This window comes from Notolabrus celidotus, chromosome 16, assembly GCF_009762535.1.
Source record: "Notolabrus celidotus isolate fNotCel1 chromosome 16, fNotCel1.pri, whole genome shotgun sequence".
In the NCBI taxonomy this organism is placed as follows: domain Eukaryota; kingdom Metazoa; phylum Chordata; class Actinopteri; order Labriformes; family Labridae; genus Notolabrus; species Notolabrus celidotus.
In genome coordinates, this window is record NC_048287.1 from 8,746,015 (window position 1) to 8,890,193 (window position 144,179).

The window sequence follows — 144,179 nt, forward strand, 5'->3', positions numbered from 1 at the left end:
GGGTCGGTGTTAGGGCTAACCCTGAATTAATAATCAACATACCCACCATGCTGTCGCTGTGTGGAGGGTCATCTGCTAATGTGAAGCCTTGAGGTGTCTTTTGAGATGAGAGGGTGAAGCAGAAACAAATGCTTTGTTACAGTGTTGTGCCAGTTCACTCAAAAAATGAACTTGTTCAAAGTTCAGTTCATACAGTCTAAAATGAACTATTTCACGTTAATTTTTTTGCTGCATCTATAATCTTTTTCAGTAGAGCCTCCTATACTTAAGTCTCCAGCCCTCAATCACCAGATTTACTAAACTACGTGAATTACTGTATTCTTCTACAGAATTAACAGCCAAGAACATCTGCAGCTATCAAAACTTAGAAACACACATCTGACTCTACAACCTGTCAGCTGAATATTTGGCTAAAGGATCCGACTTTAACGCATCAACATACAGGGAACATCCCCTGAAATAGAAGAGCTAAGGGAAAAGAAACACTGAACAAACACTAAAGTGAACTATTCCTCATTCTAAAAAAGCTACACCTCTCTAAAACCAGACCAGCCTGTTGGGGTCTGTCCTGATTCATTCATGAAACTCCTTTAAATGTTCAAACAGCTGCTTCACAGGTACTGCTCATTACATCTGGATTAATAGACACATAAACCATGCTGAATGCCTTTCGAGTGCCATAAACCTGACTTTGTCTACAGTAAACACAGCACTCGGTAACTGTCGGTGAGTCTTAATATTTCTCGGATGCTGCCCGAGTGTGAGCGGTCGTTCTCTGCCTCCTGAGTGAAAAAACATCCACGTTCACATTCACGTTCATGTTCCGAGCTGTAAACTGAGCGGTTCAGCTCACCATTCACCAATATTTGAGTTTACATCTGTTGTATCCGGACAACCCTCTGTTTTACAATCACACTGTCCAAATGAAGTTAGCTGTACAATAACTGTGTTACGCAAACACATAAAAAAGCTGATATTTATAATGAGGAATCATTTCTGTGTAAATGTAAGAAAATGTGTCACACTGAAATCGAACTCCAGATAGAGTCTGTCAGTGTTGTGAAGTGCTGCTAATTCTAAATATGAACGATGCCAGAGTGGTCTTGGCACTATTAAACATTAACTCAAATATTTAAACACATTCCTCTTCAAACTTTCAAAGTAAAAACAGGATGTTTTGTAAGACATGAGCTGGATTTTCTTGCTTAGCTTCATTTGCAGCTGTTAAAATTGATTGTTAGAGACACAGTTGCAGACGCTGTGATATAATTTCTCATAGATGTTTCATTCAAATAATATTTGGTAATTAAAAGAGCCTTTTTAATAGCCCACAACATCATGGAAAATTCCTGATCAAATTGGTCTCTGCTGGAGTCGTCATACCAGCAGTGATTAGGACATGAATTTGTCTAATCCTCTGAAGGATTGTGTAATGCTAGAAAGCCTCTGGAGCAGAGCAGGACCACAGGAATCCTACTTAGCTGGATGTGAGCTCTCTCAGCCCTAATCTCAGCCCTACACTGCATCTCTAGAACTGTCGTCCTGGCATGGCGGCTCTATGGCCAAGAAATCCAGTCTGAGCTCAGTGAGCAAGTAGAGAGCGAGCAGAGAGCGAGCGCAGAGACGGCACGAGAAAATTGGGAGTGCAAACAGCCCGAAGGCAAGACAACATACCAATCTATGTGTCAGCAATGCACGAATAATCTAAGACACACTCCCCTCGAACATCACACACACACACACCCTCATACCAACACATAACCATCACTTCAACACAGAGGCACGTTGTTGCTGGGAGAGAAAGGTTTAATAGCTAAATGCCTTACTTTGTGTATGACTGAAATATCATTTGTCAGATATCAGATATTAGAACATGAATAAACAGCTTTATTTACACATTCAACATTTTTCAATATCAGCTGTAAATTCTCAGGAAGACTGCAAACTTTTTTTTTTAAAGCAGAGGTTATCTACACAGAGGAAGTATAAGATAAGATATACTGTATATATGAAACCATAGAAACGTGTTCATGCATGCAGACATGCAGACATGGAGACTCAATGGAAACATAATTCACAACACAACAAATATTAGCAGTGTTTCCCATCAGTGTTAATTTTAGAGGCTGTTTTAGGCCTTGTTTAAAGGAGAACGACCCAATTAGAGACAGAAAAGTCTTTGTAGTGAAAACATTTAAATAAGATAATATAATCCTTAAGTTGTCCCACGGCAGGGAAATTAAAGATTATTAGTAATTAAAAAAGTACATAAGTGTATCTTAAGAAAAATATGTGCAGCACTAAGAGGAACATTTACAGTATATTTACAAAACCAAAGATACAAGTAAGAAATGCACAGATTAGTAATGTAGGTCAAAACAACGTGAAGAACTAATAAGTCTAGAGCTTGTTCTATATTAAAGTGATACTTCAGTTTTTTTTTAAGTGGGGTCGTATGAGTTACAGTACATTAGTGCTCCTGTTAGCCACAATGCGTGCCGGTGAGCCCCTTTAATGAGAAAATTCCAGGCGGACCGGCAGGTAAGCTAGGCAATTTTCTCTGCGGACGGGGCCTCCTATTTTGCATAATTTTGCCAAAGTTAAGAAAATATATCCCAGCTCTGGCAGTCACATGCCGAAGAGTCCTTGAGCAAGAAGGACACTGAACCCCTGAATTGCTCCCGCTCAGGAATGTGTATGAATGAGATTAGCTAATACGGATGGTCCCTACTATACACTGCGTGCACAATTATTAGGCGTGAGTATTTTTGTGAATATGTCAAAAACTATGTTAACAGTCGTTTTCAAATTTGTCAAGAAGTCAGATAGTGAAAATATTTCTTCAACTGTGTGGTTAAAATGATGCTTTTCAAAGTACGTTGGCTGTATTTTTAAATAAATGCAGAATCTACAGAAATGAGCGTGCCAAACTATTATGCAAGTTGGTGATAAGAGCATATAACTTGTAAAAATTTAAATCTAGGCACCATTTTAAATGTTCTATTGATTGAAAATAATAATATTTACTACAACTGTATTCAAACTTTAACAACAACAGTTTTCTTTACATTTGTATACAAAATAAAACTGTTAATGTCTTTGAAACATTTCAAATCTAAAGTGTTTCTCAAATGTCCAATATAACCTCCTTTTCTTTCAGTGAGGGTCAGAGGTCACTGGTAAACAGATTAAGTGAGGTTTCTGATGTCTTCTCTGCTGACTCTGAGCATTACCTTGTATGGCTTTCCAAAGAGGCTCGTTTGAGCTGTATTTCTTGCCATTACAGTAAATTATCTCCTTTATTATTGACCACTAGTTCTCAGTCGGGTTGAGATCAGGTAAGCAGGCAGGCCAGTTCATTAGGCGATCCTCTTTTGTATTTTCCTGCATGGAGGAAAAGACATTCAGCTAAAGTAAAAAAGATGCTAGTGTTCACGCATGAGCACAATGCACATGCATCACGTTGTTCCCAGGACAGGATGGCATCTCAGGGCTTTGAACTGGCCTTCCTGCTCACCTGATGTATAGTGTATAGCAGCCTCTACAATCAGTGAGTGAATGGGTGAATGTGACGAGTAGTGTGTAAAAAGCACTTTGAGTGGTCAGGCAGACCAAAAAGGCGTTATGTAAGTACAAGTCCATTCACCATTTACCATTTACTCACTGAGGCCACAGCTGGGATTTGAACCAGGGTAAAGTGCTCCCTGCTGCACCACCATGCAGCCCCCAGGTAACCGGATTTCTGTCTACATATTAACGTCAAAGACAAATGTCTCTGCTAAATTGTAGGCATCTCTGTTGGGTTCAACCGCAGTAACTGAAGCAGAAATTTGTCTCCAGTTTTCCTCTGCTGGAGGAGTGACTGGGTCAGACTGTGGGGTGTGTCCTGGTGGAAAAGCAATGGCAGTGTATAGCCTGAACAATCACATTCACAGTCCTTCACTTTTAAACACCTTTCTATAAAGTTTCCAGGTGACTACAAGGTCACTTCTTCCCCTCCTTTCACCATAATTATTATTGTCATCCTTCAGAAGACCACTAGGAGTCATTGTTAGCAGACACATGAGGGTTTTTTGTTTATGGCGGTGGAAATTAAGTCTTCTTCCTCGATAGAATAGCTTGACTCTGAGCACAGCTTGTCTCTTCATGCTCCGACAGTCAGATACATGCCATCGGACATTTTGGGTGTGAGAGAGACGGATCATCAGTCAGTCTACGTAGTGAGCTGGGACCGTTGAAACCCTGATCTCTCTCCAGAGCTGCACTCTCATCATCAGGGGAAACACACTCACTAAGCTCCTTGCAAAACAGCTCGATAATTCCACCCAGAAAGTTGGAGGCATTCTGTATCCTCAGCCCTCCACCTTTCTGACAGAAAGAATAAAAGAGGAGAGCAATAACAGAGGAGAGTAGGATTAAGCTCACCCTGTGGTGACTCAAACATCCCCTCTGAGATGTACTCCATTTAAGTTATTCCTCTGTGCTGCTGTTTCCTGACAATAATACGATTATTCTTACATAAGTAATGCAGCAGATTGCAAAACTTATTTAATCTCATCGGCCAAAGAGGATATTAATGCCGGGCTGTAAAAACAAGTCTCAAACTTTGTTGTGCCTGAAGTTATTGAGCTTTTCTCCGTCTGAACAGGTGTATTGTAACCTAACACACTGCTTTAACAACACATTTTGTCTGTGACATGATTTATCCTGACACTGACTGAGCTCAGGGACTATTACTCAGTCAGTGCCAGAGGAAACAGAGATGAGTAACATACCGCTCCACATTAAATAAGTCCACAGTCTAACTATTTCTGAAAATGATTACACCTCAGACCATTTTCCAAACTCTGGCTGGACAAACAAAGACCAACCACTGTCGGTCTGATCAGGGACCGATGTTTCTGAGCCACTGTTAGATTTTACAAAGTGTCAGAATAAACTCTTCCTCCAACACGGATGAACTCTGATGGAAAGTTCAGCAACAAATGTCTGTTTCACTTCCACTCTTTTGAGCGGCGGAGTTCTTCAAATGGTTTTTCAGTCTGGCTATGTGAATCTGATCGTCTGGGATGTAGTTCTCAGATCCAAGAGTAGTTGGGTAACAATATAAAAATAAAACAAGATGTTATTCCATCACTTTCTTTCTTCGAGGTTCAAGGTTCACTTTATGTCATTCAATCATGTTAAAAACAGGAAGAGACGATAAAAGTTACTCAAGTCCAGCAGCTATAGATAGATAAGATATATAACAACCAAATAAATATACCCAATAAATAAAAATAAATACAAAAATAAAAATACAAAAATAAATATGTAACTTAAGAGCCTACATTTAACCTTACAACCTTAGGACACACGGACTATTATTTCTATCTTTTCCAGATAACTATTTCCCACTTGTTGAACTTTGGGTGCTCCCGATTGGGCATTGCCGTAGCGTGTATTGACAGAAAGTCATCGTCACTTCTTTTGTGGGTCAAGATGGCAACATTAATATATTTTTTATCACGAAACTGTAAAAAAACAAATCATATACTCATTTATACAATCTGTGATAAACTCTGCACTTAATGTCTGGATTAAAATCCTTCTGGAAGGCTATAACTGCCAAGACTCATTCACAGACCGGCCACAGGGTTGACTTTCCACTACATCCCTCTTTTCAACCCTAACTCGGTCGAGGCAGATGCATGAGTCTGGTCCTGTTGGAGGTTTCTCCCTGTTAAAGGAAGTTTGTCCTTGCCACTGTAACTTGCTAAATGCTGCAAAGGTCTCTGCTCATGGGGGATTAAGATGAGATCAGACTGAGTCCTGTCTGTGAGATGGGACTGGATCTGATCCTGTCTTCATGTTGGGTCTTTGTTAATAATAGAACATAGATAAACCTACTCTGTTAAGAGTCTTGAGATTACGTTTGTTGTGATTCAGCGTTATAGAAATAAAGATTGATTGATTGATAGATTGATTGACAATTGTCCTCGTAAAGATCCATCGTATGGTTCCAGACTGGTTAACTGTGCAGTTGTTTACACACATGCACCTGATTGTCATGGACATATTAGTCACATTCTTATCTTTGCATTATATGCATTACTGGAGGATACCACTAGAGGGCACACTAAAGAGCTCAGGTCGTATGCAGATACCTGATGGGAACAGGATAGTGTGGGATGGAAACAACAGACATGGTGACAGTTCAGGAGGTTTCTGCTAATTCAGTATGACAGAAACGCAGACCCTGAAACATCCTGTGTTTTCCCATTTAGTTTTGCAGGTTTTCACATTCATTTCTAACAAAATAATGTATCTGCTACCAGGTATTCTGACAACATTGGGACACCACACAGATGTGGATAGTTGCAGACTTGGTTCATCAGTTTGTCTTAAAAACTGTTCCACCATTGTTGTCTCATAGGAATGTAACTGTAGTGTCAATTTCATGATAAAGCGAGAACTCAAGTGTCTCAATACCACGATGGACCAAAGATGATATGAAACAATAAGTCCTCCTGTCAAAAAGTGCAGTTTTGTTTCGGTGCAGCAGAGCAGAGGGAAGGGGAGACTACAGAGACCAACATCCTTTGCTCTCTGCTCGCTGCATACAGTGAAAATAGAAGACACCGGTGTTAGTGGCATGGGAGAAGAGAGAGAGACAGTTTTGAAAGTGTGGACGCTCCAGCGGCTTTTAAATCTGATGTGTGTAAGCATTTCGGTTTCCCTGTGTCAAGAAATGAGAAAGGAGAAAAGGTGAAAATAAAAAACAATATGCAGACACTGTCGGACTGCAGTGTCCTATGAGTCAGGGAATATGAGTAATATGAGAAGCCACTTGGCATATCGTCACCTCAAAAAGATTCAAGAGGATGTATGTAAAAGACCCAGCCAGGACAAAAGACTCTACAGGAAGTGTTTACAGCCTCACTTCACCATAACGGAGCGAGAGCTCAGAGATCACAAGATGTATCTCTAATATATAACCAAAGACCTACGCACATTTGCTGAGGTCCAACACGAAGGATTCAGAAGGTTAGTGAACACGCTGAAGCTAAAGTTTTAATGCTCATCAGGTCCATACTTCAGTCAAACACAATTAGACGCTCTGCCACAAAGAGACAAAGGCTGAAATAACTGCACGTTGAAATGACCACAAGCCATGTGATTGGTCCGCTGGGCAGAATTGCATTTCCTGAATCGCTATACTTCCCATCTCCGATGTCTCCTCTTTTTTCTTCTTTGCAAACATTGCAGTATGATCTGCTGCACAACATTTATCAGCTCCAACTCCAACATGGTATGCTTACATTATACGCTCAAAGTTGACGTAGTTTCCTGTGCACAAACAACTGTGAGCCAGGAAACAGACGGTATAACTGGCATAGAAAGTGCACAGCAAACAAGTGACACAAACACTCCAACGCAGAGGTATGTAGTGCTCAGGATGGCGACAGTCACTACAGCATAGTGTCATCGCAGTATAAACCAGGCTTCAGAAATAATCAAAACCTCTGCATGTAGTAAAGGTGGAGTAAAGAGAACTAATGTTTTTTTCATTTTCCTTGTTTGTTCCCCAGCTATACAAAATGAAATTCACCTGATTGTAAAATGTAACAGAAGTCTTAAATATCATCCACATCATCCACATTTTCACCACAGCTCATACGAAAGCAGGACCACAGTCAGCTGACTGCTCCGATCATCACATCATGAACTGTTTGCGCGCTTCAGGCTTGTTCTCTTGAACTCTCTGACGTAGATCTGCCCGCTCATGACATGAGATTTATTTCTTTATTTCTCTCTACCATGACTCATCTCTTGCACTGGACAGGAGTCAGTGAGCAGGACTCCGGCACACAACTATGAGGTACAACAAAGTATGTGATGTAGTATCAGAAGTTAATGCTGTTAATCCATGCTGTTTTACTGCACTAAATCAAGGCCACTGCACATTGACACTAATGCAAAACCATTATGCAGTGCTTAGCTGCAACTACTGTGTAATATTATGAAATAGTCAAAGAAGAGATCAAGGGTTGAGTTAATTCATCAGGTAAACATTGAATTCTGGTCTCACAGAAGACACAATCATCTCCTAGGTGAAAGATGAACTGTTTTTGTGCAGTAGAGCCAGTAGAGTGTATTTAATGCTTATAAAGAGTTAGGATGATTGCTGAAACAGTATTTAGAGGAGTAACCAGAGAGCCTCTGGAAGGAGCTGATCAGGAGCCCACACAGAAAGTCTCTCTGAGGGTTGTAAATGTGATTGTAATGAATGTCAAAGAGACACCAGACTCCTCGTCTCTGTAGACAAACTGGGATTACAGCTCTGTGTCTCTGCGTCTCTGTCACTGAGTGGTGATAACTCAGTGTCCCTTGTTCCCCCTCACTGCCCACACCACACTCTTAAGATCCCTCCTCTGCTGAGTTTTTAAAACATGCAAGGAGGGAGAGCTTAAGCAGAATTTAAGGAGAAGCAATGACAGAAACATTATTCATGTGGAGACCAAAAAACCCTGACCGTGTCAAATTCAAGGCAATCTTAACAATGAGGCAATCAATAGCTTAACTAAAAGGTGTATCCTCTGTGTTATCTCAAGCATCTCTGAACAGAGAAAGTCAGGCTGAAGAATTTGAGGTAACATTCAGCTTTTTTCAACTGAGGCTGCAAGGGAGTTGAGGGTCTTAAGAGAACTTCAATCCATATAATTATAGAGCATATACTCATAATATCACTGTAGGCAAGAGTCATCACAGTTAGCCAGGTCAGGAGCAGCTGAAGTTCAGAGTTTCAGCTTTAAAGAGGCTGGAAAACACTGTCCTTTCAGTTATGATGTGATGATGTCATTCCTCCTGCTTTTGCGCTACAGACTGTTTTCCTTGCAGACACTAAAGCCTGCTGATACCTGATTGGTCGATACTACTCAGACAAAGAGGAACCAGAACACTTCTCACACTAAAATTCAGAGTACTGCCAACATTTTTATGAAGAATCTGTAAACAGAGAATCATTTAAACCCTAACAATAATAATAATAATAATAATAATAATAATAATAATAATAATAATAATACATTTTATGATTATGACCTTTCTCTTAACCTTTGTACTAACCAGTCACACCACACAACAGATTAATTTAGCTCAGCAAAAAGGCAATAAAGGACATTATGTCATATTGCTGAAAGACCATGAAACCCTCCCTCCCGTGTCGCTCCAGAAAGCATGAACAATGTGTTCAGACGTTTTGTTTGGAGCATTTGTTGAGTCATGCTCAGTGTTTCTCCGTGTGTTCGGTCAGCAGCCGGTACACCTACCTCCTGTCATGATATCTGATAATAATTACACAGAGTAACGTGGGAGAGATGTGCTGCTCTGAGGTGATAATAACCCTGTTTTAACCTGATCTGCTGGCTGTTTGTCACGGCTGTCACTGTAGTTACACATCAGCGTGCAGTATGACTCATCAGTCTGACAGCAAACTGAGGCTGAACTGCAGAGTTAACATGCACACAGCTCTTATTGCAGCACAATCACATTAACACAGGAGGGAACTCTGTTAAAGAACTTCAGAGAAAACTCTGCAGTAAACTCCAGACTCAACTGCTTTTATTCTTCGCTGCTAACACAATGTCTGTCTGTTAGGGGCTTCTCTCCTTTACAACATGATCCTACCCAAATCTCAATACACAGGCTACAGTCTGATCCGGAGACCAACATTATATGCCAGTACAATATGATTAGATTGTTTCACTATAGGTACACTATAGTGAAAAAGGGCTTGAAAACAGAATTATTTAAATAAACATGTCCTTGAGTTTCTTCATTGTCCATGATACTAATGACTTTGATGTGAATAAACTGCAGTCTTTATCACACACATCTATGGTCACTTTTCCAGGCGGGCTTGTTAATCTATTACCAAAGATGTTAACTTCCGTAGTGTCCGTTACATTTAAAACCTGATGAAATTCAGAGTTTTGGACTACAACATGTATCTGCAATAAGTATCAGGCTGAACTAAAGACCTTGAGCCCCTTGATGCTCTCTTTGGAATCTCCCCTATGCACACAGTGCCTAAATCCTCGAATTCTCTACCTCGCTTATCCTCCTTAAATGGACCCACTCCTCAGCTCCTGCTCAAAATGGATGGATTCAACAGATATTGCGTTGCATCACATTAGTAAAGATGAGGTTCTCCTTGAAAAGGTTCTGGTAGTCCTTAGTACATATTGACTCACTGACTATTGATGGATGAAACTTGCAACTAGTCCAGCACCACCTCCTTTTTTTGTCTGCACTTATATGCCTTTGTCTTTAAGATCTAGAGGGACATACTCATTGTAGTACTTTATGAACCTGTCAAGTTATTTTTGTATGACTTTGTTTTATGTACAGTATGTGCTTGTGAAAAATAAAGACATTTTGGATTGTGACTGACGGTCTGCTCACCCTCCTGCTGCAGCAGAAAGGGTCTCTCAAGATTGAAGTCCAGTAAAAGATTTAACCCAAACACATTATTTCCATACAGATCCACGTAATACTTAAAATCTACAAAGGCCATATACTCTGCTGAAGCTCTACTGTGATCCATCTGGCCATGTGAGAGCAGGCTTGATCCCTCTTTTTTCTCAGGTTATCAATCTGACTGTGGGTAAACATGGCACACCTTCTTTGTTGGGCAATGTAAGTCAGACATAAGGCAAAAATGATAATGCTCAAGAAAGTTAAAGGTTTAGATAATAATTTTTCAACCACCTTAAAAGTTAATAAAAAAAAATATTTCTGGTTATTAACAATAAGTAGATTGATGTCCAGCTGTGAGTGATATATTAATACCTTACTCTGTCTTCTTATCATCCCACTGTCGGCTTGTTCTTTGGTCGATTAAATGCTGTTCATGTTCCTCTCTTTCATTTTCATTAGCACTGCCATGTGGAGTCATGAAGTAACATGGTGAGCAGAGCACCACACTTTTTCAATTCAAGTACCACAATTTATCGCTGTGTATCAATACGTGCATCACAGAGGTCAGGACAACAATATATTGCCATATCCATGCTTTGTACTGACCCTGCTTTAAATTATGACCAATGACCTGTTTGCATTTTACTGATCCGGGCTCCGCCAACCGTACCCTAATAATAATTTGACACAAGTATATATTTATATATTATCATAAGTCTGGCTTCATTAGACATACTGTACACCAGGGAGCTTTGTTAATAAAATCTAAAAGCTTTAATGTCAAAAGATCAGATATACAGTATGTCAACACTCAGCACTCTCCTTTGCACACTTTAAAGTATCTGACCTTTGAGTCTACATAACCAGCACGTAGTTTATGAACCAATATCACAATATGTGATATGATTTTTGTTTAAAGAGGCATTAAGGAGAATATCATGTGAGGGGGAAACTTATTAGCTCAATATATGTGATGCAAATTGGCAGATTAGTGCCTGACATGATTCCCCCATATCTTTTGAGAGTTTGATAAATTTAATTTCCCCCAAAAAGCTTTCCCAAAGGGGAATTATTTGAACTATGTATTCAATTTTGAATTCATTAAATTTAAAATTATATTAAGGGTACTTTGCATACAAATAAGAGAAATTAAGGTCTGAAATTACAATGATCAGAGCATGAGAAGCTCACACTAAACTAAGTTTGATATTGAAATGTGTGCCTGTGTTTTGTAATAAAGTCCCTGTAGCTGTTTCTTGATGGAGCAGTGACTCATTTTCATTAGCAAAGACATTAGAGACACCCGGAGGGACTTATTAGGCATTCAGAAGTACTAGGGACTCATCAGGGTGAAGATCAAAAATAGAAGAGCTGAAGGGGACTACTTTTTTTCTTGGACTGATGAGGAGTGACTAGTTTACACACACACACACACACACACTCTAGTTGAAACACACACATTGATGGGACACTTCCTGACGGGGATATTTAAACAGATGTTATGAAATTCCCTCCAGGTGTTGCTGAGATATCACGTATTCTGGGGCAGGACACACAGACACCGGGGCTGTCTGCCTGAAATGGTTTTTTTTATGGTGTGGAAAATACAGCAGAGGTAATGGCTCTTGATACTTTGCAGCATATGTGGACTCACATAAAAGGTGCGATTTGATGTTAAAGCGTCTCAATCAGAGACCTCATGTACCTGACAATATGACCATTTGGGACAGCCGCGAGCAATTGCACCCTCAGCTGGAACAGGCCCAAAGTTGAGTTTGTGAGAGTGAATACTGCGACTGTATAACTGAAAAGCCGCACACAGGCAGAGCCCTACTTTCTGTTCCTCTGCAGATTTCACAGGGTGCTGAAAAGTGACATTGTAGCCTAAGCATGACCGTGCTTTTATACAGTCTCAGAGCAGAGTATGGATGTGATGCTAAAATCAGCTCACGATATAAAACAATTCACAATGCTAAATTGATGACGCATTTTTTTTCACATTTGTTCAAGGGCAGAGGTAAACAAGTTTTATGTTCAGGCGTTAGAAAATAATTTTCCAGCTAAATCTGTTATTTGTGATGCTTTTATTTTCAATTTTTAATGCCTTACGCCTAGGTGACTTTATTTCCTGTTTTGATAACAAAAACGGTTTTGGTGTCAGTTGTTTTCCCCCCAACACATTTTTATGCTCAGCATCCACATTGCGTAATAAGAAAACTAACTTGTTTCTACATTAGGGTCCATGAGTGTGTTGGTCTTCAAATGAGGTGTTATTAGAAGATCACTATCACACAACTAAGAATTGTCAGAGCCGCCAACCATGGTGCTCCTAGATATGAATAAAAACTGAGCAGTACCCATTATGCACGCAGATTACAGTTATATTATCCATCAGCAAACATAAGACGATAAAGATTAGCTTATTGCCTAGCTTTGATGTAAAGCACACAGGATGTTAATCAACGTTTGATTCTGTCTGATAGCGTATACGTTTTAAACATATGATTAAATTGTGCTGCTGTGCCTGGTGTGTAAATGAATGTCTGTTGATTTGGAAAGTCCCAGATCGTTGTCAATGTTCAGAAGGATTCTTACAGTGGATGTAACGTCAATTCATACACAGACATAACTCATACGCTGACCTGTGTGGGGTCTTTTTTGTTTAGGGGCACAATAGATGGAGAGAAATGAAATGTGCTGGCTTGAGCCTGGTCTCTTTGGAAAGAAAGGCTGAAATCCACTGAGGACATAGTAACACACCTTCCTGCTGGCACAGCTGGCTGGCTCTTTAGGGAATGAGAACAGACACACTGATTGGTTTAAGTCATGTTATGCCCAAAACATACCTTTGAATAATCAAGGGACTGAATCCAACCCTGTGCCTCGCATAGCGGCCAGATTTTGTGCTTCTTATCGAACAAAATGTTGTTGGAAACATCACAATGCACTTTGTACGACAAGCTGTGTCTGTTTACGAGTACCAGAAGACGGGAGGCCAGTTATGCTATTTGGGCCAGTGCTAACTTCCTAGTAGAACCGATAGCTTGAATCAAGTGACAGACAAAGGTTTTCACTATTAACCAATTATCTGACCTCTTCCCAATCTGTCCTTCAAGTGAGCTCCTTTTATTCCTGTTTCAAAAACAACAACCCCCCCCCATAAAAAACCAACAGGTGGTGTCCTACAGGTTGGGATAGCCACACACAGACTCTTTCAATTTTAAATTCATTTCCAGAGAAATGTACCTCTACTGGTCTGTTCTTGACGTCATAAGTCTGATTTTTCAGCTTTCACAAATGAAGTGCGTTGAGGCTTGAACGCATGGTGATTTCATTTCACCATTACCATGTATAACTCATGTTATAAAAAAAACTCACCATTTGCTCAGTTCATGCCGCCCAATTTGCATCATTGGTGTTGCCCTACAATAACTTGCATCTATTCATATCTTTACATTGACTCTAAATTAAATTCCTTTGTGCTTATTGTGAACACAACAATGGACCATGTGTTCAAGATGGTAAAAATGGAGCAAATAAGCTCTTATGTTTTCATATGTTGATGACTCTCTCTCTCTCTGGGCAATCAGAGCAGGTGTGGAGACCATAGACTGTCTAAAACATGTACGTAGTCTCTGTCATGTTACCCACTTGTGTCTGAAAAGGTGTTATGAAGCCCAAAGATGGTGCTCTCTGTATTTGAAATCTGACTCCAACTAACTTTGGATCGATCTATAAAACAGGTAAAGAGGTGAAGCTTGAGCTTTAAGGCTGATTTATACTTCTGCATTGAATCGACGACGTAGCCTACGCCGGGGGTCAGCGTAGCTTTCGTACTTACGCAGAGGCGTACACACATAGCTGATGTGCACCTCCTCCAAAATGTAACTACGCGTAGAATCGATGCAGACCACAAGCCCTGTGATTGGTCCACTCTGCGGCATTGTGTTTCCCTGCATTTACAGCACTTCCGGGATCCCAGACATCGGTCGCAAATCGGCCATGTATTTCATCTCCTCCTCTCTATTGTTCCATGTAATCGTGTCTGTATGATAAACAGTAACATGTATCAGCTGTAGATTAACATAACACACTCTGAATCACTGGGGAAAAGTAAACAGAGATTTTAGTGGGGCCGGAAGCAGGCGACTGGCTATCAGAGAGACCGCACTGCAGGAGACAGCCTCTAGAGGACATTAGAGGAACTGCAGCTTTTAGCACCACTGTGAGCTTCATCCGTCAGCCCTGCAGGTTGCTGCTTGGTCTAAACTGAACCAAAGGGAATTCTCCTGCCTGCAAAGTGACTGCATAACGTGTGTGTGTTCTGAATGAATCAATTTGAGCTGAAGAATAGGAGTTCACACTGTACTCATCCATAACTCTCTGACAGCTTGATTCTTTCATGTGTCAACACTCTGGAGAATAAATCAGCAAGCGACTCGGTGAGAGCCAGAACTCTGAGTCATTTAAGCTTCAAACTTCAAAGTGTGAGCGGAGCCGTCTCAGTGTTTAGGTTTTAAACGGAGCTCAGAAGAACAGATGGAGGACAGCAGAGACCTGACACTGTGTGATGAAATAAGACAGGCAGGTGATCCGTCTTCATACACACTGAACTCCATCTGAATTAAAATGAGAAACAAACCTGAGGGGACCACACAGATGTTTCACTCATCACCACACAGAGGAACCCTCCAGGCCTGCTGCAGGAAACATCTGTCCCAGAATGCACCTGTGAGCCCGAGCCAATCACAGGGCTCAGAAAACAGGACGTCATGATTGTGATTCAGCAGAAAGGCAGAGGAGGTTGATTTAGGGCCAAGCAGAGCCAATTAGGTGCAAACAGGGAGAGCAGGAGACGTTTGAATCAGCAGATTGCAGCTTATATAAGTCAGTTGACTGAGAGGAGGATGCAAACTGCAGAAAGAAGAAAACTCACCCCGAGCCAGCAGCCTGAGAGCACAGTACACAATCACAGATATGAATTGTGTCTTTGATATACTGCAGCATGTGAATGGCTTTGAGTTTTGCTGACTTCAATGGGGCCTGATATACTGTCAGTGTTGCCCTCTGCCGAAAAGGAGAGTGATATGGAGCTCATGGTACATTAGAAGTCTTTTTCATCAGTAATATCAGTTCACACAGTATGATGAAATGAAAAGAAAGAACATATGGCTGCCAGTAGAGCCGTTATTGTTGAATTAGAACACAAATGTGTTTGCGCGGCACATAATTGTAATGCTGAGCACAGGACAGAGTAAATAAAAGAGCAGACTGCAGGATTTCAGACAGATTGGGACTCTCTGCAGTGAGTCAGTAAAATAAAATACAGAGGAGGTGCAGAAAGATGCCCACAACTCAGATCTTCAATTCAGAGCAATGAAAGATTTAGAGCTCTTTTTCGATCTGCACAACAGTCATACAGTACCTTCATTTGTAGACGCTGTGCTGCTTCATATGTTCTTTAAAAAGGTAAAACCTTAATTTACATTCACAAAGAGATTCCTCTCAGTGGTAAGCGTTTGGCTTTTAGAAGATGAGCTGTTTATAACATCATTAAGGTGAGATCCATTTCATTTGCATCCATTAAAAACAGATCGTTACCTGTTTTCTTTTTCATTTGACTTAAGTCATGAACATCTTCATTCTGCTTTGATCAACGAGGTATTACCTGGCTGTGTAAAATACTCGATGCTGACAGGAAAGGAGTCACAAAACATTTGTTTCTGTTAGCATGCTAAATTAGTAGGCTTAACAACATGGAGGAGATTTTGATGTTCAATCCTGTCCTTCAATCCAGGTAATGACAGTCACTTAAACAATAAGAGATAGTGACAACAACAACAATGTTCAAAGCTGAGACATTTGCCTCATTTATGTTTAAAGGTGTAACAATATCAAAGCTTTGAAAATAAATAATTTTATATGTATAAAATGGTCTTTTAATCAATATTTTGTGTCCACAGCCAACACACTAAACAAACACTGGGGATGCTGGCAGCTAGCATGCATTCACATACATTTTGTTAGTTTTCACAACCACCTGCTCACGATACATTTCCCCTTACATAGTGTTTTTTTAAGTTATATTTTTGGGGGCTTTTTTACCTTTATTGTGGATAGAGTAGGAGAGTGGGGGAATGACACGCAGGAGGGGGGCCACAGGCTGGAATCGAACCGGAGCTGCCCGCTATATGGCGTGCAACTTAACCATTAGGCTAAGTCAGCGCCCCCTTACATAGTGTTTTTTGTGCTCATGGTCAAATGTCATGCCAGCTGTTAATATAATACACAGTGATAAGATTTATTAGCAAATTATCAACTGAAAATTATTAATCAGGAACACAAACTGTGCACCCAATGTGCGCATGTGCAGTTATAAAGTTCATTCTCAAGAAACTCAGAGGCTGGGTGCATTAAAGAACAGATGGTTTGGGAAAAGAGAACATTAACTGACATTGTCTACACAAAGAGCTGTGGCGTTCCTTCAGCAGCATGTTGCAAGCTCTGGACTGATATAAACTGCTGATGGCATCATCATCAGGTGTGCTCTCAGCAGGAGTCTATACCACCTGATGGCGCACAGGTGTACTGCTCCTGAATGAAAGGCAGACTACAAGAAAGCAAAAAACACACCAACATTCATTCATAATGAAGACTTATGAATGAAAGAGCAAACAGTCGCTGAGATCGCTACAAATACAAACGTTTCTGACAAAGCATGTCCACTAAAAGTTCTTGTTTTTCTCAGGTTGTTATTTTAAGTGTCTGACAACATTACAGAAAGGATCCCTACAGAGAGACAGAGCTTTTAGTTCAAGAGGAAGATGAGTGTTAACGGTTAACCACAAACAGCTGTTACATCACTCTCTACACACACACACACACACACACACACACACACACACCACGCTACACTGATGATAACAGGACTTCAAAGGAAACAGGAGATGTTGATCTAGTGTAGCCATAACAGGTCAGTACAAAAAGATGGATGACATGACAGTTCCCGAAAAACAAATCCAAAACACTTAAAGCCCCCTTGGTGGATTACTGCAATATATGTCAGAAAGCTCCACCTCCATGTTAACAGATGGGCCAAACTGTAAAATCTAAATACAGGTCAAATAAATGTTTGTCAAACATGGTTTCTGTCTTTATAGTTAGTTCCTGTCACAGTGTTCCTTTGTCTGACTAGTTTAGTTTGAATTAGTTATTTGATGCTGTAACATTTATGATTGACAGCTCTGCAGACCAATAAGGCTCCTGCAGCGCTGTATTCACCGGATTATCAGAGTAGAGGAGGAACGGAGAGGAAACGTAACAAACACTAACACAAGAGTCATTGAACTTTCAATAACTTTGAATGTCTGCTTCAAACCCACACGGGAATCTGTTTTGCTGTGGACCGGACCCATCTGAGGGAGTGCTGATGTTTTAGCAACAAAGTAAATGTGGGTTTGTTAGAGGATGGGGTGGGACATACTGAAGCTGTATCAGCCGACCGAATAAATATTGAGTAGAGAGGTTTTGAGTTCGAAAATGCTGCAGACACCTCCTCAAATCAGAACAACAACTTGGAAAACTTTTTCCATTTGGTGCCAGACTTGATACCTTGATGTCATTTTCATCATCAACATGGTGGCAAACTGATTTGTTCATAGAAACAAACTTTATTAATTCATGTGTGTCAATACTAATATTAATATTACAGTTTTTAACAGATAAACATAAATAGGATTAATCTAGTGCAGATATGAAACCAATAATATTTCACAGTTCACCAGATCCTTTCCTCTACTCCTTGTTGTCACAAAAACACACTGTTTAAACTCCCTCAAAGCCCTCCCTCAAACTTCCACATATGTTCTGCATGATGTTTGTTGTTACAACTTTCTGACTTCCTTCATTAAAAGCACGTGAACATTCCAAAGTCAGAAGATTGATTTCCTAACTCAGAAACTGTGACCATTCCAGAGGATATTATGGCTTCACTTTATTTACAAAGAAAGAAAGAAAGAAAGGAGGTGAAGGCATGCCATCCATCTTCTTTTACAGTCTGTGTTTAAAACCCAAACTCTAAAAGATAGAGCCCGTGCTGAGACACACCTGCACAGAATAAAACTGCTGTTTTCTTTCCTCTAAAATAAGAATGAAGAGTTTGAAATACTCGCTGTTTGAAATCATCCATCTTCTCTAACACGTATAGTTACCTGGTGCGGAGAGAAAAATCAGCCCATATGTCTTGTGAACATTTTGTTTTTGGACATTTATGGCCTTGTTCAGATTTAAAGACACCACCTGCTGCTATCTGAGCTCTAATATAAAAACATCTTTAAACCACACTGAAGAATTTAGAGGCTACAGACTTGATGCTGAGAAAAACAGATTAATCTGGAAAAACTCCATTAGAGTAAACAGGTCTAATAAATTTGAGTAAACCACTCTACACTCAGTGCTGATATTATAGAGTCATGTTGTTTCTCTGAGCAGCTTTTGTCTTGACAATTAACTAATAACCTCTCCAAACTATTGCATGGTGTAGCTGGGAGGTCATTAAACAGGAGGCAGATTTATTACATCTTTGACTGGTTCACTTAATTTCCCAGAGGGCTGTGAAAACGGATTGCTTTTCATTTATTCATGTCAGGAGGGAGCTCACAATAAGACTAAATACAACAGATCTTTTTGTCAGGTTCAGTATGCAATAAGAACACCAGGCCTGGGATCTGTACAGAACGTGTGCGAGCGCAGCTGCAGAAAATGAAACGTTTGAGATTTATCAAATACAACATAAGACATGTCAGACTGAAGTCCGGACTAAAAGCCTCTCTGGCAGCTCTGGAGGCTCTTTGAAGTTCACAGAATCTAAATGTTGGGCAGAAACCAATAACTCTCTGACAAGTCAGCTCTGCTTAAATCTTTACCAGTGAGGGCTGAAAATCCAGAAGACAGGCTCACATTAATTCAAATCTGACTTAAAACAAACATTCCCCAAACGGCCAACCCGTCTCTAAACCCCGGGCTGCAATAGAGCTTCTAAACAGCCCCAAGGACTTCACTTTCACTTTTTATCATTGTAGGAGTAAAAAATGTTTGATTTAATTTGAACTTTCTGAAAAAAGATGCTATGTGATGAGACTTCTTTTTAATTTATGTATCTGTTTATTCTGGCTCCACATCACACATTCACTGTGAGGGACAGGGGCACTGGAATTAATGTCAAAAAAGAGTCCCCACTAGAAGAGAGCAAGACTCCTATGCTTCACTTTAGGGTCTTGCTCAACATGAGAGTTTCTAATTTAGATAACCACCCACTCACTATACATTACCCCACTTATCAATCAATCAATCATTATTTGTAAAGCACCAAATCACAACAACTGTTATCGGTAACTCTTTCCAAACAGAACAGGTCTAGACCATACTCTGTGTTCTATTATTAACAAAGACCCAACATCAAGACAGGATAAGATCCAGTCCCATCTTACAGACAGGACTCAGTTTGATCTCATCTTAATCCACCATGAGCAGAGCACTTTGCGGCATTAAGCAAGTTACAGTGGCAAGGACAAACTTCATTTAACTGGCAGAAACCTCCAGCAGGACCAGACTCATGTTAGACAGCCATGAGAGACGGATAGTAGTAGTTGTAGCAGCTGGAGTCTGGCAGGTTCACAGCTGCAGGCTATCTACAGCAGCGACTACCTAGAATCCTACAAGACAAGGGAGCTCAGGGACTCCAGATAGGTCTATGGTTATTAACTTTAATGGGACAGGGAGAGCTTAAGTAAGTGATAGGCAGAGACAGGGGAAGACAGGATCCCAGTGTGTCAGGTTACCGGCGGTCTAAGCCTAGAGCAGTATAACTAAGCTGGTCCAAACTTGAGTCTGCCCTGACAATAATCTGTATCAAAAAGGAAAGTTTTAACTCTTAAAAGTTGAGAGGGTGTCTGCTTCCAGGACCCTGACTGGTGGATGATTCCAAAGGAGAGGCCTGATGTTGACATTTCTGTTCTTATTCAGCTCTCCTGCTTCTCAGAGCTTTGATGTTGACACAACTTTAAACATAAACCTCAACTTACACAACCACCTCTTCTGGTTTAAGTGACTTTGTAGAGATCAGCAGCTTAGAGATGCTCTCTGAGGATTGCAAGGACAGGATGTTGTACACTTTTTCGTAACATACCTGACTTCCACCAGATCAGTGTTCTGTCCGTCTCTGCTTTGCTGCACTTTGACTTTCATTCGTCCTGAAAATTAACCTGATGTTTTAATGTTGCCTTGGTGTCTGACCTCCTGTCTCTGTGCACAAAGAGGTATGGACAGAGAGATGGATGTGACCACTGCTGCTTTCATTCTGCTGCTTTTTATCCTTCATCCCGTCTTTCTCCTCCATCAGTCAGTTACCGACCCTGAGATAAGGGGAGATGAAGAGAGAGGGGATTCCTTAAGGAGCCACAGGTGTATAGATGTTCTTAACATATGGTAAATCCCCTTTGATCAGAATCTGCATATGATTGGTCAACTAGTTAGATGATTCAGTCTGTCCCCTTACATGATTTTGTGACTCTGCATAAATCCAAGTCCCATCAGCAGCCATGAGGCATGAGGTCCTTACCTTTTGCTTGTTAATGTCGGGCATTCACTGTGAGAATTATCCATCACACGTTGTGTGTTTTGCAGTGTACAGGGCTGCACCAGGGCTGATCACAGCCTGATCAGCTACTGACAGCTGGTCAGAAGAATTCCTGGCATGTTAGAAATGTTGGTACAACTTATTATTACTACAGCGTACTCTGCCATAATGAAAGCAGAGCCACAACTGGATTGTCCAACCCCAGGACTTATTTCCTGGTTGCACCAAACGCACAAAAGCATCTGTAATCACCTTGGCAGCACACTTTGTGATGTGGACAACTGAAATACAAACAGATACACCCCGATCAGCTAAAACTCTGACCACCTGTATAATATGATGCACTCGAACACAACACCTCTACTATAAATTAGACTTTACAAAGCGTCTACATCTCTATGATATACTGTAAATGTAAACACCGTCATCATAGTTTCTCTGCTGCTTCATCCTCTGTCATGGTGTAAATATCACACTGAGGCTCTCACAGCAGGGTTTGATGACATGTCCTGAGACTCCTCCCCACGCAAGCCGCCCACCATACTCAAAATCCGACAGGAGAGACTCCCCACTGTGAGGGACATGTGTGAACAGTCTGGTAATTTTCAGGTGTGCATTTGTTAAAGAGGCTTTCGTAACTTGTACTGTAGTGCAAAGACTAATTTGCATCATATTTAAGTAAAGGGATGAATACTTCTACCGCTGCACCTCCATGTAATTAAATTGAAATGATGATGCAGTTCTATGACAGGTTTTAAAGGACCCTTAGAAGGCTACATGGTCACACTAATAGAGAAAAAATATTGTTAAACAGCAGATTTTTAAGCTGTTTAGAGCACTGTGACCGTTCCTTCATCCTGGCCCATGTAGTGACTATTATACACCTCCACTTCACACCAGTTTGATCTATTATTCAGAGCATGTTTTTGTCCGAATCGAGCATTTTCTTCCACGGGTGTCGTGTCAGGCTCTGCTTACATCATGAGATCTGCAGAGCCACAGTCTGTTCTGCTGCTGATAAAAATACATACTGCAAGTGCTGCACTATCAGAGCAGGATGCAAACCTGACAATCTGTTCCACTGCTCTGCCAATGGGCACCACGGAGCTGAAACACCAGGCGGCATTCACACACACACACACACACACACACACACACACACACACACACACACACACACACACACACACTCACACACACACACACACACACACACACACACACACACACACACACACACACACACACACACACACACAGAGGCAGGGTAGTTTCTATACTGCATTTATCCTCTGTACATTCAGCGGAATGAGGAGCCGCTCTGCAGAAGGCCTGAGGAGTGTCACTGCTCTCTGTATCTGTGAGCTGCAGCTTTATGTTGCATTAAAGAGGCTAAGTGTGACTTCCCTATATCTGCTGTGGCTAAACGCTGCAGAGAGTGCAGGAATTTAACGCTGGGGGACATATGGAGAGAAAGAAATGACGTGCAGTACACTCTTTTTGCGGCACATAAACCTCTGTAAACATAATAGTCTCAGTTTTTTGGTAAAATGTGGCGTCACCCACTGAGCCGACAGGTGCCGAGAGTGACTGAGCTGCCAGGAATAGAAGGAGTGTGTGTTCGATGTGTTTTAAGGCTCACGGAGAGACAGAGGATGGAAGGATGGCAGGGAATCTGAGCTGCCAGCGTGTGTGCAGACATTTTAAGCAATGATAACCACATTAAGTTCAGTCAGCGACTCGGCTGGCAGCAGAGGAGCCTGGCTGCAGGCCAGCTGTGGGAGAGGGAACAGAGGTGATAATGTGATGATTCGAGTTTTAGTTCTGCAATTATCCCGGAGATTAAGACCCGCTCTGGATGCAGAATTAATCACGTTTGTTCTGCTGAGCCTCAGCGGACGAAAAGAGAAAAGTATGAAACTGTTTTCAGAGGAGAGAGAGATAATTGGTCGCCTTGGAATGGATGTTTCGAGAAAAAGTTGTTCTGCTAGTGTCTGATTTTTAACTCAGTTACGACGATGTTTGTCCAAGGAGTTGAGTTATACAAGCTGCCTTTTAAATAAAAGAATGATGGTCAGGGATATTGGTATTGGGTATGAGAAAGAGGGATGCAGTCAGAGTCTATGAATCAATAACTGGTGGAGAATTTAGATGAAATCTAGCTGTTATAAAACAATTAACTGTAGCACAGTTCTTTTTCCTACAGTGTTGGTCTCATTTTCATTCCTTCATGTCATTGTTACTGAAAGAATAAACTCTCATTACTCAGTGCTCATTTTAGAAACTGGGACAACAAATTTAGACGGAAAAAGAAAACCTGTTGTTGTAAAATCCTGATCTGATTCATTCGTCCATTTTTTTAAAGTCTGTAAAAGAAAGACAATTAACTTTTATGATTCAGGTGTTTTACAGAATGTGTCAGAATAAAGCAATGACGTTGTGGCTCAGTAGTAAATAAAACTGTTGTTTGAAGACAGTGAAGTATTAATGTATAAAGAACAGGTGGTTACACAGGTTAGAATTCAGAGTGGATGAGCAGAACCTGGACACGAAGCGGAGGCTTTTATTCTCATCCGCCTCCTTATGGGATGAATGAACATCAAAATGAACATTTTGACTCAGGGTCCAGTTCAAACCTCATCCTGCGTATTTGTTATAGTTCACATCAAAGTGAACATATCCATTGATGATAACGACAAGATGAACAGTACTTCTGCAGGAATATTCATGTTGACATTTCTGTCCGCATTCAGCTCTCTTACTTTTCAGAGCTTTGACGTTGACTCACATAAATTAAATATGTCAAAACTTACCTCAACTTACACAACTACCTCTTCTGGTTTAAGTGACTTTGTAGAGATCAGCGGCTTTGAGATGCTCTCACCAGCTCTGTTGCTGTTGCCTGGATTGCAGGACAGGATGTTGCTCCTCTTTTCCCACTCAGAGACGGTTGGGTCCAGTAGCTCCTCAGGCTGCTCTCACATCTGTGCTCACAACTGTCATTATTTCCTCACTCTCAAGACCAGCCTGAGCCCACACTGACGTTTTTACCAGTATCAACAGGCAGAAGGGAAATGAGCCAAACTACTTTCTGCAGATTTGCCATGATGTTTGATCAGGATCTCCTAGCTGTCACTTTTATCACTGCTATGAGTTTTGAAAAACTTGATCAAGTATCTAACAAAGTCTGGTAATAATTAGAAATAATCTGCCTTTTAGCCAACTGTCCGCTTTTCGTTTTTTGTAGCTCAAGGACATCAAACCCATGCAACATGTGGCATTAACAACAACAGGAGCACTTTGTGGAGAGGGCAGCTGACACTCTGTTTCTTTAGAGGAGGAGAGATCCACGGAGAGATAAGTGGAGCAGCTTTCCTGGCTTAGTTTCTAATTTGCCTAAACACCAGACCATCTGCAGGGGATCCAGAATACCACAGGTTTTTCTACACAACAGATTCAGTTATTTATTTATTTATTTATTAGGCTGGAGCAGCTCTGCAGGCTCACAGTCAGGGGACTGAGACATTTTTTATTGTATTTTTTCACAGAGGAATGATTGTAAAGAAAAATGGCCCTAAACAGGCCCCAGAACAAATACCATCCATCATTTACAGAGGGGATAAAACTCTGTCATACTGAAGGCTTCAGTGCTGAGGTTTAGGAGCAGGCTGCTAAAAAAGCAGCAAGTTCAAATATATATGATAAAAAGTTGTAAACTGGAAAACACATCAAAAGCTGAATCATAGTTGGGATGACAGACAAGATCAGTTTATGGGGCCTGATCAGTTTCTCAGGGACTGAGTTCACTGACAAATCAACTTTAGACTCTGATCTTAAAAGACATCAGAGTAGGTTAAGGTTAGCCTCATGTCCAGCCTGTTAATCAAAACGGTTTAAACTCTGTTTTCAGGCTGGACAGGAGAGATCAGTGACGTCAGCCCTGGTGCTGAGTGGTGTAAGTTGTCGGTTGAGGACAGTCGGGGTGACTGCAGGACGGAGCAGTCAGTCAGCGGGTCAATCACACGGACAAACAGCAACACTGCGAGGGAAACGTCATCCCTAATCACAGAACAAGACAGCAGCAGCCAACGGGGAGGACAGGCGCAGAGGGAGAGAGGAGGAGGAGGAGGAGTGAGGAAGATTAGGGGAGGACACAGAGCGATGAGAGAAAATGATGGAGGCTATGTCGGGAAAGCATCACAGCATAGAAATGTGACAGGAGGGGAAATAGGATTGAGAAAGAGAGGAGAAGTTCATAAAGTCAGGGTGAAATAGGCCGACAGAAAGCTATTAGAGAGGATAAACTGAGCGACTGGCTGGTTAAAGACGCAATAAAGTGTGACCACAAGTTCAATGCAGCATGCATGAGGCAGAATGATTAATGTGTAGGTCCACAACAGCATGCAGGAGCATCTGTACAAATCAGAAAACCCTCGAAAAGTCTTTATTTTTACTATTCAATTTAAAAATGAAGACATGTAAAGGGAAATATTTGGAACTGCTCTTTCTTAAAGTGTTGATGATTTTAACTCCTGAAAATCAGAAATCCAGTATCTCAGATAGTCAGAATATTTCCTAAGATCTATCTAAAAAGTGATTTAAAATACAGAGAGTCCAACTTCTGTAAAGTATGTTATAATAATAATAATAATAATAATAATAATAATAATAATAATAATAATAATAATAATAATAATAATAATAAGTACATAAATAAGTATCAAAATAAATACATCAAAGATAACTAAATAATATCCATGATAATAATAATAATAAATTATATAAAAAAGAAGAATGATAGCAACAGCAATATCAATGGAGTACTAATACTAATGGGGATATTAATAACTATGATAATGATAATAATAAATGTAATAATAACAAAAGTTCTAACCATAATTATTATTATCTATCACTACAACCATCATCATTACTGCTTCTTCCTTTCACCCCAAGACCCTACTGACCCCTTTAAGCTCAGTTGGATTCGTTCAGTTTCTGAAGTTCTTATTGTTATGATATAATGGTGTGGTGATAACCCACTATCAGTCACGGGTCAGGTATTTCTCTCGACAAATATCCCACAGAGTCGCTACGGGGTTCAGGTTAGGTGAGCTGGTCAATCAAGCTTAATAACATCATGGTCAGTAAACCCTTTTGTGGTATAGTTGCACATTTTGGCAGGTGTGAAGTCCTGCTGGAAAATGAAATCAGCCTCCCCATAAAGCTCAGCAGCAGATGTGAACAAACGCATCTCAGACCGTCTCTGTATGTGGACTGAGGCTGGCCACAAACTAGACTACTGTTAAATCTTAATTAAGTTCAAAACCATGGAAGCAAACACATATATAAGGACTGCTCAGAATTATTTTTAACATCATAATCCTCTGATACTCATCCTCAGTCCTCATAGTCACTAGACCACACATTTAACATTTGGTGATGTTAAATGATTTCACAGTGGTGATCCCACAGACACGAGATCTCAAAGTAACTCATGGGATCAACCATGACTTCAGGTCATGGTTGGACCAATGGTGTCCTGAGCTGCCATGTTTATGAGCTGTAATAGTATGGGACATCCGGTTGGAGCTGCTTCCCAGTCTGCTCCTCTCATTGCGTTGTTATTGCTATATACTATAATCTTTGAATCTTGTTGTAACCTGTGTCGACTTCACTCGTCGGCCTCACTCCATAAATACCTGACCTTTTGATTTTGAAGTGGACCCTTCATCCTTTGTTTTATACCTGGGTGCTGTCTTGGTTTGTGATGTAACTTGTACTTTTGTATCTCCCTGCCTACCTCACATGCTTGTGACTCACCTGGTTCACAACAAATTACAGCTCTCTGCACTTTGGTCAGTCACACTTTGACACAACCTGTAACACCTGTAACGATACATCAAGTTAGAAGAGATTTATGACATGTTTTCTTTGGTCATGCCAATCCTGTTGTTGGTTTTTAATAACACTGTAGTATTTGTGTATTCCTGTGATGTATCTTACCACACATTCTGAGAAATAGATTCTCCGTTCAGCAAGAGTTGATTCAGCCTCTCCACAGTTGTATGTATATGTTTTGTTTGCAGTGATTTTAAGCTGCTTCCTTGTTATAGTCAGACAGGACAGGTGTGCAGAGCTTCTGCTGTTTGATCCATTAAACCACTGTGACCACCTTGATTAGTCCATGTGGGACTTTATGCCTCAGGCTGAAGTGTCTCCAGACAGATTACAGGACCTGCTGCCCCGGGTCTTGCTGAAATAAACAGACAGAGGAGGGTTTGCGGAAAAAACCTGCACATAGCAACACAATCCTGCACTGGGTTTTATAAAGTAAAAAATGTGCTTTGTATGGGTTTATTTTCACAAATAACTCTCTTAATGTAAGCCACAGTTTGGGTTTTCGGGGAATTGTGCAGGTTTTTTTTTTTTGCTTTTGCAGACACGCTCCAAGCATGTAGCAGCCCCTGCTCCATACAGTTACCTGTTTCTGAACTGAAATAACAAACTACATTTTAGACTTGGACGTGTCTCGTTAAAAACCAGTCAGTTTCTCTATTCGCAGTCTTTATGCTGAACTCAGATAACCACATTCTAACTCTGCCCCTGTACACAGCATGACATTAAAATAAATTAACTCTTAAAAAAGAAACATATCAGAGTATCCCTGGAAATACTGAATCTTTTTTCATTTGTCTTATCCTGCAGTCCATTCTGTGGTACAAAACTCATTAACAGAGAAATAACCAGCAGGAATCACTTGTTTTGGTTTTTTTTTACACAGAAACATGATGGCTATGACAAACAATTGAAAGATACACAACATGAATATGTCAAATTTAGATTGAATCAGTCTGCGAACAAGCGGGGACCTGATAGTGAAGATAATATCATGTGTGTGAGTTTCCCTCGAGAATGTGCTTCAGGAGAACATTTATAAGTGATTACATATCAATAAACAGTTTGATCTGATATGTGATATTTTTTTTTAACATGCCGATTCATGCCAGACTTCATTGTTATATTTAAAAAAATGAGAACAGTATTTCTGATCGACTTCTGGCTTTGAATTCCTTTTCCTCAGAGAAGATTTCCCACAGCGACCAAACCAACATCCAAATTTAATTTGCACAATTAGGGCGGATCAAAAAGAGCCTCAGTTAGCAGAGACGGGACATGTTTCTGCTACAGCTCCACTTTGTACTCCAGGCTAATGAGAGGGTTTTTTTCCACGGTTAAATCTGCTCTGAGTTTAGCTTAAAACAATCAACAGTGGAATAAAGAGCGTGAAGAAAGTAATGCTGGGGGCTGGAAACATAATTTGACTCATAAGATGATCCCAAATGAGGAAATGAAACACAATCTAGACATGAAAGCGCTGTGGGGCAAACCAGTTCTTCAAATCAATATTTTATGATCAATTTCATCTGTCTCCACGCCTCTTTCTGCTTCCTTTTAGTGGCTGAAATCATAAGCAGAATGAGTCCAAGCAGCAGAATGAGAATGCTACAAGAGCATTTAAATACCATCCTTCTGTACTCACTGTTCTCTGTACCCTGCAGTCTCACTCAGCGTGTGTACAGGGAGTGTCCCCGGAGACGCTGCTTCTCCTCCTACAGAGCTTTTCCTTCCACCAGAAGAAAATACACAGGAAATTGTTTTTAAAAAACCACAGCTGTTTCCCTTAATGAGGCACTCTGAGCATGAAGGTTATAAGGCCACTTTACATTTTATGTGGTCTTGTTACAGGAACCAGGATGTCAGTATTTCCTGAAAGAAAGCATCAGCTGGTTAGGATGGAAGAAGCACCAAAACCTCAAGATACATCTATAAACAAGTGCACAACAGGAAGAGGTCGCAGTGAGAGAATACTTCAGGAGTTTATCAGGTAACGTTAAGTGTTAAAGTTTGTGGGGTCCTATCTAGCCATATGAAATGTACAATGGGTGTTCCCCAAGGTTCTATGTTGGGTCCCTTATAGGGATGTCCACAATTAATTGATTATCGATTAATTGATTGTTAAGAAATTACTCGAAACATGCATTTTTGTTATCAATTTTCCGTCACGTGGAACAAACATCATGTGATCTCATATTACATTAAGCTATCAGGGAGGTGTTTTAAGTTTAAAGCATGTTTCGATGTGAATCAGCTGTTAAAGGTGTTGCTCACAGCGGAGACTCTCAGCTGGTGGCTGCGGCTGCGCGTCAGGTCTCCACGTGCACTTTTTAAAGAGGATCAATACAAAATCCAATACAAATACAATACTGACACCTGACCAAATACACGTTTGTTTTTCTTAATAAGAACGAGTAGACAGAAAACTGGACACAAGTACTTTTCTGTTAGTAGTCTCAGCCTTCACTTTATAAGATTATGTCAGCATAGAATATTTTAGTGAGCCTGATCGTTGATATTCTGCGTGTCAAACATGTGCCCGTATTCAATCCCGTCAGTTATATGCATTTTGTTGCTGTAGAAAATATAATTTACATATTTGGCATTATTTTTGACGTAAGTGTGTTATTAATATTTTTTTTATCTATTAATCGTCAACATTTCCAAAAATCGATCACGGAAAATACTTAACATGTACATCCCTAGTCCCTTATTATTTAGTCTTTACATTAACCATCTCCCACAACATGGTCATGGGATTGAAATACAACTGTATGCCAATGACACTGTTTTATACACATGCAAAAACAGCAGAGTTAGCAGCAAAGAAGTGATCAATGGCCATGGAAAGGATCACAGCATGGCTTGACCAGTCATGCTTCAGCTTTAACAAAAGTAAAATAAAAGGCATGTTTTCTCTGAACAAATGTACATCCCACCGAAGCTAACATTTATATTAAGACTGAGTAGATTGAAATAGTGAGTAGGTTTTAATATCTTGGCAAAGTTTTAGATTCGAACTGCATCAGATTTTCAACTCGCTCAGTGGACTCCATTAAATCCATCTTCATTTAGAGATTGTTATGTACCCTTTCTCCATGCTGTCTTTGGCAATCAGCTTTCTCTGGGAAAGCCACAACTCAGTGGAACACCTTACCGGATGACATTAAGAACTGTGATTCTCTCAGCCGCTTCAAATTCAAACTGAAAAATCTGCTCAAGGACACCTAACACTGTAACCACTGATTTAATGTTACTGCTTTTAGCTTGAAAACCCGTATTGTTGTTGGTTCTGTGTGTGTGTGTGTGTGTGTGTGTGTGTGTGTGTGTGTGTGTGTGTGTGTGTGTGTGTGTGTGTGTGTGTTTGTTTTATAACAAGGTCACTATATAAATAAGTTGAAGAAAGAAAGAAAGATCAGCTGAAAGAAGAGACTGCTGCTGCACTCCAGGTTAATCCTGGTATGTATACACGTTAAAGGGTTTAAATGACTCAAATATATGACAGGTTTTTGGGAGACATAAGCTAAGTGTGAAGCGGCTGGGATGCGGGTCAGCAGCAGGTCATGGTTCTGTGTGTGTATAGCTCCTTCTAGGTGGAGTAAGAGTCTCTGCCCCAAGTGAAGGAGTTCAGGTTTCTCAGGGTTTTGTTCTCGGCAAGGGTATAATGGATCTTGAGATTAACTGGCGGGTTGGTGCTGAATCAGCAGTAATGCAGGTGCTGTAAATGTTCCTGTATTTTCAGGCTTGGTAGCATGCGTGAATTTTTCACCCTGACTCTGCGTGACGGAGGTGTTGATATAGAAATTGTGCGAGGTGTTGGTGTGGTGCTGTGTGGCATCTGTTCAAGGGGCCCAGAATTTCAAGCCGCACCCCTGGATGTAGTTAATGCAAACCACCCCCTCCACCTTCAAGCCCTCAATCTCCAAAGTCTAATGAGTTCATGCGAGAGTCAAGGTTGAAGTTTTAGGCCATATTTGAGGCACTTCCTCCGGGCCTTATAGGTCATTGTGTTCACAAGAATGATGAGGATTGACAGAATGATTCATCCACCCATTGATATCAGCGATGCAGAATAGAATCTTACAATAAAACTTGCAAATTAAAGAAGAAACATGAAACTCACTGTGTACTGAGTGGAATAAGAGGAACTGCACCTGTTGGTAGGAAGGAAGGCAGAGCTTTGAAAAGCAACAGGGTTGAGGATGCAGCCTGTGAAGACTAATGTTTAAATTATCATCTTGTGCCAATTACTTCATGGCTGGACAGACTCACATATGGAACACCAGCTGCTTTAATAAATAATAATATTTTTCTCCTCTGATTATGTATTTATAGCTGTGTGCAGACTGGGGAACAGAAGCTCTGCTCTGTGTGGAAACATGACTTACAGGACACGGTTCAACTGATCTGTAGGTTTGAGAGCACAGACTGGTTTGATCATCTAAAAACACACACAGGAATAAATAAAAGTAAGTAACCAAATTCCTCATTCCTCAGTGTCATGGTGGATTCTAATAAGAGAAGGGTTCATTTGCTGCTCAGCTGCAGAGAAATAACACACCGGGGTGAAATACAAAGCTCTATGACTCACTGTGTTCATGCTCATGAGCTCCATGAATTCATCTCTGTTCATAAAAGTGGTTGGCTGTCTCACAGAGCCAACAGCTCTGATTTATTAGGAGTGCTTTACTTTCAGAGGTGCTCCATAAATCCACTCTGCAGGGTGGAGTTTATCAAGGTGGCTTTATGATGGAGGTGATACATAAATCATAATCACCTGTTTTTATTCTTGAGCTAAAAAGAGGAGGATGAGTTAAATACCATGAATTGAATTCTTGTCTTTAGAAATATCATAGAATGAGTTTATCTTCATCTGTTAGACTCCCTACATATAAAGCAGGGAAGTGTCTGTGTGATGGTGTTAAACAGCACCAAAAGGATCTTTTCAATGAACACTGCAGTGATTAAAAATGTGTGTTCTGGGTGTTCATGTTTCAGTAAAGGCCATGAGCTGATTGAATATAGAAATGTGAGCTCTTTGGAGTGTGATCAGGTAAGGAAAAATGTGCAAGATTAATTATTATCTGAAACACTGTTTGGTTGATCTCTGTTAACAGACTTCCAGTCAGAGCAGTAGTTCAGTGGAGCTGCTTCGTTACGACTGAAATATGTCCTATGATCTGTAACAAAGGCGAAACTTTAGAGCATTTACTGCTCCTCTGCTACAGAACTAAAGAGGAAAAACAGAAAATAAAAAATGTAGAAAACATAAACCATGTAATGTTTGATCTTTGCTGAGTCATTCACAGATAATCACCTACGTCTCTTTTGGTTGATAATGTGTGTGATCAAAAACATCATATCATACCTCAGAAGGAGGAACACATGTGGACAAGAAAAATCAGAGTATGTTACTCTGAGACATTCCGAATATTTAATGTTTAACATTGTTGTTAAATGATAGGTTTGTATTGTGCACCTGTAATCTTGTTATTGTGTTATTGTATATTTTGTTATGACTTGGTGAGTAACTAATATAACTTTTAATGAACTTAAAGTTCTGTTTAAATAAAGAAATACAATTAAAAACAAAAGCTCACAAGTGTTCCAGTCCAGGCTCAAATAAAAGGTTTGACTGTGTTTCTCTGCTAGTGCACCTGAGTGAGGAACAGCCTGTAAAGGAAAGTCAGGCTGCCAAGAGTACTTAAATATTCCACTTAAGTAAAAGTAGTTTCTTTGATGACATTAGACTTGAGTAGAAGTGAAAACACTTCAAAAATAAGGAGTACATAAAAAACCTAATGTTGTCAAGTTCATGATGTTGCTACACCTAGCAGCAGCTCTTCTGCTGATGTTGAATTGTATTGTGACAGGGAGTAACATTAGCCTGTCTCTATTTTTAATGCTAGCTAGCAGCTCGCCCGTTTTGTTCGTGTCAGGCTTCAATTGCTGATTGTCGAGTTCACATATGTGCAATCGACCCAACCCAACGAGGGAAACGCTCCATGTTTCAGAACGTCTTCAGCTAATTCCTGTGTGAGAGCACTCTGCCATGCCTCCACCTACTTATCTGTACGTGTATGAGTTTGATATCATGTTTGCACCTCCAACCATCGACTACACATTACTGACTGTATTGATAAGTATGGCAAATAAATCCACTTGATAATGTCAAGAGTCTCTTTAGGTGTAGAGCTGTCTCAGACTAGCTTAGCATTAAGACTCAAAAGCATGGAAAAACAGCCACCTTCAGATCAACTGTTCCTTTGAACATAAATAAACCCTCTATTTATTCAGATATTTACATTTAGCATTACATGGTTTAATGTGTGTGCTAAATGACTGAAACACAACATTCACTTTGCATTATGCAAGGATTTAGTGTTCATGTGCAGAGATGATGAGCAAGGCTCAGTGCTGCTTGCTGCTCTTTGTCCTGATGAGCATGTAATGAGACTCTAATGAAAGATGAGGAGATGATCTCTGCTATCAGTCATGCATACTTAACTGTAGGACGTTCTCGTGCTTCCTCCATGCCTCCTGCAGTGAAATTTTATCATGTTTGTCACGTCCCAACGAGGTCGGGGACTGAGGGAAGAAACATGAGGTTGGTGTACTCGGGATGCTTAATGGTCTTTTAACCTGTCAAATAATTAGTGAATACAAATTTGAAAATGGGCACAAGAGGTTACAGGGATAGATGAGTAGGATGAAATAGATAACTGTGCAGCTTGCTGTTAACTTGAGGTGATTTAAGAAACATTATAACAGGCTGTTTCTCTCTATCAAACCAAACCGCTCACTGCACCTCAACCTGCATATTAAAAGGTAGTTTATGGACAAAACTTTGATTTGCCGGTTTAAACAATCAATCAATCTTTATTTGTATAGTGTAAAATCACAACAAAAATACTCTGAAGACACTTTACAAACAGAGCAGGTCAAGACGGTATTCTATGATGTATTATTAACAAATACCAAACATCAAGACAGGATAAGACCCAGTACCATCTTACAGGACTCTTCTGATCTCATCTTAATCCACCATGAGCAGAGCACTTTGCAGCATTTAGCAAGTTACAGCAGCAAGGACAGACTTCCTTTAACAGACAGAAACCTTCAGCAGGACCAGACTCATGTTAGACACACATCTGCTGAGACTGAGTTGGGGTTGAGAGAGAGAGAGACAGACAGAGATAATAGTGATGAGACAGATAGTAGTAGTAGTAGTAGCTGTTGCCGCTGGAGTCCAGCATGTCTGTAGCAGCAGGCCTTCTGACTCAGACAATCCTACGAGACAAGGGAGCTCAGGGACTCTAGAAAGTTCTATGGTTAGTAACTTTAATAGGACAGGGAGGGTTAAAGTAAAATACCCAACACTGGCATGTGAGACAAGTCAAACATGTCCACACAAAGGTAAGAGCCATGCACCATCTCAAACGCTGCCATGTTCAACACTGTTTTCCTTCTTGTGTCAACTTCAGACGTCTTCTTCATTTTGTTGATTTTTCCATCGTCCAGCCTTTATGTCTTTTAACCTCCAGTGTTCATTTTGACAAGAAATGTAATAATTTTCAGAAAACTGTGCCTGATTCGAGTCATATTTAAGTCTTTATGTCCTGTTTTAGTGAAGCTCAGTTTTCATTTGAACCTCATCTCAGTCTGATTATAGTGGATGTTTCACCAGTTGTTTCCGCAGACAGTTTTCTGATCGGTTTTCAAAGAAAGATATTTCTGCTGGCTGTACAATAAATCTGAGTGGGACGAAAGAATAACCTCCGTGTCTTCAATCATCTTGTCTGAAAATGTGTCCGTTCTGACTTAAACTTCGTGTAAAAAATGAACACCTAAATATTGTCATGGAAAGAGCAATCATCTCATTTCAGCAACACAAATCCTCTATTCAACACATGGAGCTAAGTGTAACTGAATCATGTTAATGCTTGCTGAATGACTCAGGGTCTGCATATGAAACCATGAATCATATTTTAAAAGGAGTAGGTAGATGTGTGTGAGGTACTCAGCTGCGTTAAATTATACGATTGGTAGATGGAGCATGGTGTGCTAATCGCTAACAGGTATTCTGTTGAGTTGTGCTGTCTCTTCAAAAAATGCCATCATAGATCGAATCCATGGCAGAGAATGATAACACAAATGCTGACTTCAAATGGAACTCGTAAAGCCGTGGCTTGGCGTCCAAGTGGTAACACTGTTACTAACGGCAACATGAAGGCCAAAAGTTGGATCGTTGTCCTCCTTGCTTTTAAGTGAAAATGGTAAAATCACATTTTTTATTTGTGCTGAAATGGAACAACGATCTCCTCTTGGTCCCTTATGTGGCTAACGTCAACAAATCAAGTGGTACAAGCTTTGCTCTCGCTAACGTTAGCTAATTTCCCTCCTCTAACTACAGACCCGATCAGTTCCATAATTAATAACTTCATGTATTTGCATGAACCTGGAGTCTATGGGCTCCACCATTTCTGTGGACATCATCAGACACATCACAACTTGTGAACTCGATGCTTTCAGAAAATGTTGACTTATGATGTTGTGAATACGATGAGAGGGGGGCGTTCATATGGTGATTTCTCGTGAACACGACCCCATTTGAAGGCACCAAAAGTGCTCTGAGTTTTGTCACCATAATATTTAGGCCCTTACATGCTGCCATTTCAGGAAGGGATATTTACGCCCTGTTACACCTTACCTGTAGTGTGTAACGCATAGAGGTGTAATGGTGGGGCATAGTAGTTCCACCTCTGATCCTCCCTCACAGGTAGCAACAGAGGCAGAATGAGGGGAAGAAGGTGGCGATGAGTAACCTCTGCACCAGCAGGGCTGAACAGCACTATGTGTGTGTGTGTGTGCATGTTTGAGTGTCTGCATGTGGTGTCCCCGCTACATTTTAACAAGCCGTGCTTCTTTGAGCCTGTAATGTGATGTGTAATCACTTACTGTGATACCAATATTACGCTGTTTCAGGTTCAGTGAGTAATCACAAAGGTGTAATGATGGTGGAATGCTGTTTCAGTGCTGTTGCTGAGTTGCAGTATCTAAGAGGCTTTAGAGAGTTAACATATATTCATGTCATCCAATCATCATACATCATTATTATTTACCTGGCCACACACTGCGGGTGCTTCGTGTCCGTTTCCACCTGTAGTGTTTTTTCCAAACATCTTGTTTCCACATGGCGCTCCGTCCTCATCAGGAGCGATTGCACTCTGTGTTTGGTGTTAATAAATAAAACATATCCGCATGTTGTCTCTGTTCCTCCCCCCCACCGTACAGGCTGCAGATTGTAATGAGATGCAAATTTTTCACGATGTCAACAGGAGCTTTGTCAGGCTTTTAAGCGAGCTAATGGCTAGCTAGCTTTGGCTTCTTACCACAGACTGTAAAACAGACTTCTTGCCGACATGCACAGTGCCAATCAAACAGACGTATGGAGAAGTTGTACCGCATCCTTTTTAACTAGTCATCTATCTACATGACTAATTAAAAAGTATGATGTTACCAGCTTGGACTTCCTCAACTAAACCCCCCTCCTCTTCCACCTTGTTGGAATATGGATGAATAAATTAATTTGGTCAGATTTAAAATCAGGAGGAAACTCAAGAACATCCTACAATCATATATGTGTGACCTGCTAGTCGTACCTGGAGTCTCTAAAAATAGCATGGGAGCTCGAGCCTTCAGTTATCAGGCCCCTCTCATTTGGAATCATCTACCAGTCAGGGTCCAGAAGGCAGACACTCTCCCTACTTTTAAGAGTAGGTTTCAAACTTTCCTTTTTGATAAAGCTGATTGTTATAGCTGGCTGAGGCTTGGACTAACGCTTAGTTTTGCTGCTATAGGCTTAGACTGCTGTGGAAACGTACACACTGGGATCCCCTCTGTCTGCCTATCACTTACTTTAACTCTTCCTGTCCCATTAAAGTTACTAACCATAGACCTTTCTGGAGTGCCTGAGCTCCCTTGTCTCGTAGGTTCCTCTGATCGCTGCTGTGGACTTGCCTGATTCCAGCTGCTACGGATGTGCCAGCTGCTTAAACTATTATTCATCTCATCACTATCATCTCTCTCTCCTTTCATCTCCTATATCCCTCTTTCCAACCCAAACACTAAGACCCTCCTTTACCAACTGCCAAACTCATAGGAACAGATTTACACAAACATTGGTTTGGGTGTCAAAACGTGTGAATAAATGGAAAAATAATGGTGGGTTAGAAGTTAGAAGCTAGCATCAAAATTGCTCACCTAGATGCAGAGACCTGTCTGAAGAAAAGTCCTTTGAAATTAGACTTATTTCTGTAACTATTGTAAGAAGACTTTCTCAATCATCTGCGTTGTAGTTGGTCATGGGACACGCAGAGAGATTGAAACCAATAAAAAGGAGAAGAGACACAAAGAGGTATAAATACAATGTCTACATTCGTGTTTTATTCTGTGTATGGTGTTCTTTATTACATGTCTTCCTGTGGTGGAAAATTGTGAGGGTTCACATGAAAGAAAAAAGTTTGCTTGATTCCAACGAGAAGAGGGACGACAGCACAGTGAAGAACTACGATGTGTTGGAAAGGACTGTACAGAATATATGTTCTAAAAAAGCATCATGTTCAAAAATAGACAAATATGAACTACATGAACTGTACTAAATAAGAGTCTTGAGATAATGGGCAGTGTGTAGAGCAGGAGGAAAACTTGGCCTCTGTGACGTTCGTATTTCCTGTCTTTAAACTAAGCAGGACAAGTTCATAGTTTGAAGATAATAAAGGTGTACATGTGTTGTAAACAATCTGTTAATGGCTTCCAGAATCACAAACATTGTGCTTCACTTTGTTTCGTTATTAATCAATTAAAATCGTACAACACTTTGGATTCATATGTTTATATTCAAGGTTATGTTTCGCCTTTGTTGATACGAAGACGATCTAGTGAACTTATATCAGACCACTTAACAAGAGACACAAAACATCATCAGCACCAGTCATCAGGGTACAAAAAACTTCCGACTTCAATTAAAAAAATTCTGATGTACAGATTGCTACACGAAATTAACTGTTTCTGGTGCAGCTTAAGTAGCTCCAACTCTATGTTAGCCGTGCAGCTAGGGCTACTATGGCAGACTGCTCAGCTGTCAGGCTCTGAATAAAGCATGTTCATTTAGCCGCAGCTACGTAATCTTATGTGACTCATGTTATACTATTCCACTTTCTTATCTGAATAATAAATCTTCAAGTTTAAGAAGAGTCTGGTTTGGGTGAAAACTTCATGTTCTTGAGAACCCGTTTCATTCAGTGCACCCCTCCAGACCTGGATTCTTATGTACTTGCAGCCACAAGCATGTGGGCAAGCGGGTGGCTGGTTTGACAGCTGCCACTTCCAGCTGCTGCTCTCTCTGCAGGGCGAACTGTTCAAACAACTTGACAATGATTCCTGAGATGGAGCAGTCACAGAGTTTGTTGTCTGAGCAGTATTTTTGGCTTTTTGCAGCACTTTTATCATTTGCGGGACATTTCCACTGTTGCATTTGTTTTTTACTTTAGCATGTGTTTATGAATGTGCATTGGTTTTAAGCATGAAGCATGTTTCTCCTAATGATGGTGGTTCAGACCGTGTCAGCCACCGTAATGTGAAGCTACAGTGTCCTGAACCACGATTTTAAGATTCATCTGGAAAAACTGTTGGATTCTTTACACGCTTGCTCACTACTCGTGAGTCAAGACTTCTTTAAAGCACATATACACATTGACTCTACTCACATGGACTCAGGACTGATTCAAATGGTGGACATAAAAAGCAAACATAACTGCCAAGTGATGCCATAATTAGCCTTCAAGCTTGCAGAAGCCTAAAGTTCACTCCCGCTCTGCGTGTTGATAACTGGTGTAATGAATGAGAGTAATTAACCACATTAACCAGATAACCTTCATGTGAAGTAATAATTGGAGTTTTTTCTTGTTAGATATAATCAAATCAGAGGCATGAATGTAAAGGCTCTAATGAGGCTTGTGCAGGTCAATGAGGTAAAGATCACCTCGCGCCCTCTCTCTGCACGGGTACACACTGCCCATTGTGCAGAAAAGTCAGAATGTGAAACATATGTAGAATACTGTAGACATCATGCTTAGTGCCCTCAGTACAAAATCCTGATGTTACAGAAAACTTTGCTGATCTAAAACACACAAAAAGAAGACGAACGAGGAATAATAAATAAAGCAAAGATGGTTTCAGTAAACTGTTGTCTCCCTGGTCCTCAGAAAACCCTGATCTAGTGGCACAAGCGCTACGACAACAACAAGCACAACTAAAACAACCAAAGATGGACAGATCGCACAACAGAAGTCAGAACTCTCAGGAAGGTGAAAGGTTTGATAAAATCAATCTTTTTTTATACATAAATTGAAAAAATATTTTTTCACATTGAGAGGGAAAATAAAAGATTTTACTGTACAAGAGATGACACCAAACTCACGCTAGAATTTGAGAGGGATCCTTGAGTCCTGATGCCACGAAAAATCACCCACAATCCCTTTGTCGATGCAGTTTGAAACACTCTGTTAAAAAGTTATCGATCACCAATTCTGATGGTAAGAAAAGCTGTAGAAAAATAAAGTACCAGGAATCTCATGATTAAAAGACCAAATGCCCTTGAAAATTTCTTTAAAATCTCCAGACAAATTGGAGAGGAATAAATCCACAAATGCTGTACTTTATTTTCTTTTTTCTCTTCTATAAAATTTTTTTTTCTTCTGTTTTCAGTCCAGCGGTTGATCTTTTGGCAGTAACTGGAACAAGAGGGGATTGTGGGGAATACTGGTAGGGTCCATCTCCTTCTCCTGAGGGTTAAAGGTCAGAGTTCAACGTTGAGCTGGTTCCCTCTGATGTGGTCTGGTGGGTTCAGGTAGAGTGCAGTCAGGTGTGATGGCTGGGGAGGGGGTGCTGCAGGAAATGGTGTGATAGAGATACAAGAAAGGAGGGAGAGGTGAAGCTGAGAGGTCTGAGGAGAGGTAGAGAGAGAAAAAGGGAAAATGGACCAAGGGAAAAAGAGAAAAAGTGAATGTAGAGGGTAGTGAAACATACCAGCTTCAGATTACAACTCATTAAACAATGATATTACAACATTTTACCTAAAAAACCTGCCCTGTATCTGTATCAGGCCACGCTCACACCAGCCTTCAATCAAATGTATTCTTTAATGTTTTGCTTTCCTTCTGTGCTGTCTTTCAATCTAGTTTTAGTCGTATACATGCTTGTCGTTGGGCCAGGCATCTATGTGAGTCCTGAAACTTTTGCCAGTCAGCTGACCTGAGGCTTCTCTCTTATTGGCTGCCTTCAGTTTGGGGTGCAGCTATGTGAAGCCATGTTCTCTGACGTGATTGGTCCTTTCTGTACACACTGCCAATGTGAAACAAAGGCACAGCTGACCGTTGGTGTGGCAACTTCAGCAGCAACCGTAGAAAATTCAGTTGCTATTTTGAAAAATGACCGTTTCACAAGGTGTACACTAGAGGAAGTAAAGAGGATGAAGGAGCTTGGACCAATCCCACTCCATTTACAGAGTCAGTAGCAGGCAGGTGGCTGAGGACGAGCTTCCACCCACGGCATCTTCCACTCCTGCTATGAGAGACAGAGTCGGGTAACTGGATGTAGTGTGAGTAATGACCAATACTACTTCCCGACAGAGATTCCTCTTATCATAAGCAGGTTCAGATTTCTGATGTGTGAGTCCAAGTCACATCAACAAAATTCAAGGAAAAAAAGTCTTAGTCAGGTTTTTTTACCTAAATCTTTATACTGCTGTTGCTTTTGATGTTCACTCAGCTGTCTAGATGTAAGGTCCTATTGCAAAAATAAGCGGGTGCTTTTTGCATCTTATCTTTAATTTCTGAAATAAATCTGAAGTAGATGAACTGAACTTCTGTTAGAGGACCAAACATTTAAAACAATGACAGTGGTAAAAAATAGATCCAACTGTCCTACTTCAAGGCCTTTCAATAAATCTGTGAGTCTGCTCCTGTTTATAGAGTCAAAGCAGTAAAACATTTAATGGCACCGAGTCTAAATTTGAAAGTTCAGACTCAGAGATTCAGATTTCAGTGTGAGCCTAATGTCCGTAGAGGACAAATGGTAAGGATGTAATGGTTTGGCGTCTCAGACTTCACTCTGATGTAAACACATGAAGCTAACTGAACACGCCCGTTAAAGAGAGAGGTTGAATGGGACTAGTGGAGCCCATCAGCTCTGTCTCACAGGCTCAGCAAACTTTAGGTGGCTTACTAAAATGCTCTCTGATAGAATACAGATGCTGTCCAAACATCTGAATTATGAGTACAGTTTAATTTCTAAATGTAAATTTATTCATGCTACTTTTATCATTATCTAAGAGTTTCCAAACAAAGACGCTCCAAGGCAAGATTTCCTGCTGATTAGATGTTAGAGGATGAGGTTTCAGTGGCTGTACGCAGCTCATTAAACTCTCTGTGTGCTAATTGTGTTCTGGTACTGAGCAGTTGAATGAATTCCAGAAGTCTGAGCTGAATTTAACCCTGACTTATTCACCTCCAACAGTGACGAGTAACTGAGTCTGCAAACAGGCTGGAGAAAGGCCTTCTTCAGCACAGAGTGTGCACTTCAGTTTTCACTTTAGATGAACCCATGAATGTTTGAGTGTTAATAGGGGATTTAATGATTCAATATATCAAAACTGATTTAGCCTACCTGGAAAGATAAGTAAGCCATCCACCTAAGGGATGAAACCTAACATTCAAATCGCAACACAAGAACATTCTCAGTGCTGGGTTCACAACACGATTTGATAACGGTTTTTTTGGAAGGGTTATTATAATATAACTTAGTTTATGTTCATGCTTTGAGGAGAAGATTCCCTGATGTAACTTTTATTTCTGATGCTTTTATTTTGCCCTTTTTTACTGCCCTATGCCTGTTGTGTACATGCAAGGCAAAGACCATATGTCATATTAAAAGCATTCAGGTCATCTCAATGCTACAGCTCATGTAATCCAGCAGAATTACACAGACTGCTCCTCTGTTCCTGTGGCAGTTTCAGTCAGCTGATTTCACGCCCCTCCTTGCCTGTCAGACAGCACTGAGGGCTTTAACACGCACACAAACAGCAGGCTTGGTAGGTGGGGCCGCTGTGTTTACATACCACCCTGTCAGTCGAACTAACAGCCCAGACTCCAGCATGAACCCTCCAACATCACATAAACACGGGCACAATTGAAAACCACATGGGCTGAGTTAATGAACAGATCTCCAGAGCTGAGGTTTCACGTTCAAACACACTGTTTACACACACACACACACACCACACACACACACACACACACACACACCACAGACACACACTCACACACACACACACACGCGCACACACACACACACACAGACACGCACACACACCCTCCAGACATATGCATGGTGTGTGTGTGGATACAGCAGTGATTATTAGCATTTTACATAATCTTCTATAGCTATAGTTCTTTCTGCAGCTGTTATCACACTGAGGGCTTCACCATTGAAGGCTAATTCAGACACAGTGCTGCATGTATTTGACCTCCTCACTGACAGCTCACTGTGAAGCTTCTCTAAGCCTAAACAGTTAGAGACCGATGCAGAAAGAAAATGAGTTTGCAATCACAACCTGAATGACTTCAGCATCTGATTCGGTTCAACATCTGACTTTATAAAAATCCTTTTGTCAACTCTGAATCAAACAGGTTACTCTGACACTCGGGTAGAATGATTTGTTTTCCTCTAAAGGTCACAGCATATGTTTGTAAGAAAAAGATCATTTATTTTCTCTGCCGTCTCAGATCTTTCGAGGCAAGTAGAAACTCCTGTCCTATTTCTATTTCTGAAACAGTGAGTGTCCCTCAGTGCTGTCACACCACATGGTACAAGTAAACACACTTTCATCTTATGGAGAGGTTCTGATTACAGGGGATGGGGATTTCCACTCCATATGGACACATTAGAAAGATTAAAATCTTGATTTTCACAGAAAAGGATGTTTAAGTTTTGAAGAACTGTGTTTCCTTTAAGTGACTCAAATTTTAGGATGGTTTACAGATTGAAATAAAGATTATAATTTGATACATTCTGACCACTTTCTCTTTTATTTACATAATTTACTTGTATTTAACCTTTCAATACTTACAGTAAGTACTATTTACTGTAAAGAGACAGTCAATATTTATGCTGATGATTACATTACCTTTAAAAACTCTTCACAGGAGCTTTAAGTATAGTAAATATAAAATACTTTAAAGGAGATTATTAGACTCACTTTCCCGATCATTATGTCAGCTTAGGACACCTATAGAGAAGCTGTGCATGATTTCCCCCCAGAAAAAACTCTATTATACTGGCATCTGTGGCCACTATCCTCTGAGTGGCCAGCTCTTTTACTGTTCTTACTGGAGTTATATTCGAATAGCTGATTTTCACATCTACCATTGTATGCTCTGGTGTTTGTACTCTTACTACAGTCTGGCTCTCTGCCTTCGTGTACTAGCTGTTACTTGATTCTTCACTTTATGCTATAACAGGGGAGCGGAGCACCATAGAGAAAATATGTTGACGTAGTATCAGTATCAGCAGCTCAGGGAATAGACAGTGTATTCTTGTAAATGCAACAAAAAAAAACCCTCCAGATCCTACAGAATACAAAGTACACATGTTTACCTGTCTGCTGTGCTTATTTGATGCAATAAGGAGAAAAGCCTCACCTTGTAGACTCTCACAGAAAATTGTCATCACGAACTCTAACTCCTTCCTGCAGCGTCTGTTTGATAAATGCATCTCCTGTGTTTGGGGCAGAACGCGTGGAGAATCTGGAGAATAGGATTAGTAAATCTGGCCCTGCAGAGTTTGTTGCTTTCTCAGAGTAAAAAGCTGCATCCTGCTGCAGATAAACTTGAATTTTACTGGAAACATACAAACCAGAGGGCAGACATGCTGCTTCAGCTGGGCAAAGATGACCCAGAGAGAAGATAGAGGCTGATTTACAGACTGCGGGCTGTAGACCCACTCTGACCCTGCCGGGCTGGCTTTAATTTTCGTAACATCAGAGAAGCCTCCCAAAACTATATTCAAATCTAAAACTATTTGAAGTTGCATTTTTTATCCACCATTGTAAAAATACAAAGTAAAACAACCCTAATTCTAAAAAGATGTTGTATGAGTTGTATGTCAAGAGTAATTGTACTAGCCACAACAGATGCCACTCAGCTCGGTACCCTCAATGAGAAACTGCCTGGAGAAACAGCACAAAAGCCAGGTTACAGTGATCTGCAGACGGGGCCAAGTCTACCACATAATTTAGCCCATTTCAAAAGACTCTGACCCGAGCACTCGTCTATGTTTAGGTGTACACTCCTCTGAGAACTTCACTTTGCCATCAAAAAGTAAATGTGTTTGCTGACGCAACACCAACGTACTCCCACCAAAATGAAAGCCTACCAATCTTATATTTTATTTTACAGACAGGAAATGTTGGGAGTAGAGAGTGGGGGAAGACATGCAGCTGTAAACATGTTTATTTCTGGTGTAAAGATCGTCTTTTTCCCATTCATGTGTATGTGACTTACGGTACCTCCGGAGCCAGCCTCAAGCGGATCTTCGATGAACTGCAGCTTTTAACACTTCTGCATATGTTTAGACCGGAGGTTGCTGCTTGATTGAGACTGAAAGGTTGTATCTTTTTAATAAAACTTGATACTCTTCTAAATTAAACCTTTGTAATGTGTTTGCATGTTTGGATATGAAAGAAATGGTGAAAATGATGCTTGCTCTCTAAGTCCAGCCTCGTGTGCATGATCACAGTGCTGTTTTCTGTGTCCGTATCGCCTTACTTTCATTTCTTCTTTGCTGCTTTGGTCGGAGGAAAGATGAGTTTTGGTGTCAGAGGTTCCTTTTGTGAATTTTCTAACTAATTTCCTGTTTTGGTTCTTAACTCTTGGCCCTTTCAGGAATTATAATGAGCTGATTCTGTTTTCACATGATCTGCATGAACAGAGTGTTTTATTGTGTGTAGAGATTACCACAGAGTCATGAGATGGAGGGGGAGGATTCTCACCTTCCAAAGGATCATCGTCTTACTCGGGGCTGATCTCTGTCTCCTGGTGCACCACCACTTTGGTAACAGACATGTCAGGGTGCTGCTCCTTGGCCTCTTTAATCGCCTGAGCCAAAGCCTGAAGACAACACCAGCACAGGCTCGTTACGAGGAACATGATTAATGAGTTAATTAAAATGACTCTCACACAGAGCAGGTTTACTTGATGTGTGAAAACAATGAGGCTCCAAGGGGCAAATTATTCAGATCACTCCATCTGCCCCAATCAGGTACATCTGAGGCCAAATATGAGCCAACACAACAAATAAGCTGTTAATAAACCACACCGTTATATCATCTCCGTGGTTCACGTCCCTCACCTTGTCATGATCGATCTCTGTGTCTCCGGTGATGACGATTCTCTTCTCGATGCGAGTCTCAGAGATCCCTCCTTTCACCGTCTGCAACAGAGGCAAGAAAAGAGATGAAATACGAGCGGGGAACACATTCCTCAACAAGTCATTAGTCACCATGCCTGACAGGATTCTGGATGAGGACAAAATCCAACTTTGCAGAGAGACCCTCACATATAGAGGTCAACAATAGGTCCAGGCAGTTTTTGAAGAAGATCTTAAAAAAAAAAAGGATTTTGCTTGATATGTAAAAACTGTTTGTGTAAAGCAATGCTTTGGTTAAGATTTGAGAGCATATGTGCATCTACATGAAATGAACTTACAGAGTTTCACTATGCTGATCTTATGCTGAACATACTCATGGGATACACAATACATCTCAACTAGTTGGACCAGTTTCAGCCTGCAGCTAAATGTTAATCATGCTTTAAATACCCTGTAATGCCTCAGGTTATCTATCAGCAGTATAAATGTAAATGTTGTACTGATGATTATGCCTTACAGGCTGTCAGAGAGCGCACACACAGAGGAGAAAGAAGAATGAAGAGTGGGGATTGGTTGATAGTGAAACCATGATTTACAATTCAGGACAACCATCAACAAAGAGCACCCCAGCTGACTGCATGTCCAGAGAGTCTGAGAAGTAAAGCAACTGCAGGAAGAAAAACCTGCTAACCAGTGTCCAGGTAAGGCCTGTTATTTGTCCTTTATGCACTCAGAGGTGTTTTCAGAGAAGGGCTGCATGGCTTCAGCACTCATAAATAATAAAGACAGAGAGAAACCACGTCATTTTAAAAATGGCCACAAAGAGCTGAAAGCACATGTTTAATTTGGTGACATGTTTAACTTTTTATGGCAGTGAGGTTGTTGCAAAAGCAAGACTGAGTCAGTCGAGGTTCAGACGGTTAATAGTGTGGAGTCAAACAGTGCTCCTCTTTATTAATCCTCAGGTAACAGAGACCCGACTCTGACTCAGGTGATTGGAAACCAACTCAAAATCAACTCAGACTCATTCGGACTCGAACACTGAGGACTCTAGTCTCAACTCAGACTCAAGGTTTGATGACCCAACCAACACATCAATCTTTATGAGCCGGCTCGTGCTATGGTATCATTTATGTAATATCCTCAGAGGAGAAGAGAGCAGTTTCAAGTGCTCCAAAATTCCTGGCACTTGGACAGCTGTGATTTGTTTTAGGTTGATTTAGTCCTTGTGAATGTTGAGGCTTGTTAGATTCTGGTAAAGCTGCTTATTCCCTTGATCTGTTTTAAAAAGTCTGACCTTAGGGCATGGATCACAGTGCTTATGAGCTTTATGTGCAACAGAAATCACGGTGAGGTGAGACGGATGCTTAATGTGTGAAGAGCTGACAGAGTTATTACTTAAAAAGAGAGAGTTTTGACTTTATCTTTCTTAATTCAGTGGATTTACCCTCTTTGTTTCAAAAGATACGAAAGTGCAAAAACATCTTAAACCTGTGCTCTTTTTAGTTTCCAGCAGGGGGCGACTCCAATGGTTGTAAAATCAATCTCTGGGTAAATAGTCCTCCTCCTCAGCTGATTTATTTCCTCAGCTGATTTATTCCCTCAGTAAACATTCTCCTAATGAGTTTATGGTCTAAATCTCTGGTTTTAAGTCTTCTTCAATACAGCCTGATGTTCACATGGTAAATTATGGTCCCATTTAGAGTTGCAGAGAGCAGGAAGCAGGGGAGTAGTTAGACAGGGGGTACCTGAGACTGACAGGTCGCTGCCACAGTGATCCTGTCTGTACTTAAAGACAGAGATGGTCTACACTGACCTCTGATCTTAACAAGCCTCTATTAAACTGTTTTAACCCCTAACACCTAACAGATGCATGATACATTTAAAAAAGAAACAGATAAAATCATTCTTAAATGTGTTTATTTGATGACATCGTAATAAAATGTGTGTTCTCTGAGGAGCCACATGAGACATCAGACATAACAACAAGCTTTGAGAGTTTGAGAAGATGTCACTCTGGCTCATCGAGACAAAAACAAGATTTATGTTTTTACTTGTTCTCACAAATTAGTGGAAGAAAAAAAAGGCAGACCTTTAGGCTCCTGTTCACATCAGGAAGAGAGGAATGGATGTTTTTTCACAGTAAAATAATTCACCTCAGGTTTATGATGCCACACTCATATAAAAACCAAATACCACAGCAGAGGTCGAGTTTGTAATGAGATGAAGTGTCTGGCTGCGTTCAATCACCCTCCTGCGGGTTCTTAAAGAGCATGTCTGTGAGGTTCAATACCCCAGGCTCCGGTGATTGAGAGCAGGGGTCCATCACAGCGTGGTACTAATTTAATGTATTGATCTGTATCGATTAGTGGGGGTGCTGTTGGTGCAGTAAACAAACCTTGGTGATCTGGGTGGTGGTGGTGGTGCTGATGGTCTCGGAAGTGATGGTCTGGGCACTCAGCAGCACTCCTGAGTCCCTCTCTGCCAGGGTGTCCACCGGCTGTGGGAGAGAAACCTTTTAAGTGTTAGTCAAGACCCTCAAAGTATTCATTTCAACAAACATCAAACATTCATGACCTGAAATCTGTAATCTGTGTTATTCTATGACTTTTGACAACGATTTAATCCCACTTTGATAAGCAAACAGCTTGAACAAGCCTGTCTCTCTTTGTGCATGCACAGTACATCTGTAAACTATAACATTATGACTCCACATTAGACCAGGACAGTTTGGGCCCTGACCTGATGAGATTTAGACTCCAATAGACATCTGAAGGTGGGCTTCATCCTTTGCTCGTTGCCCAATCATCCTGTCTATTCGAGTCGTAGCTTTGTTGGCCACTCTGCACTGTTCTGGAGTTAATTTTGAGTGTTTTCTTCAGTGATTTCCAAAGGGTTCATCAACGTGCCCTAATCACACCCTGAGTCTGATCTTTGTGTTTGCACTTCACCTCCAAACAACTCCACTCAGAGGATGCTCAGTCTGTCTGCAGGGCTAAAACAGAGCCAGTATTCTCCAAGTGATCAGCCTCCTCCCCTCTGCCTCTACAAACCAGCTGGTCCAGCCCTGTGACTGTCTCCAACCCTGCAATAAACCTCATTAAAGTGGCTATGTGGCAGCCTGTCCGTCCCTAATATGACCACAGATCATGACAGAATAATCTGGCCTCATGGTACCAGCATACTCAGATACATTATTTCAAGCTTTCATCTCTCAGAACACTTAAGTCAGATGTCATGAACAAGCTCTGCAAGAAATCATGAGGACCTCTCCAGGACCTCTCCACTCATGTCACCCAATCTTGCATTCAGCCCGCATCCTCTCAGCTCTCTCTAGTCCTCCCTCAGAGCTCCCTCTCACCTCGACCTACCGACCCTTTGAGCACCAGACGACTCCTACTTGGATGTAAAAATGGATAGTAAGAGCAGACATCGCAAACCTTTAGATTAAGAAACCACCTGCATGACCACATGGTTCCTTAACCCCTGAAGAGCACAGGTAGAAGAAGAAGAAGAAGAAGAAGAAGAAGAAGAAGAAGAAGAAGAAGAAGAAGAAGAAGAAGAAGAAGAAGAAGAAGAAGAAGAAGAAAAGAAGAAAAGAGAAGAAGAAGAAGAAGAAGAAGAAAGGCCATTGCAAAGTACATTACAATGATGCTCCATCATTGGATCAGATTTACAAAACTTTCATGCAACTGTTGATTCATTTCATGCAACAACCTTACAGATGGTTCAAAACTAGTGTTGCACTTACATTTCGAATACCGACTTGGTCTGATGCAAAAACGGTATTGACGTGTTTGTAAAAAAATTGAATTAGGACATGGTGCTAAAAATTAGCATCAGTAATACTGTGTAACTGACAGGTTTGTAGTAGAGGGCGGTAGTGGTTCTTGAAGATGGTTGTCACCCGCTGTAAAAATGAGGACATACAAAGAAGAAGCAGCAGTAGTAAAAGAAGAAGAAGACTCTGTTGTCAGCAAGCTAGCTAGCCTTTACCGCAGTGTGTGGCTTCTACTGCAGCACAAACATGTCGGAAGAGACAACAGATGAAAGCAATGTACTCTACTCAACCCTCATTTAGCCTCCTCAACACCTTGGGAGTTTTTGGGATTTGGTAACAAAGGACGGTATGTGTGGATGCTACAGAGGTAACATTCTGATATCCTGACAGCCCTAATAATGGATCTGTTCAGAGTACTTTTCTGCTACCTCTTCCTATTCCTCTTCCTTTTCATCTTCCTCGTTAAATCCTTCAAACCATGTATCTTGATTTTTTTTCTTATTATTCGGTATCCAGATGTTGTTAGTGCTGGAAAACGATATCTTGCACATGGTGACATTGGCTGATATCTATGACCTGTATGTTATTACATGATAGCATTGAAAACTGGAGTATGAAAACTTAAATGTTGTTTCTAAAACTTGAAGTTGCATTTTCCATTGAACATATCATAGTTCATTTTGGGTTGAGTAATAATGAACGAGCTGTCCTGAAATGAAAGTTGAAAAGAGTCCAGTTCTCTCTGCAGTTCTCCAAAGTACCCCAAGGGTAACGAGTGTCTCCATGTGAGTAACACAAAGAGCCGTTGGGGGGTACAGACTGGCCTGAACTGGAGTCTGATTTCAGCATACACACAGAGGACAGCAGAGACAGCAGAGACAGTCCTCTGCAATTTGCATCAAATATTAAGTCCACAAAAAAACAAGTCCATGCAAGGTGTGAGTATTTAGATAGATTTCATCAAGGCCTGTAGTTAAATCGACTAATGTTAGTTTTGTCACATGCAATTCCGAGAATCCCCTCACCTGTGCTGACTCATATGTGATGGTCTTGGTCTCAGTGTGCACTAAGGGGACGTCCTGGTAGATGACACTCTCTCTCAGGGAGTTGGTGACGTCAGAGATGGTGATTGTCTGGGTCTTTAGCACGGGAGACTGCAGGGATCAGACAAACAGTCAGCAACACACTCTCTGAGAGCTTTCTCAACACAAACATCACTCATACACTAACTCTCATCAACCTGTCACACCAGCCAGCCACCACAGTAAACACTAGGGATCTGAATCAGAGTTTAGTCAGTCTAATAGGATTTATCTGTTAGATGACAAACATGAATGTGTTCCTTTCTTGTAGTTCAGCATGACGTCAGCCTGAACAGGACTCACCTGTTACCTGTAAAGATGTGTTTAGACCAAAAGTGAAGTAAATATGAATTCATGGATTTAACTATTGGCCCGTCATTAAACATGGTGTCTTGATTCATAGCATCCAGGACCTGTACCTGCAGTAATTTTACTGCTACTTCCCACTACTTGAGGCTACCAGGAGGTCAGATCTACAGTTTTTAAAACAATCTCAGAGTGTTAGAAAACTACAGCATTTGGCTGCTGCAAATTTGAGTCTCTCCACTGACTTCTCTTTGGTCTAAAGCCCCTTGAGACTCACATTTGAACGCCTCTCTGTAATGGGAAAACATCAGATTTCCACAGTCAGACAAAGCTGACTGAAGCAGAGAGAGTCGAAGCAGCCTCACTCTGCTCGATGTCGTGGTGCCCCACAGTTTTATTACACTCCTTTTTTTGCTTACATCACTGTTGGCTGTTGTAGTTTGTGGTAATCTTGGGAGTTTGTTTGTTGCAGCTGACAGTGTTGTAATGTCTTCATGTCGCAGAGAAAAATCAGAATTGCAGGTATACGTGTACAGAAGACAAAGTACAAATGGACTGGGGTTCTTGTTGATCTATAACACCAGTTATATTCTTTAGAGAGGCACCCCTTAATGAAACACAGTCCACATTTTAAGTCAAGGCTGGTTTGTGGTCCTGGTGTTGAGGATGAGCCTGTAAATGCATCAACAGTAACCTCTGAAGTAACTACTGTGATTTATCCTCCTGGACAAAAACATGTGATAAGACTTCTGCACTGGAAAATACTTAACGTGGAGTTACTAACTTTAGTTCACACATTCAAAACAGAGATAATGGTTTTTCAACTGCTGACCATCTTTGTACATTTATATGAAGGCCTCAGCTGGATGAGGTATTTGCTGCTGCATTCATTACATTGAGCAACTAACAAAACTTATTTTGTTATGTTTTGTGTAGGACAAACCCACAGTGGCGGCGGAAGACAATCAGTAATGACCCGAACAATCTCCATAACGCTGCAAATGCATAAATGATGCAACTTCAGAAACACATGCAAAATTCTCAAACTAACGCAACAACGAAACGTAGCGCAAGAAGCCAAAAACAACTGCATCAACTGCAAACGCACCGCAAATACACAAACGATGCAAAGTTAAGAACACACTAAACCACAAACAATTGTGAGAAAACAAAAGCTGTAAATTGAGGACTACAGGACAGAAGTGCTCCAGGCTTGTCTCAGTGGAACGGCTTCCTATTGACGGGAAAGAGAGTAAGACCAGACTCTGAATTTATCTATTATCGGACCACAAACTCCACTGAGGTGAAGAGTCTCTAAGGACCAAGCCCTGGTGTCTATTGTGCAAATCACAACTTCATAAACATGTTAGTAATACCCACATAACTTTGAATATAAAATAGTTTCTGATGCACAGAAAGCTTTGCTGAAGTAACAACTGCTAACTGCTAGCGTGGTTTGACAACAAGGGGTAACATTCAAATCACTGTGAGATTTACAATGAGTCTGTTCTGAACACTGACACAGAGGATGATGGAGGCCATGGGGGAATGGAGGTGGAGTGAGAGGGGTGTCAGGCATCATTTCTCCCCCTTTGTTGGAAACCTGAGTGGGTGTTCTGTGGCGGCAGGGATGCCTGGAGTCAAACCCAGCAAGAATCCCTCTGCACTGCTTCCTCCAGCTACAGCTGGCCACGCAGCTATCGTTACAGTTAGCTGACTCTGCCTGGTGTCAGGCTCTGAGAGTATAATCATGTAATCATGTAATCATATAGTCACAATCACGTGTTTCCTGACAGGCCTGGAGCACCTCAGTTGTGAGGACTTGATTGGAACATTTACCTTTAGCAGTTATTTCTGATGTTGTTTTTGACTTTGCATATTTTGCAGCCTGTTTGCTGTAAGTGCAGTTGTTGCAGTTGCTTAATGCAACACGTTTTTTTTCATTTGCGGTGCTTTTCCGTAGTGTTTGTTTGGACTGTTGCATGTGTCTTTAAAGTAGCATAATTTGTTGCAAAATTAACTCATACTGTTGTCATAAGTGGACATATATTACATTATTGTTTTCATGACTTTCTTTCATTAACAGACCATCAGAAAATAAGGGGTTCATGGCTTTTAACAACTGTCAATGGTAAAGATAAGTTTCCCTCACCAGCAGTAGTAAAAGTAAGATGTGTGTGTATTTCCCTGAATGCTGTTTGCATACTCCCTCTGAGTTTAGGTGACACGGGTGCATGAATCTGGAAGGCAACACTACTTTCCAAGCTCAAAATAAGGACATGCATGATAACTGGTGATGAAGTAATCAAAACAATAGATCTAGCCAGGTCTGTTGAAAGTATCCCTGAACTTATCAACAATCTTTAACATTCCTTGGCAGTCAGAGAGGTGTTATACTTGGATGTTCAAACTTCTCTGTTTTGGGATATTTGGACACAAGACTGTTTTTAAAATGATCTGCATAAGAGGGAAAGTTTCTTTGAGTTAATGCTAAATCTGAGTTCATGTTTGTCTGAGACGTTTTTATCTCATTACAACGTCCACAAGTTTGGGGTGGAAACTTTAGCAACCCTCTTAACAAACCAGGCACAGCTGACCCAGCGAAGTATGCACTGCTTCCACAACAAACTGAGAGATTTAGGAGACTTATTTAAAAGCTACAGTCTGCTTAAACATTGGCTGTCTTCCCAGGTTCTCCTATCTACATACAGCTCAAGGAGACGACTCCAGCTCAGAAAAACAACCTCAGGGCTTGCTGCAAAAATTGGGTCGAACGAGACTTGAAGTGTAAGAACAAATCCTTTCAGCGCTGTGCCTTAATACTGGCAAAGACTGAGTGTGGGTTATGGTATTTACTTCAGCAACCAGGGGACAGTCACACCTAAAGTCGTTGTACATTTACATAAGGTAATTGAATGCTTCATAGATACTGTTTCATGAAAGTGCCTCACCAAGCACTATTCCACCAATAAGCTTATTTAAAACATACACACGTTCAGTTGCAGTCATAAATCTGTAGAAATAACAGTCCCTCCATGTGTTTGATAACAGTAACAGTTCAATTCAAACACACTGATGACATCTTCACAGCAACCATACGAACACAGACTGGTCAACAGCAGCCTGTCAGCACAAAACCAACATAGTGACCTATCCTTGTCCAACCTCAGCCTTATCCCAGTCATATCCATGTCAAAGAAGGCTACCACAGTGATGCATGTCAGAGTCAACATATGTAAAGGAAAGATGCTGACCTAGTTGATGAGAACCATAACATAAGCCCAGGAGTGGTGGTTAAAGTCCTCCAAAAGGCAAGGCATGCAACCTCTATGGATCCACAGCCCTCTCTTGGCAGTCATCACAAGTCAACTATCTGACAGAGGCTCATCAAGAACACTGTACAGCAGCAGGATAATGTTGTGGAAAATTAAACATATCTATCAGCAAATCCTATGTTAGCCCATATACTCTGTTTTAAAATCCTGTTTAAAAAGTGATCTGGGAATCCCTGAAAACAACAGCGTCCAGCTGCAGTTTTGCAGAAGGTCATGGGTGGGTCATGCTCCAATAGTCACCATTATCATTTTTTTTTATTGTTGTTGATGTTGTTGTTGTTGACATCTGTCTCTGTCTATCTCCCTCTCTCTGCATCTCCCTCTATCCCTCTCTCGAACCCCAACACTGTGTCAGCAGATGGCTGTCTAACATGAGTCTGGTTCAAATTGTATTATATCATGTTGAATTGTATTTTACTGTAGGAGGTTTTATCGATTTTAATTTTTTGTTGTTGTAATGTTTCGTAAAATATAGTTTTTTTGTCATACCGTACAGTATAGTATTGTACTGTGCTGTATCATATCATATCATATCATATTGCACAGTTCCACTAAAGAGGAGCCGTCACATTGAGTAAACTGGAGTTTTTTAGGGGCTTAAAATCAGTTGGATTCAGGACCTAACTTGAGTTTATTGCTGTTCTTCATGGAAAATGCTTAAACCATATTTCACCTGCTTGAACTCCAAAGTGTCTTCTTTTTTTTTTTTTTACCAAGGTATTTTGATTAAATAATGATGAGGGATCAGTGCTTATCTCCTGGCCCAGAACCAGAACTCTGTCATCCAAAAATAACAAGCTGTTACTCCACTGTTCTCCTGTTTGAGCACCCTGTGTAAATGTTTCCTAAAGCTTAGTGGATCAACCTGGGGTCCATTGTAGGAATGTTCAGTGGATGAATGAGTCCTGTACAGACCTTTTACGGTTTCCATGAGGAGTGTGTTTGCATTCCAGCATTTTAACCTTATCCTTGATGTGAAGTGTGATGGTGGTTGTATGCCTGTTTGGGGCTGCTACTCTGCCTCAGGGCTAGAGTGGCTTGTAAATTGTGTGCAACCATGAACTCTGGACTGCACCAGCAAGTTCTAGAGGGAAATGTCAGGGTACCTTTTTTCCTAAACTGAAGCTCAGCAAAGGCTGTCACGAAGCAAGACAATGAAAAACTAAACTTTTTCAAGATTTTGCCAATACTCTGACTCATTATTTGATCAGCTCATTTGGTTTTGCATTCATTAAAGCTGGGGTTGGTAATCAGATTTAGATACACTTTTTGTTATACTGGTTAAAATGATCTTTATGTCCTGATAGCAATCAATACATGATGTGTTCCTAAAAAAGAGTGAAAAAAAACTGCTATCTACAGCCGGAGTAAACCTGGGAAAACACTAACCAATCGCTGTTTTTTGGCTCCCCAAATTTTAAACCAATCAAATCCCGTCCAGCCGTTCTGCCCTCCTCCTGCACGTACATTTCCCCGGCGTGCACTCCTCCGAGTCCCCGTCTCCTGCCTCTACTTCCCCCTGACTCTATTGACTGCCCCTCTCGCTCATCCTCGGGCCTGTCCCCTCTGACCTGATGAGGTGCTTTGCTCAGGACTGTAATCCGGATCAGAGTCCAAAAAGCTCTCACCAAGCAGAATAATTAATGACGTTCAGTAAGTCCTACAGAAAATATATATTTATTGTAGCGTCCGTCCGTCCGGACGCTGTAGTGATGACGAGCCGATTCGTGAACACGTTGAGCTTTAATAACCGGTCACTGTCGGCCGTGATCATGCCAACCAACAAAGCAACAATCCATGTTTGAATGAATTAAAAACTTCTCTCCTTTCTCCCACTCGCACACTCTACACCTCTTCTGATGCCTTCACTAACTGTCAACACTGTAGGAATTAAGAGCATCTACACTGAACATGTTTAACAAACAGTAGAGCTGTTACAGTATTATATGTGTTATAACTTTTCTCCTGATATCGTGTCACCGGTACAACTGGATAATGCTAGCATGATAGTTGTGAGTACTAACAGCAGCCATATTTGTTTGTGATTTTAACTTTCACTATGATAATGTTTTGGTGAGGACCGTTTTTGAATCAGTCACGATCATATGGTCGAGAATCAGCGGCGCTCGTGCATGTGAGCGGGGGGGCGTCGTTTTGGAGGAGCTCCGAGGGAGGGGTTAGACGGAGTCATGAGGAAAAGCTACATTCAAATTCATGCTGGTTTTCCGAGACTACCAACCCTAACTTTAATTGTTGAATCTCTCACTACCCAAAGGTAGTTTTTTTGTTCTATATTATGGTGAGAAATCAAAGGACAGAAATAACCTTCTGTCAACTCTAAGAAGATGCCAAGCTGCCGCTGGATGCATATTTTCTGTGATGAAACAAAAGGCTTTGGATTCCATGTGAGGATCCAAAACAGCAGTCCACCAACCCATGGGTGATATCATCTTGGTGACATCACCTTGGCGACTTCCACTTCTCATTCACAGTAGACTTTAGATGAAACAGTATCAAAGGGTGGTACAATCTGAACCAGGAAATAAAGAAGTGTGCATGTCACATGGACTTCCTTCATCAAAGACATGCAAGACAAGACTGAACCTCTAAGATCATTTTTCAAACTCACAAGGACATGCACATTCAAAAGAACACATCAGATTTGATGCATTTATTATTTTTATATTAACTATATCACACCTTACTGTAGCTTCAAATACTCTAAAAGTTGCATCATAGCAAGAAGGAAATCCAGTGGCTGGATAAGAGGAAGTTCATTAGTCAACATGAAAAACAACGTAAGTGTTGCTGTACTATCACAGTGAAAAGTTCAGGCTTACAGATTCAGATTTATACAAGAATCCATGACACTAAATCATCAGCAGCACACAGAGATTTATCATGCACAGTCTTTTCTCGACATATGAAAAGCAACAACAACAGCAGTGTAGTAAAAGTAAAAGAGACACATTAGAGACATGTCAGTCCCAGCAAAATGTCAAGGGGTAAACATTGTACTCTCCCAGAGTTCATTAACACCCAGTCATACTTTGGGACTATTAGTGGTCAGTATTTCCTGTCATTAGTGTGAAAGCTCTGAGCGTCATCTACACTGTGGGTACAGCATTCACTAAGTGTCCATGATATCAGCCGAAAAGATGTGAGAGTCACAGAGCAGTACGATGATTACTGGAGAAGGGAGGTGATAGTGATGACACAGTGGAATAAGATGTCACTGCGCATGTTTATGGACCAAAGTGAGTACACCTACATACTGTGCTTCCAGCGTTAACAATAAGACCACCACAAATCTTCACCAGAGTGAAGTGCTCTACATGTACATACTAGAATACATTACTGACAACTTAACAGTGCTTTGTTTTGATGGTTATGTCACCACTTTTTTGTGTGTATTCAAAAGTTCAAAAGTTCCTTCTTGCTAAATTTTGGGTATATACTCATTGGTTCTGGTTGATACCATTATCTGGATGTGAACACAGCTTAGTTAATTTCTTCTCCTCCGTTAACTGTGTCTGGATTTACTTAACTGTTGCTTCCATCTACTCAAAGCTGACCTGTGCCCAGTTTGATGTTAGCTACAGCAGGAGCTTCAGGTTTCCTTTGACTATATGCATGAAAACAATTCATGTAGAGAGCAAAAGAGGCGGACACATTGGCCATAATACAATCCCAAAACCCATTGACCGTCACCTGACAATGATACATACCCCTAGGATTGACAGTGAACTTTTTAGGCATTCCGGTTAAGCTAGCAGACTAAGATTTTATTCTCCATGTGCTGGATTGTTCAGTCCATTCAGCAACCTGAGAAGTGACCGTGTTCAGAACAAAAGAGAAGATAAATCCACCCCTCCGGAAATACCAAAATACACCCTGTCATGTCTTGGTTCATTACATCCCCCAGAGGAGCACTGTTCATCTGTTCGTTAAGAGTCTTAGTTTCCCTGTAAACAGTAAGTTCCACAGGGGCTTCACTCTGGCTTACTTCAGTGGTCAAAAAGAAACTGAAGTTCTTGTGGTTTTCTCATAATTAAGGGAGCTTAAGTTTGCTGAAATAACATCATGATGCAGATTAGTCAAAAGTCAAACATCAAGCTTGGTCAGGTTTGTCCTCAAGAGGAAAAGAAAACAACTTTTCAAATTTGTTTGTTGAATGGAGGTGGGATCCATCGTTTCTGATGCATTTCAAGAAGTTGGGGAATCTAAACACTGATTGTCTTTAGTGACACAGCATCAAGAGATTTGTGTCTCAGTATAAATGTTTGATCTAAAACAGATTGTTAGCTGCTCTTCATGCAGATATCTGTTCACAGAGAGAAATAAACCATCCTCAGATTACCAAAGATGGGACGTCATTGCACTTGATTGTGTTTCTTCCTGCTTTTGCTCTCTGCAGACTGTTTTTTTCCAGCAGACATCGATGCCTGCAGACATCTGATTGGTCCAAAACTACTTAGACTACAAACTACTTCAACTAGAAACCAAACACTCTCTCTACTAAATCCAGGCCCTCACCTACAGATCTTCTTATGCGATTCTGTGATTAGGGAGAGCTAAAATGCATCCCCAGAAACCCTTGGCTCTCACAATTACCTTTTTTAAATCCTTCACAGATACAGCAGATGCTTTCTAAATCCATTGGACTCTTTTGACTCTAACTCCATTCTAATGTCTTGTGTTTTGGTCATACTTGGATATGTAATACTCAGCTATTCCTTGTTCAGCTGGCTACACTCAGACAAATATTAGTGTTAACTTTTAATTTTTCATTAGAGAACAGAGAACAGTCAGTACAGGTAGGTTTCCTGAGCTGTGTTAGCCACATCTGCTTTGATCTTAAGGATTTGTGCCTTGGCTGACTTGGATGAATACATCAAAAGGCCAGTGTCAGTATGTTTGGTGGCACAGCTGACCATTTGAATTGATTTTTTCTGCAAACATGTCTTTTATTGGAGCTGCTCATACTGAAGGTTAATGAAAATTGGCTGTCTTGAGACTGCTAATATAATAGGTTCTTCACTTTTGACTCTTTGTTCCCTCAAAGGTCAGCACTGCCTGTTCAACAGCAACAAATTTGCATGCCAAGATCCCCAAGTTGCCTCTGTTCATTCTCTTTTGCTTCTGATCAAAATGATTTGGGATAATCCCTTTAAAAAACTACTGAACAGCCGATGCTTTGCTGTTGCAGATGCTGCAGCGACTCAATGATGAGTCACAAACCTTTAGGCTGCATGTTAAAGAGCTCAGCCTGCATTTTAGAGCAAAGTTGCATATACTACACAGACAACTAATACCTTCAACAGTCATAGCAACAACCAGCAGTGAAGTCAGTGTAAACAAGTACACCGTGCCTTAAGAATGCAACAGCTTTGGATTAAGGCCTTGAAGGTGCATGAGCACAGCACGCAGAACTGGGCTGTCTCATTTGATTAATTATTACATATTCATCAGTAACTGGAAAACTGGATCTTGTCCAATGAAACCAAATGTCTACAGTTCAGATGATACACTTGATGTTATTCATGGGTTTAAAAAATTATTCTGTTAGCTCCAGAACTTTTTCAAAACTGACTGAATTACATCGTAATTACAATTTATTTTTGTTGTGCTGCACACCAAAATCTGTCTTTCTTAAACTGTTGACAAGACTGAGGCAGCTCACTGTTTACTAAATTAACAGTCAGTAGAGCATATGTTGCTGATGTCCGTTGTTTTATCAGCTAAAGACTACAAACACGCTAACTCCCATCTTGATCCAGAGCTCATTCTGACTGTGGCATGTTAGTGCTCCAAGAGTCACATAACGCCTGTGTCTGCATGGCGACCCAGTCCACTGTTTAAACTGTAATGAAGTCAGTATTTCACTGAATGTTGGCTGAAAAACTATAAAATTGCTGTGATGCTTTCCTGAGTAATTTCTTGGTCTCCACTGATAACGTAACCTCAACCTGATTGTCTGCTGATACTTGGTCCAACCTTAACGCTGGGCTAATGCATGTCAGTTTACACAGCATGAAGATTCTTAACAAGCTTGGTCTACTGACTGACTATAGATGTTTGATAACCTGTGCTAGGGCTGTAAGACAGATATGTCCAGAGTACTTATATTTTCAGCTTAACATGCAATTTACTGCATTCATGTAGTAAAGTACTGGAAATGTAGTCACCAGTGCAACGATATAGCCAGAAAAATACCTCATGTAAAAATGCAAAACTAAATTCAAAGTGTCAGGAGTAACTTTGCTTTCTGCACAATGCAAACACTACTGTTGCACTTTTTTTTTTAAATTAAGCGCTTTTTGCTGATTGTTGTAAGTGAGAAAGTTTAACCTTTGACATATCTCTAAAAAATCTAAAATTAAATTCCCAGACATGGTAGCAGTCTGTCTGGATTATTGGATTTTGCTGCTGCCGTCTGATTTAGTCTGGCGTCACCGTATGGTTATGGTGGCTAATAATCGCTCCGTTACCATGTGAAGACTGCTTGGTGCTCCTTTGTTTCTAGTGTCCTCTAAAGAGTTGCTTTTCAGCTGAGCCATGTAGCTTTAGTCTAGTTTTTTAGTATGGAACAATGAAGATTTATGAAGCTATTCTTGTTTTAAAAAATAAACAGAAGGGGGCGTTACTCTAGCTTATTTCAATTGAATAACGTTTCTTGATCAATCAGCAACTGAGGGATGAAGGATTGGAAAATTTCCAAGGACATTGGGTGATATTTTAGTTTATGAAACATTTGTGTTTGACAACAAAAAAGTAAGGATTAACCATGTCCAGGATAAAATTTGTGATAAATAGGTACACGCTATGAAGGACAGGTGCGACTACCTAGCTTATGATAATGTTAGCTAATTAAATCTGATGTTGGAAGTTGGTAATGACAGGTTATTAATGACTTTTCAAAACCACATATTCATAAACTCTTAGGACAACTGCAACACAAATGTTTTTTTACAACTTGTTTGTAAAACATACCACAATCACGCTGACAAGGAGAGGAGCTGGACAGAAAGTGCTACCAAGTGGATTTACCAGTTATTAAGCAGCTAGTGACCTTTAGCTACAATGGGGGGTCCAAATGCCATATTTGTTCCTGACCATGTCAGCGCCACTTATCTATAAAGCCAGTATACCCCTCATGATAGAGCCAGCTGTCACTAACAACTACAGCAGCAGGAAGGATGAAAGACAGAGAGACAGTGATCGTTCAGGGAAAAGATACTTAAAAGTTGGTGGAAATATTCAACAACAGAGGTGGAGTTATGATGATAACTTTAAGTTAATGGTTATCAATGCAACAGAGACATTAAACAGCTGTCACTGAACTGAAATATGGAGTCAAAGATTGTAAGATCTGAAGACAGAGAGCCTAAAAAGACTGTCTGTAAAAAGTTTCATCAATTTTTTTGTATTACAATTATTTCAAATACAAATAACTATTTTTCTATACAAACAAGATTTGGTCTCAAAACAGTATTTTTTGTTCTTGAAAAGGGGGTCATCTTATAATCAGGGTCGTCTTATCTATCGGCCAATACAGTATCACCTGTCCCTCTGGATGTTTCCACAATCCATCCTCTTTCCAATTGCTGATCAATCTAATGCATTATATTTCAGAGATGTGTTAGATTCATCACGTACATAGCATTTGCAAACAACAAATACATCATGACAGCATTGGAGCTTCCCACCCTGAGCGTGATGTCAGAGGAACATGGCCGCTGTGTTAATGTGGTGGATTATCATTGTTAAAAGCTTGTGAGACGTAGCAAAAGTTACCAAGCTGAGGCAGAACATAGCTAGGGGCAGCTGGTTTGTGGCCACTGCTGTTCAAAAAGTTTCAAAGGCTCACTTGAAATGTTGTTTTAAGTCAGGTCCTTTAGGCTGGACTGCAGTGCACTGACTGGGGAAGACCATGGAAATAATGTCTCCAAGGAAAAGGAGCACAAAAAGCACTGCATCAGGAAATCTGTAGACCATTGTGGGCACCTTCCAGGGTGAAATGTTCAGGTTTCTTCCCGTGTTTGTCCTCTAAATGAAGGCCAGCCACAGCATGGTGAGGGCCATCACCAGCAGCCCTGACAGAAAGAAAGACATCCTGGAGGCCTTGATCCGAGCCGGGTTCAGCTCACATGGGTTAACAAAACTCACCCCCTCCTCTGGCACACTAATAGCTACCTTTAGAGTGTGACCGTGAGCTTGTTCTTCCTCTTCCTCCTCCTCTCACCCTCATCAACCCATTCAACATCACTGTCCTCCTCCTCGTCCTCCTCGTCCTCATCTTCCTCCAGCAGGCAGTCCTGTCTGAAGAGCCGAGGTCCCCCGAGTGCTGGGGACAGACTACAAGCTCTTACCTTGTGTCCAAACAGAGACTGCCTCCCTCGCTGTGCTCAGCAGCAGCAGCAGACCAAGAGAGACAGATAACAATGAACACACAGGTGGGATCACTGACAGGAGAGGGAGGGGGGACACAGGGGTGGGGACATGGAGGACGGGAAGGTGCAGCAGGGAAGTTAGCATGGGTGGGTTTGCATGAAGTTCTTTGTGGTGTACAAGTAAGTTACTGACAGTTTTCTTATCTGAGTTACTTTTTCTGTGAGATGTATGCTTTGTTAGAATCATCTAAACCTGATGTCTTCTTCAGTCATGACAAGGTCAAGATGCTGGGAGGCATATGGAACTGATAAATCCAGTTCTTACACCTGTGTGGTTAAAACCTTCACAGATGATTGCACCTGATGAGTGCTTTCGTTTTGTAGATGCAATAGAGCTACCAGTTTTAGAGGATCACTGTTAACCTTTGATGCAGCCAGGAGACTATTCGGAAGTATGTGACATTCAATCTCACAGACCTTTAGAGGATCTACAGGGAAGACATGTAGAGAAATACTAGAAAACAGCTGTGCAAAGCACATGGCATCCTATCCAAACAGACTCTAGAAAAATCAAGTGAAGAGGGTTACTGTTTTACTGTGTTAGGGCCTGTGTCCACTAGCAGCGTTTTCATACGCTGGCTGAACCTACAACCTCAGTTTCAGAGCGCTTCTCAATAGTGCTTACAACTGCTAGGTTTCAAAAGCTCTGTATGCTTAATATATATTTTTTTATTCAAAGATACTTTTCAAAGAAAATGTCAAAACGATGAAATGTCAGCAGCAGCTCTACACCTGGGCAGAGTGCACCAGCTGGCGTAATCCTGGGTGTGACCTTGTGTTCAATGAAAGTAACAACCGACCTGAAGTTAAGCTCTGTGCACCAATTAGATTCTGTCCCTGTTTGTTTTACACCTGTGTGTAACTTGTTGGAATTAACCAAAGAGCTTCTTAACTACAGCATGTGTCAGACAGAGATGGGGCACAGCAGGTGCTGATTGCTCTCAGGCTTTATGTAAATGAGTTCAGTCATACTTGCTGCACTTAGTGTTAAAGAGTAGGCCAACACAAAGTCCAACACAGCCCTGCGTAAGAGTCAGACTTCTTTTACACCCAGCTGATGCACTTGTAATTATACCCTTCTGGAATTACCAGAATTAGTTTCTCCTCCTTCTTGACAAAGTTAATGTCCGATGTCACACCACTTAGATTTTAATTGGCTGGTGAGGCAGAAGTGACATTGACAGGTGCAGCAGTGTTCAAAAAGATGAACTACTGGTGTGTTTATGTGCTTAGGACGCTGTGCACTGAACTACATCTGTTTGAAAATAAGCCCTGTATGTATAAAAGCAATGCTGTTAGTGGACACAGGCCCTCATTGAGATACTGCATGAATTAATTCTAACTAGTTAAAAGGAAGACTGTATTTATGCTAGCTAGCAGCTGCTTGCGGTTTGGCAGAGATATTACTTCACCCTACAAGCTGCAAAGTCATTCAAGTTGTATATCCCTCACAGCTGGTTGATATGTGTGGTTGTTTTGTAGCAGACAGATGAGATAGTCAGCTTTGTAATAAACAAAGTGGCAAAATCCATTTTCTATGTAACTATCTGAGCTCATTCTACAAGCTTTACTCCTTTAGCCATGTATTATATCACCTACTGCTGGTGGATACGTATGTGGTTTGTTGTTTTGTAGCAGATAGTTAGATCTAACTGATGTGGTAGTAAGATACTTGCTCCAAGGCCTTCTAAGAAATGATCATAGTGCATAAAACAGCTGCAACGAGCAGGTACTGCAGGTAAAAGAAAAGCTGCACTGCATACAGGTTGAAAGTCTGTACATGTTTTACTGTTTCTATAACAGTTTGTTCATGGTTTGTTTCTGCTGAGAGTGAGGAACAGCAGAACTATTTGCTGATTTCTTATTAGCTACAAACAGTAATGTAAAATGTATATTAAATAATCACATAAAGGTTTTTCATTGGAGTATAACTATCAGACTTAATCTGAGTAAGTGTTTTGTAAAAATGGCAGGTAGGGACAGTGAGGTGGTCGAAGAAAGGGAAGAAGGAGGGGGAGGGGAGTGCTCTGAGGCTTAATAAATCTTTGCTTCATGGTGGGGATAGGAAAGGCATTTTCTGGCAGCTAAAACGCTAGCTAGTGCAAACTATTTGGCAGTGCAAATTCCTTGAAGTGCCAACAGGAAGGAAGAAAGAGCAGAAGATCTGGCAAAACCAGAGTATGTAATCTGCACTGCTTTATAATTGTAGTATTATAGTATTGGCATCTCAGATGACAGACACTTTGTGGGAGCTTGCCATCAAACAGTTTTCATGATAATTCTGCACTAAATGGAGGAGACAGGGATGTTTTATTGCACTCTATAGGCAGAAAAGACTGCGCTCAGGGACCTGCAGGAAGGTGATGCAATACAGACTATTTTTATTTCATTTCATCCTATGTGTCATCATAATCTCCAGCACTCAGCAATAATATGAAATTGCTAAAATTGTGCCTCAGGCTCTCAGCAAAAAGTGACACTACGACAGGATTATTGAGTATCAAAAAATGAAAATCTGATGACAGTGCAGGACCTCATGTTTGAGACAGAAACTGTGTCTTTAAGTTTAGAGCGAAGGAGAGCTGAGAGCCAGAGGGACAGACGGGCAGGTCGGAGAACTGAGATCCTCTCTGACCTTCAGCATCATTGTCTGAACATACAGGACTTGGGGGTGGAGGGTGAGGCGGGGAGGGGGGTAGATGTAAGGGTGAGGATGGATCTACTGGGGAAAAAATCCCAGACTTCAGAGGGGAATGGAAAGGAGATGAGGACTGAGGGGGCAGAGATACAAGACAGAGAAAGACACATAAAGACATCCACAGGGGACAGATACAGAGGGGAGGATTGGAGGGTGAGACAAATGAAGAGGGGGGAGGAGGGGGGGTCAGTCCTCTGGCTACCAATCATCAGTCTTTAGCTTGTTTTCCTTTTCAGTCGTTCACTGATCAAACCAGGCACAAGAGTCATGCATCATCAGGATTAACGGAGCCATGCGATTGATTGGCAGATCAAGCAGGATGTCAAAGCTGCAGCAGCCATCTGAAGAGTGAAGGCAGGGGTGAGGAGGCGGGGTTAGAGGGGGCGGGATCCAGGGCAGGGAGCCTATAAAGGTGCCAGTATGCTTCAAAATAAATGGTGGTAAGATCACCAAACAGCAATAAAACCCCTCCCGCTACATGGCTGACCACACCCACCTCTCAAAGGTGATTGGACAGGCACAGCAACAATCTCAAAGAAACTAATACTTCATCAGTAATAGTGCAAAGAACTGCAGTTCCTCTCATGTCCACTAGAGTCTGTCTCCTGCAGTGAGCCAATCGCCATAGAGCCCCATGTTAAAATGTCCAACTTTACAGCAGAAATAAACCTGTTTACAGCACGAAACAAAAACTGTTTATAGCTGTAATCCCACATGCACAAAAATCCCAAAACTTTTTTCAAATTTTCAGGGAAGGCTACATGTGTGAACACAAACAGACAAATTCTTTCCCTCCACTTTAATAACAGTTTTCCTGCCCTTTTGAAAAACTCACCACAAGCAAGTGAGCATAAGGGGATGATGTTTAAATCATGTGACTGGTGTTGACCAGGAAGAGCGAAACATAATAGGATGAACAAAAACATCCGAGGTTAAAGAAGAAGAAGAATCATTTTCAAGAAGAAAACAGTGAAGATGTCTGCACATTCATCTGTTTACACTCAGTGTAAAATAAATGTAAAATCATATTTAGGTCTCTGTTGCTACGTCAATACACTGTGGCTTTCACAGCATGATTTATTGTTATCCTGTCTCCTGAGACTCACCTCCCTCCTCGCTTGACAGGGGAGACTTAACACTATGAGGGAAAGAGGAAAGAGAATTTCAGGGGCAGAGCTCCTAAAAAAAAACAGAAAATGCTTGTTGTGAAAGAGTATTGTATTCGTGCTCACTATACCTAGCTTCTTAGCTTGTTCAGGATTTGTATACGGTTGTAAATTTATCTGCAGAAATGACAAGAAAGCAGGGTGTCCACTCAGTTCCACCAGCTTTTATAGCCTATCTACTCTGATAAATGAGCAAGTAAAATCTCGTTCAGTAGAAAAGAGGAGGCTTTAAAGACTCATTGTTTGCTAACCCCTCGCTCCTTCCAGCCCCCCCTCTTCCCTAAATGTGGTCACTTCTTGCTCCAGAAAGCAAACATGGCTACAACAAAAATCCGAAGCACAGATTCACCAAATCTTCCTCCTCAATGGAAACAACCGTTTCTTATCACACTCTGCAGGTGTCTCATTACCATGTATAATGATTAGACAACAGTTTACATGAATTCGCTTGTTTGAAGCATACTGAACCCTTAAGGTAGCGGCAGAGCACAGTCTGATGAGAGCTGCTTATCGATAGTTGAACACGGCCACAGCCTCCAGGTGCCAATCTTTATCTGGATGGGGTTAAACCTGCTGCAGACTGTGTCAGAGAGCTCAAATACCTTTACCTCAGAAACGCCACCCACTAGTTTGTATGCAGGTACAACAGTGGACCTCCTCCCCTGCTTGCACACACACACACACATATAAAAAGACACACAGACACACACACATTTCTCCTCGCATCAGCAAACATGGAAAAAACATCCTGAGGCATCTTGACCCTCTGTGACTGCAGGTCCAGTCATGGTGAAGCAGTGAAATGAGAATGAGAAAGCCAACAGCACCACCCAGTGGAGGATTGAGGAACAGCTCAATACCATTAAAAGTCATATTTCATTCTCTACCCCCTCCCATGCGTGTGTATAATACAAAACATCAATCCAACTTTGAACCTAATTACATTAAGAATAGTTGGTAGACTGAGCCTGTCAGGGACAATAAACAAGAACTTTAAGTGGACACACTCTGATCCATCAAGGATTATGTTGCAGACATTACAGCCTGTTTACCTGCTGCAGGAGGATATACTGCAGACGCCCCAAGTATAAACAACTTTAAAAGATAATTGAATGTTATGCTTACAGAGTACCTGTTCTTTAATAGATGTGTGTTATAAGACTCTGCTCACACATGACACATCCTCCAGTGGGTAGAGAATCTGATTGTGCTCGTCAGCCATTTTTGTATCCAAATTTTAGACTTTTAGATTTTTAGATAAAATCAGTAGTATTTAAAGCTGCAGTGTTGAGTACTTTAGGTACAGTGTTAAATATTTAAAGGCACATTGTGTAATATTTAAAGGTACAGTGTGTGGTATTTAAAGGTAGAGTTTGTGGTATTTAAAGGTACATTGTGTAGTATCTAAAGGTACAGGGTTTAGTATTCAAAGTTGCAGTGTAGTATTTAAAGGTACAGTATCTTCTCAGTTGTCGTACGCTATGCGTAATGTCATTGTTTCGCAAGTTGAGGATATTGATAAGGGAACTGACAACAACAAATGATGTTGATGGCTTGAACCAATTATTTCCTGTTACTGGTTCTTAATTCCCATTCCTGGACAAAGCAGGACAAGCACAGGTGTTACTCAGAACATTAACTGAGGCTCAATACTGCAACTGTAACTCACTCTTGTTGTGAGACTGAAGCACAGTGCATGAGCTGGAAACTGGAACATCTTAATGAAATTCAGCCAATTCATCAACATAACTCATCTGATGGTTTGAACCTGTGCTTCCTGGCTTTGTTCAGAGTCTAAATGTCCACAGAATGAACACCTGTAGATCCTTCTGAAGCTAATCTGTGGTTGGTTTTGGATCATATAATGGGACTGACTTAACTTGCTAAACTGCTTCTAATCATAACTATAAACCACAATTTGTCCCCTAATTTAATCTGTTTTTTAGTTCAGGAGCAGAGGTTGGCTCCAGGGGAACCAGGTAGTTTTGTATCACACCCCCTAGTGGTGAATCAAGTTTTTTAGACCCTTTAATACTTTGTTCAGTCAGTATACATTAGGCTTCGTACCATAAAGTGCAAAGATGAAAAGCAGATGAAATGTAAAGAAAGAGGAGAGGAAATCCACAAGCACAGATCGATGAACCCAGTGAACAGATATAAAACCTGACCGCAGAGATCAGTAAAGCAGTTTCTCACAAACCATTTGGTTTTCAGCTACCATCTTTGGAGCAAGTTGGACTGTAAATACTCTGTCAGGATTAAAGGGGGTTACAGGATCTAGACAGCATCACTGTGACAGTGCACACCTGCTGCACGCAGCTGATTCGCCTGGATACAAGCCGCTAACCTCCACTAGTCACCTGTTATCTTGATCTGAGGAGCCTTTGCAGTCAAACCAGCATCACACAAGGTCTGTTTCCTAACACTACACCCCTGTTAATTTGTTTGTATAGTCATGATGATACGACAGAGAGAAGTCACACTGAGACACCAATTTTATAGTGTAGAAGAGTCAATTAAAGAGTTGGAGGTCTTTTCTCTTTTTAAATGACAAACACAGACTAACTCCTCTGGAGAAATGTCTCAAGCAGATGCAGAAAACGTGATAGCAGTTAGCCATCAGCTCTGCAGTGAGTCAGACTGCAAACTCTGCTCAAGTAATATAACTGGGCTGGCTGATGTCAGTTTGGTGCATCTATGTCTTTTGAGTTCTGTTGTTAAGACTTTGAGACAGTCTGACTATTGAAGAAAGTCATCTTGTTTTGACTGTTGCTGAGTCGGATGAGCAATATGACATAACTTCTATTTTTGGGTCTCCAGCTCGGAGAAGGAGAGGGATGTGGTTAGCTTAGCTTGGCGCAAGGCTGAAAGCAAGGGTAAAGCTGCTAGCATAGCTTCATAGCAAGAAAAATCCCACCTTTAGTCTCTGAATGATGTGACTCTGTGGATGAGATTACATTTCTAAAGAATAACCAACAGGCCTGTTTAAGCTTGCTTGACTCACCGCTGGCTGCAGCTGCCCGTTGATGCTCGCGGTGCGGAAAGGTGAGTTGGTGGAGAGACGTTTGTCCCACTCGCTGGGCCGAGGCTCGGGTACTGATTCCATGAAGCTCCTCTTCAGCTCACTGATGCTTGTGTGGTGACGCATGATCTCAGTCTGGGTTTTATCCACGTCCTTCAACAGAGAGGTACAAGTTAGAGCAGCTAGACGGATGCCAAAGAGTGACAGTAACAGGACTATGAAGACGATGGAAAATGAAGGGAATAATTGTATCATTTGGAAGTGTAGGAATGTGTCATGAGTCAAAGAAACAAGAAGAACAATCAATCATGGTCTTAATGTGATGAGAGATGAAAGTGTGAAACATGTTCTTGTATTCAGCCCCCCTGTGATGACCTCGTGCATTATTTAAAAAAAACTAGACATCACAGTGATTATCATCTGCCATGTTTCAGTTTTGCAGCACTCACTGACAGTATGAGCTTACAGCCATTTTTAATCTCCCTCATGTGGGCCATGACAATAAGAATAAAGCTGCACATGCACTGATGATGACTCCTGATTGGTGGGTATTAATAAGTCACAAGTTCACTGACTCAGATTAATACTGGCAGGAGGAGGTGTAAAAAAAAAACAAGGAAAACAGGAGGTGTTTGTTTTCCTGAATGCTCATGGACCCAGACCAAGGAAGCTGAATAGTATGCCCAGGTTCAGCACAAAAAGAGCAGGCCCAGGAAAGGCAGAGGTGGTCTGCACACTGAATCAAAAACAGCATCTTACATATTTTATTCTCTGCTGTTTCCAATAACATAACCTATGTACAGCAAGGAAACCCATGTGCTCCTTGGGATTCAAATCCAACAACAGGCCTTTCTTTAGACCATTATCAGCCAATTGAAAAAGTAGCATGATATTGGTCAACACGTACTGTGTACACACATGTCTATACTGTAGGTAGACATGAGGCAGGTGGCTGAATCAGAGAATCAAAAACATCAGGATGAGAGAGGCATGTCACATTATAAGCAGGTTGAGGTTATTTAAAGACTTATTGTTTGTCAGTAAAAACTAAAAGGAGATAGACTTTGGAGCTGCACTGTTTATTAATGATAATCCTCAACGTGATCATCATTGTTCGGGATCATTTCTACTCACAAAAGGACTGCGCAATACTCGTCTGATTCTCAAAGCACGAACGAAGGGTTAAATGCTCCACAAATGGTGCTGCAGAGCAAATGGCATCTCTGTGCGTCGGTGTTGTTTGCATACATTTAAATTGTCCATTATGCATTCATTGGGGCCAAATTGGATAATTTCTATGCAAATGAGCCTCGATGAAAACGCCTGATTCACTAACTCCGACACTAACAGTGAGAGGGACATTTTTTCGTCTGCTGAGAGCTGGTAGTAATTGTGGTGCAGTATTTCTGAGGGATGTCACTCAAACTTTGCAGTGATCATGACAGTGATTCATTTCTGGATGACCTAAAAATTATATATCTGAAAAAGAAATCTGATAATGTTACTTTGACATTACGATCCTTACTATAATCAGGGGTTAGTCAGTCAGGCGGAAGAGTTTGAAAGAGCTGCTCTTGTGACTCGCTCCAGGTATGAACCTTTGTGATGACTTCGCAATGAACTGGTAATCTGGAGAGATGTGAGCTTCATCAGGAAGAGAGATCACAGCTCTGTACAGCAGAGAGTGAAGATGCTGACAGCTTGTCCACACAATCAGATGCAAAACTAGAGCAAACTGCACAGTGCTGCAGAACTCTATGGGGGGTGTGTTTGCTCTTAGGTATCATTGAGCCTTACTATTTGTGAAATGGACGGCGGCCATTTTTAGTGAAATATCCCATTGTCCTTTTAATCAGTGGTAGTACAATGATCTTAAATCAGTGAAGCTTAAAAAGATAAACTCATCAATATGAGCTGAGTAATGTAACATGCCACTCTCTTCTCTCTGGAATGATACAAACTCGAACACACAACATCAAACAGTAATCAACAGAGTGTTAAAACAGTAAACCAACATACCAGTGAGTAAGGTTAAGGAGTTAATTGTATGAGAATCGACAGTACTCTGCACAACATGTGAGAGACATGATTGAGACACACATGACTGGGAAAAAAACATTAACCTGGTTTTATTTGATGAAAATAAATGTTTCTCTGCAGATTTATTTCTTTTACATTAGGTGTTTACAACCATGAGCTGTATAAAAAGATGGACGACATGACAGCTCCCTAAAACAGAAGTCAAAACATTTACAGCTCCCCCTGATGACTGGTCGTAGTATAGGTCACAAAGCCTGCCTCCTCTATGTTAACAGATATCACATGGGTCAAATGTAAAATCTAAACACAGGTCAAATACATATTTGTCAGACATGGTTTCTGTCATTATAGTTAATTATCATGCTGATTTATGTCTCAGTGGTTATTTGTCTGACTTGTTTGGTCCAAATTAGTTATTTGATGCAATAAAAAGAGGGGTTGTGACATAATGATTGACAGTTCTGTTGACCAATGAGGCTCTTGCAGGGCTGTGTGCACCAGATTATCAGAGTAGAGGAGGAACGATGAGAGGAAATTTAACAAATACGAACACAAGAGTCATTGAACTTTCCATAATTGTGAGTGTCTGCTTCAAACCCACACAAGGATCAGTTGGGCGATGGGCTGGACCCACCGGAGGGAGTGACCACGCTTTAGCAACAAGGTAGATGTAGGTTTGGGATAGCTAAATGGCTTTTAAGACAGACGCAATACGTCAGTGCTTGTCATGGGGGGGATTTTTCTACATCAGGAGGAGGCACATTGTCCATCTTTATACACATCTGGTCTGAATACTTCAGTATATGCTTATTTTTTACCTCTTTAATTTTAATTTTAATTTTAATTGCTAATACATTTTTAATAATTGTTACTTTATAGGCTCTTGTTTGCTTTATATATTTCTTTTGCACTTTGTCTACTTTGTTACTATGACACTTGAATTTCCCCGTTGTGGAACGAGTAAAGTACTATCTTATCTTATCTTATCTTATCTTTAATTACTCCTCTAGACTATTTTTGTCTTTTGTTATGGACAGACTCTGTTTTAGTAAGGATCCTCTCTGTTCACACTACAGCTCAAAAGCTTGAGCAACAGCTGTAATGAAACTGCATTATGTGAAGGAAGATTTATATATTCAGAAGCAAGTGTGAAGAGTCAAGACAAAGATGTCACAGCTTTTGTTTCAGGGTATTTCTCCATTTGTACATTTGCTTTAACTCAAGAATAAATCTTTCCCAGTCATATTCTGATGAAATGAAAACATTAAAGACAAAGATGATGTCAGAGTTAAGTGAAGCTACTTGCATGAGAGTCAGAGAGGAAAATAGAGCATGCCAAGCCTTTAGGATTGAGCTGAAAATGAGGCAAGAAATGAAGAGAAACGGAGACGTCAAAGCAAAAAGAAAAAACTAAGTGTTCATGCAGAAAGAAAAACGAGGCGACGAACAGCCAGAACAGAAAAGTGAAGACAAGCGTATACAAACCTCCAACATTAAATTGCTATGTCTGATATAAATCGTTTCCCCCTCAAGTTTCTTTGCTCTTTTCTGCAGGAAAAAGGGAACACCTAGTTGGAAATACTTCAGTCAAACATTTTAACATTAGTTTGTAATGAGCACCATGAGCAGCGCTGACTCATGCCATGACATGAATCAGAAAATAATGTGAAGCTGTTGAGCTGTAGGAGCGAGGGCAGCAGTTCCCAGCATGCCCAGCTCATCAGGTGACAGGTGCACACACACACATACCAGCGCTGTGTGTGAGAGAGAGAAGCCAGGCAGACACACACTCGGTGCTGTGAGCTGAATTTCATGCTATTCATGCAAAAGCTGAATAGAGCTGCAGAGCAGAGACGTGTGCTGGAGGAAGGGGAGGACTGTGTGTGCCATCGCTTCAGGAGTTTACACGTTTTTAAAGATTACATTTGCCAGTCATATTCTTTTTTTTAAACTATGAAGCTCTGTTTCATCATGTTTCATCAACCTGACCTTATTCAGAGTGCTGCAGACAAAGCAAAGATTGAACACATCATTCCTGTTTTGCAAATATCAGTGGTTTCACCAGGCTGTAACATTATTACATTTATTTAGTGATTTGATTTATTCAGGCTTTTCCCAAAGTGGTTTGTCTATTTCAACAGGATATTTTCCATTATTTGTTGTTTAAACCTTTACTACCATTATTACCATTGTTTTAACATCATTTTTCATTTATTTTGTATTCTTAGTTTATGTTATTTTATTTTAATTATATTTTTCTGGTATTTATCTGACTTGATTTGATTTGATTGTATTTTATTGATTCTATTATAATGTTTTTTGTTTTTTTTCAGTATTTCATAATACTTTCTTCTATCTTATTTATTTCTTTGTTTTTTTCAACAGGGACAGTGTAAAGCCATTTAGTTGCACTAGCTTTAGCTATGAGCTAATTTACACCTTTAGTCCCCGGGCAGGAGACAGAGGCGATGCCTCTGTTAAAAACAAACAGTTAATAATTTAAACAGCTACACAATAATACATAACTACTTTAAAAAAACAGGGATACATCAACATCCAAAGTATCAACACAATAATAAAATACAAATAGCTAAAAGAACTACACTATGAAGTTAATTATATTTAAGTGTGATGAGTACAAGATTGCATTGATTTTAGCCATGATTTCATCCTCTTGTTTTAGCCCTGCTTGAATGTATGAAAGGTGCTATATAAATTAAAAATAGTGATGTTGAGTTGAGTGAATCTAAATGAGTACAGTTGGAGGGAGTCGGACATCTTTAAAAACCATGGTTATAATATAGTAAAACAATACCTTAGACTGGTTTAGGGCTGACCTATATTTCGCTGTTATCAAGGAATGAAAAGCTGCAGCCACAGATTTTAATGGCCACAGAGAGACAGAATAAGTTCTGAAACAATGACATATACAAATTCACACCTTTAGGTTGATAGGGGGAACTTTTCACGTGGCTTTCTTGCCTTTACTGCGGCAGAAAACAGAGAAACACTCAGCGGTTTGAGTAGGAGGCTGGGATAAGAGAGTGGTGGATGACATGCAGCAGGGGCCACATGTCAGATTCACACAGAGGCTGCCTGCTTTGAGGAGTGAGGCTTCAACAGATGTGGGTCACGATTCAACCACTGATCTTAACCGGTGCACCACAGTGAGTATTTTTCATGCATCCTGCTGTTTCAAAGCTTTGGTATTCATTTAGAGGTTTGCTTTGACTTTTTCATGAGTGAGAGTTTAATGTTCTTTCTCTTAAATTTGAGTCTTTTTAACACTTAATGATGCATTGAGCTCTATCTATCTTAATTCTGAAACCTCCATCAGTGTGCAGTGTCTCTATTAAAGAGTACTGTGGAGTAAAATGGCCATAATTTAAGAAAAACACACTCTTATGAGAACATTTGAAATACTTATTATATTTCAGTAATTAGGTTTTGTTTTTTTAATAATGTTCCTTTTTCATCTGTTAAAGACGTGTTTGAGCTGCAAATTTTAACAACAAATTGTTGCACACTCAGGTAATGAAGCTTATACTGTAACCAGATTAGCACAGACACGTGCAAAATCCTGAAGGGAGTGACTCAGCTGAGCAGTGGGTCTTTCCTAAACAAATACAAACACATGTGAGTGTAACAGTGAAAGGTGTGAAAGCTCCCTCTTACAAATGCTGTTTGTTATGATCACACACACATATAGATCCTGGCAGAAGGAGAAACCAAACTTTATGCAACAAAAACATCTTTTTATAACAAACCCTGCAGGAGAGACATTGACTGAGGCATGTGGAGGACAGTTACTGGATTGGTTTCTCCTTGTTCCAACAGAGAGTGTCTGTGCAGCTGACAGGATGTGTTCAAGCTTCCACAGATAAACAGCCAAAAACAATCAAATAATCCAGCAGTTAGATTACTTCTTCTCTCTGTGATGGAAAACCTCAGACAACTAAAAAAAATGAAAGTGTCTTCATGTGAAACTGATGCAGGGATGAGGATGTGATACGGCTCAGAGCATGCTAACCTTCCTCACTCGCATCACTTCCATCTTTGATTTGTCCTGAGGAGAGTGCTGCCCCCCACAGGCAGAGGAGAGACACAGTTACTGCATGTTACAGGTTCAGTCTTACACACCACAAAGCTGATTGTATACAGTAACATACTCATGCATTAAAGACTTTTAAAGGCAAACTGAAGCTGCAACTTTATCCTGTCAAACATACTGACAATAAAAACGTTCTAGAGATGCACTTTTGTTTTTAAACAAACCATGATCCACACCGTAAGTTTACCTTATCAAAGTACACTGTGTTAGCTGCTGAAGGGGAAGACTGAGCTGAAATACCAAACTCTGATGTGTCCACGCCATCATGTTCAGACTTTAGTGCTTCAAATTCTCCACAAAGTTTGTTAAATGATCTAAATGAGATGGTGGAGCTGACCCCGTCTGCGGAGGTTGATAGTCTAGCTTCTGTTCTGGTTCTCTGAACAGTTTCTCAACAAAGGGGCCGAGCTGAGCTGGATCCCCTGTGGGTAATACACTGACTGCTGACAAGAATGTCATATGCCCACACTTTAAAATATGAACTATCCCTTTAACTCTAACACTTTTTCTTTTGCTCACAATAGAAGACAGAAACTGTTCTGTGATAGTTTCTTTACGTTCTTGTCCTTCCTCACTATAAAACAGAGTTTACACCTCCTTCCATGCTAACCTGTAATCACACTGGTTTGACTGGTTCAGTCTGATCATGCATCTCAAACAAACCTGGCTCTTTTTTTCTCTCTCCCCGTTGGCCGTGGTCACAGAGGGTGAGTGCCTTCGCTCTCTCCTCGCCACTGTCTGATGGCACACACAAACTTACACATCACAATCAAAACGTCCAGGGCTGACACTTATCACTGAATGAGCCTGTTGTACCATAGACCTTCAAAAAATAATCTAGACTTCAAGTGCATGGTCTGATACTGGATTCGAGACAGTAAAAGTAAGTAACCTCCATCACTTCTATGATGAAGTGTTTATTAACCAGGATGACTCCCTACATAAAGCTCACTTTAAAACTTTCTCTGAACTCTTCCCTGTTGATGGATTTCTACTCTCCTTCTAGTGTTTGAACTGAGGTGTACAAAGTGGGGGAGAAGGATTTCTGCAGTTATCTAATCATTATATAGTCTCAAGATCAAAACAGAGCATCTTCAAATGCACTTATTGAAACGCCGGTCCTGTACCTTGATTTCCGGAGTGCTCTCTGGTCTGGGACTCTGGCTCTTGCCGTGCTCGGTCTGCTGACTCTCCGCCTTCTTTGCCGACTTCCTGTCTCCAAAGCGATGTCCTCTGGGGGCGGAGCCGTCGCGGTGGTCGAAGCGACGCAGGGCCGGGAGCAGCGGGGATGGGGTCGCCTCCCCGGGTGACACCGGTGACATCACAGGAGCACTGACTGGACGAGTGGACTTGTTGTCAGGGGTGGAGGCCATGGCTGAGAGGACGGAGGAGGAAGGACAATGGACTCATTTATGAAACACAAGAAAACAGAGAAGAAGACAGAGAGCTTCTGTTGGGTTTGGAGCTTTAAAAACTCTGGAGACTTTTTCCAAACATTGTTAATGTGATGTTTACATCTAAAGGTAGTCTGACCGTGTCAGGTTCATCTCTCTTCTGTCTGATGCTTTGTTTAGACATCATTCACTCTCACTCCATCTAACATTTAAATAAATGCTACAGACTGATCATCAGATTCAAATGTTGAATCTAGGTCTGTCTTCTTCTGGCTGGAAGTTTCTGAGAGTTTGATCAGAGTTTCTTTAAAGCTTGATTTTAAATTTAACAAAGATAATGCAAACTGAAAATATTCAATTCTTTACTTGAAGCTTTGCTTCAGACAGCAGTCCTTCAGCGGGTTTGTCTCATAGGAAGCACATGGGATGCTGGAGATGTAGCAGCCATGTGAGTTAAGAGGGCTGGGAGAAAAACTGATATCCTTAATTGTTGTAAACCAGATTTTTTGAACAGTTTGAAAAGATGCTGGAAGAATGATATCATGACATAGACTTTTTGCTCTATCATGTCTGTTTGGACGATCAGAAGTAAACCACTTTTAAAATGCTTCTTTTTTCAATGGACTTTGGTTTAAACTATTAGGGATGCACAATCAGGACATCATGAGAATCTCCACACCGTCAGGCTGTAAACATTCACTCCCGAGAATATAAGACTTAATCCCTCCAGGGACAAACAGATGGACTCGCATACCTCCATCCAGGCTGCGGGAGTTCCTCTTGCTGGACGATCGCTGGAACAGAGGAGCCGGTCTGTCGATCAGAGAGCTCGCCTGTCTGGTCTGAGCCTGAGTGCGACCGCTGTAACGAAACTTTGAGCCCAACGCCAGGAACTTCCTGGGAGTAGTGGCCATCTCTGTGGAGGTGAGCCTGCACACAGAGGAACACAGATACAGACCTGTTGATCGGACTTTGGAGCAGAGAGCAAGAAACTGTGCTGCTCCAAACTTTGGACAAACACTGACAGACTGAAACACTGTACCTGAAAAAGGTGTGATGTTCCACGCACACTTTCCACAGCTTCTTAGCTGCCTTGTAGTTTGGCAGTTTGAAGCCGATCGCACTCTCGTACTGCTCCACCTGTTACAACAAGAAGCACAATTATTTATTATACTACTGTGAAAGCAGCTCCATTAGAGCAGCATGAAGTGCTGCAGTGTTTCCTACAGAGACAATAAACAACATCCTGTCCTATCTTGTTGAAACATGATGTATTGGATCTTTTCATATCCTGTCATGTTGTCATGTAAAGTAACGTGTCGTGTCATATCATATCATATATTATCTTTACTTTGAATTCTCCATGGTTTATATTTAATGTTAGTAAGAATAATGTGGTGTTACATGAGTCTGGATGTGTTGAAATAAACCAGCTGTACCTCAGACGGTCTGATCTTGATGAAGAAGCTGCTGCGTTTGTAGGACACCTTGAGGACTTTGGGCCAGGGGAAGCGGTTGATCCTCAGCTTGTCTTTGTAAACCATCAGACCACTGGAGCAGACGCCCAGCATGATGTCCACACCATCCAGATCCTGAGACACAGAGGGGACGGTTAACATACAATCTCACAATCCAGAGAGCTGAGACAGAAACTCACACAGGCGAATACTTTAAAAAAAACATATGCCACAGAAAAGTTTAATCACAGTTCCTCCTTAGATTGAGTCACCTGTCTACTTTACGCCTTTAACGCTACCTCTGTCTGTTCACATCCAGTGTGTGTTAGATCCATCCAAAGGTTCTATGTCTGGTTCAATGTACACTCGTCTGCGCTGTATAAAAAATCGGAATTATATTGTTTTCTCCTCTGCTCTTGTTGTTGTTGGTGTTGTTTGTAGTTGTAATACCAAATTCAGTCACAAGGGGCGGAGGACGAAAACCAATTCCTGTGCCTAAAAGGATTTTGAGATCTCATTTGTTTTTTTGGGCTTAAACGTATTACAGCCAAAAAGAAGCAAGGCAGTAATGTTACATAATCTGCAGAAACACAAGCGTGTGGAACATGTAGGAATTAAATTAGACTTTAAAGACAACGTGAACACTTAATGTCTGTAAAAACCTGGGGTCACAGGCACATATGCATTTTTTATATATTTTCTTATTTAAAATATCCTTTTTTTTGTCTCAAGTATCGAACGTGTGACTTCAAAATTCATTTTTATCAAAAATGTCCCTTTGTTTCCCTGTTCTGAGGTTAAACACATCAAAGACAAAGGAGACTCATCGTTAAGGAAAGTAAAGAAAGTCAATTCAACAAAATGATGTACAACTATCTGCTCAACCTGCACAACACAGGTGCTTATGTGTCACCATTGGTCTTTAAAGGTTAAACAGATACTGAATGACTGTGGCCTGTTACCTCTGGAGTGTAACAACATTAAATGGCTTAAACTGACTGCTGAACAAGACTTAAAGATCAGTTCCTACAAAAGTGGAAAGGTGAATTGAGAAAAATGACATCATGTAGTAAACATGAGATCAAACTGGAAAACTATTTGTTATATGAAAACCAAAAGTATAGATAAGCTATTAAAATTTGAGAGTAAGCAACACCAGGCTCCCTGTTAGGTTATTGGAAGGTATAAAGGCCTGGATAGAAAATAGGATTTGTAATCTCTGTAATGATAATCGTAAGGTGACAAGGACCATACACTGTTTGAATGTAATAATGTAAGCATTCTGAGTTATAGAAAGAGGCAGCGTTGTGCCAGTTCACACAAAAAATGAACTAGTTCAAAGTTCAGTTCATACAGTCTATAATTAACTATTTCTTCACACTTATAGTTCATTTGAAAAAATTTGAACAAAGCTCATGGTTCAAAAAATGAACAATTTCACGCTTGTTTTTTTTAGCTGCATCTATATTATTTTTCAGTAGAGTCTCCTATACTTTAGTCTATTAAATTAAATGAAGGACATGCTTTAGAAAGGGGGCCATTGTTTTACTTTTTTTACATGAACTTGCTTGTTTGGACTTCAGATTCTGCATTTTGTCTCTATAAAACAAAGTTAAAATCCCTGAGAGTCTTTTTGTTTTACTTTTCCAAACACTACCTTTTTCCAAAGCAAAACAATATTCATTGGGGGATTGTTTTTTTCTTCTGAATCTTATTCTATTTGAGGGTTTCCGCATATGAGCAATAAGCACGGACTGATGGTTTGAATTGATTTCCACTGTTGATCTTCTACCACTGATCATCCACGTAAGTAGTTGTGCCAAAAGCGTCCTTGTACTGTCTACCTCTGGCCACAGGGGGGTAGTGTAGGCAAAAAAAAGCTCCCTTCTCTATATGAGATTAAATCCTGCTCTGATGCAAACAGATTGACCTGATTTCTGCTGTAAAACCTGACGGTCACATGTCGTCCTGTTGTTCGGGCAGATCTGAACACTACTGCTGTGTTTTGAAGATAACACACAGAACACACACAAACAACTGCAAACACAGAGTGTGTGTTTTATTCTGTTTGATGTCAGTGCTTTTGGTTTCATGGACAGCTGAATAACATTAATACGCAAATAAATTGTGTTGTAGCATTTTGTCTCCTGGATCGTGTTTGCATGAAAGCATGGATGACCTCTGACCCCGGTGCTCACCTTGGCCTGGTGCAGGTCCACTCCGTACATGGAGAGTTTCTTGGCGTTCTCCAGGAACATCATGTCCGCCTGGGCTGGACTCATGGCCCTGATACAATGACAAATGCAACACAAACTTTGAGTAAACATTGGATTAATATTTACAGATTATTTTTCTGAAGGGTGGTGTCACGTTATCTCTAAATCTCTCCTTAAATAATGATAAACAAATCCCCTGGTGCTGCTGTTACTCCTTCCAGCTCCTGTTCTCACCTATATGTTTGGTGTAGCTCCATCATCTTGTCCTCCAGCTCCTTGGTTTGACCCTGAGCCATTTTCATCTCTTTACCGTACTCACTGCCGTGCACCTCCGGGTCATACTCTCCGATTTCTGACTGCAAGGCGTAGGAGCCGAGCAGGGCCAGGGTGACGAAGGAGCAGGGGAGGCGGCCCTGCAGGATGTCCTTCCTCAGCTGGAGACACAGGTAGTACCTGAAGAAGAGGTGTATGTTGCTGTGTCAGTAAAGACTGAGCCGTGGTTCAAGTCCCAGAGAGGGTTATGAAAAATTGTTCCATCAGGAAGGTTTTTTCAAGCTTCTCTTTGTTTAGGCTAGCTGCACCATATTTTCCAGAGTGTAACACACTGAAGACACACAATCATCCCTTTTCTCTCCCTCTAACTGATGTCTTCCTCAAAATGATCCAACCTTTTTTTCATTAATAACACCGTATTGTTTCCACATAATCCAACAACAATCAATCATCATATTATCTTGTCTAACGTCACCTTCAATGGAAATGTTCACTTTAATGTGATTTAATTTTATTTGTGTCTGAGTAAATAAACATTTTTTACAGATGTGTACTTCAGCTTTTGCAATCAAAATTACACTCACAGTTGTTTTTTTGTGAAAGTTTAATAACACAGGATTCTTTAGATTCTGTATGCCTTAAATTTTGAATAAATCACCGTTATAAATCATAGTAATATGTAACTACTGTTACTTCAAAAGGTCAACCTATGACAAAAAATAGCCCTAAGAATATAAGCTTGAAAATAAAAACTGTGTAGATATTCATGGTTTTGTTCTAACACTGAGTATTTTTATGGTGATAATTTAAGCTCTGTATTTATGGGGTTGTTTGTTATATTGTAGTCCGTGCATATAAGAAACCTCAGACTTTGTTGTGTTATTGTTATGCAGTATTTTGATGAAGGTAATGTGAGGTTTGGTGCCTGGGTTGCTGTGAACCAGCCTCAAGTGGATGCTCTATGAATTGCAGTTAATAACACTTCGGCATGGGCTTCATATTTTGAGACCAGAGGTTGCCGCTTGGGAGAAACAAGCTGCAAATGCAGAAACAATGCATCTTTCCACACATGCAAAAGTCCAGTAAAGACAGTGCAAATGAAATCACATGCAGCAAAACGCTGAAATAGCTCCACTGACATTAAAGGCCCTCTAATAAATACACATATGATGCAAAGAAAACAAATATAAAATCTTGAAACATCTGCCGAAGTAAAAAGCGCTTCAAAGTGATGCTTGGCCACGGAAGTGCTCCAGGCCCAAAGGGGGCACTGTGTGACACAGCATGTTTTATGATTTTGCGTGTATTTCATTTGAGTATTTGGAGCATGTTTAGTGTCAGTGCAGCTGTTTCAGCTTTTTGCAGCACGTTTTCTCATTTGTATTTTGCGTCCACTGTGGTGTTTCCTTTGGACCGTTGCATGTGTTTTAAAGATGCATCTTTCCTGCATTTGAAGCTCCTCTCTCATGATCATTCAGGGCGTTGTAGATTGTCTGCCCTTGTCGACCACCATACCATCAAACCAAACTACATAAAAACTGCTGAGACCAAAAGAGACATTTGTCGTAACTCATGTCGTACCTTGTGATGTCCTCGGAGAGCTGGGCCGGGTCTGGAGGATAAAACTTCACATTGAAGGTGAAATCATAGTTGGCACCTGCAGAAAAGAAAGACAGGATTTGAATAAACGTCTGTAAACATTTTAGTGAAGAAGACGAAAACAAACAGGTGGTGTACTTTAAATGTAAAGCCCTGCTCACCTTGAACCTGCCGGCGGATCTCCTTAGTCAGGTCCATCCAGGTCTGAGGAGGAAAGATAAAGGATGTAGCATAAAGTCTGGTGTTAATCCATGTATTAATGTAACCATGTCTTTAAGAATATAAAGACTGTCTGCTCTGGATATTTAACACTCAGGGAGAAATTGTTGGACCGCTAATAAAGCATGGCTCACCTTCATGACGGGGGTCTCCCAGATAGCCAGACCGTAGTAGTCCTTCTCCAGCAGGTTCAGGTGGTCACACACCCTCATGAACAGCTCCTGGCCTTTGGCATGTTTCTGACACACACACACAGAGGGGGTGTTTAACCTTTGACCTGCTAATGTAACAGACTGGTGCACGGTGTTTTATTAATGTTTTGAGCAGAGGAGCAGATGGTGAGGAGAGCTCCAAGTCTCAGAGGAGGATCCCACCGGACGCTTTAACAGCTGTCAGGTTCACGCTGATACACACTCTCACACAGTCACACACGAAGTACACGAGCCGTAAACAAGACTTTCTGACCAAACATGGCTGATAAACCTGCTCTGCCTGCTGTGTGTCATGTTCTCCTGGTCATGTTTCTGATAGCAGTCCCTCCGTTTGGAGCAGCGTCGAATATTCCTAAAATGTTTAAATGCAGCAGCAGCTCAGGTCATATCTACACCCTACATCCTCAACTCACTAACTCTCTCTGCTCAGAGAGATTTAACTCCTGTTAAATATCCAAACTTAATCTGGGAGCTCTACATGCGTGCACTGGATGAATTTATCGGGACGTCTCCCTCCAGCCACTGGTAAAAAGTCTGTGTGAAGTGGAGGTGAGTCGATATGCAGGTGATAGTCTGTGTTACGTTTTCTCCTGTTGTGTTAGTATCTTGAAAACCTCCTTAAACACAAACAGGAGACATTACTGAACACTCCACCTCCTCGACCTGCGTGATCTGAACAACGGCTTCCCTGACCCTGACCCCAAACTGAGTATTTAGAGGTGTGAGACAGTGTTTGAAAGAGGAAGTGTCCCACTGTGAGGTGTATGAGGTGTGAACAAACAAGTTCCTAAAAATATCAGGACCACGTGTGAAAAGTGCAGATGCCGACAAGGTTAACTGATCTGCAGCAGCCCTAACAATCATCATCAAGAGAAACTTGCTTTAGATTCATACATGATGCTCATTCATAGACACACATTATATACTGTAAAAAGGAAAGACTACTGCGCAAACAGCAAACGGGCTGCATATACATGAAGGATACAAATCCAGAAAATTTTAGGTTTCCATTCTCACATTTGTTTCAGATTTTTGCATAGATGTATGAATTTGCATTATTGCACATGTTTCTCCCACTGAAGACCGTTTGGGCCGTTGTCCATCAGATAGCAGTGTTGAGAAAAAGTTCAGCAATCACTTAAACTTGTTGTCTAATAAAATGAAGCACGTTTAGAATAAACTGAGTCAAACTTTTATGCATGTATGAAATGTTCTCTCACATCGAGCCCTCACTCCAACAGAGCCTCTAATAAAAAAGAAACAAACTTAAAGCTGAAAATAATCCATCGATGGATTACAATATGTTCATACTCACATCGAGCTCACACTCAAACAGAGCGTCGTCCAGCAGCGTCACTTTGATCTGCATGGTCTTCGGTCGTCGTGGAGCTCGTGGAGCTTTGGCCTCCTCCTCCTCCTCCTCCTCCACCTTCTCCTCCTTCTCTTCCTTATCGCCTCCTTCAGGAGCCTCCTCCTTCTTCTCCTCCTCCTCCTTCTCTTTGTCCTCCTTCTCCAGGATGGCTTCTTCTCCTTTTTCCTTCTCTTTGTCTTTGTCTTTTCCTTCCTCCTCCTCCTCCTCCTCCCCCACTTCCTTCTTCTCTACCTGAACAGCCTGAGACAGAGACACAAACACTTCGGTCACAGTCTAAACTGCTTTGATCACTCTTTCCTTTCTTGTTTTTGGAGACATCCACACATCCCACAAACTGCCTCCTCAGCTGGCTCACTTTCATAAAAACAGGTCAGATCAGGGGTGAGTCTGCCCCTTAGGGTGAAGGATGGGAGACCTGAAGTTGACACTGTCTGTGACGACACATTAAATAAGTCATCACAAAATGCATTCAACTTCAAACCATAGACTGTATAAAATATGGAGTAGTCTCAGTGTTTCTGAAGCAGAGTTTTGATGCTTCTGTCAACAGTAGCCATAACTGAAATGCTGACAACCTAACTTTCAGTCGACCTAACAAGAGGCAAAGACATGGAGTTGAGGCTGGCCTTTAGCCTCCTCGCTAACAGCTACAGGGTGCCCACCTGTCAGTCAAGTCAGAAGTGCCTCTTATTAGGCAAAACGTCTAACCTTAATATATTTAAAAATAATGAGTTATAAAAAAAAAACCTGTACAGTGTGTGCCGATACAGAAATGAGCAACTCAGACCTAAACCATTTTTGTACCAGGCTGTAAACATGTTTATTTCTGCTGTAAGGATTCTTTGAATGGGTGTGTATGTGGTTTCTGATGTTTCTGCAGCCAGCCTCAAGTGGACACTAGAGGAACTGCAGTCCTTAGCAATTCCACATCAGCTTCTTTTCTCACAGCCGGAGGTTGCTGCTTAGTTTAAAGTGATGAGGACTGATATTGACATTGTTTTCTCTCTATCCTGTCTACAGAGAACATGTAGAGAACTTAGTGAAAGGACGGATAAGTATATTTTGGGTCGTGTGAGGTACCTGTTAATAGTGAGTGAACTATGCAGAATGGTTAACAGTCATTTCCTGTTTCTGTGCCAGGTATAGAAACAAGCCCACCAGAGGGGAGAGGTGCTGTTCTGAAGCTTTCAGAGCATAAATATATTTTTCCCTGACAAGGTAAAAATAGCTCTTTTAATATCCGTCCCAGTCTTAATTAAATGTGTGTGTAAGCAAAATAAATTAAAGTGATTCCTGAATGATCATCCTCTGATGAGGTCAGATGATGAAAGTGAATTAAAGCGTCTCTGCTGCTGGAGACGAGCCATGATGAGAGGAAACAACAAACAGTTTCATTTCTCTGCTCTGTCTCCGTTTCCAAATATTAACGTAAAGATCCTTCGTGTCTCTGTGACATGTATCTAAATAAACACAGATTCACTCAGCTCAGTCTGACCTGAGCCTCAGCGCTGCTCACTGAGTGCTGGTCTGGGGCCACCTCTCCCTCCGTCCTCAGCTCAGGTTCGGGGTCAGCGATGGGTGCTTTGGCTTCCTCCTCCCCCTGCTTGTCCTCCCTCTCTCCCCCCTCGCTGTCGCACTGCGAGCGCCTCTTCAGGAAGGACGAGAAGAGGCGGGAGAGGCCGCGGCCGGCAGAGTTGCGGTTACGGGGCCGGAGCTGCTCGCCCTCCTCCGGCGGCGAGGGCGGCCGGGCGTCCTGCTGGCCGGCTTCCTCCTGCTGCCTCGGCTTCTTCTGGTGACTCTCCGCCTCGTCTGTAGTCATGGCAACAGCTGGGGAGATGGAAGACAAAGGGAAGTTACAAAAACAGAAAACAGACCTACGTGTGTGATGAATGAGACGATAAAGAAGAACATCACACGGAGAGGCAAAAAGTCAGGATTACATTTCTCTATGTTAAAACTGTCAAATTCTTTACAGCAGCAGAAAGCTCCCTTTATTAGAGGAACGTCACCTGAGATTAGATGACACGTTTCAAACCTACTTTTTCAGTCCTGCTAAGAAAGCCTCACAAGGAACCAGAAGGTCTTGGGGTTGGGATTCAGTTCTTAGTTGAAGGATGTAGATTTAACCTCCTATCATCATTTAAATCAGACTAGAAGTACCTCTAAAGCTGCTCTCAAAGATCTCCTCAGGTTAAAACACTTCATGCAAAAGTACATTAATACAAAATAGGGATCAATAATTTCAATATTATAGCAGACACTAGAGAAAGTCAGGACAAAAAGATCCTCTAAGGTTTGAATGCTGCTTTTACTTGTAGGTAGTATTTTTAAAACTTTGTTACAGACCTATTTTGTACAATTTTCTATAGTTGCCATCAGTCAGTTTGACAAATGAGAGACATTTCCTCTTCACAAAACCAGAAAACAAAAGAAAATGAATAATATTCAGCAGAGTGTTAAGAAAAGTGACAGCTGACAGTCTGCACTCAAAGATCGGCCCAGTTTCCAAAAAGTTAGAAACAAAGTAACAATGTGGCTCTGAAGTGTGATAATAGGTGGTTGTAGACGGAATAAGAGGTAACAGGTGACAGCCAATGACAGTGTATCAATACACCGACTTTTCCTCTAACCACACCCACGTTGCTTCCTCTCACTGCTCCTCCTCTACTTTGATAACCCGGTGCACACAGCTCTGCAGGAACCTCATTGGTCAACAGAGCTGTCAATCATTATGTCACAACCCCTCTTTTATAGCATCAAATAACTAATTTGGACCAGACATGGTGTTATAGCCCTTGTTATAGCATTCAATAACTAATCAAAGTAAAGTAAATGATAAGAACTAACTATAATGACAGAAACAATGTTTGACAAACATGTATTTGACCTGTGTTTGGATTTCAGAGTTTGACCCATGTCCCATCTGTTAACATGGAGGAGGAGGCAGGGTTTATGAGCATTACTGCAGACAGCCAGCAGGGGGAGCTCTTAAATGTTGTGGTTTTCTGGATGTTTATAAAGTCTAAAGGTCATGAAGACCCATCAATCCAGATAACATGCAGGAAAATGTGGAGGATGAAAACTAGACCATGTGGTAAAAGAGATTAAAATGTTGCTAAGCTAATGAGGGCCAGTGAGCCACCAGACTCCATTAACAAAACAAAACACTCTTCTCAGAGAAACAGGTGTTAAGAGACATCCTGCTGAACATGATCATGTATGTAAAAATAACTTCCATCACTCCTCCTCCGTCACATGACCGTATGATAATAAGATCAATCTTTCACTTCATCTCTGCAGTCACACTCATCTCTCACTCTCTCTCTCTCTCTCTCTCTCTCTCTCTCTCTCTCTCTCTCTCTCTCTCTCTCTCTCTCTCTCTCTCTCTCTCTCTCCTGCTTGGATTCTATCCCTCTGATGAAACATGCAGTGTCTCCTCTTCCTGCTGGCATCCCAGACTCCATTTCCCATCATCCCTCACACCAGCAGCTTTTATTAGCTGCAGGCTGAGTTATCCATAAGAGCTCTCATTTACATTCTGACGCCTGCGCACACACACTAACAAACACACACACACACACATTCACACAGCATCACAAAGGAGGTGGGCGGCTGCACAAGTTGCAGCTGAAACACAACAGTCAGATTTTTGTTACCACAGCAACAACGACCTAGTCCAACCATGAAGAGGAAGAAGGACAAGAAGAAGCAAAAAAGGATGAAAGTGACGACGAAAAAGAAGAAGAGGAAGATGGAGAAGAAGGGAAATACTCAGATGAAGAGGACAAAGAAGACAATAGAGGAGGAAGATGACTGAGAATAGGTCATATACAACAGAGAATAAGAAAAAGATGACAAAGAAATGAAAGACAGGATGACAAAGAAGTTGATGAAGATGATGAGGAGGTTGGCAAAGAGAATGATGAAGATGATGTAGCAGTAAATGACAAAAAAGAAGAAGAATGTGGTTCTACTCTGTAAGAAAAAGAGAGGTTATCAACTGTTCATGTAGCTGCTCTTATTTTATCAGCATTAACAGTGAAGAACTGAAAACATGAGGAGGTTTACCAGCAGCAGTGATGGAAAGTAAAAGTTCTTATCTTCTTAAAGTTTGACACTTGTATGTTTCAGACCTTCACTTGTCTACCTTTGACTAAGCTATATTTATGTAACTTATTGAAGTGTTCACATTGACAGAACCTATCATATATTTCTATGAACACATTTTTTCTCTCTGTTATCGAATAAATCCTGTCCACATCAGAAGAGTTTCTGAATGTTCATGTCCACACGATAACGAAGAGATGGTTAAAAACGCATGCAAAAGCAGTCAGACCAGTCGGCGGTGAGCATGTATATTCATTCTGTCACGTCAAACACCGCTGAAGAACATTGTGCACATGTGTAATGAGCGCTTTCTTGAGCAAGCAGTGATTCTTAACAGTGTTCTCTAAGCTGTTCAGAGCGGAGAATTAAAAACTACTGAGTGTGATATATTTATTTGCCCGTGGGTATAACGATTTAAAGAAGCAAGGTTTTCTTCCATACATGTCATTTAAGCTAACAATACCAAGCAGCCGTAAACAAACAGCCCGCCATCTTGGTGCATGAACAATACGTATAAACAACAACGACAGAACAGAAAAAAACTCAGTTTCTTCATGGATCCAGTAAGATGGTCTCATTGCTGCCAACAAGTTTGTTTTGCTGATACGACACTTGGCTGATCTGCACCTACGCAGGTAGTCAGCAGCTGTCAGAAACCGGGGAAAGGAATCTGAATATGATGTTTATGTGCTCAAACACAAAAATCAGGATACTCAATGAACACTAATCCATATACACCCACTCAGTGAAATCCTGGTTGGCCCTCACCGACATCTATAAATGACTCATTCTCTTGAGAAAATAATTAGCTTGGAATCAAATAAAAGAAAAATGTATGATAACAGACTTAGAATATGTTGGTTCATTGCAAAATAAAACAGCTCTGATGTACCCGCTAGTTTTGCCATGGTAGTGTAGCTCAGCTTACTGCATTTCTCTGGGGTTAGCTTCAGTGTAGTGAAACTTAAGCCTGGTTTATACTTCCATGTCGGCCCCACACAGCAGTGGCCAACGCGGACATGAGCACTACATACTTGTGCATCGATGTGTCCATGTCGTGCAGCAATACTCCGTCAGAACACTTGAGGGCAGTGTGGTCTCTCTGATCGTTGGGTCGCCTGCTTCCGGCCCCGCTACATTTTCTGTTTACTTTTTCACAGCGATTCAGAGCGTGTTATGATAATTTACAGCTGATACATGTTGCTCTTTTTTTAATACAGCAATGTTTACAGGGAAGAGAGTAAACGTCCGAGGAGATGAAATACACAGTTGATGTGCTGCGATCCCGAAGTGCTGTAAATGCAGAAAATACAATGTCACTGAGCGGACCAATCACAGGGCTTGCGGTCTGCGTCAATTCGACATGTAGCTACATTTTGGAGGAGGTGCGCATCAGCTATGTGTGTAGGCCTCTGTGTAGGTATGGGGGTTATGCAGAACTATGGGCATAGGCTACGCCATCAAAGTATAAACCAGGCTTTACTTCAGCATACGGTCACTGGTCCAGGAATTTGGGGGAGAATGGCCTGAAGACAAACTTATTTACAATAAAAAACTTTCCTTAACTTAGATATACTGTAAATTACAGTTGCTGTGTGCACACATTCACACATAGGAGAGAGGAGGAGAGATCATACTGGAATATATCCCACGTAACCTGACGTTATATGGAACTTCATGGATTATGACTCTGCTTATGTGTTTTTTCCACTATCAGGGGATACTTGAGGATGCATTGTCCTTTTTAGGAAACAATCTTGTTTACATCTAAAATATGTGCTAGCATACACAAACACGCCAGCTGAGCAGAGAGAGGGGCAGGCAGGTAAATGCATGAAAGGGAGATCGCACATAAGTAAATATGGGCCACAGGAATCATTGAGCTCCTTGAAGACTAGTTTCTGGAACCAAAAGTTCCTGGTATTTTTGATCAAAGTGTGTCTAAAAGTTGCTCTCAGCTTAAGGTCAAAGGCCATCCACAAAAACCACCTTCATCTCCCCTGACTTATTCAGGCTGAATAATAATCAGAGACAGATTTTATTCATAGATTTTAGGAGGATTCTGTTTTCAATAAATATCTATTTTTCAATCAGATGTATCCAACTTGCAGAGATGCTTTCTTCATTAATGTTAGCGTTCATATAACAAAACATAATAATATTATGTAGAAGGGATGTGGAGAATCACATGTGTAGGAAAAGTCGTGAGTCTCATTTTTAACTGAAACAAAAAAGAAATGAACTCTGCATGAAGCTTACTCTGACAGGTGTTTCATCAATGGGTAATTTTCCTCTCCATGGGCATTCTTTCAAAATACATCTCTCCTGCTGTCTGCACTGAATGAACTTATTAAATACTGAATGTGTTTAATCAGAGGTGGACGAGGTACTGAGGTGTGTTGGTTAATCAAGCTACCATCAAAGTTCACTACAGTGTAAAAAAATATTAGGTGTAAAGAGAAGAAACAAAATCATTAACAATACCGAGAGGACCAAAGAAGACAGACTCGTTCTGCCTGTCTTATTCATTCAGTCTTGAGTCCCAAGTGTTTAAATCTGAGTCAGAGATCTGAGTTGAGTCCCAATCACGTTTTCTTCTAGATGGTTGCACATGTCGGCCTGCTTTTGCTGTATTTACCGTAAAACCTCTGAAAGCTAAACTCACTATAGAAAGCGCCTCTTTCAGCATCCAGGCAGGAACTGTTTGTGAACAAGACAGTGCGTGAATGAGCTCCAAACAGAGGAGCAGCTGACCTCAGGCCCCTCTGCAAAAAACTAACAATTCAGACTCAGTCCTCCTCTCCATCGTCTGAGTCTGAATGCAATCAATGCTTCATTTTAAGGCCAAATGTGAGGCATCCGTGCCCCAGTTCAAGTCCAGTCAAAATCAGGACTTGAGTTGAGAAATAACTTTACTTCGATAATACATTTTGAAAAAATTAGAAATAGAGTTAGATATTTGATTAATCGGGGTGTCTGTAAAAATGTTTGATAAATGCTAAATTAAAAAAGTTGAGTTTTTAGTTTTGAAAAAACAAGAGATCACTCTTCCTCCTCACACACTGACATGTTCTCCTAAATGGTCCTTCAGTCCATAAGATCAACAAAGAAAGAAGCACCTGTAAAACTGGTGAGGTAGACGTTGCTCAAGCTGTACATGTACTGTAATAAGCGAGCGTTTGAAAAGAAGGCAGATCAGACGTCTCTGTTTTGAACAGTGACATTAGTGAACGGTCCAAAGTCATAGCCACGTTCAGTCCCTCACCTTCAAACCTCTCCCCAACAACAATTTTCTTTCTCTCTTCTTCCTCCTCTCTTTTTCTATCAAGTAGTGTGTTGTTCAATTCATTATCTGATTAGTCAGTCAAACATATCAACAGAAGATGACTGGTCCACCATGTAAGTAGTTGTTGCTGTTAGCGTCCTAAATCAGAAAACAACAGAGGATATTTTAAGTTTTACTTATATTTTGTTTGAAGGAAACTTTAGATTGGGGGGTTAATTTCTGAGCAGTCATAAGCAAAGAGAGGAAGAAACGTCTACCAAACTGAAGAAAACAGACACGAATGCTGTGTTTGTTTTGTGCAGCAGTTCAAAACAACAGCGTTTCAACTTTACTGTGAATCGAAATGTTCAGTTTTGATGATTTCTTCTGTAAGGAGGCTGAACAGAATGTATCTTTACCATGGAAGCACTACTAGAAGAATCAGAGGGAGAGCTGTATGATTAATCATTTTTAAATCAATAACATCATCTTTAGATCAATACTTTGTGTCAACTTGTTGATGTCTTTAGTTGCTAGAAGCAAGATAATGTATAGTGAGCAGGTGGTTATAGAGGAGGAACTCTTCAAGGTGGGCTGCGCTCCCTGTCTGGGTACGATCCACTACAGCCATCTGAGCACTATATATTATCCTTTAGCACTGTACTGAGTATAGGTGTTATAGCTGTCGAGCTACAGGTGGGCAGGCCTTCCTGGTCACGCGACTGATTGGCCAATGAGACGGGACGCTTTGAGAAGTTCTCCCTCTTTCCCATTGTGTTACTAAGTTTGAGTTATTGTTGTGTGTCTTATCTGTTATCACAAATAAACTGTCATCTTAAACCCTGAGGGGTCATTAGAGGGAAGCAGCGTGAGCTGGTCCCGGGATTCATGGCGGGGGAAAGGGAAATAGCTACAGGTAAGGTCAGCCTTTCTTTTGCCTTTGCTCGACAGCCAACTGCTTACTTCCTTTATTATGGCACGGGCAGAAAACGCTTGGCTGCTTTAAACAACAGTTGTGCCAAGGTTGTGTTGCCATGACACTTTACATGAAGGTTGATGTAAGAGTCTACACGGTGAGGCGTATATATTAAACAGGTCATTGCTTTACACACAACAATGGTATTAGAAGGTTTACAGGATGTAGACAGCTACCATTTGAGCATTGAGGTGCTCCCTCTGTGAAAAGATGATGCAAACAAAGGATGACCCATGAGTCAGTTTGGAGAAACAAAAGATATGGATGCTTAAAGTTTGTAGTTGTTATCTCAAATTATCTCTGAGGGAAGGTGTCATTTCTCACATCTTAGTTCACGGTTTGTGTTTCAGCTGACCCTAGACCACAGCTGAGGGCCTCGGTTTGTGTCAAGTGTTATTTCCATCTGTGTGATTCATCGAATCAAGACAACCAAGCACACCAAACACAGAGGTGTCAGAGAGACGGGGTGAACAGAACAAAGAGGTGCTCTGATATTCTGAGACTAATCTTTTTAAACTAACAGCATCCTTTAAAGTTTAAACAGATGTTGAGTTACAGAAAGTGATGATTAATTTGCAGTGTCAGGACTCAGGAGTGTGTTTGACCCTTTTCTCCTTGACTGAAGAGGAGTGTCCAACAGGAAGTCGAGATGCAGAGATCCAGACATAAGTTCCAGCACCAGCTTCATGCAATCCTCAGAATACACACTCTGCTTGTATTCAAGGTGTTTGATATTTTAAGGGTTTAATTAGCTCATGTCTCCTGATAAAACACTCTGCTGTCTCCCTGCAGTGAGAGCTTGCTGGCACAGACACACAAACGCTGACAGAGCAGAGAACAGAGGGTGTGAGATCACAGCTCCAGGTGCACCGAGGAGGGTGTGACGCAAATTACGCGCACACACACAGGAACCTACTTTATGTTCTGATGAATGTTTGTTCAGTCAGCGTGAGGTCGAAGACGGCAAGTGTCAGAGAAAAGAAACACGCGAGTCTGCAGCTTTTCAGACCAGATAAGCACAGACACTTCTCTTTCTACACCTCCTTCTGCTCTTCAATAAAGTTTGTTCATCTGTTTGCTGGGTGGGATGAAACCTGCTGAGTCCACCTTCATAAAAAAGTCTTCACCTACCGCCCTGTCAGGTTAATGCCATCAGAATCAAGATTACAACAGATGTCAAAGTTTGAATGTTAGCCTCATTGCCTATGTAGATCCACAGTGATGGGCTTTGTGCAGTGCTTGCAGACAGAGCAGGTGTGTGCAGGTGAGAATCTGTGTCAACCAGTCCTCAAGTGTTACAGAAGCGCTACTGTAATGCCTGTGTGTTATTTTGGGCACGTTAGCACACCTTTCCAAATGGAGCACACCGGCTGAGTGCTGACAGCTGCTTGTTGGCAGAGCAGCATCAGCAGCAAGTGACTTGTGAGTGTTCGGCATCAGGATGAAATGAGACACTGTGTTAAGCAGCAGTGAAATCATAAAATCTAATCTCTGTAGAGCTGTTTTGATTTCCTTCAAAGTAACATCTTTAAATTCCTCTTTTATCCAAGCAGCAGCCAAAAACCCACAGACTCTTAACTTATCACTGAAAATAACAGAGAGAAGCAGCACATCCCCACATTTAGGGCCTGTGTCCACAAACAGCGTTTTCTTTTTTGACGCTGGCAGTGCCTTTTTCAAAACAAACCAAAGCAGTTCAGTGCAGGGACAGGAAGTCAGATACCAAAACAAATTAAAACATCCAGTTAATTTTCAGAATGAAACACTCCCTGTTATCACCAGATCGTATTTCACTTAACTACAACAACAAACCATCATGAGGTCAGAGGTTTTCAGAGGCCAATATGGATGATGAGAGGAGTTGAATAATCGTTGATTCAGTAATTTCCCTGGGAAAACCTCGGTCACATGACTCCAGCAAACGGTGGGTGTTGACAGACGAGAGAGCACGGAGACGGACCGCAGCGGACCGAAGACGGACCGGACCCTGTGGGAAGTCCCGTGTGAGTGTCTGCTTTAATCCCACACAAGAATCTATTCTTCTGTGGACTGGACCCACCTGAGGGAGCGACGACGCTTTAGCAACAAGGCAAAGGTGGGTTTGGTTAGAGGAAGGGTTGGAGGCGTCAGTACCATTGCTCCACCAGACAGATTAGTTGTGAACATGTCCATTATCCAAAATGTGGCAGCAGCGCAAGATGCCAGTGCCAATCGAGACAACATTTTTTTAACAATAGGAGGAGATGGAGGGGTGACATTAATATACAGAAAAGGAACCAAAAATACAAAGATGTGTGAGAGAACCACCAGCAAACACAAAACTATTACTGGTTTGTCAGAGGTTAGACATCATATTGGACTAGAGTAAAAAAAAAAATCCAAAATCATAACTACTCTCACTTCACGACAAACTAAAGACATCCGAACATCTGGCAGAAATTCTCATTTGGCTGTTCAAAGGTCAAAAGACAGAGACTCAATCCTTCTGACACGAACACAAAGGGTTCACAAACAGATCTCCCTGTGATTCTTAGATTTCACCTCAGAGTTTGCTTTGATTTAAGTTTCAAACTAAAAAGTGTTTGTGAAAAATCAAAACATACTTAAGCGTGTATCTGTGTGTGTGTGTGTGTGTGTGTGTGTGTGTGTGTGTGTGTGTGTGTGTGTGTGTGTGTGTGTGTGTGTGTCAGAGCGCTGAAAGTGAGCTTAAGGTCTGAAAGCCGCTTTAAAATTAATCGTTCCCTGGGTGGGATTAAAGCTGCTGCTGGACAGGAAGCTGGATGTCTATCCCACCGCTGGACGCCTCGACAACCAGCCCCGCCCCTACCAGTCCCACCCGTCAAACCCCTCCCACACACACACATACACAATCACACAGACACACACTCAGCTGGCACAAGCTCTGGAAACATCCCAGAAACAGCGAGTCGGGCTGACCCAGATGAAACTGAGGCAGCAGATATTTAAAGAAAATGAAGGAAAACAGCAAAACCACAGAAAGGACTGCAGCTTGATGGAGCATCTGTGAAGGAGGGGGCACCACGGGGTCACAAAGCTAACTACACCTCCTCCATAATGACACATTCACCAATCAATATGGAGACGTGAAACACTGCTGCAGTTAGGAAATATCCAATTAAAGAAAAAACAGAATAAAAGGTCACAATAAGGCAGAACACACTCAAATCATCACGTGCCATCATTAAATACAAGCACTCAGAGAGGCTGCACATGGGCCTTGAAGGTGCTTCAGTCTATGATGAGGTTTTATTCTTCAGATATAAATATGCATATGATTTAAGATATGATTTAAGATATGTGTAATTATGAAGCTTTCTGCAGCTTTAAACCAAAATCAGCAGCCTAATGGCTGATTTATACTTCTGCGTTGAATCAACGGCGTACCCTACGCCGGGGGTCCGCGTAGCTCCCGTACCTACGCCGAGGCCTACGCACGTAGCTGACGTGCACCTCCTCCAAAATGTAACTCCCCGTAGAGCCGACGCGGACCGCAAGCTCTGTGATTGGTCTGTTCGGCGGCTTTGTCTTTCCCGCATTTACAACACTTCCGGGATCCCGGACATCGGCCGCATGTGCGGCCGTGTATTTCATCTCCTCCTCTCTATTCTATGTAGTCGTGTCTGCATGATAAACAGCAACATGCATCAGCTGTAGATTAACATAACACGCTCTGAATCTCTGTGGAAAAGTAAACAGAGATCGTAGCGGGACCGGAAGCAGGCGGCCGGCTATCAGGGAGACCGCACTGCCCTCAGGAGTTTCGGCGGAGAATTGCTGCGCGACACGGACACACCGACGCACAAGTATGTGGGGCTCATGTCCGCGTCAGCCCCTGCTGCGTAGGGGAGACGCAAAAGTATAAATCAGCCTTTAGTTGTGTCATTGTTTCATTTGAACTAGTAGACCGTAACATCCAAACTAACTAAAATATTGTTGCAGATATGACGTTTTCATTCAATTTGGCCAATCAGCAAAAAGTTTTTTTTCTCCATGGGGTGTTTAAGTGCTAACTCCCGTTAGCCAAATTATATGTTAAAGCACTTTGAAAAGGTGATCATTCATCTTTAGTTTAAAGTAACAACAGTGACATCGAGTGGAGAAACTGTTAGATACAACGTACAATACATTAATATGACGGTACTTTAATATTGTGCAGATGTAAAGTAAATATCTTTGCCCCCGGGAAGTGAAAGTGTGAGTTAAGATCAGTCATCATACGTTTTTAATTCATGTAATCTAACGCGGAGAACATTTTGCCGACACATCACAGCTGATAAAACTCTCTGCTTCTCCTCATCCTCCGAACTATCCTAACTTTTAAAACGATGCACCGTTGGAACTATCTCAGCCGGTGCAATGTTTTACATTGGACTTCCACCAGATCCACTGTGCCGGATCAGAGACATAGCTGGAACGCAAGAGCGGATCCAGTGGAAGTTAAAACATTGACTAGAATAGAAACCTTTCAGATCCGGTACAGTACTGCAATGGATCGGAGATGGACCAGACATAGATATGGTGGAATTTGGCTGTGAGTACAGTGTCAACCCAATCCTAAATTAGAAAGTACATTAAAACCTTTGTTTGTTTGTTTTTACAAAGGAGCACATCTCAGCAGAACACCTGCTTTGTTTAACTTTTCATAACTTTTCTTCTGATCGAGGCGTTTAAATGAAGCATTTTAATTCTCATCAGGCTTTTACATCGATTATTAGTGATCCGTGTTAACACAGCTAATGTAAATGTCATGAAGGAATTATGGGTGGGCGACGTTGCCCTCCCTGAGCTGTCATCAGTATCAGGGGCGTGCCTGAGGAGAAAGGGCATCTACAGCTTTTTACAACCTTCAAGGCGTGATATTTACGCCCCTATAACATCTCTCTCCTTCAGTGAATGTCTCAGAGGTGTGATAGTGGGATCTTGTCATCGCACCGCTGTGCCTCTATTAGAGGTACTAACAGAAACGTGACAGAGGCGTGACAGTGGAGCAGGCACTGAGTGTGTGTGTGTTTCACTCTCCTGATTCTGCAACGCCATCACACAATGTAAAATCACACAGCAGGACACCAACATTGATATAAAACACTGATGGCAGAGCTTGGTCAGGGAGCTGAGGCAGAGTTTCAGAGGCTGTTAGTAAATGTGTTTTGATTTGGCTACACAGCACGTTTCTAGAAATATAGCTTGCTACGTTCAATAAAGTGGTTTTATTTCTAAACAGATCCTAAAATGTGCCTTGGATTGGTTTGAGTCAGACTGCTGCCATTTTGACTGAATTTGTTTTCTTCCACAAGTGGAACAGAACAGAAAACCTCATAAAGAGCACCTCTGATCACAAAAATGACCCTGCAGCACTTCTTCTCTGACCTCAGTCACTCCACTAATATCCCTGACAGTGCTGCTTCGTTTCTGGAATAAAAATGACCCCACAAAAAGTTAATGTTGTGAATATTCACATGAGGAAACTGTAGACTAAAAGAAAATTATGCATAGGAAATGTTTAGACTGTTTAAATGCTAAGTATATATAACACACCACAAATATTTGTTCAAGTAACTCCTGAATCTATATGGATGCAGTGTGAAGAAAACAGAGCTCCTTCTCTTGTCTTTGAGGGGTAGTTCATGTGCAGCCACAGAGGGCAATCTGTAGGGACCTGAGGGAGTATACTCACAAGATAATACTGTTCTTCTTTTTGTTGTTGTTGTTGTTGTTAGAAATAAACGTAGACTGTATAAATAATGAACGTAGTATCCATGACGTTACCCATCTATTCCTGTGGGCTGTTCTGAAGCCAATCATCAGCAGGTGCCATATTGGAAATGCTGAACACAACCTAACTACATCCAAGCTTGTGTGAGGTAGAGGTAAAGAAGAGGGCCTTTAGCCTTTTCGCTAGCAGCTACAGTATTCCCGCCTGTCAATCAAGTCGATCATGTCCTTATTTGGGCAAAACTCGTAAGTTTAATATCTTTGAACGTAATGAGACATAAAAAAAATTCACCCCCCATACAGTGTGTGCCGATAGAGAAATTAGCTATTCAGACCGAAGCCGTTTTATGTACCAGGCTGTAAACATGTTTATTTCTGCTGCAAAGATCGTCTTCTTTGATTGGGAGTGTATTTACACTTCCACATGGGCTTTATATTTTGAGACCGGAGGTTGTCACTTGGAAATAAAATGAATAATATACTGAAAATTTAGCACTTTTGGGGTGGGGGTGGGGGGCTTGGGCCGGGGGGGGGGCTTGGGCCGCTAATGTGTTAGGTCCGGCCCTGTCTCAATGCTTTTAGCTGACTGATGGTCAACTTTAATGTCCTGACAGTCAGGACTATTCTTTATTATATAGTCTATATAATCAAGTAGATGTAATTTAAACAACACAGCAGCTTCTTTCGCTTAAGCAGCTAAACCTGAAGTATTCAGACAGGCTGGGAACACCATGTATCCACATAGTCTGACTGTTAGAACTGACAGAAAGCCGAAGGACCAACCCTGGATGTGGGAGGTGCTGGAAGTCACCCCGGGAGACAGTAACCTGCTGACCGCCGGACGCGCCCCCTGCCCCGGATTCCCATCAGCAGCTGGTGACGCTAATGACAGAACGGTAGCTCTTATTCAATCTTATAATAAAGACATGTTCAATGTGTATGTAATGTTTCTTTGCTGTCACATTTGTTACAATAAGTTAATGTGGTTTTTTTTAATCTTACAGATTAGTTCACTTTACCTATAAATTTCGTTCCTTGAGACAACTTTGTGATTTATCTAAAAAGCTTTGTAACATATCTGAAAGGGATTTGGTTTAATAAGTCTCTTACATGTTATAAGATAATGTGTCTATTTATAGACTGTTAGCTCTGCGTTAGGAAAAAAAAAAGAGCATTTATATTATGATATTAATAATTCATTGAAATGTGCTTGCACTTGTCTCTACTATTTAAAGCAGTGGTCCGGACCTACAGACTGACTCTGGATCTGTTACTGCTGATAGCACCGTGTACAGTCTCCATTATGAATCTATAGGCTGCTGAAAAAACAGATGACACCGAACAGCCGCTGCTCCCTCTATCACTGTATCACTGTATCTGCTGGATAACATGGAGCTGAACACAGAAACTGCAGGCGGCAGGGTGTGAGGATGAGAATGAAGATCACTCGTATGATGCTGAAGACTAATTCAAATAAAAATCAGTGATCATTAGATCCAATCGAGCGTTTCAGTGCGTTCATCCAGTATCAGAAATATCAGGAGCGTCGGTGTTTACGTGAATCTGAGCGTCACATCTGATCCCGTTCATTTCACCACAGTGCCGCTTTATTCTCACATATTTCACTCTATTATCAAAGCTTTGTGTTACTATTTTATTTTTTTATTATACTGCTTTTTCCATCCCCGGGATTTTCAAATAAAAGCATCGCGTTAGACGGTGGGAACAATAAAAGGGGCGGTAGGTGTACCTGTCTGCAAATGGCGCTGAATGTGAAATAATGTCAACAAATCCTCAGTGATGTTGAGATTTAAAATTCCACTCACCGCTGACTTTAGATCATCCAGCAGAAAACTCAGATCCTTTAGAAATGCTCACTGATAATTCCCAGCGACCACCAGACTAACAAAGTAAAAGCAGCAGCGTTATCAGGACGCTTTAACAATGTGTTTAGGTACCAGAGCAAGCGCGGTGCAAGGAGCCCTCAGTGCTGTCTGGCAGGCAGACAGAGGAGGCGCAGTATGAGCTCTCTGTCCTCAGCTACACCCAGCTGCAGGAACTGTAGTTTCATTAACAGATTGAGAAATAGTACTGATGAACATACAGTATCCCTGAAGGTCAACTGCACAAAAATGGCATGCAAAATCATTTCACAGAATGCGAAAAGTTTTTGGAAAGGCAAAGACATTTCACGAAACAAAGAAAGATTTAACAAAATGCAAGATAATGAAACACGAAAGCAATTCACATATCTCTGAAATATTTCATGACACATAAAAACATTTCATGATATACTTCAACATAAAGGTAAGCGCGCACATATTTCCAAACATAGAAACCCACATAAAAAAACAAAATAACAAAAACATAAAAAATGCATTTAATGAAAGAGAAGACAATTCAAAGATCAAGAAAACATTAAATGAAATGCAAAAATTCCACCAAATGCCAAAACTATTGTGTTTAATGAAATGTATTTGCGCTTTGTGAAATGTTTTTGTAGTCAGTAAATATTTGTACAGTTGACCTTCAGGGCCACCATAGAAAAGCAAAAAAAAAAAAATAACAACCTGGTTGCAGATTATTTTATTAAGACTTAACTACAAACTTAAAGGCTTGAATTTTGTTTTTTTCTCATTTACAATCTACATGTGTATATAACTATTTATAAGGTCTTTGCCATTGAATTTACATTTCAGTTCATATTAGGGAATGGTTACTGCTCAATTAATAATTTTTTTTTAAACTATATGAATTATTCAGACAATGGGAGTTAGTCTGCTATAAAAGCCAAAACAAAGCATTAACACACACACACACACACACACACACACACACACACACACACACACACACATATTCCATATTCCCCATAATTTGTCGGATCCAAGCTGTGATGTTTTTCTGCATGATTTTTTTTTACATAATGTGCCCCACTCACAAAAAACTCCAAACCCTGAATGTCTCTGAGGTTCAAAAGTGCAACAGCTCCAAAACTGCAAGGCAAACACATCCAGCCTGTAAGACAGCACTTAGGGCTCACACACCCTTACGCTCCCCCTGTTTTGTACAGGAGGGAGGAGCCCTGTATGTAATAAGGAAAGTGTATTGGTGGAATCAGCCAATGGAAGCAGGGAGGCTGCAGCCTGGACCAATTAGAGCCCAGAGAGCTGCTATTAAGCGCTCCACCATCAGTAACCAAGCATCCTCTCCATAAAGATCAATACATCCATTTTCATACAGTGATCAGATACAGAGCATCACAAATAAAAAGGAGTGTAAACTGAAATAAACTGCATTTGTCCATGAAGATGATTTTTCAGCTTTTATTCAAAGACAGCCATGTAGAGGATTATAATCCCCCATGTGTTCAGTTACATAACACTGTAGTAGGTCTCATTCAGTGTTCATGTCAAACACACTCTTAGATTACTTAGGAGCTCTGAACAATAAACAACAATACAACCATATTTATGACAGTCAGGAGCTGCAGGTTCATGCTTACAGTTACAGAATGACACTCAGCACACTGCAAAAGAGGAATGCAGGCTCATCTCTAAAGGAGTCCTTCAACTATTTGTACCTTTCATTTTGTTTCTGAGAGTCGACTGATCTCGTGTTTTTTATGTGAAGTGCAGCAGAAACTATACACATTCATAAACACATATAAAAAATATGGATTATCTCATACTGTCCAGGATCAGTTAAGTACTGGTCATCTGTATTGGCTCAAATAAATCTGCATTGTGTATCCCTAGTTAAACTAGTTATAATGTCATACTGTTATGTTGCAGGTTTTAAGTAAATTGACTATACTTAAATATGGTGTTTTTTTATCCTCTTCTTTGGAATCATCTACATAGTCAGGGTCCGGGAGGCAGACACCCTCTCTAATTTTAAGATTAGGCTTAAAACTTTCTGTTTTGATAAAGCTTATAGTTAGGGCTGGCTCAGGCTTGGACCAGCTCTTATGTATGCTGCTATAGGCTAAGACTGTGAGAGGCTTAGACTGATATAGGCTAAGACTGCAACAGGCTTACACTGATATAGGCTAAGACTGCGACAGGCTTAGACTGCTATAGTCTAAGACTGCGACAGGCTTAGACTGCTATAGGCTAAGACTGCGACAGGCTTAGACTGCTATAGGCTAAGACTGCGACAGGCTTAGACTGCTATAGGCTAAGACTGACATAGGCTTAGAAGGCTATAGGCTCAGACTACTATGGGCTTAAGGACTTCCCCTGAACTTAGGTCCAGTCTCAGAAGATGTCTATTCTCCAGTGAGTCTTGTTCTGCTCAAGGTCTCTGCCAGTTAAAGGAAGTTTTCTTGCTCATGGTGGATTAATGTTAGGTCCTTGTAGATAAAATTAAAGAGCATTCCCCGGGCCTGCTCTTTAGTGTCCTGAGATAACTTGAGATTTGGTGCTACATGAGTAAAACTGGTTGACTGGTTAAGACAAATGTTAAATTTGTAAGGCAAGGAAACGGCAAAAACCCACCGCATGTTGGGTGAAATAAGATTTTGTACATTAATATTGAATTGTAAAAGAGTAAACGTTCAGGCCAGCATCAAAGAGCAGAGTCAGCACCAAGGAGACTATCAGCATCACAGGCAGAGATATGTAGACAGTCTCCATGGTAACAGCAGCGTTGTTGTAATTGGCATATCTAAGCCTGATTCTCTGTTATTGTCTGTTCAGTTCATCACTCCCTGTTTCAGTCTCATCTCCTCACGTATACACACACACACACACACACACACACGCACACACGCACACACGCACACACGCACACACGCACATGCCTTCCCCCATCACACACAAAGGACCCCTCTGCCCTAACAGCTCCCTCCCCCCTCCTCCTCCATCTCGCCCCCTCCCCCAGTGAGAGGAGCAGGTGCTGAGCCAGACCGTCTGCTGAGGTGAAGAGACGGAGCACAGCGGCTCCCCAGAGAGAGGAGGACCACAAACCAACACCAACACCCCCGACATGTCAAACAGCTCACTAGAGACCCCCCCCCCCCCCAAAAAAAAAAAACACATACACACACTCACACACACACACACACACACACACACAGAGTCTGGATCAGAGATTACAGCAGCACAATAACTTGTGCTGTGCTGCCAAACAAAGTTCGAACCCACAAAATTCTGTCTGTGTCTGAAACTCTTCTGCAGATCCGAAACATGTGGAAATATGCAGAAATATTACACCAGGCTGTAAAAAGAAATAATTTTCCGCTGTGAAACTGTTTGTTAGCTGTTTGTAGTGATTCAGATTCAGAAATTGTCCTTGATGCATCTGTAACAGGGCTGTAAGCTCAAGGAAAACAGGAGACTGAATGACCTTAAACACAGACAAATAACAGACTCATCATAAATGCAGAAGAAGTCCAAACAGGAGAACCCTTTTAAGAACCCTGCAGGACTCACCTGTATAAGTTAGCAGTAAAATCATCTTAAAGTAGTTATTCTTGGTCCACCTCCTTTGAGAGATCTCTGAGGTTGATAACTGAGCTTACGTACATGTTTTAGGGATGAACATGGCAGGTTCAACTCAATACAAGGCCAGGGCAAAAATGAGCGTGGAACCAGCGCAGAGCACTGAAAACGTTTGTTTTGGTTTCGTTTGGATAATAAGATCTGCTGCTTCTGTCAGTGGAGACAGGACCTTTTCTGTTTTCTATGAAGGGAAATCAACACAGACACAGTCACCATTACTGAAAACATCTTCTCCTTCCATGCATGTGCTACCCAGGCTCCTTTCCAAATTGAAGTAGCACTAGTGTGAACCATAGACTGTATAAATAATGGACAAAGTATCCATGACGTCGCCCATCTGTTTCTGAAACCCTGTTTTGAAGCCAATCATCGGCGGGAGCCATATTGGAAACGCTGAACACAACCTAACTTCTGTTGAGCTAGTGTGAGGCAGACTTTGAGCCTCCTCGCTAACAACTACAGTGTTCCCGCCGGTCAGTCAAGTCAGTCATGCCTTTAAATGGGCATAACTCCTAATCTTAATATCTTCTGAACTGTTGCGTTAAAAAAAATTCACCCTGTTCAGTGTGTGCCGATAGAGAAACTCATTATTCAGACCTAGGCCGTTTTTTTAACCAGGCTGTAAACATGTTTATTTCTGCTGGAAAGATCATCTTTTTTTGAATGGGTGTGTATGTGGTTTCCGGTGTTTCTGCAGCCAGCCTCAAGCAAACGCTCAATGAACTGCAGTTTATAGCACTTTCGCATGGACTTCATATTTTCAGACCGGATGTTGCCGCTTGGTTTGGACTAGATATTAATAAAAAGAAATCAAAACAGCCTCCAAAAAATATGTGTCATGTTGTTAAATCTAGAAACTGTTGATATAATACGCATCTGTGTTTAAGAGGACATCAGTGGGAGGATCAGCCTGACCTCTGCAGCCCCTCCAAACATCACTTCACTACATGTGGATTAATTTCCTGTATGGCTGAAGCGTCTGTTTCTCTGCTGAGTTGCAGGTGGATTTCTCACCCCGAGTGTGATATAAATCACTTTCCCTCCCTCTCCTCTGTTGACATCTGTGCTCTGTGGCCTCCAGCTGAGCGTGAGCTTTAATTACTTCCCTTCACTTCCACTCAATTAACTCAAGGCAGCTCAACAATAGCCCAAAGCCCGGACACAGCAGCTAACTATGCTAACAGAGCAAAACAGGCCTGCTGTTGTTTCTGTGGAGGGAATTAGGGTGACTGCACAACGTTTAAAGCATTATAGGTCAGTGTTAGTGTGTTGGTATGGTTCATTAAGTGACATTTATTACTGACAGACTCTTAAACTCCTCAGGGTGTTTTATTTAATCGCACAGAGATACCAGAATCTGTGTGAAATTACAGCTGTGTGTAACCCAGTGAATCTCCAAAATGTTAAATCAATGTACCTCACTGCTTAGGTCAGATATTCTTTCTTCTGTCTGTACTATCACACAGTGTGTTGTTACATCAGGCAGCATCTGGGCTAAAAAAGAACGAATCCATCTGCTGCATTACAATGTCAACAGAGAGTCGTTAATTCCTTTCTTTGGATAAAAGCGTCCACCTGTTAGTGAAGAGCCTGAACATGTGTCCTCATTGTGTCTCTACATATCACATACTTTATTTATCCTGGTTTATTTTGAGCTCTGAAAGTGTGACAACCAGTGCAACTGTGCTTCAGCGTCTTCAACATCTAGCCTCTACCTCACCAAAATAACTTCACAGACTATTCTATCGGCAAATGTATGCTCATCACACATGAAGTATGTTGGCATCAGAGCAATTTCATTACAATGTTCATGTGTTTGGATCAAAGAGGAGTGAAATTCTCTCATTGAGATAGCATTGCAGTTGACCTAGACATGGGTCTGATTCAGGTCCTGATGTTCAGGACTCATGATTGACAAGGACTCGAGTACTAATGACTCAGACTTAAGGCTGGTTTAAACCTTTGCGTTGACCCTACGCATCAGTGGCTGACGTGGACGAGACACTACATACTTGTGCATGGACGTGTTCGTGTCGGGCAGCAATATTCCACCAACGCTTGGGGGAAGTGTGGTCTCTTTAATCGTCGGGTCGCCTGTTTCCCACCTCTAAGTTTTTTGTCTACTTTTTCACAGTGATTCAAGGTTCATCATGTTAATTTACAGCTCAGACATGCTGCTGTTTATCATACAGCAATGTTTACAGGGAAGAATAGAGAGGAGTCGTCGGAGCACAGCCGATGTGAGGCGATTCCGGAAGTGCTGTAAATTCAAGAAATAAAATGCCACCAATGGGACAATCACAGGGCTTTCAATCCACGGATGCGTAGTTACATTTTGGAGGAGGTGGGCGTTGGCTACATGCAGAGGTTTCTACATAGGTAAGGGGCTACGCAGAATTACGCGCCTAGGCTTTGGGGACGGGGATGATTTGATGCAGAAGTATAAAGCAGGTTTTATGTGGTGTTCACACCAAGCACGAAAATGAATTAAATGTAAAGTCAATGTAGAGACGCGAAAAGACACGAGTAGTGTTCTGGCGGTGCGAATGGCACGAATTGGGCGACATGAATGGCGTGATTTGCACGTTGAAATATCTGAACTTCAGTGAATCCATCGCGCTGCGAAAGCCAATCAGCGTGCAGATCATCCTGTGACGTGAGGTGTGACGTATGGACCAGCGGAGTTTCACTCATCTGGAATATATGGGACACCTTGAATATATGGGACTCTACCCATTTTTATGGGATCAGGAATAAACAGGAGCTCACTGTGAGGACAGAGAGTGAGGAGGATTATCTGGTGAGTTGTGAAAAACTTAGTGTGTCACTTGAATCCAGCTATCGGTTGTAATAGGAAGTTAGCTCTGCCCCCTTAAGAATATCCGGCTGCCCCATTCCATGTCCGCGAGCTCAACCTTGTTTGATAACAACAGACTAGTTTGGTGTGGGAACAACCCCTCCTCCATCTCGCGAGTAAACACAAAACATTCTCGCGTCTGTATTAATGCGAATAGCGCGACCGTTTGCGTCAGGTTTGAACGTGACATTAGACTACGACTCAATTGTTGACTGCATTCGGACTCTGGAGGACTCAGACCTAGTGATACATACAGTTTCATTGGGGTTTTTTTTGTTTTTTTTTAATAAGACTCATAATTTATTCAGTTCGGAGCAGCCAACAGGTTTGTTCACCTGTGTGTATGTTGTTGTGCCGTCTTGTTCAGCAACATTTCCTACCAAGATAAGAGCTCTTCTTTCAAAGATTGTATAGTGACTACAGCAAGAACAATGCATCATATTCGATATACCATCGAGGTGATGGCCAACTTGGGCTATTGATAACAAGATGTTCACTAAACAGGAATAAATAGTGGATGGGCTACAGGTGTTTCTAGTTTATTAGACACCTGCATTGATCCCACTACAGTTGTCTGTTTCTTCACATCCTAAAGGTACCAAAAAGTCAGTCCAGGTTGAGACAGCCCATAGTTTGGAGTCTTTGGTTTTTTGAATGGAGTTTGGTTTTAACCTTTTGCACTAAGTCAGGACGTCAGGACAATTTCAGCTCTGAAGAACTTAAGGTCACATTTACGAGAGCTTGAATATTGAACAGAGGAGAATCATACATGTTGCTTCACCATGGTTTGTAAACTCTTCCTGTGTGTGTGTGTGTGTGTGTGTGTGTGTGTGTGTGTGTGTGTGTGTGTGTGTGTGTGTTTGTGTGTGTGTGTGTGTGTGTGTGTGTGGCACAGAGTCGTGCATGCTGATGCCAGTACCCTCCTCTCAGAGGTATTGGATCAGTGTGCTGACATTTGATGATGATGATGGTGATGGTGATGATGATGATAATCCAGGCTGAGTCAGAGACCACCTGTTCATCAGTTTCTGCTGCTCTGCTCTCTGCTTCCCTCTGCTGGACACACTCTGACACACAGGCTGGGAGAACGTTTTTCACAATAACTCACTAATTTCATTACCAAAATATATTTACACTGAAAAAGAAAAACGTAAAAAAAGAAATATTTTGAAATAGATTTGTGTGTCATTTGGTAACTGTGCTCATGACAGCCATAACATTTAGTTTTTTACCAACCTCATAGATGTAAACTTATATTTTGTTGAAGTGCATGTATTTTCTTTTGTATTTATGTGTGTTAAAAATTAAACTGAAACAAAAAAAGTCGATTATGAACAGACACTGAAAATGAATGTTTCTGTTTTTTTTCATTAACTTATTCATTCATTAACATCTATAAATCTGTTGGGTATAAGTACAAAGTAAAAAAATCCCTCTGAACTGGTTCAGAGTAATAATCTTAAGTAGCAATAATCGTAAAGAGTTATTTTCAATACTAAAATGTCAACTTATCATAAGTTGAACATTTTATTTGCAATGCAATAAAAACATCCTGCTTTAGTGTTTTTTCCTGTTTCTGGCAAAGGGTTAACATCCAGAGGGCTCCTGTATTTATTCAAATTTGATAAGCTGATGTTTATAATCTCATTTTATTAAGCGGAAACCTTTATTACTGAAAAACGCAGTCAATGCAGTTCCTTGAGTGACCACTTGAGGCTGTCTCCAAAAGTCACGGAGGCCCCAATAACACCCATATTCATATGTTTACAGTGGAAATAAACAAAAACAGGGTTTGATCTGAACAGCTTATTTCTTCATTCATACACGCTGCACAGGGGTGAATCTTTTATAACTCAGCCTTTATGATTACATTAGGGCTACGAGTTATGCATAAATCAGCATTAGTATTGGGCGTGTCCGATTTGACTGACAAGTGGGTGTGTTGTAGCTGTTTACCAGAAAGGCCCGCCTCAGATCCACCTCTTTACCTGTTTGTAGGTTGATTGAAAGTGAGGTTGAGTCAACGTTTCCATGTTTGACAAGCAATGGTTTGGCTTCATATGCTTCCTCAGAAACCATTGGGAAATGTCACTAAGACTGTCCATTTTTTTGTACAGTCTCTAAATATTAACAGGACCAGTCATTCATAAAGGTGAGGAGAAGGAGTTTTATCATGTCACTAAATCTTGACTTTAAAGGATGGTCTTCAGCACCTCTTTTAAAGCTCCTGAGAGAAACTAGCACTGATCCTTATTATGAGCATGAAAAGCAAACCAAACCATCAGAGAGAAACTGAAATGATCATGACAAAGTTTCCTGATGGGTGATACATTGCGAAAATAAATAAGGAAGGATAAGTTTGTTGTTAAAAACACTGCTGACACATCTAGGCCTAAAATCAGCAGACACAAGATAGCGTCAAAATCTACACAACCTGAAGGTTCCTCACGGGAGGTTTCAGAAGGTTTCAGTCTGACATCGGAAAGTAACCCACAGTGTTATTTTATTAAGACTGAAAACACAGACTGAAGTGTTCTTTAACTCTCAACAGTTTGATCAACCCTTCTCTACAACAACACATGTGTCACAACTCTGTGTGTTGCAGTATTCTGAACACATGTTAGACAGCAGTGTTATATACATGCTGCTGAAACCTCATTAAGAATTGCAGCTGACAAATATAAAGTAACTCACCATGATTCAGAGGTTGTAGTTCAGAGGGCAGCAGCAGTCAAGGGTCCAGGAGTGTACAAAATCAGAGCAAAGACACAAAACAAATGTTAGAGACATCAGTAAAACACACACACGTCATGTATACAGAGTTATTTTCAACCTTCATTGCATCTTAATGGTTCAATTTTCTTCTGGCACACAGAAGATAGAAATCATTTCCCGACAGTATTCAAAGAAGTGTGTCTCACTACTCAGGTGTGTTAGGTGTTACAGTAATGCCATTTTAACTACATACAACTATATAAATGACAATTTTGTTTGTGCACACAACATCTAATGTGTGTTGCTCTTTCTCAAGTGCCTTAATTTTCCACATTAAAGAGTTCACAAAAGGAACTGTAGCAAAACCCTCAGCTGTGATTTCTGTACATCAGAATAAAACTTTTTTTGGAAGTTTTGTATATATATATTTTTCTCTTTTCTGCCTTAACTGAGAGAAACACACTGAATTAAGTAGGAGATTGTGAAGGGAAAGTGAGGAATGACATTGCAAAGGGCCAAGGGCCACATCTTTTGCCTGTAGCCACTGTTCATGGGCCGTGCAATTTAACTCCCCAAAAGCTGCACTCCATGTTTTGCATGTTTTGCATGTTTTTAGATGATATAACTGTTTTTGCACAAATCTAGAGATAGTAATTCACTCAAACCTGTTTAACACATAAAACCCCCTCTGTTCATGTCAAGTAGCCTATCAAAATAAAGGGGGACAAAAATATTTATATGATTTACAGTATATATAATTTACACGCATGGTTTATCTGTTGAAAATAAATCCTAACGACATTCTCAAAGGCATGACATGATTGAAAGAAACTAGTTATAGGTCTGTGGCTGTGTTTGACACCAAGCTCTCACAGCAGGTTAGTGTGCTCTTCTCTATCTTTTACTATGTAACAAGTCAAACAACTCCTGACCGTCCTACATTGTCACTGTAGGCCGTGCTCTCAATAAGTGCTAATTATACATAACTCACAAAGCTGACTCACTTCTACTCCAGCTGCTCTCTGTGCTGCAACTTTATTGACATAGCACAGTAAGTACTGAACAACGAAATGCAGATTAGCATCTCATCCAAAGTGCAAACAAGCTAAAAGGTTCCTGTAAAGATGGATATATGGAAGAGAGGAGGAATATACAGGATGTGCTATAACGGTGTACATAATTAAGTAGATGACATTAATGAACTGTGGTAGAGAGAGAGAAAAGCTGTTCCCGAGCCAGCTGGTTCTGGAACCAAGAGTCCTGTAGGAGGGCAAACATATAGTGCTGATGAGACGCTGGCCAGTTTTCAGCACCCTCTGCAGTGCTTTACGGTCATCAAACTGAATCTGAGGAGACAGATTAACCCTCTTGAGCGTTCTAGACCAGGACCAAGGTGTTTAAGGTCCTCAGGGATGTGGACTTCCAGAAACTTAAAGGGGGACACACTCGCCCTCAGGTGCTGTGATGCTAATGGCTGTGTGTGCCAACCCCCTGGTCTTTCTGACATCCACGATGAGCTCGTTGGTCTTCTTGGTCTTCAGGGCCAGGTTGTTGCAGGCAGACCAAGTCACCAGCTGCTGGGGCACCTCTTCCCTTTTATACCAATTCATTGTTGCTGCTTATCAGGCTAATCATCGTTGTGTTGTCTGCAAACTTTAATAAGGTACTAGAGCAATGCATCACTGTGCAGTCGAGGGTAAAGAAGGAGAGGGTTCGGCACACAGCTCTGGGGGACACCAGTGTTGAGGGTGACAGTGGAGGCCATTTATCACAATCCCTCTGTGGGTGTGACCAACCAACATAGCTCCTCTAATCTGGCACAGCAGGATGAGAGGAGCTGAGGTGTCTTTGGAAAGTCAAGTTTGTCTTGATTGAAGCACCTGAAGTTTCAAAACGAGCAGCTGCTGGATGTTAGCACCACTGGGAATAGCTGTGCAGAAAATCGATTATAAAAGTGATGGTACTTCTTCATCTCTGCAGAATGTTAGATCCTTCTGTCTCTACAGTCAAACATAAATTAAAAGTATAACAAATTAAATCTCATAAAACAGAAATGCATCATCTTTATTCATTTAAACCAACCTAAACAAAGTGAGGTTTGCTTCGTGTTTGTTAGGATGCAGAAAAAGACCCAGTTTGGTTGAATCCCGGTAATGTGGATGGTTTAAATATTTAATGCAGGTATCCTCACTGTGTCAGCTGTGTTTAAAGCTGCAGGATTCTGCAGAGGAGCGAGAGTGGGAGTGAGGTCCCTGTCATGGAGCTGAAACACAAACGAACACAATCCTCGGCAGTCTGCACTGTCAGAGTATTTTTATCTGTTTTTATCATTTATTTATAACCCTCTGTCCTGCTGCTGTGGGCCCTCACTGACTGAGGCTATATTTAGCTGCTCCTTTTGAAATTTTTCTGCCACATGTTTTATGGATTTTTCTGTAAACAGGACATTTTCTGTGTTACTGATTTGAACAGCTGAAGTTTTATCCTATTATCAGTAAGCTTCTGTGCGCTTAAGCCACGGCTGAACATATACAAGTTGGGAAATGGAACGACTTTATAAAAATCCTCCTGAGATGTCTTATTAAAATATCTGACTGTCCAGAGTTTGGACTTTAGCTCCTGATAAAAAAAACTTTGTGCAGCTCAGGAGTCATCTCGAGGACAGATGCATCATGACTTCACTGTTTAATCTGCGAGGAAAAGTTTTTAAGGTCTGATGTTAATAAGAGTATTTTAAAATGATAATCATATTCCCTCAGATTTCCTGCACTGACACAGATCTCTGAGTTTAAAGGCTGAACGGTTTGTGAAAATAAAGGATTTAATCTGCCTTTGTAGTGATTTCAAAGCTAGCTGACAGATATCATCTAACATGGGATGGATGGATGGATGGATGGATGGATGGATGGATGGATGGATGGATGGATGGATGGATGGATGGATGGATGGATGGATGGATGGATGGATGGATGGATGGATGGATGGATGGATGGATGGATGGATGGATGGATGGATGGATGGATGGGAGCAGTAAACCCTCCCTGGTTTCAAACTCATAATTTTTTTACAGGTAACTTTTGGCACTTTGTGAGAACATGCAACATAATCCAGATTAAAACATGTCCTCTTATTCTGACGACTGAAGGATGATACTGACCTGACGCTCTTCATTTATCAGGACAAAAGTTGATCAATAATTGAATAATCCGTTATGGTGGCATGAAGGCAACTGTTTAAGTTGTACCCTCTGTGCAGAAAACTGAGAGCACTGAGATTATTTTCAACATTCAGCACATCTGTGACCAAGTGAGTATAACTGAAGATGTAAAGGTACACACATGGGGCGATTCAAATCAGTGAGAGGGATAATGAAAATCAATACTCTTTTCAAACAGTATAGGGGTCTGTCTGTCTGTCTGTCTGTCTGTCTGTCTGTCTGTCTGTCTGTCTGTCTGTCTGTCTGTCTGTCTGTCTGTCTTGTTCATATACACCATACTGAATTTTGGCCAAATCAGTACATACTGCTAGTAAAGTAGGTGGTTTCGAAAACAGCCTTGGACATTAAAGATGCACTGCCAGTATCTTAACTCTGACTTTGACTCCTCTTCATTTAAAAACTAATATGGTCCTTTTGACTCAATGTTGATGTGATGTTCTCGTTTCTCTCTACTTTTTCTTTTCTAAAATCTGATCCCAGAGAAAATAAACTGTGTTCCTGTCATTCTGACTGTCTGAGAGGTGTTGTCATACCTGTATGTGGTGTGTATAAGAATATACTACACAGCTGCATAGTTTAGGAGGCCTCGCAGCCTCTGAGATGACTGTTGAAAAGTTTTGAAAAGGTCCTCACTGTGTGCAGTTGGCTGCTATTTCCCCTGGTCATCAGGAGAATTTTGCATGTTCCTGTTATTGTTCCGATTTTGTAGCTGTAAATCTGTAAATCTGTAGCATGTGAGTATAAAAATGTGAATAATTTGTATTCTGACTACATCAACAATTGTAAAAGTACAACTATGTTTGAGATGTTTTAAAAGTCGTTCGAATACTAAAGTGTTTTTTATATCTGACTTGTACTGGAGTCATATTTGACCAGGAGGCTCTACTGTATACTGTGACTCAGAGAATCAAAGTGTGTACTCTGTCCACCTCTGGATACACCAAAGCATCTTCTATCTGAACATCTCATGTTACAGCAGCAGAGGAATCTGCCTCCTTCCTCTCTTGTTTTCTCCATCTCTCTCCTCTGCCTGCACACAGTTGCATACTTTCTGCATCTGTGTGTCACGACAAAGACGGTGCCAATTAAAATGCACCATCAAATATTCATGATTTGAGGAAATATCAGGGAGGAGGGATCTCTGTGGTGCAGAAAGCTCTGGTTTAGTGTGTAACAGTAATGATTCAATGAGTTTAGCTTCAGAGTGAATGTTTCTTCATTACTGACACTGAACATCATCATATCCCCACTCACTTTAATATGAAGTGCCCCAGTTCCCCATTGGTTCACAGTGTTCATACACAGTATGTCAGTATGTAGATGACTATATCAAGGATTAGATACAACAAGATAAAACAGTGATTGAATACATACATTTAGGGATGCACAATGATACAGATAATCAACAACAACCTGCTGATGAGATTACTGATATATATTTTGTACATGTTTGTATTTAAAGTGTGTAGTTTTTGTACACTGAGCCCGAGTACTCCTGTGTTGCTTTAATGACTTCTCCATGTTAAAGTCTTCATCCAGCCACTGGGCCGTCAAACTCAGCATACTAAAGTCAGAAGTCCATCTGTCCCCATGCACGGTCAAACTTCTGTCCCTAACGTTGTTGTAGATCAGACTGTGAGTGTGTAGAGATCACATCATACAGGGCAGGTAAAGATACGTCTGCAGAGCAGACTCAGGATACTGTTCTAAATACACCATCAGCTGCTGAAATCCTCAGTCTTCTACCTGATGAAAGGTGACTCATCAGGTGCTGTAAAACTCCCTGATTCTGTCATGAACTACTTTAGTTTTGGGTTGTCTCTAATGAACTTTCTGCAGCTCTCACATGCCTCATGAATCAGCACTACAGCACTCAGTGTTTTCTTGGTGCTAATGGTAGCTGTGGCTACTGCTGCTTCAAATTTCTTCAACACATCTTTGATGGTTAGAGGACTTTTTCCTCCTCTCTGAATACTTGCAGCTCATGTTATTCAAGTTGTAATTATCAGTTGTTTTTCTTTGATAAAACTGTAAAATCAGATTAATAAAAAATTAAAATATTCAGATAACTGTCTGATAAACACTGTGCATCCCTAATTGTAATATAATGCAATACAATATGATACGTGTGGTACAATGAGATAGGATATGACACGGTACCAGTCAACATGATGTAATATGTGATGATGGCTTAAGATAATAAGACACAAAACAATGTCACGAAACAGTAACATATAGTACTCTGTACCGGGACACACAGCAATATGATGCGCTTTCACTGCTCCCTTTATTAAAGTTTGTCTTGGGCTCAGATGCTGCAAACATTTCTCTGACTACACAGTATATTAATTAATAAATAAACAAAACACAGCCTGTAACCAGAGAAAGGCCCTTCTACCTCAGGCTCGAGGAGGAGGCTCAGTCTGCTCTTTAATTCTTGGAGGGACAGTGTTAGAGGCAGAAAGTGGGACACAGTTAATCCAGATTACTGAAAAGTGTTTAGGACTGAATTTACTCGACTTCTGTCTCTGGTCTGGATCGTCATCAGCAACAATAACTCATATTTCTACTCTGCCTGAATCACAGGACTCAGCTTGTGAGGTCTGCAGTGCTTACGTTAGCACAAACAGAAGCCTGGCTCTGCCTCTATGCAGACATTTGTCAGGGAGAACTGTCAGGGATGTGTGAGAGAACATGGACACACAGAGAGATGAGGGACTTCTGTCAGAGCTGCAGGAACACTCAAACACTGCTGTGAGTCTGTCACCTGCTGTTCAGCTCCATATACACCCACAGCTACACACACACTCACACTCATCCTCTACAATAATATCACTTTTATAATCTAGTCTGAGGTTAAAAAGAGGCAAAGCATTCCCTCAACCTGCAGCTCTGTAAGTTTGTCTAAATAATGTGTGCTACATTGTAAAAAGAAGCAGAACTGCTCAGTGTTTCAGCAGCAGCATGCAGCAGATTAATGAAATATGCATCACTGCATGAGTTTGCTTTTACTGTACTGCGTCTGCCAGAGAGCGGAGACCCACTGACAGGGACCTAAACCAGGCCAAATACATTTAACAGTACAGAAAAGCTCTGGAACATTCCTCCTGCCTCCCTGGTAACACTTCATCAAACAGACTGTCTGCCTTTAAACTCCTGCAGCAGACACATATTTACAGCAGAAGAAGAAGAAAGAGCAGCACGGTACAACACCTGAGAGCTCCCGGTCTCCGCTGGCAGATGTTCGGTTTCTTCCATCCGTCTGCAGCTGATCTCACAGCAGCATCACCGGCTGCAGCTCCGCACACCGACACGCAGCGCAGCGGAGCCGCGGGGGAGTGTCCGCCCCGGGCTCACTGCTGCGTCAGGCTGCCTCAGTCTCAGTCAGAGCGGGAACAAGGAGGCTGTGCCCAAAATACAGGAATAATAATAGGCTAATATTTTGTATAAAGACGACACTCAGTCCGCTGTACAGGCAGAACACAGTGCCACAACTCAGAGGAGTGTGGGTGTGAGGCAGGAAGAGAGAGAGCACACAGAAAATAATAATGATAGCACCTCACTCTTCTGCTGCGTTTGAGAGCTCAGCAGGAAATGACTGATCCATAAACACAGTCAAATTAAATTATCATAAGTTTAATAATTAAAAGATGTGAAAATCTCGTGTCCTCATTTGCTCTGTGGATATTTGAATCGTTATTTGATTGCTTGAATTTTCTCGGCAGGAGATGTGTGTGTGTTTGTGTTCTCCTGCTCCTCCTCCAACATGTGACTGCATTATGTTTATATTGTTTACAGTTTAAGTAAATCACGTGACCTAATTACTGTACACACCTCCACACTATCACTGTAACGCCATCTGTATGATACACACTCTAATGGTGAAATACAAGGGACCATCTGGTGTAAGTTATGGCTGGACACACACATTAGAGCTGCAGCTGAGTGCCACACACACACACACACACACACAGATATATTCTGTAGATGGTGTGGCTGCCTGCCTGTTTGAACATAATAGTGCAGCTGAGGGCAGCAGAACTGCAGCAGAACAACACACACACACACACACACACACACACCATCCCTGCTGTACAGTCTGAACGTGACACAGCTGCACCGTTCATTTAGTCAGAGAAGAAAACGTCTGGTTACTTCATTGCACATGTCAAAAAACAGTCTCACTCATATCTCCTGTGGCCATCAGCTGTTCTCATCATGTGTTCACATATATCCAACAGCACTGCAACACACCCTCATTGTTAGCCAATCATATGGGTGCTGTCTTTTTCAAAATACTGCTTTCTCCTCCAGTTCATTCATGCATTTGTGACATGTAACCCTTCACCTTCACATCACCACCCAGTCTATACAGCTTCATCATCTTCATCCTCTCATTAGTCTTACACCAAGGTTAGTCTGCATGTTTGGAGCATGATCATAGCCTTATCTTGGGTGTCCGGACCTGTGAGCTCTGAAAATCCTTCATTTCATCCCATGGAGTCATAGTGAACGACGATCGAGGCCACGTCTGGGAACAGCTCACATGTTTGATTTTTCTTTCTGTCTTCCACGTGATACTGACCAACGAGAGCACAGAACACTCTGTATGAGCAAAAGTTACGAGCGTAAACAATCAAAATGGTGAGGAGTAAAAAAGGGTGATGATGCAGGGGCTGCGAGATGGACCTACGAGAAAGAGGACGAGTAATGGAACAGTTTTGAAACCAAACCAGTGTTCTTTCTTTTAGTTTGACATGGTTCGACTGCAAACTTCCTGCAGTCTTCCTCAGAAGAGTCACATGATGTTTTGTGACTTGTCTGTCAGCTGATTTTCAAAGATTATGTCGTGTTAAGGCCTTTCTAGTAAATATGGCATTCTGGCTCTTCTAGTATTTATCAACTTTAACACAAAGACACCTTCCACTGTGCCCCACTCTTTCCTCTTCATCACCCCGATGGTCCTCACTTTCTTCTACATTGTGTGCATTGTCTTCTGTGGTGTCCTCTTTGCTAACTGAGCTCAGGTTCAGATTGGACAGACATGGTGTTGATCTCATGTTAAGAAAAGCCAAAAGGATCAAGAATTACAAGCAAAGAGGATGTTACAACCCTGAGTGCACTTTGATGTAAATAACAATGGCGATCTAAGATTGATTTATTGTCAGTCTTCTTAATTTTTTTTTGTTGGACATACATATAAATCATATTGATAATCAAATAAACCCAGCATGTCTTATCATGCAAGTTTCCTTTAAAGTAAAAGGATTTTCTCCATGTTGCTCTCCACTTGCCTCTAGTGCTTTTAATGCACATCTGCTGCGATGCATAAAGGCTTCTTCTCCAAACTGGTCTCTTCCATTCAATGGTTGGTATATTCTGTAGGCTTCTTAAAAATAAGGGTATTGCTATACCTTCCCTGTATGATGTGATCTCTACACACACTGACAGTCTGTAATGTTGACTCTATTCTTAAGTTTCACCGAGTGTGTTTTTAGGTTTTCAGAGGATTTTGGACTGCTTGAACCGTTCGTCAGATTATCTCATTATTTCTAATGAACATCTTTCTCCTCTTTAAATACCTGACTACTTTTACACTGAGTACAAACAGTCCTCACTAAAAGCTCTGTTCCTGTTCCTTTAATTCTCCGGCTGGAGGATGTGTGATAAAAAATCTGCCTCACTGCAGTGGAGAGTAATGTTCAAACTACTGCGCTACAGTGTCACTTTCGCCTCTGTAACAAGAAATTCATTCAAATTGGCTCAAACTTTGCATAATTACTCTCAGAGCATGCTTCATCCATGTGAGAAGAGTTTAAAGGAAGAATTAGGACAATGAAACTCCATTTTGGAGTCTGGATTATGTAACAGTGCAGTGTTAGTGGGTATCGTACCCCAGAACAAACATTTACAAAGAATCCAATTAATGGAATGAGTTTTAATCCGTCCGTCTTTCTTCCTTTGTTTTCTGCAACTGAGAAGAAATCAGAAAAATTAATCCCTCCATGCAGACTGAGCTTCCTCTCCTCCTCCTCCTCATGTGTGTGTGTGTGTGTGTGTGTGTGTGTGTGTGTGTGTGTGTGTGTGTGTGTGTCTGCAGCCTGATGGTTTCTGTTTCACCGCCTGCAGCTCACACACACTCTTACATAACACTCGAGCTGTACTGCTGTGCTGCTTGATGGTGAACTCAGAGCTGCTGTTTTTAGAGCGTGCTCACTGACAGCCCGTCCACTTTCAGCTTTCTATTTCCAGCTGCAGGAACAACACACACTCAGGCTTTTTATAAAAATAAACTTTATTTACGGGAGGGAAAAGTGCAACAGAGGATGTGTCTCAGTCAGGTGGATACAGTGAAAACAGTATTATAGAGTCAGAGAAGTACAACACTGTGTTAGATAAATTATAGTACAAAACTGTACACAGTCTTACAGTATTTACAGGAGCTACATCAACCAAAGGGCTTTTTAAATAGAAAGTAAAGAAAACAGTGACAGCTCTTCCTCTGCCATGCTTCAGGATTTCTCTTTTCTGCACTGATCTAAAGACCAATCTGTCAAACTAATCTAGGAGTCTTTAAATGATGAAACACACTGAAACAGACTGAACAGCAGTCATGTCTATAAAAGACTGACATAAAAGTCAAACTCAAATGAACTCTGAGCATGTTTGTCTTGTTTCCTCTTTGAGAAAGTCAAAACTAAAGGGGAAAAGTTTCAATTTAACGTCTTTGGTTTCAGAATGTTTTCCCCTTTTTAACATTCAAGAAGAGATTTCACTTTACTTTGTCTTCTATACGTGGTGACATTAACTTTCTCGAAGTTATGGGTAGCTACATAAAATTCAACAAGCAATGACATTATCTTCACCTCATAAAAAAGGTTGAATCCAAAACATTAAAACAGACTAGAATTTTAACAGACTCTGGAGTTCTGTTATTTTGTTCTCCTTTTACTGATGGCAGATGGTCAAACGTGCTGCAAGTGAAACAATGTGCTGCAAAAAGAGTCAAAAACATGTGCAACAGAACAAGGCTGCAAAATACAGAAGTGCTCCATGCCATGGGCGCTCAGTGGAACAGTTTTATTATGGACGGAGAGACTGAAGCAGACGAGTCCACACAACAAAAGGTGCTGTGAGAGAAGAGTTTTATCGAAGGACACGGTCTCACTCCCTACAGTACAAAAACATGACTTTGTTATATTAACAGAGAACAGGGTTGGTGGTAACTTGAGCTAGCATGAGATCTTTGGACCGCCGGGCTCCTAAATGGCCCGTGGAGGAGACACGGTCCACGACTTTGACTTTGCTTTGATAATGAAGCGAGCTGTTCTGATATCACAGCTGCATCATTCTCACACTCACCTGACAAATGTATCCTCTTCATCTGCTGGTCTATTTAATCTGACAGATCTCCGGTCCCTCTCTCTGCTCTGTCATCACCCCTGCTGCCCTGCACCCACACTGCACTCATACTTTCAGTCCCATCACCTCCCAACATCCAACTGCAGGCTCTGACTACAGGGGGTTCGTAATGTTATCTCATCACTCCTCAAATGTCTGCATGTCAGATAAATCTGTGAAGACTGGTGGGGTTGTGGCCAAGAGGTCAAATATAATGTTCTGCTGAACCACACTTTTGAATACTTGCAGCATTGCCTGTTGATGCATTGTTTTGGCTTGTTACAGTCCCTTTTTTTTGGAGCACATTTCTGTCATTTCTGTTATCATGTCTGAATCTTCAGCTGGTTCTCCTCGTGTCAATGCTTCAGGCTTCTGTGCTGTGATGCTCTTGCAGCCACTTTGTTTTAAACCACAATATATGTGTGTCACACTCAAAGTATCTTGATATTGACCATCCCAGCAGTGCTAATTAGGTCTTTCTTTTAATTTTTAAAGACAGTAATATATTGGACAATAATGTAAATGTCTAAAGATGTCTAAAGTCCATCATTTCTACAAAAACGTAGCATAATTTCTTTACTGTAAAGGTCCAAATTTGTTCACCCCTGTCATTTGTCGATTACAAAACGTCAAACCTAAAACAGGAGGCTTTTAAAGCATTTCCTCTGTTCACGATGACAGATTAAATCAAAATGATTTACTCTTCTCTTTCATTGATCGTATAAATATTTGTGTACCTGAAACTCCGGCCTTGTCAACTTTCTACCAGACTATATTCTTTGATCGGTGAGAACTGATGTGTGCGTTCAAAATAACCGAGTTCTTTCTGCGGCTTTTCTTTGATACTGACAGATTAACGTCAAACTCTGGACCGCAGAGTGCTCCAGGATGTTTTTAAATCTTTTTAGAAAAATAAAATCTGATATGCATCCTTACATTTCTTCGTCAGTGTGGTTGTCCACCAAACTATACATGAATCCATACAGGCAGACCAATAGGAGTGAAAGCTGAAGCTACATTATTACATCAAATAAAAAGTATATATTGTCGCTCTCCTTCATCAGTAAATGTTGCTGAGTAAGCTGTGAGCAGAGGATGTGGACAGCTGCCAACATACTGTGTTCTATATTCTGGTTCTGTGGATCGGACTAAATGTGTAATGTCCGATCTTTTTTAAGTCTCTCTTTCAGGTGAGTCCACTTCAGCTGATGATTTGCAGACAGACCTCAGTCAACTGTGGCTTTACAAGTGATCGTCTTTTCAACATCCTCTGAACAAACCAAACTCAGTCAAGAGAGCGTTGTCTCATTGTGAAGGCGTAATAAATTACTGACCCATTAAGGCTGAGATGGTTACGTAAAGCCTGTAACTGTATGAAGAGTTTAAGTGCAATCTGTTCAGTTTGTGAATGTGTGCATCATCACATGTCATTATCGTAGTCTCCGATCATCCTCCGGGTGTTGGACGCCAGGAAGATGTCGTTGTCTTGTGGACAGTCATGGTGACAGGAGCAGGTCTTGATGAACATCATCTTCTTGATGAAGACGTCTCCCTCTGGACACTGGAACTCCACGTGTGCTGTGACGGTGCGATGGGGCGTGCAGCAGCGGTTGTCAGTGCAGACGCCGCAGAACTTTGGTCGGTAAAGCCTGACACTGGAGCAGCCGGACAGCTCAAAGCGCATAAACCGCTGGGCCTTCGGTGTCCGGACACACTTCCTCCCCCTCTGTGGGACAGAGATGATAATCAGCAAATTAATGAATGAATGAAACATCAGCATCGTCACAGAGTCAATTAATGTAATCTGAAAGGATTCGCTGTTTGCTTGAGTTTGGTTCTGGTTCTGTTTGCTTGAATATGGTTCTGGTTCTGTTTGCTTGAGTTTGGTTCTGGTTCTGTTTGCTTGAATATGGTTCTGGTTCTGTTTGCTTGACTTGGTTCTGGTTCTGTTTGCTTGAGTTTGGTTCTGGTTAATTTGTACAATAAAAAATACTAAACAAAAGTAAGAATGGTTTTGTAACAGAATAAATGCACAAAATTGGGCAAGTATAAGGCTTCTCATAAAAACACTGTACATAAAAGAGTTTTCAACACACAAACCATTAGTTTTTTGCAAAGTTAAGGTAAAATATACAGCTTCAAAAGATCCTAACTTAAGAGCCCTTGCGGAGCCAGAAGAGCCGGCTCATCTTCGGGAGCCGTGACAAAAGAGCCGGCCCTCTGAAAAGAGCCGAACTTCCCATTACTACAGCAGGGGAAAAACATATGCAGATTCTCTGCAAAGGAGTCATACCCACATTATACTCTGCATCTACACATGATACACTCTCTGTCAAAGCTTTACAAAATGAGCAGCAGAAGTAAACAGGTGATAACCCTGGCACTCTTTGATCATGACAGTGAAAGAGAGGAGGGTGTGTCTGAAGATAAAGACCATCTTGTGGTCAATTCTGAGTCAGATGATTCTTATTATGAACCAAATGAAGAAACAGATATTCATATTCCTCCAAGCAGACATTCACATCAAAAATGGGGAAATATAGCGATCTTCATCCCAAATATACGTCAGGCAAAACTGACTATAGAAAACATTATAAAGACAGAGCCACTAGGATAGCAGTGACTCGTGTAACAGACATCAAGTCAGCTTTTGAGCAGGTCATGATAAATAGTAAATGGTAAATGGACTTGTTCTTATATATCTCTTTTCCAGTCTTCTGACCACTCAAAGCTCTTTTACATTACACGCTCACCCAATGATGGTAGAGGCTGCTATAGTAAGGGACCATCAGTATTAGCTAATCTTATTCTAGACATTCATGCAGCGCTGAACAACTGAGGGAGCAGTTTGGGGTTCAGTGTCTTGCCTAAGGACGCTTCGGCATTTGACTGCAGGAGCTGAGATCGAATAGAGACAAGCTGTCAGCCATTAGAACAGTGAGGGACAAGTGGGTAGAACAACTTCCACTACTCTAGAACCCAGGCCCTAATGTCACAGTGGATGAAAGGCTGGAGGCATTCAGAGGTTCCTTCCATTTTAGGTAAAGTATGCCTTCTAAACCAGCTAAATACAGCATCAAAATCTGCGCAGCATGTGACAGAAGAGGTGTCTCCTGTTAGTTTATTAACATCACTTCATACTTTTTTTTCTTTTAAATCAAAATAAAATAAACAAAAATCTATGTCATGTAAAACTATTGTATTTATATTTAGGTCTTTCAAATGTACATTGAAAAAAGCTTTAACATGAATTCTCATAAAAAACTGAGTTATCCTCATTGAACCATGATCTGTGAGGATTAAGGAACACCATTGCACTAAATATTAATTTAAATGGTTAGTAATGGAGTTAATAATGAAAAAATGTTTATTGGGATTTTTTTGAGTTCTGACACTTTTGGATATTTAAACATGCCCGGTGTCAAGTTGACCCACAAACATTATTGCTGTCCCTAAGAAACAAACATAACAGGAGGGATAAATGTTGTTAATTTGATCAAGCTGTTCCTAAATTCTTACATTTCCAGTTATTTAACACACACAAACCAAACTCAAATGAAGCCAGAAAGACCTTCAAAGCATTTTTCGGACTAAAAGTAAGGGTGGGTGTTTGACCCACATTGCTTGCTGTGTCTGGATAAACTCTCCTGCTGCCTCCAGTTACTTGAAGCTGACCAGTATCCAGTTTTACCACCTGTTAGCCAGAATCAGGACCAGGATTTCTCTATTATCTACCAACATTTAGTCTCAGTTTCACTTATGTCAACTCTATTCTGAATACGACCTTAGCTTCATTTGATAAATAGTGCACCTCACCCAGAGTTTCTTTTACCAATTAAATCCTGAGGAAATTAGAGCACATACTAAATCATGAATTAGTTCTGCAGTATCTTTCTCTGCCCCCATCATCTACAGGTGAACCCTCTTACCTTGATCTCTCTCTCCTGCTGGCTGTTGCAGGGTCGGATGATGCAGATCCTGGTCTGTCTCTCCAGCTGGCAGTGCTGGTTGTCGTTGGTGATGCGGGAGGAGACCCCCATGCCGCAGGAGGCTGAGCACTCACTCCACTTCGTGGTCTGAACGATGCAGTTATCTCTGGGGCTCTCTGCAGGCGGTCCATGTGGGGACACATGTCTGAGGAGGCCCGAGGTCGGGTCTGAGGAGGGCAATGGGTGAATCTGAGACGCTCCTGAGAGAGTGGGAAGGAAAGGAAGAGGTTACACTTGATGAAAGAGGAGAAGTCATGAAGTTCAGCTCAGGTGACACTGACCAGCCATCACAGACTCATAGTGTTGGTCCAGGGGGGTCTCCTCACAAACCCACTCCTCGCAGCACTTCCCAGGGATGGTGATGCGTCGAGGGTACGGGCAGTCAGGAGTGGGAAGTCGGACGTCACTGGCGCACATGGGAACACAGCCGATCTCTCCGTTCATACACACACAGTGGTGTTTACAGCTGGGCTGGAAAGACTCCCCACTGCGGTAAATCACGCCCCCGAGGTCACACGTCTGACCCTCCTGAGCTGCAGTCAGAGCACAAATACACCACTGTCACTTATTTTTAAAATGGAAACTGCTACGATATGGAGAAACACAAAATAATAAACATTATTATTACACATAATTAATATGTAAATTTAGAGTCAGAGATAAAATTAGTTAGTACATGTTTAAGTATTGACAGTTTCTGTTGTAATAACTGAACTAGATGGTAATTCTGCCCACTGATAAAAGTGTGGTCTGCTTTGATGCTCTATAACAACTAATGAATAAATAGAGATGTCTAATAGAGAAGTTATAATGGTGCAGGATTGAGTCTAATAGAGATGTTATAATGGTGCAGTATGGAGTCTAATAGAGATGTTATAACAGTGCAGAATGGAGTCTAATAAAGTGAGTGTGTTACCCATGCAGACTCCGGTCTCGGTGTCGCTCAGCAGGCTGTAGTCACAGTACAGCTCTTTGTGGTGGTCACAGGGCTCCAGCAGAGAGCATGGCTCCCCCACCTGCCTGGCGCACACTTTGCAGCAGCCGCAGCCGTCCAGCACCAGGCTGGTCCCAACTGGGCAGGGAGGGGGGGCTGAGGGGCAGGAACAGGGCTGAGAACAGTCCTGAGCCGCTGTCTGCAGGAAACACACAAACGGCAAGTTAAGATCACATGGAGCAAGATGTTGCAGGAGACACAAAGGTGTTCATAGTGAATGTCTCAGAGACAGAGAAACAGTCAGCCACAGGTAACCTCTGAGTTACTGCTCAGGTAAGAGGGGAACAGCAGGTTTCAGTCAGACACCTCACGATTTTTAGGATTCGAAATGTGTAACTGCAGTGTTTGTTGTCCAGGCTCCTAACTCATCAGTCCTCACAGATTTATTTAAGAACTGATGGGATTATATCTCATACCTGCAGCAGGTGGATGCTGGGAGGTGATGGGGATGAAAGTATGTGGGCAGTACTGGTGCAGGGCAGCAGGAGCGATGACAGAGCAGAGAGACAGACCAGAGATCTGTCGGCCTAAACAGACCGCCCATTTGTCGGGTGATTGTGAGAATGACACGTCAAGTGTGAAGTCAGTGCAGCTCGGGTTGCCTTCCTGGATTATCTTGCAGGCCTTGCTCTATTTATTTCAACCATTTTATATTTTTTGTTGACATATGGTGCAGCTATAATTCACAGGATTGTCCTCAGCAGCCCAGAAACAAAGGAGAGGTAACACAGGCTACAGATTGGTGTGAGATTGTCTCCTCCCGTCAAAGATCCTGATTAGCCAAAAGTATCAGCAGAAATGTTCATCTACTATCAAAATAGAAAATCAGCATTCTTCTGAAATTGCCAAAACCACAGATCCATGAGCAAACAGTGTCCATGGCTGTCAGGGTCAGTTTACAATTCGATGTTTCAGGCCATCTAATACTAAATAAATGAGCTATAAATTGAACTGAGTGTATTAATTAGACCCAACCTTTTCTGCAGTGACCAATCACAACAGAGCGAGGACCCAGAGGACCCCTGTTATAAAGAAGCATATGTTAGCTCTTCTACTGCACACAACCTCAGTTCTGACTCCCTTTCTCATCCAGCTTTGCTCCATGGAGGTTTCATCCTCAAGCCAAGAGAAATAGATTACAGTCTGTAAGGTCAATGAGCTAGAGGACAAACTGCAAATGCTCAGTGGAAAATAAAACCTGGAAGCAAACCTGAAAAACCTGGAAACTTTTGGGCACATGAACAACCACAGAAATATTTACTCAGGTGGTGCGCACAATCTTAGTCTGGAGTCCAGGTGTTGTTAAAATACCTGTGAGTCATGAAAAGAAACCCAGCTGATGCTAACATGTCTTCAGCTCCTCTTGATCTAATGCCAGGTTATGTGATCAGTTTCTGAACTATCACCTGTTCTGTGTCTTACAGTGATGACCTCACAGAGAACTATCTGCTCCTCTGCTCCTCCTCTTAGATCTGAACAAGTCTTAGGCCTTTTTTAGGGTATTAATTTCAGTTTCAGATCCCACAACTTCACCGTCATCCAGTAAAACAATCCCAGAAAAACTGTCTGCACACTGACTCACAGGCATCAGACAAAGTTAGAGAGCAGCTGGTGAGCACAGAGGAGCGTTTAGCAGCACCAGAGAGACAGCATTAAAAGAGAGCAAATATTGGACAGACACTCATCAGGCACGGACCCACACACACACACACGCCCACCAAAGTCCACATGAATAAGAAGGGATTACTGCATCATTCTCACCACGTGGTCATGTTGATACCATGACCTCTGAACCTAACAGCTTCATCCTGCTGCTGAATGAGCTTCTGAGGGCAGCAGACAACATTTAGTTCCCCTGCTGTTGCTGGGACTGGGAAAAGGAAACCTGAGCTAAGACCTCCTCCCTAGGCTGGTTGATGTTTGCAGTCTGACTGCAATCTGATACAGAAAGAAGGAGCTGGAAGAGGACGAGTATGACCTGACTTCAATTAACATATTTGTTTAAAGAGACTGACAAAAAGCATCTTCTTCTTCTCTGTTTTTTTGTACATTTAACCAGAGCCAAAGGCTTTCACTCAATTCAACTTGGATTACAGAAAGTATAGATGCTAAGGATCCAAATCAAAATAAGACACCAAAATTCCTGTCTGTCTGCTGAATCTGCTTACATAGATGAAGTCCTCTCAAACTTTTAGCTGAACCAACAAACAACATCCCTCTTTCCATTGAGCTCTGAGGACATGTGGCAGAGTACAGAGCTCAATCCTAAAGCATATGAAAGATAACTTTAGGGACTTTTTGCTATTGCAAAATATCTGCAGATGGCACCTATAAATGTATAGGATGATACAGTCATCTGTGGTGAAGTTGTTTTGGTCTGGTTTGAAGCCAGAAGAGGGCGACACCACCTCGTGATCACAGAGCCAGCAAATAGTTTCCATGTTTTGTTTCCTTCCAGAGTGCAGCATCAGAGAGAGTGAGAGAGAGAGAGAGAGAGAGAGAGAGAGAGAGAGAGAGAGAGAGAGAGAGAGAGAGAGAGAGAGAGAGAGAGAGAGAGCACTCACAACAGAGGACAGGGTGGTGTTGCAGAAAAAAATGTTTTGGAGGTAAAATCAGAGCCCAGCAGAAATCAGATGCAACCCTCCTGACCTTCAGGACTTTCAGCTCTTCATAAAGTCTGACTACACACTGATGCAATGACTCACATGTGACTCACACACGTTTCCATGCAGCATGATGCCACAAACTTAAAATGTAAGATAATAAAAAGTTTTTTACTTTTGTTTAAAGCCAACTCACCAGTGAGATGAGGAGCAGCAGAAGAGAGAATGAAGTTTCCACAGACATGTTTGTGTGCAGGCTGCAGTCCTCTTTGTAGTACCACTTTATCTGTGAGTCCTGTAGTCCTGGTCTCTGTGTGTTATTCTCCCTGCAGCTGCAGACTGATGAAGCCTGGGAGGAGAGAAGGGCTTAAATAGCAGCTCGGTGGGTGTAGCCGGAGAAACCAGAGCCATGCCTGCATGCTCTGAGGTGAAAATATTCCAAATCAAACGCCCCGCTCACCGAAACACAGAGAGACGGAGAGACAGTCTGCAGGGTCACAGCATCAGTTCACAGAGGAGGGATTAACAGTTACCGTAACACCTGAGTATTCAAAGCTGTAAACATCTGTACAGAGAACATAAAGAACATCAGTCACAGGATCAATTAAATTATTTCACCAAACAGGAGGATAATAGCCAACGTTCCAAACACCAAAAACTGCAGAACAGTAGCTGCAGTGACAACTGTGCAGGACATCACCGTCAGAATTCAAAGCGCTACCTAGCCATCAGGAACAAGTGTCTAGAATTAGCATCAGCTGCACCTTCTTCATCAACCTCCCAAAGGTCATGGTTAACGTTGATCATCACAAAACATGTGTGACATGATGAAATGAAGCTGTACCTAACTCTATGTGAGGATGGAAGATCTTGGATTTTACAAATATTAGATAAGTTGATATTCAAACTTCTATGGCCCATTACTAAAAATGAAAATCAACCCAGCAGAGTTTCCTAAACACAATATAATTTGTGGACAAAACATAGAAACATTTCCAGCTTATAAGTGTAAAACAGTTACATTTATTTGTATTTTTGCAGCTGCATACTGCCACCTTCTGCATCAGTGTGGCACTTTGAGTAGTCAGAAGTCCTGAGAAAGCTCTACAATAAACACAGTATGTGCTGAAAGGGATCAGATCAACTACAAAACAACTTATTTTGTCAACAGTATGAAAGCAACAGTTCAGGGTCTCCTTTGTCATATTTTTAATTTCATAATGCCCCAGATGTTTTCGATGTGTGACAAGTCAGGACTGCAGGCTGGTCAGTTTAGCACCTGGACTCTTCTACTACAGATCCATGCTGTTGTAACACGTGCAGAATGTGGTTTGGCGTTGTCTTGCTGAAATATGTAAGGTCTTCCTGTAGAAGTCATTTTCTGGATGGCAGCATATGTTGCTCCTAAACCTGTTTATATTGTTCAGCATTAATGGAGACTGGCTTTGAACTGTGAGCTGATAACAAGCTGAATGGTCCCTCTCCTCTTTAGAGTGGAGGATGAAGCGTCCATGATTTCCAAAAAGAATGTCATATTTTGATTCATCAGACCACAGGACAGTTTTCCACTTCACCTCAGTCCACCTTAAATTGGCTCGGTCCAGAGAAGTCTCCAGTGTTTCTGGATCATGTTTATATATGGTTTCCTCTTTGCATGGTCCAGTGTAAACCTGTATTTGTGGATGCAGGGTCAAAATGTGTTCAACAACAATGATTTTTTGATGTTGAGCTCATGCAGTGATTTCCTCTACAGAGTCATGTCTGCTCTTAATGCAGTGTGACTAACCTGCTGATAATTAACCTCATTAGTTGGAAGCTGTTCCTTCGGATGTGTTTTTTAGCTGTACAAAACTTTTTCACTGACATGTTGTCTCTGTCACAACTGTTTCAAACATGTTGCTGGCATCAGATCAAAATGAGGAGATACTTTTCTTAAAACAATAACATTTTTCAGTTTCATCATTTGATATTTTGACTTTGCTCTTTTTTTAATCAAATGTAGACTTTAACTGATTCGCAAGTAAAGTCAAATTATGTTTTTATATCATATTTTTTTTTACAACAGACCTGTCATTATAAAGGTGTTTTATCCAAACTCAGTGAAACTACAAATTTGACAGAATTTCTTAGAGTTTGGTCAAAATGTGTGCCTAACTGAAGCATCATCATCATAGATGTGTATGTTATGTACCTTTGGATTTTAGATATCTCACACGTGACTCCATATGAAAAAGGCAGAAAACTCTCTCACCTCTGCATGTACCTGAAATAACAGTCAGATTGGGACAGGGCCAGATTTGTAACAGGTTTGCTCTTCAGTTGCTGTTTTGTAATCCTGCTGACACAGAGACAAACTTGGCAGAGCCTTTGAGAAAACAATGTGAGTTTGTCTCCAACTGAAAAGGTTCAGATATTTTCTCATAAAAATTCGGAGGAAATTGTTGGATGTGGAGCGGTATGAAAACAGTGAGTCCTTGTTGTGTTTACTGGCAGACTGCTGCTCCTCTGCAGTAACCACATAATGAAATGTTTGATGTTTTTCGCCCCATAAACATTACATAACACCTCTCAACTGGCTACAAGCTAATAGTTACCATGTACAGACAGGTGACGGTGACATGATGCCTGCTCGGTGACATCATACAGCTGCCACAGCTTGGCTTACATGTTCTCCACATAATGTTTGAGCCATTCCTGTTTCTCTGTCTACTGTTGCAACTGAGAGTGACAGAAGAGACTGATTTCATTAACAGGACAGGAGTGAGACAATAACTCTCACTTACAAGAGATGAACTGGTTCCAGCACTTTGTGAAGTATTCCTCCAGTCCAAACAGGCTCATTCAACTTCTGAAGGGAGGGGTAGTTACACAAACATCACACAGGAGCAGGGTGCTCACAATAACGACATAAAAAAGGAAGCCTGAACACTCACTTCACTCCACAATTATATCTTTATCAGTACAATGTCTCAACTCCACTCAGGTCTTATTCAGGTGGATGTTTTATGACAATCAGCTGTTCATCCTCTGGCTGCAGAATCCGTTGCATGGAGATATTTTGGCAGTGCAAACAGCCTTTTGGTTTTACCTTTTCCACGGCAGAGGTTCTTGACAAGTGATACATTTGACTTTGCAAGAAAAGCATGATGAGACTTGTTAAAAACATATTTAAACATGTGCAGGACAAAAACAGCACAAAGAGGAGGTACCCTTTTGTTTTCAGGGGTCGCCAAAATTGTCCAAACTTAACATTCTCTACAGGAGCTTTCATCAATTCATATTTCTCTTAGATATCTTTTTTCCTGCAAACATTATTCTGCTGTTCACATGGTGATAAAATCACAAGGTCCATTATCCTTTTTTGAGTTTTCAATCTTAACCCATTTAAAAATCGTGGAAGACCACACACAAGGACAGTTCAGATGGATTTTTAACATCACAACCCTCTGAACACACACCCTAGATGATCCATTAAGACCGCCGGAACTAACACTTAATGTTGGTGGTAATGATTCCACAAACGTGAGATCTCACAAAAAGCTTGCGTAATCAAACGTGACTTCATAAACAAAAACACAGAGGGTAATTGCTGTCGTCAGCCGGCCATCCTGGCGTGTGTGTGGTCGCCTTGCAACAATAACAAGGAGAAGAATCTGGGTAAACAAAGTCACAAGCTGGTCTTCTTTTTCAGTTTGCCACTTGGCTTAGGGTACAGTTCTGTTCATGTTCACATTCACATTCTGGAATCATAAAATTTAAACATGTTTAATATTTACGATTCGAGATCAGGGAGGCTCTGACGTGGTAAGGAACAGCAAAATAGTCGCATTGACACGACACACATATTTGAACATATAATAGGTTACGTTGTACCCCAAATCAGGTTACACTCCCTTGGTCACTAGTTGTTGCAAATCCAGCCCTTAATCTGTCTTAAAATCATCCTGTGTGTGGCCATAAAGTATAAAATATGACTACAGCAATGACATACCAGCTTTGATATCTGGAATTTACATAACAGGCTCTATCCACACAGGGGCTGTGTGTCAAACCAGAAAACACAAACCAGATCTCCTCCTCACTACCCTCTAATCCAGCTGTCTTTGCATTCTGTTTTTTATATAATAATCTGACTCAATGGGGTAGTTAAAACTTTTTTCTCTTAATGATAAAAGAATGAAGAGAAGAGGAATAGAGCCATAAAACTGACTCCCTGCAACACAATAATATTCTGATCATTGCAGACCCTCAGGGGCACAAGGGTCCCTCACTCACCTCACCTGAATCTTCAAGTCACAAAGAATACCCACAATCACTTCACATCCATGTTTGCTCCATAAAAAGGGCTCTCATGGTTTAATGCTGGCCTCTTTCTCACCTCATCACAGTGAAAGAGTAAATCCTACTTCATCTCGAGCTGCAACAAATCGGACAAACACTCCTTCCATTGTGGAGTCATGAAGTACCTTGTTGAATAACTCTCCCTGGTTCACAGAGATTCACTGACCTCTGCCCCTCGTCCTCAGAGTGAAAGCAGTCCACCTGACTCCACAGCTTGTTATTCACAGCAGGACAAGTACAGTTAATTACATCCTGTGTTACGCTACAACAGCTGAGGTGACTGAAGGTGTTTGACTGGAATTAGAGCTCAGTTTGGTGCTTTTGGCTGCTTATGTAGCCTGATGACTCAGTAAAACCTGAGCACCAAGAGTCTGCTCTCACACCAAACTCACTGTTGTTGTTTTATGAAAGTCTGCAGGTGAAAGTGACTCAGACACAATTTATTTTCTGGGTTTATTGAGGGATTTATAATTCCTGAGAAGAGCTCAGTAAACTAAGAAGTGTTTGTTGATGTTTATGATGAAGACTACCACTGAGCACCTGTGTGGACGTGGCCTCAGTGACTTGAACTGGTGATCTGTGGACCTTATACTCCTGACCATCTTAGCCAGAGACTACCACACTTTGAGTTGCAATGCTCAATCTCTTTCTTCACCTGGTGGTAACCTGTTATAAGTCCAAGGTGTCTCCTGTCTAACTCCTCCCCTGCTTCCTGGTTTCTGTGACTCTAAAGGCTGATTTATACTTCTGCGTTGAATCAACGGCGTACCCTATGCCGGGGGTCCGCGTAGCTCCCGTACCTACGCCGAGGCCTACGCACGTAGCTGACGTGCACCTCCTCCAAAATGTAACTCCCCGTAGAGCCGACGCGGACCGCAAGCTCTGTGATTGGTCCGCTCGACGGCTTTGTCTTTCCCGCATTTACAACACTTCCGGGATCCCGGACATCGGCCGCACATCGGCCGTGTATTTCATCTCCTCCTCTCTATTCTTCATGTAATCATGTCTGTATAATAAACAGCAACATGTATCAGCTGTAGAATAACATAACACGCTCTGAAACTCTGTGGAAAAGTAAACAGAGATCGTAGCGGGACCGGAAGCAGGCGGGCCGGCTATCAGAGAGACCGCACTGCCCGGCGGAGAATTGCTGCGCAATGTTTGTGTCTGTGAAACGCCTGAGGCAGTGTGGCAGTGTGCCTGAGGGCAGCGGACCAATCACAGAGCTTGCGGTCCGCGTCGGCTCTACGGGGAGTTACATTTTGGCCTCGGCGTAGGAACGGGAGCTACGCGGACCCCCGGCGTAGGGTACGCCGTTGATTCAACGCAGAAGTATAAATCAGCCTTAAGTCGGATCATAATTTACTAAATGAACATCATGCTGTATTGAAGAAGACTTGAAACTAGATTTTGAGACCATAAACACATTAGGGGAATTTTTTCTACAGCTTCTATAGACCCCTATACTGTTTGCAAACAGTTAGGGGTGTGCATGCATTTGGGCAACAGCAGCGGAGTACAATAGTTACCACCAACGGTAAATGACTTCCAGCTCCGTGTGAAATCAGTGAGTGGATAGAAGACAACAGCAAGTGCACAGATATTCAGTGGACAGACATCTTTAGTGGAGAAACCAGTGCGTACACTAGAATATATTATACACACAAGTCATTCGATGTGACTATATTATCTGTGGACATGTACAGACTGTCAAATATCAAGACATAAACTTGTGTCTTGATATAAGAAAGCACACAAGACCGCTGAGTCTGAGACCAAATGAACCAGAAAACAAGGTCCAGACAGCACACTACACAGACACAGCTCAGGGTAATAATGATTCTGTGTTTTTGGATTGTTAGCTAACAAAGCTATTGGTTTGATTAAATAGTTTGAGTGTGAACATGAAATCTGCTTCTATTAACCGTAATTCAAACTTTCACCTCACTTACCTCTTAATTTATGATTTTGCGTTCAGTATTTTGTGTTTAAAACTCACATCAAACACGTTTTAATTTCAGCTCATCACAGACACTGTTTAGAAACCGACGTGTGTTTATGATCTGTCTGAGGGCACCCTTAGTGACTGTTTTAAGGTCCGTCTTTTCTCTGTTATTAAACTCAGCTGATGCTAAGTTTTGGTTAAGTCCGAGCCGCTGCAGCGTCCAATCAGTGAGTGATATTCGATAAGGGGGGCGTGTCTGTCAGAGAAAAGACTTCCGCGAAGTCAGCTCTCGTGTTTCCTCGATTATCCCTCCTCCGATCAGTCTCCTCGCTCCTCGCTCCTCGCTCCTCGCTCCTCGCTCCTCGCTCCTCGCTCCTCGCTCCTCCAGCAGCGTTTAGAACTTTGGGACGCAAGTTAAAATGGTGCGTCAGTAACTACTTCCGGTTCAGCCGAGGAGCAAGGAGCGAGGAGACTGCAGTTTAGAGCTTTGAGATGCGCCCACAGTCGCTGTGATTTGGTAAGCAGGGCTGGAAAACAACTCACAAACTACATGTTGAAAACCGAGTTCAGATATTCAGCAGTTAAACCTGATCGAACTGAGGATGGATAAAGGAAACACATTTAAAAACTGGCGTCCACAGACGTCGCCAGTGTAAAGTGTAAAGTGTGACCTGTTAACTGGTGACTGTTAGCCGAATGCACCTCTCGTAAATGCTTTAAGTTTTTCATTAAAAACATATGAAGGTTTTGACATTATAATAAAGAATTAACTAGGATGCATTTGCGATGACTCTTCAATTTTCAAGGGCTGTTACAACCAAGACAACTCCACGTGCGTCTGACAGTCGCCATCTAACATGGTCACTCTTAAGATAAGAGAAGATAAGATACTCCTTTATTCGTCCCACAACGGTATCCAGTTTGGTGTCCATGGCCAACAAATGCGTCATTAAAAGTCATGACAGGCTCCAAATACAAAATACTAAACTGATATGAAAAAGGTCAAAAAAAGAACAAAGAAGAGAGAGCTGCTGCAACATGCAGCCACTCGAGCAGCGCTCTTAACACCTAAACACTGGTTGCTCTTTAATGGTCGTAATCCTGTCTGAATTCTGTAGAACTTGAGACTGTGTTGGATTATTGATTCTGAGTAGGCAACAACCAGACATTTTGAGGCTGCTCATAATTTAAATTTGATTTTTAGATCTTGCTAATGTGTCTGTATTAATAGGGATTAACGTTGCATCTATCGCTAAATGCCTGTGCATCTCTATGATGACGTAGGCTTTAAAGGGGTCCCTGCACTCAGACAGGTCTTTACCACTGGTTGAGTTTCCCCCTGCTGGTTATCAGAGAAAATGCAGGGTCACTTCTGTATTGTCTTTACTCTTAAAACAAAGCAGCTACATCCACTTCTCATTTACAGTCTGTGTGTAGAACTCCACCAAACATGCATAAGCTGAGTTCATGGTCTCAGTCTCTGGATTCAAGTCTTAAGTTTAAAACCTTTCTTCTTTTAAAGCAAACAGATGGATTAAACTCTAGACTGATCAACATTTACATCTCGAAACAATCTATAGTTTCTCTTTATGAGTAACAGTACTCTCAGCTGCAGGATCTAAAGACACACACGCTCTTTTTGTTTGTCTGACAGACTTCATAATTCAGATATTCCCACGACTCCCTCCCTGCTCCCCCATCCAGACGATGTGTGAGGGCCGACGGGTTTATCATCCACTTCCTGAACCTCCTGCTGAGCAGAGACAGAGTCCAGGTCGCGACCTTACATCATGCTTTTATCTCAGCTGACTCTGGTTTCCTGCGCCATGACCTCACCTGTTAATGCGCTGACGAGTGTTATTGGAGCTAGATTAGCCCTCAACCCAGCAGGGTGGAGCCGGGCTGACGTGTGATCAAAACAGATGGACTGATTACTTTGGGGAACTTTCCTGCTGAAAAATCAGAAAGTGAAGGCCGGTCCTCGGCTGTTCATTTCCTCAACGCCCGTCACCCTGAGAGGAAACCCAGAATACTTCAAACAAGCCCTGAACCAGTGATCAGGTTTACAACCAACCAGTCTTCAGACAATCTAAGACCTTTTTCAGTCAAAACAAAATCTGTCAAAGCAGACTGAGGTCCACGAAAAACACAGACATTATTGCAGCAGGATTTCTGTCCCACGTGTCAGCCAAGAGAAAGAGACTAAAGTAGAGGACGAATTTTAAAAGTGTCAAAACCTGCAGTTCCCTGAGTGTCCACTAGAAGCTGTCTGCATGAGTGAGTCAGTCCCCATAGAGCCCTATGTTTAAATGTTGCAGCAGAAATAAACATGTTTACAGCCTGGGATTAAAACTATTTGGCTCTCTTTTGCTCAGTTCTCTATTCATGACAACTGTATGGGCTGAATGTATGTACAATTCCCCTGTTTACATTAGATTAGAGATAAAGGGAGGTAGAGTTAGCGGCGTGGCCTCCCCCTTGAGTGACAGGTGGGAGCTGCTCACTGTCTGCTAGGGTCCACTTAGCTAATTCCATCCCTGAACTTATCCTCTTGGCGGTGTTTGTAGTGTTTCATATAAATATGACTTATATGACTGGCTGTTCCTCTCTTTATGTCATGGTCATGCATATAAAGCAAACAGCAGTGTACTTGTAAGTTAATAGAGCTCATCCAGGGCTGGTCAGATTGAAAAAGATCGTCAATTTAGGACAAAAAGTGAAGTAGCCGAGGAAGGCAGTGCATATCTAGGCGAGCCGGGTGCATGCAGAAGTACTGCTTTGGAACAGACCGTCCAAGAAGTCTGACTGGAGGGGGGACAGCTCTGAGGGCCATTGAGTTACAGGGGTCCTAAAAAGTATGAGAACATGAGTTTTTTTTGCAGGCTGCAGCATCATGTCTCAACTTCTAAAGGAAAACTCATTTCAGAAAAGAAAAACGGGAGAGGCCAAGGAAGAGTCGCCCACATCGATCTAAGAAATAAACCTGATCCTGTTAAATCCACATGAAAAACTACTCCTGCTCCTCTGTCATGAGGTACTTCATTTAAAATAGCATCCCTCTGAGAGATGGTCTGACACAAACTGAGAGTGATTCTACATTTACACACAAAAAATTGAGGTCACGTCTCTTCAGGGGTGCTGGGCAGTTTTACTCTATGATCACTCTTTTTGTTGGTCTCATCACTCCTGTGACTTTGTGGGGTACAGGAAGTTCTGTTTTGCCCTCCAAAATAAAAGTATTGTTATCAAAACAGTAAATAGAGCAATATAATCTTAATACACTTAAAAAAGCAAAATAAAAGCAGCCTTAAGAACAGTCATTTCAGATTACCTCTTCTCTAAAGTTTTAACAAAGGCTGGATGACTTACAGACCATTCGTTCGAATTATCGTCCGATAATTCATGGTAGAAGTAATGATTACATCTACACTTGGCTAATATTCTGCTGAATTAAAATCCTCTGGGGTTCTGGTTTAGCTCAGCAGTTAAATCATGCTCATGCACTCTAATTTTCTAGTGTTTCCTAGAACTATATCCACTGATTTGACCGTATAAAATGCTGTCAATGCTAATATTTTGAAGAGATTAAGTTATATTAATTATAGGTTAAACATTCATTTTAAAGCTACTGTCGGGAGCTTTAAACCCTGGTGCTGCCCTTTGTGTCTGAGTCAGTGCTCACCACACCTGGATCATTAGCTCTTTCTGTGTTTGTCATTCATTGATTTATCTGTGGTAGCTGGTGTATTGAGATCAGGATAAATTAAACCTTTGGTCACCAACCTCAATAGAATTTCATTCTGTTGGACACACATTGGTAGGCTAGCTAAATTGCCAGCAAACGATCTGTTAACCCCTTGCTCCTTTCCAGCTCCACCCTTTTGTCCATTTATGGTTGCTTCCTGCAGAGAATTAACATAGTTGCAGCCAATATACTGAATTTGAGGCTTAAAAAAATTGAGTCAACAGGTAAAGGGTGACATAGAGGTAGCCATGTTCACGATTGGTCAAAGCTATGGCCTGGCAGGCACACACAGATTTGTGCTGTGCTGTGGTGGTGTAACCTCCTCGCTCTCAGGAACATCCACGCTTTGTTCTGAAGTATTAAATCTTTGCTTATCTCATGATATTTGCAGCTAACCCCCTCTGCTCTCACTCCTTTTCACTCCTGTTTCCATCTCTCTCCAACATACATCAAAGCCCGGCTCCTGGCTCCTGGCTTTGCTGCTGTTTTTGTAAAACGTAAAGAAATAATGAACACAGAAGACTTTCAGAGGTGTTTCCCTCTTGAGCTGATCCTCCTGCTGGGAATGTTTCTGAGACGGTGCTGATGCAGCACCTGTTCCCAGATCACTCTCATACATGAGATTGGAAGAGACTAAACATCTCACTTTCTCCACTCCATTCATCAAGTTATCTGCTGGAGATGCCTGGTCCTATAGCAGGGTACTGTTATTTATAAATCTGAGGTATTACTAATAATGGCATCGACCTAACAGGAAACAGATATGTGCTAGCTTTCTAAAAGCATCCTTTTCTCTACATGTGTTAGAGTAGTGATCAGAGGCTGAGGACACTCAAACATCCAGATTCACATGGATTATTCACCCAGTCTGCCTCTGTCTGAGCATCGTTCATAAAATCAGCAAAGCGATAAGACGTACATATTTACCCACAGGAGGCGCTAAAATCAACACAAACTGAAAGCTCCTCACAACAGCTTTACAGATCTGTATTAAAAAAATTATCCCGCTATGTCCAAAAATAAATATATGAACAGCATCATAATCTCTTTTGTGACCCAGATTGTATACATGGTTATTTTAGTAAAATCGAAATTTTAACATGGGGCCTAGTGGGCCTCATTGACTTTTGCTACAAGCCTCTAGTGGACACTCAGTGAACTGCAGCTTTTTTGCACTTCTGTCTTAGCTGAATGGTCTAAAGTCACAAATCAAAGCTTGGATGAATGATCAAACCAATGTTGATAGATGACGCCTATGTGGAAGTTCAAAAAGCTTTAGTTCCTTGAGTGTCCACTTGGCGCTGTCTCCAAAAGCCTAGGACTCTCCGCGCGGGCTGGTTTAATGCATTTCTCTTTTCATGACTGCTGTGTGTGGACGATTTGTCATATAATGATTATATTAAGACTAAGAGTTATGCATAGTTAGGCATAATTTGGGTTAAAGGGGTGTGTGTCGTACCTGTTTCGGGCCACCTTAGCTTCACTTATCTGCCTCTTTCTGGAATGATTGAAAGTAAGTTTGACTTTTTCAATATGATGACCTCTATCCTTAGGCTTCAAAATGCCTCTTCAGTAACCAATAGGTGACTAAGGGTAAATTACAAGGTTTTATACAGTCAGATAGGTCCTGCTCCTTTGGATATCTGTGCAGAGGGTTTTCTTGCGTACAGCCAATGCTCGTTGAAACGCCAGTGGTGATGAAACTCCACCTCAATCACCTACAGACCCTGTAGATTGAGTTCAGTCGTAAAGACCCGTCCCTTCAAAGTTGGCACTAACAGCTTCAGCTCTCTGTTTCATATCAGTGTTCCTCTCAGTCTCTTTACAGTGATATCTGAGGTCTGTTATGTGAACCCTGGTCCCACCTCACTTTAACAAGCTCTCTCATAAACTTCTGGCTGAAATGTTTTGGAATGATGGGTGGATCACAGACCTTAAATTCAAAGTGAGGGTTTGGGTGAGAGGGTTGAGAGTGTGGTTTGGTTTCTGATGGAAAAAAAATTGGTTTTCCTTCAGTGCTAATTCTCTAGACTTCAGATGTTCAGATTAGAAGTCAAACTTTGTGTTATAGTCACCAGAGCTTGCACAACACTACCAGTAATGTAAGCCACCCAGAGACCTGACAGAAAAAGTCCACTTTTTCCCAAGGGGCAGTTTGAGTCAGTGCCAGTCCCTACGTTGCATAATTTGTATCGGCACAGATTAAAGCTGAGCAGAGATGGAGGTGAAGTTTGAATCCTGTTAGTCCGGTACAGCTCAGGTTATTTTCCCCTAAAAGCTCAGCCTCGGGGACACCTGCTGGGGTTACAAAAACACCTCGACTTTCAAGAGCGAGCTAAAAATAGCCAGGACTCCAGGAGGGAACCACATCTCTACCTTCCTCATGTGTTCACTCAGGATGTTGTTTAAGTCTGGAACATTCCTCACACGCTCAGCCAGCCTGCATATTTGCCTCTTCCCCTTCTCTCTGTTTTATTCCATCCACCTTCTCACGGCCTGAGAACACTCTGTACCAGATCTGAAGCACCGTCTGTTTACACATCTGTCACTTATATGTAACTCAGGTATTATAACACTGACCCAGGACCAGAACTCGAACAGTTTATCCTGAAATCCTGCACCAAAGCCTTCATAATGTTTCTAAGTTCAGTTTTTGTTCAGAGATGTTGAATTGGACATGCAGATCTTTCAGCAGCTGTTGTAACTTTATGATTGTGTTGAATAATTTATGTCTCTATTACATGTTGTGTCTAAAGTCCAAATAAAGAGGATAAAATGTTACCATGGTCTCTTGAGCTGTAGTGATCATATTTGATTTGTTTAAAACTCCTGTTAAAGGAACTTTCAGTTTGTGTTGATGTTGGCGCCACCTGTGGACAAAGCAGTAGCTGTGGTCTCTTTGCTTATCTTATCTACGTTTGTTTCATTCTTGTTAAAACAGGAATTAAAACTCTGATTAACTGATGAGTCTTTAAGCTGGGGTTGGTAATCAGATTTAGATACACTTTTTGTTATACTGGTTAAAATGATCTTTATGTCCCGATGGCAATCAATACATAATGTGCTCTTAAAAAAGAGTGAAGAAAAGCTACTATCTACAGCCGGAGTAAACCTGGGAAAACCCCAACCAATCTCTGCCTTTGGAAGCCAAAATATGAAACCAATCAAATCCCGTCCTGTCATTCTGCCCGCCTCCTGCGCGTACATTTCAAGATTGTTTGTGTTTTTAACTTTTACTATGATAATGTTATGCTGTTTTCTTACCACTGAGTGAGACATGAGTTGACGTAGTGCAAAACACAAAAGATGTGCTGAGGCAGGTTTTGAATCAGTCATGATCATATGGTTGTGAATCAGCGGTGCTCGTGCATGGGAACAGGTGTCGTCTTGGAGGAGCTCCGAGGGGGGGGGGGGGGGGGGGGGGGGGGGTCCTGAGGACATGCTACATTCAAATTCATGATGTATTGTACAGCACTTTGGTCAGCTTCTGCTGTGTTTTTAAATGTGCTTTATAAATAAATTTGACTTGAATTGACTTGACTATATATGCTCTTTCTCTTTATATGTTAGATATCTCTCAATTGTGATGGCGCTACAAATGTTTACTTGGTAAGACAAACCAAGAAACATCAAATAGAACTTACAGGATCCATTCTATGACCACCAGAGTGGTGACCTCATTGGCAGGCAAACCAACCGCCAACAGGACAATGAAAGTGGTCGCTGCTCCTGTCGCCGGGATTCCTGCTGCTCCTACGCTGGACACTGCTGATGTCACCCTGCACATCCAGAATGGACACAGTTTGGTTTGTTTCAGAGGAAAATCGGCTAAATGAGTTTTAACATATCGGATATCGGCAAAAAATCCAATATCGTGCATCCCTAATTTTCCAGCCACTCTCTCTTAAAGGTTCTTTGTTACATACAAATATTAACAACTGTAGCTATAACAGACAGAGCGAGAGCAGGGTAGGCTTACAAAACAGTGATCAACTGGCCCAAATTGAGATGGCTCTGGTTGAGTTGGGCGATGGAAACTGTGGCGACCACTTCATAGAGTGCAGTTCCATTCATGTTGATGTTTGTCCCAATGGGCAGCATCAGGCGAGTGATTCTTTTGTCTATCCCGAGCCGCTCCTCGCAGCACTTGAAAGTGTGCGACAGTGAGACACAATGTTTAATATTCACTGCACCATAAGTTGTAATAATAATAGTAATAATACCTTTATTTGTACAACACTTTTCGATACAAGTAACAAAGAGTTTCACAAGAACAATAAAAACACAATAAAAGCAAAGAAGCAATAAAAGCAAACTGACAGTAAAAGCAGAGAGGTATAAATGTTAAAGATTAAAATAAATTCACAAAATAAAAGCTTTACGATAAAAGTGTGTCTTGAGTAGTGAAATAAAATGAGGGACTGACTCTGCAAGTCATATTTCCTCTGGCAGGTTGTTCCGCAGTCGGGGGCTTTGACATCAAAGGCCCTCTCACCTTTAGTTTTTAGTCTAGACCGTGTCACAGCAAGTAGAGCACTGCCAGAGGATCTCAGACTGCGTCCTGGTTCATGAGGGGATAAAAGCTCAGAAATGTATTGAGGGGCGAGTCCATGTTGTGCTTTAAACGTGATTAAAAGTGTCTTAAAATCGATCCTTTTTGTTCTAGCTAAAAGCCGGGCTGCTGCATTTTGCACTGTTTGAAGTCGGTGGATTGATTTTTGGTTGAGACAGGAGTATAGTGAGTTGCAGTTGTCAAGGCGGGAGGAAATAAAAGCGTGAACGATTTTTCTACGTTTTTGGATGAAATAATGGACTTGACTTTCGAAATATTTCTGAACTGGTAAAAACAGGACTGGACAATTTTCTTTATTTGTGGTTCAAAACTCAAGTCCTGGTCAAAATGGACTCCAAGGTTCCTTGCTGATGCTTTTACGGGGATAGCTAAATTATCTAGGTTGGGCATGATGAGGGTTCTTTTTGCTGCTGGGCCAATTAGAATAATTTCTGATTTATTGTTATTGAGTAGAAGGAATTTTCCTGCCATCCATGATTGTATTTCTTCAAGTTGTAATTGTACACCTATCAAAAAAAAAAACACTTGATGAGGAATACTATACCAACATGCACAGCTCTCTGTGATGTTACACCGTTGCACATCTGTTGTAGAGCATCTTACCTGGATGAAGTGAGGAGTGCTGTCAGTAAGGCAGGACTGATGCCCTTGATCATAGTCATGGGACTACGTCTGGTACACAGGAAGAAGATCAGAGGAAGAAGCATCACCCCGTGGACAACAAGCCTGAAACACACAACGCATGAAAACACTTTAGAGAGTCAGAAACCAATAAGAAGAGCTGTTAAGTGTCTGCACTCAGACCAGTAAACAATGCTAAAGCAGTAAGGTGAACATACCCAAGAAGAACCACTGCGATGAACTTGACAAGTTGGAAGGTATTTTCCCAGTCATGCACTTCAACCACATGGTGTGTGATCAGGAACATGACACCAACTGGCAGGTAGCTAGAAGAGAAACCATGAGATGAATAATGTATGAAAATACAATCCAAAGAGAAATGGATCACGGTTTAAAAAAACAAAACACAAATGAAAAAATAATCAGCAAAAACGTTGGTTTTGTTTATGCTGCTGTATTTGATTTGAAAGGTTCATCTCTTACAATTATCAAAGAAAACTGGGAAAGTGACCTGGAAACCAATATCTATGAAGGTCAATGGTCTAAAATACTCAAAGGAATTCACTCAACATCCATTTATGCGAGGCATGGCCTTATTCAGTTTTTTTAATTAAAAAAAGTGTTCGAACAGTATCCTGTCTTAAATGATCTTTTATCCTTTTATCCGTTTAAGGCTATGATTTTAAATAGGTAAATTAGTTTGTTTTACTGTTAAATGCCTACTCTAAATGAAAGAATCGTGATAAAATCCTGATTGTGATTTTGCCAAAAAAAATTGTGATATGATTAGTTTTTCACATCACACACCCCTACGTCACACATACCTATAAAACATACAAGGTGTGTCATTAGGATTTTTTTTTGTTGCCTTTTTAGCTGCTTTCAATATAAATATCAGCCAGTTCAAGGCAAATCGATGTTTTTTAAATAATTTTTTAAATTACATCTTTTAGTTTTTCTCAACGAAATTACCAGGTGGAGTGAAGGGAAGAGTGAAATTTGGGGGCATTTTTGTACAACATTTTTGTGTTACTAGACAGTTGGGGGTTTTGCTCTTAGCTTCTTACATTTTTCGATTTTTGTATTCATTATTTTGCAAAAAAAAGAAAATATTGTGATGCTGTATGTATAATCTTACTCTGCAGGGAGCCTGATTTTGCTTCAGCAGAAGCTCCAAACCTTGCCAACCCCCTTCCAACTGTTTCCAACAAGGCACTACAAGCCAAGGCATCCATGGCCCATATTAACAAAATGAGGACACCTTGTTGTGGATGTAAGGGATATGACAAGCAAGGTTACCAAGGCCCCAGCTGAGTGCAGGCTTATAGTAGCCATAGGTAAGGATAATTTTGTTTCAATGAAAACACATCGGCACT

General features: G+C 41.3%; 3 protein-coding genes across 5 annotated transcripts; all 3 read right to left on the reverse strand.

The window, feature by feature from the left end:
• Positions 1-37,421: 37,421 nt before the first annotated feature.
• Positions 37,422-100,280, reverse strand: epb41a (erythrocyte membrane protein band 4.1a). Of its 3 annotated transcripts, none has more exons than XM_034705535.1 (21): positions 100,125-100,280; positions 85,713-86,044; positions 84,161-84,457; positions 82,768-82,872; positions 82,576-82,618; positions 82,397-82,472; positions 80,777-80,995; positions 80,525-80,612; positions 78,309-78,461; positions 77,912-78,009; positions 77,624-77,799; positions 76,603-76,850; positions 76,139-76,213; positions 75,395-75,442; positions 72,850-72,912; positions 69,307-69,477; positions 50,288-50,416; positions 47,880-47,981; positions 45,464-45,544; positions 45,105-45,222; positions 37,422-40,001 (listed from the first exon to the last, which is right to left on the reverse strand). In XM_034705535.1, the coding sequence occupies exons 2-20, from the start codon at positions 86,034-86,036 to the stop codon at positions 45,124-45,126; spliced, it is 2,595 nt and encodes an 864-aa protein (XP_034561426.1). In that variant the 5' UTR covers positions 86,037-86,044; positions 100,125-100,280; the 3' UTR covers positions 37,422-40,001; positions 45,105-45,123. The 3 variants fall into 3 exon arrangements, with proteins under 3 accessions (XP_034561426.1, XP_034561425.1, XP_034561427.1); XM_034705534.1 differs by having other exon boundaries at positions 47,880-47,996; XM_034705536.1 differs by lacking the exon at positions 72,850-72,912 and having other exon boundaries at positions 47,880-47,996.
• An 18,594-nt stretch (positions 100,281-118,874) lies between these two features.
• On the reverse strand, positions 118,875-127,916 carry ccn2b (cellular communication network factor 2b). The gene is made up of 5 exons (XM_034704216.1): positions 127,775-127,916; positions 124,898-125,114; positions 124,263-124,514; positions 123,922-124,181; positions 118,875-121,718 (listed from the first exon to the last, which is right to left on the reverse strand). Exons 1-5 carry the CDS (start codon positions 127,820-127,822, stop codon positions 121,413-121,415), a joined length of 1,083 nt encoding a protein of 360 aa, XP_034560107.1. The 5' UTR covers positions 127,823-127,916; the 3' UTR covers positions 118,875-121,412.
• A 13,333-nt stretch (positions 127,917-141,249) lies between these two features.
• Positions 141,250-143,110, reverse strand: LOC117828312 (excitatory amino acid transporter 3-like). The gene is made up of 4 exons (XM_034705351.1): positions 143,022-143,110; positions 142,786-142,908; positions 141,589-141,783; positions 141,250-141,388 (listed from the first exon to the last, which is right to left on the reverse strand). Exons 1-4 carry the CDS (start codon positions 143,108-143,110, stop codon positions 141,250-141,252), a joined length of 546 nt encoding a protein of 181 aa, XP_034561242.1.
• Between the last annotated feature and the right edge of the window lie 1,069 nt (positions 143,111-144,179).

Coding starts and splice junctions, on each gene's coding strand:
- ccn2b (XM_034704216.1), bottom strand. CDS start 127,822: ATGTCTGTGGAAACTTCATTCTCTCTTCTGCTGCTCCTCATCTCACTG. Junction 124,515..124,897: donor CGAGACCGGAGTCTGCATGG/GTAACACACTCA, acceptor CTCTGACTGCAG/CTCAGGAGGGTCAGACGTGT. Junction 124,182..124,262: donor CTATGAGTCTGTGATGGCTG/GTCAGTGTCACC, acceptor CCACTCTCTCAG/GAGCGTCTCAGATTCACCCA.
- epb41a (XM_034705534.1), bottom strand. CDS start 86,036: ATGACTACAGACGAGGCGGAGAGTCACCAGAAGAAGCCGAGGCAGCAG. Junction 82,873..84,160: donor TGTTTGAGTGTGAGCTCGAT/GTGAGTATGAAC, acceptor TGTGTGTGTCAG/AAACATGCCAAAGGCCAGGA. Junction 50,417..69,306: donor ACGGGCAGCTGCAGCCAGCG/GTGAGTCAAGCA, acceptor TGATCCCTGCAG/TCTCCCGTGCTAAAGACCCA.
- LOC117828312 (XM_034705351.1), bottom strand. CDS start 143,110: ATGTTCCTGATCACACACCATGTGGTTGAAGTGCATGACTGGGAAAAT. Junction 142,909..143,021: donor ATCGCAGTGGTTCTTCTTGG/GTATGTTCACCT, acceptor TGTGTGTTTCAG/GCTTGTTGTCCACGGGGTGA. Junction 141,389..141,588: donor GGCCAGTTGATCACTGTTTT/GTAAGCCTACCC, acceptor CTGGATGTGCAG/GGTGACATCAGCAGTGTCCA.